Source organism: Saimiri boliviensis, chromosome 13, assembly GCF_048565385.1.
Source record: "Saimiri boliviensis isolate mSaiBol1 chromosome 13, mSaiBol1.pri, whole genome shotgun sequence".
Lineage (NCBI taxonomy): Eukaryota > Metazoa > Chordata > Mammalia > Primates > Cebidae > Saimiri > Saimiri boliviensis.
This window is the reverse complement of record NC_133461.1, coordinates 101,518,288-101,662,466: the sequence shown is the minus strand read 5'-3', so window position 1 is coordinate 101,662,466 and position 144,179 is coordinate 101,518,288. Positions and strand designations below refer to the sequence as shown.

The window sequence follows — 144,179 nt, the reverse complement described above, 5'->3', positions numbered from 1 at the left end:
GAAGCGATCCTCCCACCTCTGCCTTCCTAGTAGCTGGAATTGCAGGCCCATGCCACTATCACTGGCTAATTTTTTGTTTTGTGTAGAGGTGAGGTCTCAATGTGTCACCAGGCTGATCTTGAACTCCTGGGTTCAAGTGATCCTCCCACCTAGGTGTTCCAAAGTGATGGGATTACAGGCATGAGCCACCACGCCCTGCCTGACAAATTCTTCTTCGAGTACCAGCCAGTGTTCTAGGTGCTGGCGATTCACTGGTTAAGAAAAGAGACAGGTACCTCTGCCGTCGTGGAGCCTACATTCCTGTAAATGGTAGAACAGACCAGCTGGCCTTTTGTCAGTTTTCCTAGAAGCCCAGAGAGTCCCCCAGGAGAGCAAATCCCAAGGCAAATCTGCCTGATAGAAGAAAGCTGCTCTGCTAACATGTGCCACAGGAACTAAAGTTGGACTCGTGTGTAGTCTAAACATACAGTATTCAGAACAAGACCCAGGGACAGCCCGGCTTCAGTTGAGTCCTGAAAGCATTTAGGCACAAAGGCTGCTTCTGGTCGACTTTCAGGGAGAAATGTATCATTCTTCTCTTTTCTCTTTTCCTTGTATTTAAAACTTAACAAAAGCCTTTGTTCTTCACTAAGTGCCAATAATTGATGTTTATGAAGAAGGTTTCCAAGACACCCATGTTTTTAGAAGCCTCCTTCACAATAGCCAAAAGGCAAAAGCAACCCTGGGTCCATCAACAGATGAATGGATAAACAGAATATCGTCTACTCACCCAATGGAATAATATTTGGCCTTTAAAAAAGGAGGAAATTCTGACCCATGACACAACATGGGTGAACTTGGAGGATATTATGCTAAGTGAAGTCAGCCAGACATAAGAGGATGAGTATCATGTGATTCTACTTACATGAGGGCCCTAGAGGAGTCAAATTCATAGAGGCAGAAAGTAGATGCCAGTCGTGGTGGCTCACATCTGTAACCCCAGAACTTTGGAGACCAAAGTTGGAGGATCACCTGATGCCAGAATTTTGAGACCAGCCTGGGCAACACAGTAAGACCTTGTCTCCACAAAAAAATTTAAAAATTAGCCATGCGTGGTGACACACACCTGTAGTCTTAGCTACTCGGTCGGCTGAGGTGGGAAGATTGCTTGAGCCCAGGTATTCAAGGTTGCAATGAGCTGTAATTACACCATTACACTCCAGGCTGGGCGACACAGCAAATTCTCCTCTCTCTCTCTCTCTCTCTGTCAAAGAGGAAGAAGAGGAGAAGGAGGAGAAGGAGGGGGAGGAGGAAGAGGAAAAAAGAAGAAAAAGAGGAGGAGGAGGAAGAAGAAGAAGGTAAAAATGACGGTTGGTGATTGCTAGAGCTGGGGGGAGGGGAGGTGGGAATTATTTAATAGGGACAGAGTTTCAGTTTAGAATGAGGAGAGGAGTTCCAAAGATGGTTAAAAATGGTTAGCCAGGCATAGTGGCTCATACCTGTAATTCCAGCACTTTGGAAGACTGAGGTGGGAGGATCGCTTGAGCCCAGGAGTTTGAGACCTACCTGGGCGACATGGTGATACTTTGTCTCTACAAAAAAACAAAAAAAACAAAAGCTAGCCAGACAAGGTGGTGTGTGCCTGTGATCCCAGCTACTCGGGATTCTGAGGAGGGAGGATCACTTGAGCCTGGGAGGCGGAGGTTGCAGTGAGCCAAGATCACATTGAGCCTGGGCAATAGACAGAGACTGTGTCTAAAATAATAATAATACTAAATAAAAATGATTGCAAAGTAAAAAGTGACTTTAATCTCATGTGTATTTTACTGCAATATTTTCTGACAGAGGTTTCCAGGCTGCCAGCAGGAAAGAGCAAATCTCTTCCTCTGTCTGGTTCTTAGTCTTGTCATCCTTAATAAGAGAGGCTGGACTAGAGGCTGCTGGGTCTGCAGTCTAACGTTTCCATGGTAACCACAATAGGCAGCTGCCTGGCAGGCAGGATCTCACCTGGCCTCCCTCCCATCCACTCTGTTCTCTAAGCTGCCACACAGAGAACAAACATTAGCCTCTGGTGCCTCTCTCCGCATCTCACGCCACCACCCAGCAATGCCGAAGCTCAGATTTTCAAGCAGGCCCTGCCCTGTTTTATTTCCAGGCAGTCACATCCCACCCGCTAGAACACGTTCTCCCTTTTCTCATAACCACCCTTAACTTTGCTCATTTCCGAACTCCTCCCCTTCCTGCGCATTCTTTGCGGCTCAGCTGGAATGTCCCTTCCTCCAGGAAGCCTTCCCTTCCTGACTGCCTAGATGACGTTAATATTCCCATGGCACCCTGCCTCCTCCCAAGGAAAGACGGTCATGCAACAAACCACCAATGAGGGTGAGCAATTTCAGACAGCAAGACAAGGGAGAGGCTTCCTCAATAGCTTTTGTCTACATTAGAGAGGCGCTTGTGAGCATGTGGTGGGGGGGAACCCCGCAAGAGCCTAGGCATCAGTCCGAAGCCTCAGCATGTTCTCAAATAAAGATAGAATTAGAAAAGAATTAAGAGATACAGTTACATAGTTATTCCTGTATACAAAATCATAAATAATCACATAGCTACTCATATGTAATCATAAATACATCTGTATAATCATCTAATGTTTAATCTTACTAGTAAGTCTCAGGTCAAGAAGTATGGGACTGCAGTGGCATTGAAAAAGAGGTGACCCTAAGGCAAGATGCTCTAAGTCCTCTGTCACGGCCGCATAAGGGCTGCTGGAGGACGCCTTGGCTGTGCGGCAGTATCAGCACTGAGAAAGCTCCTGCTGTTTAGCCAGCCAGGGAAGGAGACATCCAAGATGGCCCAGACGTCTCCTTCCCCGGAGGACTGAGGAGAAAACTCCAGTTCTCCAAGCTCTTGTGGGGGGCCTGATGGCTGTCAGGGAGGCCCACAGACATCCGGGGACTTAATTGTCTCCATGTGGCGCTGCGCTTCAGCGGTCACGTTCCATGGCTACTTTCAAGTCCTGCTTCTGCACCTGGTTCCTCTTTCCGTAGAAGATAAGAATTAGTTATAGTAACATAAATCGTAGTGACCTTGCTATTTCTTGACAAGTATGAAAAAAATGCTGACTCCTGAGGTTTTTTTCCTCCCCTGAGCTTCTTCAAAGTCTTGGCCCCCCTATCTCCAAGACATGTGATTTACCTGACCCTATCACTGACCACCATGACCTCATCCTACCGGCCCTTCCCTGCTTCGTACTCAATGTCAGGCACTCAGGGCCACGGCTGGACTTGTGCTTCGGTGGGCAGTGGACCCCTGGGCCCAGACTCTGCTTTCTCTTTGTGTCTTGTGTCTTTTATTTCCACAGTTCCTCGTCTCCACACCAGCACAGAGGGACTCACGGGACCCTGTAGGGCTGGACCCTACAAGAATGGGCTTTGGACTCCCAACCCACAGGACTGCAAACCCTAGCTCTCCAGCAGCTGTGTGCCCTTGAGCAAGTAACTTCACTGCTCCTAGTCACCGTCCTCTCTGTAAAGCTGGGGTCAGATTTCCTACTCTCTGGGGTCTTGAAAAGATGGAGGGAGTGGCTGGCACAGGAACACACCACACCCATGCAGCTGTGGACTCCAGCCGCTCCCCGACCAGTGACGTCCTCACTGATCCTGACCCAGACCCTCCGGTTCCTACCTGTGCCCTACTTTTCCTCCAGCTCACTTCCTAACAGCCAGACTGGCTTTCTAAAAGCTTTTTTTAAAAGCTTTCTAAAGTTTTTTTGGGGACAGAGTGATGCACTGTCACCCAGGCTGGAATGCAATGGCACAATCATGGCTCACCGAAGCCATGATCTCCCGAGCTCAAGCAATCTTCCTGCCTCAACCTCCCAAATAGCTGGGACTACAGCCACACACCACCACACCTGTGTAATTTTTTTTCATTTTTAGTCGAGACGATGTCTCACTATCTTATGGGTCTGGTACTGAACTTCTGGACTCAAGAGATCCTCCCACCTCAGCCTCCCACAGTGCTGAGATTATAGGCATGAGCTACCACGCCCAGCCTAACTGCACTTTCTGTGTGTGCATTTACATTTTTTTCATTTTGGTTTTAGCACATTTATTAATGCATAATTTACATACAGTAAACTGCACATAAGCGTACAGTTTTACACACTGTGACACAGGCACACACCCATGAAAAAAAATCACCACAATCAAGATAATGAATTTATCTGTCACCCCCCCAAAACGTCCTTGTGCCTGTTGGTAATCTCTTCCTCCTTCATTCCCCTCCCTCCTTCACAGGCAACAATTGATTGGCCCTCTGTCGCCATAAACTGGTTTGCATTGAAGGTAATCACACAGCATATTCTCTTTGTTGCCTGTCTTTTTTCATTCAGCATAATTATTTTGAGATTCATCCATAGAGAAGCAACAGTTCATTTTTTAATCATTAAAAGTGGCATGGTGCGGTATGCATATACCACAGCTTACCTGGTTTTTGTTGGAGTTTTCTTTGTTTCTGTTTTGTTTTGTTTTTGAGACAGAGTTTCACTCTGTCACCCAGGCTGAAATGCAGTGGTGCGATCTCAGCTCACTGCAACCTCTGCCTCCTGGGTTCGAGCACTTCTCACACCTCAGCCTCCCAAGTCGCTGGGATTACAGGTGCCTGCCACCACACCCAGCTAATTTTTGTATTTTTAGTAGAGATGGGGTTTTACCATGTTGACCAGGCTGGTCTCAAATCCTGACCTCAAGTGATCTGCCCGCCTTGGCCTCCCAAAGTGCTGGGATTACCGGTGTGCACTGCACCTGGCCAGTTTTTTTGTTTTGGTTTGTTTTGAGTGACATGGTGCTGTATGCATATACCACAGTTTGTTTTTTTTCACTTACCTGTTGATGGACATTGTGTTCATCTCGGTAGGAACACATGCTTCCGTTTCTCCTGGGTAAATATCTAGGAATGCCACAGCTAGATCATCGGGTAGTGTTGTTTAACTTCTCAACAAAGTGCCAAACCAGTTTCCAAAGTGGCTGTATCATTTTACATTCTCAGCAGTCATGCACGAGAGTCCCATTTGCGCTGCATCCTTGTACTCAGCTGGTAAGGTCAATCTTCTTTCATTTTAGCCATCGTGAGCGGCATGTCCCGGCGCCCTCTGAGAGTTTCATGACTAAGGGTGCTGAGCGTCTTTTCATGTGCTCGTTTGTTACCTGTATATCTTGTTTGGCAAATTGTCTGTTTAAAAGAAGTTTCAAAAAAAAATTGCAAAAGCTAAATCTGTTCTGTAAACTTTTCCATGAGCTTAATTTCCACAATTTCTAAGCTTGATTCTACTATCTAAAGCTATTATGATTTTTTTCATATTAAAAAATTACAGGGAGAAATATATACGTAACATAAACTTTATCATTTTAACCTTGGCTAAGTGTACAGTTCAGTGGCATTAAGAACTGCAGGAGAGGAGAGAAATATTTCTTAGTTGAGGCCGACTCCTGAGAAAAAAGACAGATTATTAAGAGAAAAGCAAACAAAAGTTTAAGAACGTGTACTTCCTGTATATATGGAAGATATGAAGAGAAATGAGTGAATATCAAAGAGATGGCCTAAGATACCATCCTCAACTGAAAGAAAGAAAGAAGGATATGGGGAAGGCCCATTATAAGAAGATGTTGGCCAGGCACCATGGCTCATGCCTGTAATCCCAGCACTTTGGAAGGCTGAAGCAGGCAAATCACTTGAGCTCAGGAGTTCGAGACCAGCCTGGTCAACATGGTGAAACCCTGTCTTTACTGAAAAAAAAAAAAAAAAAAAAAAAAAAAAAGCCAGATATGGTGGCATGCACCCATAGCCCCCGCTATCTGGAGGCTGAGGCAGAAGAATCCCTTGATCTCAGGAGGCAGAGGCTGCAGTGAGCCTAAATCATCGTGACACTGCACTCCAGCCTGCACAACAGAACAAGACTCCATCTCAGAAAGAAAAAAAAAAGAAAGAAGAGGCCCAGGAAAAGTACAGTAAACAAGGGTAAGATTTGTGATGCAGTTTAAATCCATGCCTCGTCCAATGAAGGGAGTCTGGTGATTTAAAATCACCTGTCTCTGGGACACCCTTACAATAAAGATTTCCTTTATAGATGTAAATTCCCCTTACAAAGAGTAACTTCTACTCGGTTTTCAGAATTTCTCCCATGTCTGCAGTTTCTCAAAATAATCAGCTCAAAATAATCCTTATGTCAAAGAGGCATATTTTGGGATGGCATATTCTGGTCTCCTATCATATATCCGCATCATGCAATTATCACTACCATCCCTCTCCAGAACTTTTAGCATCTTCCCAAACTGAAGCTCTGTAAACATTAAGCAGTAATTCTCCACTCCTTCCCCGCTGCTACTGCTAACCACCTTTTCTACTTTCTGTCTTTATAAGTTTGACTCCTCTAGGCACTTCCTGTAAGTGGAATTTCACAGTTATTTGTCTTTTTGTGACTGGCTGACTTCACCCAACATAATGTCTTCAAGGTTTCTCCGTGTTCTAAGCAGCATGCGTTAGAATTTCCTCTCTTTTTAATCTATTGTTATCTGCTTTATTTATTTATTTTGAGACAGTGTTGCTCTGTCATCCAGGCCTGAGTGCAATCATGGCTTACTGTAGCCTTGAACTCCTGGGCTCAAGCAATCCTCCCACTTAAGCCTCTCGAGTTGCTGGGACTACAGATGCACGCTACCACGCCTGGTTAATTTTTTTTTTTCCTTTTGTAGAGCCAGGGTCCAGCTATGTTGACCAGGCTGGTTTCAAACTCCTGGCCTCAATCGATTCCCTGCCTCAGCCTCCCAAAGTTCTGGGATTACAGGCATGGGGCACTGAAGCTGGCTAGAATTTCCTTTCTTTGTTGGGCTAAATACTATATTATTGTATGTCTAGGTCACATTTTGTTTATTAATATATTTGTCCAGGGACATTTGGGCTGCTTCTGCCTTTCAGGTATTATGAATAACGTTGCTATGAACATAAGTGTACAAATATTTGTTCAAGACCCTTATTAATTAATTTTTAATTCATTGCATTTTACTTGATTCTCTCTCATTGTCTACAGCAGTGCCTGACATATAGCAGGCACCTAATACACGTGTGTGAATTTAACAACCAAATGAATGAGTGAAATTAAAGGACGAATCCCATACTGGATACGAACTCAGACACAGAGCTGTATCATTTGCCCTGTGCCTGCCAGTCATGGTCTTCTACTGCAAAGAGGCTGAGTCAACTAAGAAACTGATCTCTCTGGATCCCAGTCAACAAGTTAGGAAACAAACACTCCCTGTGCCCAGGGTGTTGCCCTTGCCTCAGATTGTTGTCTCACGGGAGGCCCAGCTGCCTGCAATCTTTGGGTGAATAGCAGGATAGTAATCAAGTAGGAGGCATAGCTGAGGCCACTCAGAGAGGAGGAATTCTTCCTCTGAGAAAGCTGAGGAAGGTCCGGACACTAACTACATTCCAGACCCTCCCATCCAAAATCAGTACTATTGTAGCTAACATTTCTTTTTCTTTTCTTTTTTTTTTTTTTTGAGATACAGTTTTCCTCTTTTTGCCCAGGCTGGAGTGCAATGGCGAAATCTCAGCTCATTGCCCAGATCCTCCGCAACCTCCACCTCCCCAGTTTAAGCGATTCTCCTGCCTCAGCCTCCCGAGTAGCTGGGACTACAGGCATGTGCCACCACACCCAGCTAACTTTTTTATTTTTAGTAGAGACTAGTTTTCTCCATGTTGGTCAGGCTGTTCTCAAACTTCTAACCTCAGCTGATCCGCTTGCCACGGCCTCCCAAAGTGCTGAAATTATAGGCGTGAGCAACCTAGCCTGGCCTTTTTTTTTTTTTTTTTTTTTTCCTTGAAATGGCATCTCACTTTGTTGCTTAGGCTGGAGGGCAGTGGTTCGATCTCAGCTCACCACAATCTCCACCTCTCTACTGCCTCAGCCTCCAAAGTAGCTGAGTCTGCAGGCATGCACCACCACGCCTGGCTAATTTTTTGTATTTTTAGTAGAGACAGGGTTTCACCATGTTGGCCAGTCTGGTCCCAAACTCCTGACCTCCAATGATCCATCCACCTCGGCCTCCCAAAGTGCTGAGATTACAGGTGTGACCCACTGCACCAGGTGTAGCTAACATTTTTGTGTACTTATGTGTGCCAGGTACTTCATAAACAGTATCTTATTTAATTGCCAAATTAGCCTGAATTAGGCACTGTAAGCCGCAATTTTATAAAACAAAAAACAAAGGCACAAAGAAGTTAATTAACTTGTCCCTGATCACCCCAGTTGGTAAAAGGCAGAGCCGGGGTTTGAATAAAGGCAGCAGAAAAAGGAACCACCAACTGCTGAGGCTCAGAGTAGTTTTCAATGAGTTATACTAAATTTAACCAGGGTCCTTCTAAAACAAACATTTTTTTCCCTAAATTTGAATAATAAATATTCATTTCATAAATTCTAGGAAACACATAATTTTTTAAAGTCACATAATCCCACTGAGATGATCAGTGTTAACATATTAGTGTTTCCTTCTCGTTGCTTCTCTATACTTACATATTTTAATGTAGCCGATATAATGATGATTGTCTTCATCTCTTAAAGAGGCATTAGTCTCCCCTCCTTTTTTTTTAAGGTAGAGTCTTACCCTGTCACCCAGGCCAAAGTATCTCAGCTCACTGCAACCCCAGCCTCCTGGATTCAAGCGATTCTCATGCCTCAGTCTCTCTATTAGCTGTGATTACAGGCATGCACCACTCACACCCACCTTTTTTTTTTTTTTTTTGTATTTTTAGCAGAGATGGGGTTTCACCATGTTGGCCAGGCTGGTCCCCAACTCCTGACCTCAGAGGATCCACCCACCTCAGCCTCCCAAAGTGCTGGGATTACAGGCGTGAGCCACCGCACCCAGCCTAGCCTCCCATCTTGATATATCTACCACTCTCACCCACTCTTCCTGGGTTACTCTGGTCCCTGGGTCTCTGATGTATTTCTGCCAAATGACACAGTAAAAATGCAGGTGTTGGGCTGACCACGTGGCTCACCCAGCACTCTGCAGGGCCGAGGTGAAAGGATCTCCTGAGCTCTGGAGTTTAAGACAAGCCCGGGCAACACAGCAAGACCTCATCTTTACTAAAAATAAATAAATAAAGACAACACAGGTATCCTAATGGTGATGGCAGTGACACTGCAGGATCACCACGTGCAGACGCACTTTCCGTACATTATCTCACACAGTTCTCATGGCAACCATATTATGCAGGAATCATGATGACATTACAGTAAGGAAACTGAGACTTTAGCTGTCATATGCTGCTCTTCCTCTTCCCTTCCTGAACAACTTAGTCCTAAAGTCATCTGTGAAGCCTAAAAAGGTAGGTGTTCACATGGGACATCTAGAGTGGGGTGCTGGGATTGCAGGTATGAGCCCCCCTGCCCCCACACCGCATGTCCAGTTCAATACATGTTGATTTGTATTTTCACCCGGGGAAACCCCTGAAGTTCACATGCCACCCCAGTCACTGAAACTGAGGGTATCGTTCCCTTGGCTTCCTGAGCCAGAAAGAGAGAAATTCCTGGAACTGTGTGGTGTTGCAGCTCCTTGAACTCCTCCAGAGTGACCCTGGAAATAGCTGCATTGTGTCTGCAAGGTATGCTGGACAGAGTTGGTCCCTTCCCATAAGACAGGCCAAGGACAGAGGGGCCAGGCTGCAGAGGAGAGAGAAGGGCTGACCTCAGTCGCATCGGAGAGTCAGCTTTTTGTTTCTTAGGTATTTGGATGAGGGAGAAAGTTTTTGTTGTTGTTCATCCTGAAGAGTGTCAATTAACCAGTTTGTGATACGGTATTATGATTTGTAATAAGAGATACACACTTGGTCTTCAACCCTGTTTTGGGCACAGAGCTTGTAAGATGTTTGGAATTTCCTAAGTGATTCATAACAAGCCCCTTTCAACCTGAGTTTCTGCTGATGGGGGGCTCTTGGAGGATGGGGGTGCTGGTTGCCAGGGGAACCAGGTGTGTGATGAGAGGATGGGAACGTTCAGAACTGCCCCCCCAGTTCCCACCCGCTGGGGAGGCTGGAGGAGACTGAGGAGCTGGAGACTGAGTTGAAAGGCCGATGGCCAATGATTTCATCAGTCATACCTGCATCATGAAGCCTCACCAAAAAGGTGCGGTTGCGGAGTTCGGAGTTGCTGAGCACATGGAAGTGCTGGGAGGGCGGCGGACCTGTGAGGGCTGTGGGGGCTTCATGCCCTTCCCCGTCTCTTGCCCTGTGCTCTCTTCCCTTCATCTGTTTCTGAGCCGTCCCCTTTATAATAAACAGGTAAACCTAATAAGGTGTTTCTCTGAGTTCTGTGAGCCGTTCCAGAAATGACAGAATCTGAGGCTGGGGTCATGGGAACCTCTGATTTGTAGCTGGCCCATCAGAAGCACAGGTGACAGTGAGGACTTGCGACTGGTGTCTGAAGTTGGGGCAGTCTAATGGCAGCCCCATCAGGCTTCAACCGGTAGGGGCTGTGCCAACTCCAGGTAGTGTCAGAATTGGATTGAATTTCAGGGCTTCCAGCTGGGGCTGGAAAATTGGTCAACACGGGCAAAAAATTCACACATCTGGTGTCAGAAGTGAAGTACCGAGAGGAGTTGAGAGTAAAGAGAAAATCATGACGTGTGTGGGAAGTTTTTCCCCCGTGTTTGGTTTTGTTTTGCTTTGTTTTGAGTTAGGGGCTCCCTCTGTCATCTAGCAGGAGTGCACTGGTGCAATCATGGCTCACTGCAGCCTCCAACTGCTGGGCTCAAGCGATCCTCCTATCTCAGCCTCCCCAGCAGTCAAACTACAGGCGCACACCACCTTACTTGGCTAATTTAAAAAAATGTTTTGTAGATACAGGATCTTGCTTTGTTACCCTGGGTCAGGCGTCCCCAAACTATGGCCTGCGGCCTGCATGCGGCCCCCCCTGAGGCCATTTATCCGGCCCCCACCGAACTTCAGGAAGGGGCACCTCTTTCATTGGTGGTCAGTGAGAGGAGCACAGTATGTGGCGGCCCTCCAACGGTCTGAGGGACAGTGAACTGGCCCCCTGTGTAAAAAGTTTGGGGACGCCTGCCCTAGGTGGTCTCAAACTCCTGGCCTCAAACAATCCTCTCCTCTTGGCCTCCCAAAGTGTTGGAATTACAGGTATGAGCCACCATGCCTGGCTATCACATGTGTTTTCATTACACATCTAAACACAGCTCTTCATGCATTATTACCAGAAGTAACAATCTCTAAGTATCGAACAGGATGCTGAAATAGCTTCCACATGGTTTTGGATTTGGCAGTAAACAATATATCTCATAGCACATCTGCCATCAGGAAACCTAGGTTCCAGAAGAAAAGTTAAGACTCAAAAACCACCGAGCTTGGTGGTTCATGTCTGTAATCTCAGTGCTTTGGGAGGCCAAGGCGGGAGGATGACTTGAAGCCGAAAGTTCGAGACCAGCCTGGGCAACATGGTGAGACCCCATCTCTAAAAAAAAAATTTTTTTTTTTTAAATTAGCTGCGCATGGTGGTGTAGTCTCAGCTATTGGGTGGGGGGCTGAGGGAGGAGGATGACTGGGACTCAGGAGTTTGAAGCTGCAGTTCGATATGATTATGCCACTGCACTCTAGCATGGTCAACAGAACCCCACCCCACCCCCCACCTGAAAAAGGACCAAAAAAAGACTCATAATCTAAAAATGGCAGGCAACTCAAGGTCAGTGACACTCTGAATACGAGGAGCTCAGAGAAAAATCCTGGAGCTACTGGGGTAGATGGAAGATGGAGGTGAGGCTTGAATGACGTCTTGAGGATGAGAAAGATTGACTGAGATGAGAGAGATTATTTTTAGGGCCCCCTAGTGTAGGTATAAGGACACAAATGAGCTTGCTGAGGAGACAGACAGCGGGAACGCTAGGAGAGGTTCCAAGGGTGGCAAACACACCAGCCCGAACAGATGAGGAAGGGGCTTCCGAGCCACTGAATTCACTCCAGGCTGCCCTGAGAGTTCGTTGGGGTTTCAAGGACCTTAAGCGCCCACGCCATCAAAGCCTTCTTCTCCCATTGCATTATGTAAAGCTCTTCAGGAAGACAGTACCTCTAGGAATGCACCCGTCATCAAAGCAGGGCCCACCCAGTTAGGAAACAAGGCTGGGCTGGTCCAGAAGGGCTTGGCTGACTATTGCACTCACCAGGAAAGAAGACGCACGCTTGTTTGCATTTGCCGTGACACTGTGGCTCAGCAATGATTATCCCACCAATTAAATCCAGTTCCACATACGGCATCGAGGGCGGCTTCACCTGCCCCGGCCAGTGTCTGGGACTTGCACAGAGCCACACACTGCCCCGGGGAATGCCAGTGTCATGAAGTCTCTCTACGAAGGGTCGGCCACATCCCTCCAGTTTCCGTCTTCACTCCCTTTGGAGGATGCCACCCTTCCTGCCAGGCTGCCTCCTGGCCTTCCCATGTCACTTCAGCCATGCGATGGCACTGATCTCACCTGGAGGCTGCACCTCCTCCATCCCACAGAAATGACAGTCACACCCACCAACCAACTGCCTCAACTTGAAGAAGCTACTTTAAAACGGCACCTACCCTCAGGGAAGTTAAACAGCCAGTATCTTTACTCCCAGTTTTCCTATGGAGAAACTGAGTCATGATCTAACTTACCAGGGCATTCTCAACAATGACTCAGTGAGGTCAGAATCCCACAAAGCCTAACCCGGAGCCTGTGTGCCTTCAGGCACGTCACCCTCTATGCTGTATCTTGGAGGAGGGACCTGCCTGGTGCCAGCGGTTCTACCCACAGCTCTGCTGTGGATCCCGCCTCTCTGACCCTATTATGTTTTGGAGGTTGCAAAGAGCCGAGATCTCGCCATTGCACTCCAGCCTGGGCAACAAGAGTGAAACTCCGTCTCAAAAAAGAATCTGTAGTCCTGAATCGCACACAGACTGGCAAGTCAAGGAATTCTGGCCGAGAAGAGTTCTCTCTGCTTATGAGAGAAACACTCCCATGAAACGTGCATCTTTGTGTGTGTCTCTTCATTCGGACGCAATCAATGGCAGTAAATTCTTTCCACTGTGATAAGAATCCCTAGCAAAGAATCAACAAGTTGAGGCCTTAAGTCTTGAGGCAGAAGTAATTTGTAAGGGGATTCTTATTCATGTCCCAAACCGAGGCCAGCTAGGCCAGGCACCTGTTCTGTTGGACTCTGACATGCGTCTTCTGTTTTATTCCATTTGGTGCTTACCTGTGCTAGGACGGTGCCCAGCAGTGAGAAGTCTCTGGGTTGACTTCCTTCCTCCAGGAGGGAAAGGGACTAGTTCAGGAAGCAGCCAGGCTGGGAAGGGCACTACACAGCTTCCCATATGTTATACATGTTCACCACCCTCCGATACTGCCCCACTAGCAGATGTGGACAAGCCAAGACGCAGAAAGGTTACCTCGATGTCACACATAGGTGAGGGCTGGGGTGGCCTCGCACCTGCCGCTGGTAGGCCGCAGGGGTGCTGCCCGCTGGCGTGGCCTGAGGCCTTCACGCTCCCTCCCAACCCTCAGATCCTCTTCCACCACCTGGGCCTCCCTTTCTGGGGCACTCACGTCTCCACCGGCCAGATCTCCATCATCTTTCCAGGCCCACGCCTCCCCCGCGCTGACGCTCAGGTGGCCCGCGGTCAGACCCTCTCCCAGGACCCCCTACAGCTGACCCTGTCCAGGGTCCTTCGGGTGACCGTTTCGTCACTGCAGCTCCACATCTCGTGCGCCCGAGATCGCACCCAGGAGGTCCTCGCTGGGGCGTCCCTGAGTGTCCCCGCCCCGCCCCTGGGCGCCCGGGACCCGGCTCTGACGCGCCGAGGGAGGGCAGGGCGACGGCGGAGAGCAGAGGCGAGGAGGAACCTAAAGGCCCAGAAACGCGGTGTGACCAGAGCCCTCCTGGGCAAACCTCGGGGCCTCGCGCCAGAGCCGCGGCCTCGCGCTGCGCCGCGGGTCGCCGCCCCACCCGGACCCCTGCGCCCCGAGCTCAGGCCCCGCCCTTTTCCCCAAGGAGCTGCTAATCACGCCCCAGGGACGTTGGCCCAGGGGGAGGGGAGGACCCCAGGCCAGTGCCCGGCTGCGGGGAGGCGCCCCGCGCTCGCCCCGCCTGCTCGGCCCACTCCGCTTCTCCCTCTTCTCTTCCTCCCCGCCCAGCCCCTTTTTCTCTCCACGCCCAGTCCCTCGTCTCCTCTTCGCTCACTCCACCCTAATTTCCTTCCTCTCCCCTCCCCAGCGGTCCCCTCTGCCCCTTTACTCTTCCTTCCAACCCCACTCCCCGTTCCCCACCCGCCCTCTCTCCAACCCGCCCGGGTCCCCTCAACCCCGCCTCCCCATTCGGGTCACCCCTTCCCAGTTTCCTCTTCCTCGCTCCTCCGCCCCTCCCTCCTCTCCTCCCCCACTCCCGCTCGGCTCGGTCCTCCAGCTCCTCAGCACCCACCTCGATGTCCTCGCCTCTCCGCCCGCCCCCTCGTCTCTGCCCTGCAGTCTCCCGGCGCCGGCGTAACCGCTCGCCCCACCTCCCTCCCAGCCAATCGCTCCTCTCTTCCGCTCCGGGCTGCTTCCCCCGGGAATCCTGTGGCCGGAGACGCTCCGCCGAGTCCCGGGTCTGTGGTCACCGCCCGGGGGCCGCTGCGGGCGCGCAATCCAGACCCCAGGGCGCAGCAACCTCACAAGTCCGTGTACAGAAGCAACCCGAAGATCGGGGCGCGGGGCGAGGGTGGTCCGCACAGCCGTGGTTTAGCCGAGGCCGGCAGCGCTTTCTGGCCACAGCAGCTTCCCTAGAAGTGGACCCACTCGGGTCAGAACCACCCAGCCGGGCAGCTGATATTCCCCACTTTCGCAGAGGGAGCAGCGCGCGTGGGGACACGCAGTGACTCGCCAGGGTCACACTCGGAGCGTCCTCCCCGGCAAGGCAGAGGGCAGGGTGAGCACGTGGGCGTTCACTGGGTTCACCGGCCTGGACTCCTCTGTGCCGGGTCCATGGTGCAAGCAGACGGCTCGAGCGCAGGCAGAGTTTAAGGGAAAGATGTTTTGACTGCGGGAGCCAACAGAAAGGACTAAATCCAAAGGGTGCCCTTGGACCTGAGCCTTCTGCTACACTCCTGGCCCATAAAAGGGGAATTTGCATTTTTTTTTTTTTTTAAAGTCCAAGATAGAAAAGCCTTGGGAGCTACCATGGCAGGAACCCGAGACCAACGGCGCTGGGAGCGCGCAGGTCGGTGCATTCCCGGGCCTCGCTGCCTTGCAGGGCCGCGCGTTCCAGCGCTTAGGGATGGCGCCACAGGACACACCCCAAACACCGACTGCAGGCGAAGTAAAAATGAGTCGGCTGCACCCGCGACCACGCTGCCCCTAGCTGCCTCTGCTCCTGCCTCTCAGTATGGCAGGCCCTTTCCTCGAGGCCCCGGGGTCTTCCCATTTGCCGCTGTGGCTTCTCCCGGATACCTGCAGAGCTTCGCTCCCCAACCCCATTTAGCTCTTATGCCAGGGCCTCCTTCCAAACCAGGCCTTCCCTGTTCCCTGGCAACTGGTTTTAAAATCACAGCACCCCCAGCCCCTGCAATTTACACTCCCTCCTCAGCTCCTTCACTGTCTTCCTCCCCCCCCCCCCCCACCCCATAGTCCCTGAATGCGTTTGTGAATCACCTGGGGACCTTGCTACAACACAGATGTGAATTCACTTGGTCCGGGGTGGGTCCCACGTTTCTAACACGTGTCTGTGAGATACCTGCTCCCCCTCTGCCTGCGGATCTGCGAGGATCCTTGACTTAACATGCAGATAACATAAAATGGCCTATTTTTCATATGTATCTTGTTTTACTGTCTGCCGACCTTGAACGTGAGTTCCACCAGTATAGACCTCTAGTCTGGTTTGCTTGCTGCTATATCTTCCGCACCTAGAACAGGCCTGGCAATAGCAGGGGCACTATGTTATTTACAGAAAGAAGTAGTGAATGAAATGCAAACCAGAAGAGAAAGCAGAGGTGGGCCGCAACCTAAATCTGAGCTGCTAAGTTTGAGCTTATTTTATTTTTACTTAGTGTTACTTTTGGCAAGGTTCTGCATCACTAGAGTTTGACAAGGTCAAACTCGGACTTCCGAGTGAAGAGGGCAGCTCAAACCCACCCATCTACTTCTGCTTTCTCCTGAAACTCTATCAACACGATTTCAAGGCTGTGTTTCCCACAGGCATAGAGTAATTGACAAATAGGCTTTACTCCCTAAGCTGTGGACTCCTTCCATGCTAGTCATTCTATTACTTCGTGGATCTTTTTGTGTGTCTTAAATATTTCATTGTAAAAAGTCAGGAGAGCGTATATCCATATGCTGGAGCATTCTACTGCCATAAAAAGGAATGAAGAACTGATAGCCTGCTGGAACTGACAGCGTGTTGCACTGTGGGTGGACCTCACAGACACATCACGTGTCACGTGGAAGAAGCCAGACACACCCGTTTGTGGCCCACGTGCTTACCCAGGCCTGGAGGCTCCAGGCAGGTGGCAGGGCTGAATCAACATTCTCTAACTCTGCACCCACCTCATGACTGAGGGCCCTGAGTTTCCAGCTGCACCGCTGGCTGTCCTATAGGAGCACAGAAGGCCACTGAGGTCACATTCACTCCGACCCATGGTTCATAAACCCATGTGTTCATAAACATCTATGAAGATGTTTATCCTGTTCTGAGTGTGACTATGACTTTCCCCAACTTAAAAAAATTAAATTTTTTTTTTTTTTTTTTGCTTTGGCTTAGAACAGGCTGGAGAAAGCTTCTTACGCTACTGTTTCAACCAATAAATATTGCTTGTAAAGTGATTTTCTTTTTTTTTTTTAAGAGAGGGGGTCTTGCTCTGTCACTGAGGCTGGAGTGCAGTGGTGTGATCACAGCTCACTGCAACCTCTAACTCCTGGGCTCAAATGATCCTCCCATCTTAGCCTCCAGAGTAGCTGGGACTACAGGTGCACTCCACTACACCTGGGTTTTTTTTTTTTTCTTGTAGAGACAGAGTCTTGCTATGTTGCCCAGGCTGATCTTTAATTCTTGGCCTTAAGTAGTCCTCCCGCATTGGCCTCCTAACGTGTTGGGATTACAGACATGAGTCACCATCCTCAGCCAGTAAAATGAATGCTGAAGGCATTTACAACTTGCATACATCTAGCATGTGCCAATACGGTGCCACACTGCAGGTGTCATTAGTAAATATATGTTGTCTACCCCACCGCTTTTTAAACAATTTTGTCAGATAACTGCTGTGAGCATCCAAAACTACCACTGACTAAGGATGCTTTCAGGTCTCCAATCAGTATTTTGTTTTTTTAAATGAGGATGTGGGGAAAGTAGAACAGAGGACAATTAGAGGATGGGAAGGGTCGGGGAAGGGGGGCAGATAGGATGCAGAATTACGGCTAGATGAAAGGGTAAGTTCTAGTGTTCTATAGCACTGTGGCATGACTAGAGTTAACAATATCATATAGTTTCAAGTAGCCAGAAGGAAACTGAACGTTCCCAACACAAAGAAATGAGAGATGTTGGCTGGGCACAGTGGCTCACACCTGCACTTTGGGAGGCTGAGGTGGGTAGATCACAAGGTCAGGAGTTCAAGACTAGCCTGGCCAAGATGGTGAAACTGTGTTTCTACTAAAAATACAACAATTAGCCGGGCGCAGTGGCAGGCACCTAAAATCCCAGCTACCTGGAAGGCTGAGGCAGGAAAATCACTTGAACCTGGCGGGGCGGAGGCTGCGGTGACCTGAGATTGCGCCACTGCACTCAGCCGAGGCAACAGAGTGAGACTGTCTCAAAAAAGAAAACAATCAATGACAGATGTTTGAGATGATGGATATGCTAATTACCCTGATAAGATCACCATACATTAAATGTTTCAAAATATCACCATGTATCCCATGAATATATATCATTATTGTCAATTAAAAAATAAAAAAATAAAATGAAGATGTGAGAATTTTCGGGGCATGGAACTGTTCTGTATCTTGACTGTGGTGGTGATTATGTAATTGTACCTACCTGTCAAAATCTGCAGAAGTGCCCACTGAAAACAGCAAGTTTTTATTTATGTAAATTAAATTTTAAAATATGAGGCCTGGCGCAGTGGCTCATGCCTGTAATCCTAGCACTTTGGGAGGCCAAGGCAGGAGGACTGCCTGAGCTCAGAAGTTCAAGATCAGCCTGGCAAAGATAGTGAAACGTGTTTCTAACACCACACACACACACACACACACACACACACACACACACACACACACAAAGTGGAGAAAAATAATAGTTTTCCCATGTGCTATCTCCAAGTTACAAGTCTGATCCGGTTGTGAAATTCAGCTCTCTTTGAGGGCCCCTCTAAATAATCCACCCTGTCTCTGCGACAGGATATTTTGTTTGGAAGAAAGAGGAGAGATTTACATTCCAGAGCCTTTTCAGAAAGAGAGTGTCTGCTGCCTCCTTCCTCTCCCCGTCTCCTTCCTGGTCCCCCAGGAACCTGACCTGATACTCACCTTCAAATTCCTCTCCCTTGATTATAAAGAACAGTTCAGCTCTCCTGGCAGTGTGTTCTCAAGCTCACATACCAGGGGTGGTCGTAATTGCAAGTGTTGGGTGTGGTTGCAAATATGGCTTTAAAAATCATGTTACAAGCCATCTTTGTCGGTTTAGACGGCACTGAAACAGGTCACTGTTCGTTATTCCTTATGGAGCCATCAGGGCCTCGGAACTGAAGGGTACGGAGGGAGCTTCTGGAGCATTGGTGCATCTGCATCAAAAATGAAACAAGCCGGGCGCGGTGGCTCAAGCCTGTAATCCCAGCACTTTGGGAGGCCGAGGCGGGTGGATCACGAGGTCGAGCGATCGAGACCATCCTGGTCAACATGGTGAAACCCCGTCTCTACTAAAAACACAAAAAAGTAGCTGGGCATGGTGGCGCTTGCCTGTAATCCCAGCTAGTCAGGAGGCTGAGGCAGGAGAATTGCCTGAACCCAGGAGGCGGAGGTTGCGGTGAGCCGAGATCGCGCCATTGCACTCCAGCCTGGGTAACAAGAGCGAAACTCCGTCTCAAAAAAAAAAAAAAAAAAAAAAAAAAATGAAACAAAACCCTTTCCCCTCCGGCCCTCCCGTTATCCACCACATCTCTTGATGATATGGGTCAGCTTCGCTGGGCCACGGTGTTAACATTTGGTCACGTTCGTGAGGATGTTTTTGGATGCGATTGTGATTAACATTTAAATTGGTGGACTTTTGGTAAAGCCCCTTGCCCTCTATAGTAGCGGTGGCATGGGCCTCATTCAGTGAGTTAAAGGCCTCACTGGAATAAAAGAATGAGGTCCCTGGAGCAAGAAGGAATCCGCAGCAGTCGGTCTTCGAGTGGGAACTGCACCCTCAGCTCTTCCCGGGGTCTCCGACCCGCCAGCCTATCCTGCAGATTTTAGGCTTGCCAACCTCTATAACCACATGAGCCAAGCCCTTATAATAAGTTTCTCTATCCACACACATCCTATTGGCTCTGTTTCTTGAGAGGATCCCATTACAGAGCCTTCCCTCTAGTATTTAAATATGCTCGCATCTGTTCCACCTTAATAAAAAGATTCTTCCTCAAGCCCCGATTCCCTCTGCTTGCCATCCTATCTCCCCCTTCTCCTTCAGGGCCACATTCTGCAGAAAGAGCTGCCATTTCCTGTTGTTTTACCTCTTCGCACTTTCAGCACACCCTCTTCTAACTCCCGTCTCCAGCAAGCTTCCAAAAGGGCAGCTGTTAAAATGAATGATTTCCATGTTGATGAAATCAATCAATGCCAGACAGTCCCTCTTTTCCACTGATCTTGAAACAAGTGGCTTCACAGCTCTTGAAAAAGGCTCTTCTCAGGGACTGGTTTTCCTTTTCAACTTCCTTTTAGCTTCTCCTCTGCAAATATTTCAATGTTGGAGTTCTCTGGGTTCTTCCTAGACCTTCCTTTTTCTCTCTCTCCTTACATCATGTTATCCATTCTGTGGCTTCACTTACCACTGGCTGCTGATTAAATCCAAAGTCTCTGTCTCAGGCAGGTCTCTGTTCTGAGTTCCCTACTCTTGTATCCAACGGGGCATTCAATGCTCCTTCTGCATGGCTGCCTGACACACCGCTCCCACCCTCCTTCTGGACCACCAGATGCTGTCCCTCAAGAAATGCAACTGTAATTCCGAAGCAAGCTAGTTGTGTCTTGACACTTTGGGGCGACATACGTGTCACCAATGAATCCCATCTTAGTGACTGTACCTCCTGCATATTTCTCAAATCCATCTTCTTTTTCCCCATCTCCACGACAAATTTAGTTCTAAGCCACTGTAAGCTCTTCCTAACTGGCCATCTCATACCTATGCTTGTTCTTCTCAAGTTTTTTCTCTAAAAGAGTGGCCCGGCGTGCTGGCTCATGCCTGTAATCCCAGCACTTTGGGAGGCTGAGTGAGGCAGGCAGATCACCTGAGGTCAGGAGTTTGAGACCAGCATGGCCAAGATGGCGAAACCCCGTCTCTACTAAAAATACAAAAATTAGCCGGGCATGGTGGTGCATGCCTGTAATCCCAGCTACTCGGGAGGCTGAGGAGGAGAACCACTTGAACCTGGGAGGCAGAGGTGACAATGAGTCCGGATCACGCCACTGCACTCCAGCCTGGGTGACAGAGCAAGGCTGTGTCTCAAATTAAAAAAAAAAAAAAGAAAGAAAAAAAGAGTGATCTTTTAATGATGCAAATCTAAAATCCCAAGCCTGTTGGTTCCCCTATTCAAAACTCTCTAATGACTTCCCAAAACCCTTTGAATAAAGTCTATCATCGCCAGCGCGGCCTCCAAAGCCCTTCCTAATTCTCTCCAAATTCTCCCAGCTCTGTGTCATCACTGACTGACTTTCAGGAAGGCTCCCATTCTTTCGGACTTTGAAAGCATTTGCTGTTCCCTGTTCTCAGGAAGCTGTTCTCCGCCCTTTCCCCTGGTAGCTCTCAGCTTCTCAGCTTTCAGGGCTTGGTTTAAAGGCGACTTCAGCGAAGTCTCCATTTTATAGGTTCTCATAGTTCTGTCTCTCCTTAACACGTAACCTAATAATACGTGCAATTATTGTTCTGCTTACTTTCCCTGTTAGAAAGTCCCACGTCCACGTTTGCTCCAGTCACAGATGACATTTTTCCTTCCTTTTGGCAACCTAGCATCTGAACTTCTTTCTAGGCTAGAACAATCAACCACTTTATGAGTCCCATGGGGGTGGAGGGCAGGAGGGCAAAGGATCATCCCCAGCTGCACTCACTTTTCCAGCCTCTCTTGTAGGCAGGACACCAGCAACACCCCAATCAGGCACATCCAGAGAGATGTGGGGTCAAGAACCAGTAACATAGGAGGAAAGCATTGAGAAACTCACTTCCTTCCTTCAGGCAGAAGGAGGAGGGGTATGCTCCAAGGGTGCGCTCCTGGGGAGAAGCCCTCTGGTCTGGCAGCAGCAGCAGCAGCTGCAGAATGAGGTCCTGGGAGTAGAAGGTGGAAAATGTAGTGCCTGGTGTCTTGGGGTTTCTGTCCTCCAGTTAGTTGGATCTCCAGCCCTCGACTATTCTACTGGCTTGTAATAAAGTTTTTAATAGACCTGAATGTGCATCAGGGTCAGGCTATACCAGAAGAGCAGGCTATAAACCACAGCGGAGTTCTGGCATGCAGTAGGTACATAATGATTATCTACTGGTTGAAAGAATGCAAGGAACATAGGGGTCCTAGGTGCTTTCGTGGACTGAAGAAGATCCCTTATTCCTACACCCATTTTTAAAACTCACATCCATCTTCCGTTTAAATGGCAAAAATCACAAATGTGAAACCAAAGAAAACACTATTAGTTGATGTTGGCAATGCCTTGAAGATTGCATTCACTACATGAATACATGATTTGTTTTCCTAATAAAAAAGAAAACCACATCCACCAAAGAACAAAAAGACCTGGCAACCAGGGGCAGTGTGTTAAGTGAAGGCTGGTTCGCTTTGAGAGGAGGCTACAGACACAAGCCCAAAGGCAGTGAAAAGCTGCTCTGCAAGAATGCAGAGCAGAGACCTAGCTCCTTTATTGAACACGAATTTTCTCATCGGTGAAACCGAAACAGCTGCTACCGCCAATGGGGATGGTGAGGATTAAAGAATCTAAGAGCTCAAAATTAAAGGTTTGTCCCATGGTAAGGCATTCCTGAACATTTCCATATTTCCTTCTTCCCTCCTCTCCTTCTCACTAAAAACACTGAATTTGCCTGGGAGCGGTGGCTCACGCCTGTAATCCCAGCACTTTGGGAGGCCCAGGTGGACAGATCACGAGGTCAAGAGATCGAGACCATCCTGGTCAACATGGTGAAATCCCGTTTCTACTAAAAAATACAAAAATTAGATGGGAGTGGTGGCGGGCGCCTGTAGTCCCAGCTACTCGCAAGGCTGAGGCAGAATAATTGCTTGAACCCAGAAGGCGGAGATTGCAGTGAGCCAAGATTAAACCACTGCACTCCAGCCTGGTGCTTGGCGACAGAGCAAGATGCTGTCTTGAAAAAAACAAAAAACCAAAAACACTGATTTATTAATTCACATGTTGAAAACAGCAATGCTTAAGAAACCAGTAATAGTGACAGTTTTTTTATACATATTCTCTCCCTGACTTACGGCCCCCAAAATACGGATTGTCATAAACATTTATAGCACTCATAAAAAGCACAGATAATATGAAAATTAAGTTTTGGAGGCCGGACGCGGTGGCTCACGCCTGTAATCCTAGCACTTTGGGAGGCCAAGGCGGGTGGATCATGAGGTCAAGAGATCAAGACCATCCTGGTCAACATGGTGAAACCCCGTCTCTACTAAAAATACAAAAAAAAAAAAAAAATTAGCTGGGCATGGTGGCACGTGCCTGTAATCCCAGCTACTCAGGAGGCTGAGGCAGGAGAATTGCTTGAACCCAGGAGGTGGAGGTTGCGGTGAGCCGAGATCGCGCCATCGCACTCCAGCCTGGGTAACAAGCGAAACTCTGTCTCAAAAAAAATTAAAAGAAAATTAAGTTTTAGAAATCGTTGAAATGCATATGAATTTTTCTTTTACAGATTTTTCCATAATGCTGAACCTAGGAATGCCCAAATGGATAGTTTAAAGCTCAAAATCTATCTTCACACGAGGATTATCAGAATTGCCAAATACACATAGAACAAAATATGCCATGCTGACAACACTGTCTAGTGTTTGATTCTGTTCTGTTATTTCCCGTATCTGCCATTAGAACTGCTAATGATCATTTTTGTTGTTGTTGTTGTTGTTTTAGATGGGAGTCTCGCTCTGTTGCCCAGGCTGGAGTGCAGTGGCGTGACCTCAGCTCACTGCAACGTCTGCCTCCCAGATTCAAGTGATTCTCTTACCTCAGATTCCTGAGTAGCACAGGCATGCACCACCATGCCTGACCGATTTTAGTATTTTTACTAGAGACAGGGTTTCACCATATCGGCCAGGCTAGTCTCGAACTCTTGACCTCAAGTGACCCACCGCCTCGGCCTCCCAAAGTTCTGGGATTACAGGCATGAGCCACTGCGCCTGCCCCAGTATTTTTAAGGCTACTAATTATTGCAGTAGTTAATGATTTGGTTAGAAGCTCTGATTTTCATGATATAAACTGATAACTAAGGTACTGTTTTGGAAAATATTAAGAAACCTCAGATGCTTGTTCTGAAAAGTGCTTTTGCTTTGAATTGGCATCCTGCCTCTGATTTATTAATGCTGTGATGGGGTGAATTATTTCACACCACTGAGCCCTGGTTCCTTCATCAGGAGCTATCTGTTATCTACTGGGATTGCTAGTAACTAATCGCCACTTTTGATGCTCAGCATCAAGTTCTCAACAGATGCCGCTTTTCTCAACAGGCAATGGAGAGAACTTCTCAGGAACACTGATTAAAAGCTCAGGCTCTCCACACCTTTCTCTGCAGGATAAATTTTAGTCTAACCCTTCAGATGTCCGGCTATCTCATTTCAGGTCACTGAAGGCAATCCCAGCCTGTAGACAATGCTACATGGCTAAGATTAACCATCATTCCATGTTTGATGTCACACCAACCAGCCCTGTACTATAGGATGAGTAGATCGCTTGGGACCCAAAGTGCTTTGGATTTCAATTTTTTAAGATTTTTTTTTTTTTTTTTTTTTTGAGACGGAGTTTCGCTCTTGTTACCCCAGGTTGGAGTGCAATGGCGCGATCTCGGCTCACCGCAACCTCCGCCTCCTGGGTTCAGGCAATTCTCCTGCCTCAGCCTCCTGAGTAGCTGGGATTACAGGCACGCGCCACCATGCCCAGCTAATTTTTTGTAATTTTAGTAGAGACGGGGTTTCACCATGTTGACCAGGATGGTCTCGATCTCTTGACCTCGTGAACCACCCGCCTCGGCCTCCCAAAGTGCTGGGATTACAGGCTGAGCCACTGCGCCCGGCCAAGATTTTTTAATATTTGCATTATACTTACCATTTGAGTATCTGAAATCTGAAAATCTGAAATTCAAAATGCTCTGAAATCTATAGCTCACTGCAACCTTGATCTGGGCAGGCAGGCTCAGGTGATCCTCCTGCCTCAGCCTCCCGTACCTGGGATTACAGGGATGTGCCACTGAGACTAGCTAACTTTTTTACCTTTTGTAGAGATGGGGTCTCATCATGTTGCTCAAGCTGGCCTCAAACGATCCTCCCACCTTGGCCTCCCTAAGTGCTGGGATTACAGTCGTGAGCCACTGTGCATGGCCATTAATTTTCAATAGATATTTTTAGCATGCCTTATGTGACAAGCCTGGGGCCAATTCTGGGATACAGTGAGCAGGACACAGCACTTACCTAGAGGAACTCGATACAAAAGAGCCAGACAAAGACAGTTCTCATCCAGGGTGACTGGGGCCACCACGGGGGAAGTGCCAGGTGTTCTGAGAGATCACAGGAGAGGCGCTTAGCCCAGGTAGGGGAGGCACGTGGGGCAGATATCAACAAAGTTTTCTCAGAGGAAGTGACTGCCAAGCTGAGCCCTGAAAAATGAAGGTGGGGGCGGGCTATCCCTGGCAGGGAAAACAGCGCTTAGGGAAAACAGGGTTCCAGGAGCATGAGGTCAGACTGACTCCAGTGGAGTGAGTTGAGGACAGCCACAGTCAGATGAGGCTGGAGGTCCACAAGCCTGGCAGCCACTTTGGGAACTTGAACTTGGTCCCCAAGACACTAGGGAACCATTTAAGGATTTTAAGTGACACCATGATATGATTTGTATTTTAGGACAATGACTGTGGCTGCTGAGAGTAAAGTACAGAGCCACAGGACTCAGCTAGGAAGCTCTGGGAGGGAGGCAACCAGGGCCTGAATAAGGTAGTGAGTGCAAGGTGGGAAAGGTCGGTGGGGCTCAGAGGTGTTTTGAAGGTGGAATTCACGGGTCATGGTGACTGACAGGAAGGAGAAGGAAAGGAAAAGGTCATTGGCAAGTTTCTGGTTTGGGCAATTGAAGGCACCTTGCGCCATTCACAGACACCATAAAAAGATGGGCACCCGGAAGAAAAGAGGAAGCAAGAGACGGGGGAGTTCTGACGCACAGAGTTTGAAACGCCCGTGAACGTTCGAATGGCCATGTCCTACAGGTAGCTGGCTGGATGCGTGGGTCTGGAGTTCGGGAGAGATCAGAGTTGACTACAGTTGTGGGCATCATTCTCCAACACCCGAGGACCAGTGACCTTCATCTTGGCTGTGTATCAATCACTTTTGGAGCTTTTATTAAAAACTCTGCTGCTGGCCGGGCTCAGTGGCTCACGCCTGTAATCCCAGCACTTTGGGAGGCCGAGGCAGGCAGATCATGAGGTCAGTAGATCGAGACTATCCTAACATAGTGAAGCCCCGTCTCTACTACAAATACAAAAAATTAGCCGGCCGCGGTGGCACGTGCCTGTAATCTCCGCTACTTGGGAGGCTGAGCCATGAGAATCACTTGAACCCAGGAGGCAGAGCTTGTAGTGAGCTGAGATGGTGCCATTGTATTCCAGGCTGGGTGACAGAGCGAGACTGTCTAAAAAAAACAAAACAAAACGAAAAACTGTTTCTTTCCTTACCAAGTATGTCCATGATTTTTCCTTACTTCTACTAGGAGTGGCAGGAGAGGACAGGACACTGTAAGTGGAATGGAGGTAAAATTCACTGAGACCGAGTTTCTGTTTTTGCAGAGCATTTCAAATAATGACGTAAGCCCCAGAGGAGGTGTATCTTTTCCCGAGTGTCAACCAAATAATTTCTGGTAGGATTTGTAGTACCTCTTCTCTCACACCAAGTTTCCAAGCCCATTTCACTGGGGCAAACTTCAAACTGGCATTTCAAAGTCTAAGAACAGTTGAACCATCAATTACTGCTTATTCAAAACCCTTGGACTGTTATTTCAGTTATTTATAGGACTTGCCATTGTCCATTAACTTCTGACGAACTGTTTTCCCAACTGGAGAAACGGGGTCTTTGGCAAGAACTGATTTTCTCTTTATTTGATTTATAAACTGACTAATCTCATGACCTTAAAGTTTGTATTGCTACCATTCTAGGTCAGAAACAGTAATAGGTGAAGGACGTGGTAATCTTTACAAACTCTTTCCTCCCCCTCTAGCTTTCATGACATTTTACAATTAGTTTATAAATATGGTAATACTCTGAACTTCACACCTCTCAGGAAACAGTGGTACAAGAAATCATTCAAGGGCTGAAATACATAAAAGCAAAAACATTAAGAATGGGGTCCACTGGTTTCCTGAAGATCAAATATTTGTGATGTGGAAGCTCAGCTTACCTAAACCCAGAATTTAGATTTTTTAAATCTGTATTTTGTTGATAAATGAACCATCATCCTGGTCTTTATCAAGAAACATAGACTTTTAAAATAAACATACACATTTTGATCCACTACCAAACCTAAAGTAGTATTTATAACATGTACATAGTGTGTATTCCTCATTGATCCTTTTTTTTTTTTTTTTTTAAAGAGAGGATCTCACTGTTGCCCAGGCTGGAGTGGAGTGGCACAATCACAGCTCACTGCAAGCCTCAACCTCCTGGGCTCAAGCGATCCTTCCATCTCAGCCCCCTGAGTACCTAGGATCACAGTCACATGCCACCATGTCTGACTAATTTTTTGTGTTTTTTTTGTAGAGAGGGTTCTGCCATGTTGCCTGGGCTGGTCTTGAACTCCTGAGCTCAAGCAATCCTCCTGCCTTGGCCTCCCCAAGTGCTAGGATTACAAACATGAGTCACTGCGCCTGGCTCCCGTTTTTTTGAGACAGGATGTCGCTCTGTCACCCAGGCTGGAAGTCAGTGGTGCAATCCTAACTCACTGCAGCCTTGACCTCCTGGGTTCAAGCAATCCTCCCTCCATCGGCTTCCATATAGCTGGAGCTACAGGTGTGCAATACCATGCCTGGTTAATATTTTTAATTTTTATACAGATGGAGTCTTGTTATATTGCCTAGGTTGGTCTCGAATTCCTGGGCTCAAGCAATCATTCAGATCATTCACCCATTCCTAATCCTGCATTTTACCCTGAACCGTAATTCACTAATAGCAACTGTAGAATTAAAATGACCTTAGAGAACACCTCGTGCAGCCCCTCGGCTTGACACAGGAGACAGCTGAAGCTCAAAGGCATCACGCCCCCGAGGCTGCTACGCGACAGAACCCAGTCCTGGTGCTTCTGGCTGCACTGGGGAACGAAGGCTCCAGCCAGTGCAGTGCTTCTGGCTGCACTGGGGAATGAAGGCTCCTTCCCCAGTGCAGCCAGAAGCACCAGGTCTTTTTTTTTTTTTTTTTTTTTGAGACGGAGTTTCGCTCTTGTTACCCAGGCTGGAGTGCAATGGCGCGATCTCGGCTCACCGCAACCTCCGCCCCCTGGGTTCAGGCAATTCTCCTGTCTCAGCCTCCTGAGTAGCTGGGATTACAGGCACGAGCCACCATGCCCAGCTAATTTTTTTTGTATTTTTAGTAGAGACGGGGTTTCACCATGTTGACCAGGATGGTCTTGATCTCTTGACCTCGTGATCCACCCGCCTCGGCCTCCCAAAGTGCTGGGATTACAGGCTTGAGCCACCGCGCCCGGCCTAGCACCAGGTCTTTAAACATCCTATCAATATATAATGCATGGCCATGATCGTGTTTTACTTCCACTCCCGACCTTTCTCCTGGGTTCTAGTTCTATCTAATAAGTATGCAATCGGAAGTCCCTCAGACATTTCCTATTCACTTTGAGGCTTGGAGGATTTCAGCATTAGTCCCATCTCCTCCCAGATGAGAAACAGCTCTGTCTCCGTCCTGCATCAACCACCAGCCTCCTTCTCAAACATAGAGAAAGTGGAGACATCAGATGGGGGTTTCCTCACTTTCTACTTCTAACTGATCTCCCCTCACCCCTTCTCACATCTTCATTTTCTGTCATCAATGTCTGGGTTTTGCAAACTCTTTCCAGGGTTCGCTCTACCATCTGAGGGACTAACGTACTTCGCATCTCTCACTCCGGGAGGGAATACGTCCCACTATTCCATTATTCATCTGCTCCCTCCTATCTGTACTGCTTCCCTTCGCTCCCTCGCCTTGGTTTACACATTGACCCCTCTCTCTACTCCCAACCTAAGCCAACAATCCGATGATCCTGTCTCCTCTTCAGAAATCGCCCCCTTCGTTTTCTTCCTCATAAAGTTTATTCAGAAAAGCCAACACTTCTTTATTCTCATTGACTCACACAATCTTATCCAGGATCCCTTTCGCTCCTACAGAAAACGCTCTTGTAAAGATCAGCACAGATCCGACTGCCGTATTCCAAAGCTTCTTGATTCATCTTACGTAACCACTAAACGTGTCAAGATTGGTCACCTCCTCCAACTTTTGGGGATTCTCTGATACTATCATTCACCTGAGCCGCTCTTCTGCTCAACCTTCAAATGTGGGCTTCACTGTTATGTGAACAAGTTTCTTCTTTGCCCATGGTCCATTCTTTAAACATCCTATCAATATATAATGCACGGCCATGATCGTGTTTTACTTCCACTCCAGACCTTTCTCCTGGGTCCTAGTTCTATCTAATAAGTATGCAATCGGAAGTCCCTCAGACATTTCCTATTCAATGCTCTCAAAGTTGAAATCCTCCCTCTTTGCTCCTAACACCCCATTTCGTCTCCTGTCCTCTTTTAACTAATGTCATCAATACATGTATTCAGGTCACACACACACACACACACACATACACACACACACAAATACACATGACTTCCTCCTAAGTCACTTTCTGACCAGCTTAATTCCGCTTTCTCATTCCTATCCTGGGCCACCCTTACCAAGCCCACCCTTATCAAACCCAGGGTGACAGCCCAGGGCATGACCTAGCTCCTCGCCTAGAGAACTGATTGATCTTCTCCAGTACTCTCTCCTCACCAGATGGCCTGTCTAAAATGTACATCTTAAATCACCTCCATTTAAAAGAAGTAAACCCCCAAAGGTATCCCACTGACTACATGATAAAGTGCGACCCCTGGAAGGGCACACACATTTCAATTAGGTTCAGTACTAACCTACATTTTCAGTCTTCTACGTATCCATCCTGTTCTCCAGGCACGTGGAACGTTCAGTTTCTTCTGGATCCACTTTCACAGGTGTCCCCACCACCATTCCCATCAGGGCACACTCCGCGTCCCTCCTGCACTTCCTGAGCACTCACCCTCCTACCACTACCTGGAGGCAATGCTCTGAAGGCTACAGTCCTGAGGCATTCACGAATGCTCACAAACGAGGTGACCTTCCCCACAGGAACACCGTTCACACCCCGAGTACTGTGAGGAACTCCACTGCTGGGGGACCAGATGACTGGAAGGCTGCGTGCAGGCAGGGAGGCCCCATCGCCCGAAACTCCCAGGCAACACGTCTGACAGAAAAATGATATACTGACAGAAGAAGTTTTGTGAGAGCTTTAATGGCACAAAATGTTTATAGCTACAAGTTATACAGGTATTGTAAACTGTATATAACGATACAAAGTGCTAACTAAATAGATGAAGAATGCATAATCACTTTGGCTCAGTTAATTCCGATAATTTCCACAACGAGTTCATGTAAAAACTCATCCGACTGGCTAAGTTTTCAATTCTCATTTTTAGAACAGTAAGTATTTTTACTGCAATCACGGGAACTTGTTGCACTTTTCAATGTGCAAGTCTGTGCAGTTTTGCTCTTGATTCTATTTACAAAATAGCTTAAGCCAGTTTTCATCAAACGTATGAAAAATGAAGCCTGCCTTTTGTTCCCAAATTGTAAACAGGTGTAAAGCTTTTTAAACATAAATCTCACAATTTCAACTGCTAACTGCTGAATTCTCCTTTCTAATCCACAATGTCTTCATTCAACACAAATCTGAGTAGGAGTAAAAGTAAGTCTTCATCCTATGTGTTAGGGCTATAGAAACATACTACATGCTCTCATAATAAATGCTACCGTGATGATGTATTCATGTTTTAAGTAATATTCCGTAATTTCGCTGCTAATTTAAGAAAAAGGGCACACTATGTTTAACGTAGAAAGAAATCATAAATATACCCAGGTTCAATGGCACTACTGACAGAATTGCTACTGAACTTGGAAAGAGCACAACACACTTGCTGTAAGAAGTCACTTTCATGTAAAGTACAATTTTTCTTTTCCCTCCTGTAATACCAATTCTAATACAAACTGCATACTGTAGCAGTTTAGCTGTTCAGTGCTCCTAACTTTCTGGCCTTTCCAATTTTATTCAGGCTTTTCAAAAATCAGTGAGCCATCAGATTTACTTTCTTCCCAGAGAAATTGAAATATGAACACTTGAAATAAATAGGTTATAGAAGGCAAATCAAGTGTGACCCGGTTTATGAGTAAGACAGAAACATGGTCTAATAAAAAGATGTCCAAAATTATTTAGACATCAAATGCTAGAAAGAAAAAAGAAAATTACTTGGAAAACTATTTAGGATATATTATCTTTCTTAAAGATAGCCAGCTATGTTCTTGAAAAAAGATAAAAATTTTCTTGTTTAATCTGTATGTTATTTTCCACTATAACACATCAATTTTACAAACCTTGATGTGAGAGAGAAGAGTTAGATAGTTCCTGCAAACTGGCAAACCTGGCTGTTATAGTGTTTTTATTCAAGTTGACCTGATGCACTTTACAGATTGCTAGTTTTAAAATTAACAATGGTTCTCTAAATAGTCAATAGCAACGTCTCTATCATAAACAGGAATATCTATATATAAAACATGTGGTATCCTTCAGAGTCATGCTAGATGTTCTGAAATCCAAGAACATCTACTTGAGATAACTGATCATCCTGATGCTTTCTAACAATTTGGTCCTAAAGCTTCACATTTTAGAAACAAACGAACAAGCATATCATCGAAGGAATCTGCTGAGTGTTCTGAACTTGAAGTTTACCATAACTGAGAAGACGGCTACATGAGAAAATGACCAGTGCCTGCAGTCGCAGGAATCACCTTGGGAAGACTGTACAGTAAACATTAATCAGTGAGAGATCAGAAGGAAACAAATGGCATCTTTTCAGAATGCTGTCAACTGTTCCCACAACCCAAGTCTGCTTTTCCAAGTTGCACAAGTGCTTGGAATAACTCTGAAACAATTCTCTTCAGAGCTTAAAGGCTTCAGAGTATAGGTGATGCTTCCTAAAACAAGAAGCCTGTATTAACATCAAGAATTGGAACTCATTCCAAAGCCTCTTAGAGAGAGGAAAAAAATAAAGAAATAAAAAATTTTTTAAAAATTTAAAGAAAGTCACGAAAAATTCACATGCAGCTAATTAACATAAAAAATACCAAACACACACACAGAAATCTCAAAAAGCAATTTCATATATTTCTAGGCCTGAGACGTTCCTTATCAGAAAGATGCTACACCATAGAAAAGACAGCATTACAACATACTAGTATGAAAATCTGCTGATGTATTTTAGTTCTTACTCTATTTCATACCTATCATTTATACAGCTTGCCTCCTACAAATTAAAAGGCGCTATTAGGAGGCTTAGACAAAAAAGTGGCTCCAAAGCTGGTTTAAAATAATTTTTTATTGCCCAGGATGTTTTTTTCCTTGTGTCTTGCTTTTGTTTGTTTGTTTTCTTTTTAAGAACTATCAACTCAATCTTAGGGAAACTTGTCTTTGTCTTGAGGGAAAAAACCAACTAGAAAATAAAGCTTCTTTGACATCATTTGCTAACCTGATCTCAGTTTAAGAGAGAAATGGTAGTTATGTCGAAAGAGTAAAATTTATACCATGAATGATACAGGTCTAGTCTGGTGGTACTAATTAGAGATAATAGCATTGTTGACAAAATTATAATCTGCTGGTGGCATTTGCGGAAAAGAAGCCCTTGCAAATTTCTAAACAACAGTAAACTCTGTTAAGAAATTCTAAAATGTCCTACAGGCCAAAAAGGGTGTAAGGTTAGTAAAATGCCTCAACAGAGTTTGAATAAAATACTGGATTTGAGAGTTACTGGAATTGGATATGTAAAAACAGGGTGGTAGGCTGGGTCATGCTTACAATGGTCTCAAGTTCAAATAAGCTACTGTGACAATACACCACTTCACAGGTCACACGCATTTCCAGGGGCTTTTCCTTTCCCTCAGTAGGTGCTGGCAGAGGGTGTGCTCAGTCGCTTTCCAATATAGATGCTGAAAGGAAGCAGAGGCATCATGTTTCACCTGTTTCAACAGTTCTGCACCAGCTTGTCCACAGGCTAAACTCTAAACTCTTCAGTCTTTGTAAAAGGCTCTAAAGGTTTATGGACACCGCTCCCCAAACACCATGAAATCACCACTGACTTTCTTAAACCAATCACAAGCCCAGTCAAACTGGTTTTAGATGATTACTCATTAAATTGGGGCTGGAAAGTCAAGGGGTAGTGATTAGACAAAGTAAAGCCCGGGAGAAGAGATGCCTCCACAGAGTAAAGAAAGCAGCCTACCTCCTTAGAGATGTTCCTCTTTGGTAGACAGAAGGTTCTACTGACATTTCAGATATAAAACTATACTAATATGTGAAATTATTTTGGTGCTCTACGTAGGACCAAAAAAAAAAAACAAAAACCAAAAACCTTAAAAGCTACCAGTGCTTTAAAGACAGCTCTTACTAGTAACTCGTAAGGATCAGGGGCCTTGTGATACTTTTTTATGCCAAGCTAGTATTTGGCCCCTTCAACAGCAAAACTAGAAAGGAACTTAAGGAAAATATGTAACTAGCTCCACCTCCAGTGCAATTAAAGCAACCAACTTTTTAAAACCTCTTTTTACATTCATCTATAGAAATAGCTATACTTAAAGCAAGACAGACAATCTGAAGATGACTGAAAGAGAGAGGGCAAGGTACAGAAACCAACCACCTATGGGCAATGAACTGCTGTAGAGGCAGCAACGTACGAAACTCCTACTCCTGCCCCAAATTAACCCCCATGCAAAGGTCACACATTGCTCCCTTCTGCACAAACCCCTTCTAGGTCGCTGTTTGTGTTTACTGTCCTTGCCCTCACAAAAGCAGATCAAACACCCGAGAGAGGCAAAAAGGGTGTATGGAAAGCTGTATGTGCATTTCTGAGGTCATGACTGAGAATCTCTCTCCAATAGAGAGATTTTCTCTCCAATTCCTTGAAGGGAAGAAAAAGGATGGCCCACCTTCTGCATACCTTACACGGAAAATGACCCATTGGGCATGCTTAGAGCCTAACATATGTCTTGAAAAAAATCACAAATCCCAGCACTTTGGGAGGCCAATGCAGGCAGATCACCTGAGGTTGGGAGTTCAAGACCAGCCTGACCACCATGGAGAAACTCCGTCTCTACTAAAAATACAAAATTAGCCAGGTGTGGTGGCGCATGCCTGTAATCCCAGCTACTCAGGAGGCTGAGGCAGGGGAATCACTTGAACCTGGGAAGTGGAGGTTGTGATGAGCTGAGATCACGCCACTGCACTCCAGCCTGGGTAACAAGAGCAAAACTCCAGCTCAAAAAAAAAAAAAAAAAAAAAAAATAACAGCTACTGTTTAATCTCTAAAATCTTTTAGAAGTAATTCCTCAATTGTTTAAATCAAGGAAAAAAAGCAGTTTATTTAAAACATGTGGCTGAAAAACTTATGAATTACAGGTAAACATGAGGTTGATTTTAGCAAAATGAAAATACTACAAAGTTTAAAGAGGAAAAAAATAGCGCCAATCAACCTACTAGTTTCATTAAAAAACAATTCAATGTAATCATGTATTTTCCCAAATGAAAAAAAGTACTTTATCAACCACAAAATTTATATGCTAAAGATTAGTTTACTTCATAAATTACTCAAAATTAAATATTAAACAACAAAACTCAAGCTGGGCACAGTGGCTCAAGCCTGTAATCCCAGCACTTTGGGAGGCCGAGGCGGGTGGATCATGAGGTCAAGAGATCGAGACCATCCTGGTCAACATGGTGAAACCCCGTCTCTACTAAAAATACAAAAAATTAGCTGGGCGTGGTGGCGCGTGCCTGTAATCCCAGCTACTCAGGAGGCTGAGGCAGGAGAATTGCCTGAACCCAGGAGGCGGAGGTTGCGGTGAGCCGAGATCGCGCCATTGCACTCCAGCCTGGGTAACAAGAGTGAAACTCTGTCTCAAAAAAAAAAAAAAAACAAAACAAAACAAAACTCAAAAAGAAAAATCAATCACAAAAGAGTTCACTTAAAAATGATCACCTAGGGGATTAATATTACCACCACCTTTTTATTCCCCCCCGCAAGACACAGAGTCTTGCTCTGTCACATACACTGGAGTGCAGTGGCATGATCTTGGCTCACTGCAACTTCTGCCTCCTGGGTTGAAGCAATTCTCCTGCCTCAATCACCCAAGTAACTGGGATTATAGGCATGCACCACCATGCTCATTTAATTTTTGTATTTTTAGTAAAGATGAGGTTTCACCATGTTGGCCAGGCTGGTCTCAAACTCCTGACCTCAGGTGATCCACCTGCCTTGGCCTCTCAAAGCGCTAGGATTATAGGCGCGAGCCACTGCACCCAGCCAAACATCTTATTTTTTAAATAAGCAAAAAAAAAAAAAAACCCTACTGTTATTAAAAATGCTTATTTGTAGAACCACTGTGTACCCACTTTAATCATTCTTAAGTTCATCTTATTTGCACTAAAACAAGGAAAGTAAAGCAATAAAAACTGCTTTCGCATACGTTTCTTTTATCTGAAAATAAAATATGAGGATAAAGTGAATGAAAAAAACTTCAGGAATTTACCAGTACTTACCCTAGCCCCAAAGCCAAAACATGAGAAAGGAAGAGAGATGGAATGAACACCTTCAGAAATTCTGCGGAGAAGATACCCCCTTTCTTCATGGCTCCACTTTTCCTCATGCTTAGAGACACAGAACGTTTAGGGTGTCTGAAGTGGAACTCCCTGACAAAGAAATTCAGAGGCAGATGTCACTTGCTGAACATATCGTAGGGGTTACCAGGCCCACCGCCTGTAAGCATGTGCAAATCCGCTGTGTCCACTGACAAGAAATATGTGTGAACTCACTTGGGTGGAATGTTTTCGGGTCTACTGGACCAGTCTGACACCCAGTCTGCACTTTTCTTCAAAGCCTCAACTTCCTTCTCTCCTTCTAAAACTTCTTCTTCAGACTGTAAAGAATAATTCAAACTTAAAAAAAAAAAAAAAAAAGGAAGACCAATTCCTCCTAATACAAAGACAAATCTAGACAGAAAATATACTAAACTCGTAAGGTTGTGCATCAGCAATTTTAGCTAAGCAACATGCTGTTTTTCTAAATAATGATGAAAAATAATCTAAGATCAGAGTCTGTAATATCTTTAGAACAACCTGAGTGAGCTTTGCTATTGTGATATCTAAGCACAGAGTAGGAACTGGAAAAGACTGCATTTTGGGATGTAATGCTAAGGGAAGTATAAAAAACCTCCATAAAAGAGTTAAATCTGGGTGATACTTACATGGAGTTCCATTGTATTATTCTCTTTTACATGCAATTAAAGTTTTCATAAGTAGGCAGGGCAGGGTGGCTCACACCTGTAATCCCAGCACTTTGGGAGGTTGAGGTGGGCAGATCACTTGAGGTGAGGAGATGGAGACCAGCCTGGCCAACATGGTGAAACCTCATCTTTACTAAAAACATACAAAAATTAGCCGTGTTTAATCCCATCTACTTGGGAGGCTAAGGCAGAAGAATCATTTGAACTTTTGGGGTGGAGGCTGCAGTGAGCTGAGATCCAACCACTACACTCCAGCCTGGGTGACAGACTCCGTCTCAGAAAAACAAAATTTCTTAATTTAAAAAAATAAAAGGAAATATACTTAAAAGGATATGCTAAAAATAAAGTGATGAGAAGTAAAACAAAAATAAGTGAGAGACGTGATGAGGAAACAAACAATAGTATTTACTGAGCACTTAAAGCGACAAATATTATTCCAAGTGTGTTACATACATTAACCTGTTTTATTTTCCGAAGACAGGGTCTCCTCTGTCACCCAGGCCAGAGTACAATCATAGCTCACTGCAACCTCGAACTCCTGGGCTCAATTAATCCTCCCATTCAGCCTCCCAAATAACTGGGACTACAGGTGTGTCACCACAACCAGCTAATTTTCATATTTTTTAAAGAGACAGTGTTTCACTGTGTTGCCCAGCCTGGTCTTGAACTCCTAGGTCTAAGGCATCTTCCCTGCCTTAGGCTCTCAAAATGCTGGGATTACAGGTATGAGACACTGCGCCCAGCCACATGCATTAACTTTTACCTTGTAACAACAACCCTGCAAAAACAGGAATTACTAAAAATCCCATTTAATAGATGAGGAGACTGAGACATAGAGTAAATAATTGCCTAAGGTTTCACACCCAATACATGGCAGGGGCAGTATTCAAACCCCAAAACACGTGTTGAGAGGCCCTGCTGTTAAGCACGAGGTTTTACTCTCTGGGAGGAAATTGTATTTTTAGGACAAATTGCTATACAAACATTTTCCAAGGTTTTAAAACCAAGTTAGACAAGTTTTTTGGAATAATCTATAATAAGTCAAGTCAGAATTTAACATTTGTCATATCAAATAAAATGAAAAATGTGATTTTTAAAAATTGCTAATGATAACCTAAAGTTTTAGGCCAAGAACAATTAAAATTTCCAAATGCCCCCCTTTTAAAAGAACCAAAGGGAAGAAAAAAATCATAAAAATGATACTGTATTATTTATTCAGGTTTTTTTTGAGACAGAGTCTCAGGCTGGAGTGCAGCGGCGTGATCTCGGCTCACTTCACCCTCTGCCTCCTGGGTTCAAGCGATTCTCCTCCCTCAGCTTCCAGAGTAGCTGGGATTACAGGCGCCCACCACCACACCTGGCCAAATTTTATATTTTTAGTAGAAACGGGGTTTCACCATGTTGACCAGGCTGGTCTCAAACTCCTGACCTCAAGTAATCCACACACCTCAGCTTCCCGAAGTGCTGGGATTACAGGTATGAGCCATGGTACCTGGCCATATTCCGTTTTAGGAAATGTCATGCTATGACCCCAAACCCAAGGGTCTCAAACGAAACATGCTGACGTTTTATTTTGTTTGACTAGGATTCACTCTTTGACCAGAGGTGTCACTCTGTCAGTAAGCAGCTAAGAAATGCAGAGTCTGGCATATTCACATCACTCTTTTTTGACAGGTCTAGTTCTTTGTGAAATAGCTACCCTAAGACAGGAGCTTCAGAGAGGGCAAAGTAAAACCCCTGTGTGTGTCTGCTGCTCTTGTTAGTACCATTCTTATCTAGTTCTGCTGAACTTGGCAAATTCCACAGAATGACACAATGTAGCATTTAGGATTAAGCTCTTTCCACTGGCTACTGAGATTACTCAGAATCATGAGTTGGCTCTTTGGAGTAGCACTGAAATCATCCCAAATCAAAAACAATCAATTGTTAAACTTTCCTTGCAGCTCGGTTGGTGGGCACACAGTATCTGACTACACTCAATACACTGCAGGTCGCTTCTGTTTAGCTTCCTGCTTTGGCCTAGCAGGTCTCTCTGTGAGGCTGCTTAAAGATTTAACAAGTTAGTATTTCGTAATTTCTGACAGAATGAAAACGCAGCAAGATTTTACGCTCTAGTTTTTTTTTTCAAGAGGATAGAATTTTCTCAGCGGAGTGAAGCAGTTATCTTTGGACAAGTGTTTTAAAAAGAAAACAAAACAAGAAAGAACTCCAGATAAGTTTCTCAACTTATCCTAACACTTTGAGAGTGGTAAGCTTTCCTCATTTACTACTGCTCTGTGCTTCCATTTATTAATCTTAAAATCGCCACTTTCAGGTTTTAAACTGCCTTCCAATTCCTGGAAGTCCAGAATACGGTAAAAATGCTCTTAATCTAATTATATAAGCTTTGGGCTTTTAAAATCAATAATCCTCTCTCTATACCTACATCTATTCAAAGAAGATTCTGGCTGGGCACGGTGGCTCACACCTGTAATCCCAGCAATTTGGGAGGCCAAGGTGTGTGGATCACTTGAGGTCGGGAGCTGAGACCAGGCTGGCCAACATGGCAAAACCCCATCTCTACTAAAAATACAAAAATTAGCCAGGTGTTTTGGTGCACACCTGTAATCCTACCTACTTGGCAACTGAGGCAGGAGAACTGCTTGAACCTGGGAGGCAGAGGTTGCAGTGAGCCACAATCATGCCACTGCCCTTCAGCCTGGTGACAGAGTGAGACTCTGTCTCAAAAACAAAAAACAAAAAAACAAAAACAAAGACGATTCTGATCATTCTAGCCTATTATCTCACATGGAGTTATTTTCTAATCATTTAAGTTCTCCTTCTCTGGTCCACCTCAAGGTCACTTTGTTCTCTAAATATGGATAGTTAAACTGTATACCATGACTTATGAACAGATATATATCACAGTTTTACAAAAGAGGAAAAGGAGGACATTTTCAGTCTGGATCATTTTTCAATAACACCCAGCATTGTGCTGGCATTTTTGGTCCCAGAAACACAATGCAGAGTATCTTCAAGAAATAATCTATATTGTTTCTCAGAGTTTTGGCTAAGCTAAGATCAAGTGAAGAAACAATCTAGAGTCTATTTTCTGATACAGAACTGAGACTCTTGAGGATGATCATCCCAAAAGTCTCATGATCTTTTTCTAAGTGCACACTACCTTAGGCTTCCCATACCATGACTCAGCAGACATTTTTCAGTTCATCCTCATGGCTTTGTGCACTCTCCTGTAATCAATTGAATTTATTTACTTTCTTTAGTAGAAAGAACAAGGGCCACAGACTCAGACCTGCTTTCAGTCCTGGCTCTAACACTGAATTGCTTTGTGATCTTAGATAAGTCATTAGTACAAAGCCTCACTTTTTCCATTTGTCCATGGGGATAATATCACTGCTTTCACTAGATTTAGAACATTAAAAGAGAGCTGGAAGTAGTAACTCATGCCTTTAATTCCAACACTTTGGGAGGCCGACGTACGAGGATCATTTGAGGCCAGGAGTTTGAGACTGGCCTGGTTAAGATATCGAGACTCTTGTCTATACAAAAAAATTTAAAAATTAACTGGGCATGGTAACGTGTGCCTGTTGTCCCAGCTACTAGGGAGGCTGAGGCAGAAGGACTGCTTGAGCTGGGAATCAGAGTCTGCAGTGAGCTATGACTGCACCACTGCACTCCATTCTGGGTGACAAGGCAAGACCCTGAGATCCTGTCTCAAATGAAAAGAAAGAGAGAGAGAGAGAGAGAGAGAGAGAGAGAGAGAGAGAGAGAGAAACATTTTAAAAAAGAAATCAAGCACCTAAAACATATCTAGTTATTGTTAGTGACTTTGCTTCCTCATCCTGGAAAAGCTTGAAAAGGCCATATATTCCTTATAAACATATATAAAAACATTCAATAAGATCAAGCACAATAACAGTCATTTGTTAACTGCCTTTTTAAGTTTCCTAACCATAAACTTCTTTCTTCTAATTCATGAAGAAAATCTATTTTCCTAAATCCTAAAGTAATTAATTTTTAAATTACTCTTTCTTCCATTTTAAAAAGGCAATGTAAAAGGCTTTTTGAAAGTTTAAACTATACCTACTGACAGCTCCCTTATTAAGTCTTACTCAACTGTTATAATGTCTCTCATAGGAGTGAGACTGCCTTTCCAAATTCTTCCCTTTGTTGAAAGAGAACTGACTGAATCTAATTGTCAACATAAAGTACCTCCTCTTGATGACAGCCCATGTTCTTTCAGGAATATGTTCCTGTGAAGGGATCAACACTGGCAAACCTACCAAAGGCCAAAAACCTGACATTTTCTTTCCTGAATTTCAATAATTCTTTGGAATTCTAGGGTAGATGCATTCAGCTCTAGAATTCCGTGTAAATATTCAGCCAAGCCTACTTGTACATCTGCAACTCCATGAGCCAGGAAAGCATTTGCCAAAGTGCTCCACAGGGTTCCTAAGTTCTTAAGGGAAAAATGTATGCCGAGAGGAAGAAGAAAGTCTAAGGTCAGATAAGCTTCGTAAATACTTGGTTTAATTAAACCCATTTCTTTTTTTCTTTTCTTTTTTTCTTCGAAACAGAAGGTCTTGCTATGTTGCCCAGGCTGGACTCAAAACTCCCGGGGCTCAAGGGATCCTCCCACCTCCACCTCCCAAGCAGCTGAGACTACAGGCAAGTGCCACCATGCCCAGCTTAAACTGTAACAATTTCTTTACTGCAGGAACGGTCAGAAGTACTCATGTGACTACTAGGGTGAGAGTGTGGGGAACCTGGGGCTGCATTCCTTTCCATTTATTTGACTTCAGGACTGTCCTATGGAACTTCCCTTTGAAAAAACATTCTTGAAAACACATTTTGGAAAATGCTAATCTAAACTTTAAGGTTTCTGTGTAAAAGGTGATATATGGACTGAAGAAATCCTCCTCAGGAAAGACCACAGCAAAGAATTTGATTTCTCTCTTGGATTCCTTGAAACACTTTCTGCCAAGGAGACTTTATATCCTTTCTTCTACATCAGCTAGAGCTTACTGCACGTGGCCAAATTGAGAGGCAGAAGCCAGCAACTCAAATGCTCCTATCAGATCATCTTACTACACGACAGCCTGCTATTGTGAGCTTCTCTGTAAGTATACAGCTCATCATAAAATAAATTTGTGTGAATCCATACATTTTCAGTATTTCAGAGAAAAGCAAAAACAGAGCATAGTCAGTATGAAGAATTCTGTGGCCTTCAGAAACAATACTGGATGGACCTAAGATACACAGAGTATTTCTAGTGCCAAGGGACACGGACACAGCACCGTGAGAACCCCACAGAACGAGGTTTCTGTTGCAACTCATTTGAAGATTCATTATTTTTCAAGCAACTGAAATAGAGAAGAAAAAGACAATGGTTCTGGTCCTCACTTTTAGGTAATCTTACCTACCAATAAAGTTAAAGGCTGGCTATGAGTATTCTAAATCATTAGCAACAATTACATACTTTCCATATTTTAAGTTTCATAATACAAACATTTGTAAGATTGTAATACTATATCCATCTATGTTCCGAACAATGTCAACTCCTAGTAAACTATATTTATCTTTGGGGAATCCTGCATAATTTAGATAAATTTTATGTCTGCCTCTGGAAATTTATCTCAAAAGTCACTGCTTTGGTTTCAGGCACACAAAAAAAGTCTTCACACCTAGTTGTAACACAACCTTCATTTTCATTTATTCTGTGGTCTTAAAGCCTCTGTCTCAGTTTTTTCTATTTAGAAACTCAAGAAACTAGCCTGTAGGTCAGGTATGGTGGCTCGTGCCTATAATCCCAGCACTTCGGGTGGCCAAGGCTGCTGGATCACAAGGTGAGGAGTTTGAGACTAGCCTGAACAATATGGTAAAACCCCGTCTCTACTAAAAATACAAACATTAGCTGGGCACGGTGGTGCGCACCTGTAGTTCCAGCTACTCAGGAGGTTGAGGCGGAAGAATCGCTTGAACCCAGGAGGTAGAGGCTGCAGTGAGCCGAGATCACACCACTGCACTCCAGCCTGGGTGACAGAGCAAGATTCCATCTCAATTAAAAAAAAGAAAAAAAGAAAAAAAAAAAGAAACTAGCATGGCATATTGGCATGCTTCATTATGGACAAGAATTTTCCAATTCTTTTAGAATGACAGGGTCCAAAATCCTTAGTTGTAAAGGAGTGTGGCAAGAACTATATAATCCTAAATAAATTCCAAAATCAGAAATTCAGTAACAGCTTCAAACTATTCCTAAAAGTCTTCTTTTTCTTTAATATATTTTAGCAAAACACACTTAGAGAATGTGCATCTTTCTTGTTCACTGTAAATCAGAATCCCCCCCACATACCTGAGAGCTATGGTCCCTGCTGGTGTGCATTTCCACGTCAAACATGATCTGCCCATCTTCTTGTGGCGAAGGGCTAGAAGAGAAAAAATTTAGCTATTACGTTTAATTCTCATTTTGTCAAGTGACTTAGTCTCTACCAGAAATAAGAAAATTAAAAATTATAGCAGTATGGCTTCGAAAAAGCAAATCAGAAAATTTGCCATAACGCCATACAAGAAAATTTTATGTAATATTAAAGGACCAAACGAAATTGAGCATTCTTACACCCAGAATGTTCTGCCTTTTTTCAGTAGTAATGAATTCCTTCAAAATGAAAAATGTGCAAAGGAAATACTACCTATAGACACAAACTGTCACATTTTCTTATATCTACTCTTTGGTCCATTAAAGGTAAAATAATCTTCAAATTCGGGAACTTTAGAGTTCCTTTTCTCAAAGTTCTCTTATTAAATAATTCACCATCCATAGTTTTCACAGTGCATAAGGTAGTTCTCAAAGATGTTTACAGAGGGTCTTTGAGGTTAGAGCTCCTTTTGTAATACTAGTAGGATTTGTTTGCCTTTTTCATTCTCATTCTCCCATGAGTGTCTAATGGAATTTTCCGAAGGCTACATGATGTGTGATAGTACAACAGTTAGAACGCAGAAGCGGATGAGAGCCAGCTGTTTCCTAATAGGCTTGGTATCAGAGACTTGTAAACGTGTAAAACAATGCCACTATTCTTATTAACTTGGGCGGACTTACAGAAGATAGTTATTTTCACTAAAAAAACTTATGTTAGAATGTATTAATTTTGAATATGTACTTTCTCAGTTTTAGTTTCTAATATACTAAATATCAAAATATATAAACCCACAAGCGAGTCCTTTGGGGTCCCTAATTATTTTTAAGAATGTAAAAGTGTATAAAGACCAACAACTTTGATAACCACTATTTTACTTATTTCAGAAATATCTGCTTTGAGATATTTGATAGTGAATTATATAAGCTTATATATGAATATAAAATCTTTCTGACTGTAGAGAATATATTTTTAGAACTATAAAAATTTATAGGTAAGTTTTTACACAAAAACCGCATAATCACAAACTGTACTTGATATAAGAGACGAACAGAATGTGCTAACTAAGTTCTTAGGTTTATCAATGATTCCTTGTGTAACACTGAAAGTCACTGAATCCCTCACTACATACACATACCGTCCCCCAAAAATTTAAAATAGAAATAAAAAATATTTGGGGCTTAACTTGCTGAAAGGAATAGATATTAACTATTGAAGTTACCAAGAGTATGTATGTTTACAATGTTAATTAACGTACAGAGATGCTGGTGAGACTGACTCAGAAATAAGTAAGATCATCAGAAATTTATCAGACAAATTAGGCCTAGGAGTTTTTTAGACTGGTATAATTGACATAGGGGATTCTTAAATAGGGACAAGAAAAGGGAAAAGCTGGTTCTATATCAAACATCATATATGTTTCGGAAATTTCTGTCTTGAACTAGCACAAGAGTCAACCAGAACTGGGCACTTCTACTGGCCTCAGTTGACTATCTTTGTGATCCTAACACCGTTAGCTTCACAGCTACACATTAAGTTAAGGGTCAGCCTTACACAGCCTTGACCAGGTCAAGGCAGGCAGGGTGACAAAGTCAAGAATCCTATGGAAGCATTACTCGACTTCTGTATGCTTCTTCATGCTGGCACCAACCTTTTCACTAAAGTGTTTATTCCTCCTAAAATAATTTGGAATGCATTAGAGCTTCACCCATGGCACATACTAGAATCGGCTGGGGAGCTTTTAAAATATTGTTATGTCTCTACCCTGCCCTGTCAACCAAAATGAGAAATTCTTGAGATGCAGTCCATGTGCTGGCACTTTTAAAAGCTCCCTGGGTGAATCTAGGATGCCGTTGAGGCGAAAACACCTGCAACAGGGTGGAACGCAAAGCAGAACACACTGGGTTCCCAGCTAACAACACCTGCAGCAGTACAAATACTTCTATGGAATAATTTTTCAGTTAAAAAGACTCATAAATCAGCTCTAGGACTGATATCCAACAACCCTAAAACTTTCCCCCCAACAAGAAACACTTCCCAATGACTTCAAATACAGAGACTCATGGCAATTCAAATGACATGATTTTTGACGACACTCTTCAATGGTAAAGCGTGTTAGTCAGACATCCCAGAAGAGTACTGTTGCACACTCGAGTTCTAGGCATTCTCTGAAAGATGACCGTGAATCTAGGGCCTGGAGATAAATAAGATGAGGGGTAGGTAAGTGTTCAAAAGCACTTGCCATGCCTCCTTTCACATGCTTTCGCAACCTACACACGATCATGGGAGCGTGACGCATATTTAGTCACATGTGTAACTGCACTATAAATGAAACAGGATGAACAGACAGGTAAGCAGGTGACTTTTCTTTGCTCAATGACACCACCATGTGAACAACAGGCTAATGGACACTGTGGTATCAATGATCAAGGCCCATGCACTGGAATGTAGAGTGAAAGCCTTGCTGACAGGCCATAACAAGCAGAAAACTTCAGAAACCCATCAGCAAGTTCCATAATATAAACATAAATCTTCATTCGGAAAGACAGACTAATGCTCTAGCTACTGGAATCAAGGGCAAGCTGTTCAGAAGAGAGCCATCTGCTGTGTTCTGCTTATGACAAGAGCCATCCCAGGCTCTAAGAAGCACAGGGACAAGTCAGGGATGACATGGGGGTGGCGGGGGTGCATAGTGTGCCACAGAGCCAAAAAACCAGTCCCCCAGCTGCCTTGGCAACATTAGTGGATCATAAGCCACTCAGGAAGTTGGAATATAATTTAACTCATTTCTCCTTTTCACTTCTTCTGGTAAGTAATAATATGTGCAATATACACAATTTTTACCAAATACACAAATGTTAAGAAGAAAAATACCCATACTGCATCCCTAAAGATAATCACTGTTTACGTTCCTCAACGTTTCCTTAATCTGCTTCCTGTGTGTTTGCTAAATGGTTAACATCAGTTAACAACTACCCAGAAGGTCATCCGGTGCCCCAAAATGCTAACAGTGTAGCTGTTACTGAAACAAGAATTTTGTAAATGTCATTGAACATTCAGCCCTTCTGAAAAGCTTACACTAAAACATAATAACCTGGTTTCATTCCACACATATATCTCACTGTAATCTTACTCTTTCACCATAAGCAGTCTTTAATCCACGGAATTAGTTTCCTCGGGTCAAATACAGAAAAATGGTCTGAAACAAAACATCTCTGAGAAAGGAGAAGGGGCTTCAAAACTACCTTTATAGACCTTGGTTGGCGCTTCCAACTGTGCAAATATTGCTATAATGTGAATCAACCTGTCCTATGAGTCAAACATTTACTTGGTGTCTACTACGTGCCAGCACCATTACTGTGAAGCTAATAAAGATGAAACATGGCCCCTGCCCTTTGAAGCTTCAAGATCTAGAAGGGAAGACAGATATATACAGAGGTAACTAATTCAAGGCAGTCTGTGATCTGTAAAAGAGGGACTCAAAGGAAAATGGGAGAAAGTCAGATTAATTCTATGAATTAGTATTGATGCCACTGAGTTTTAAACTGATAAACTGCTAAAAATACTGTAATCTGATTAAGAAAAGTGACAATCTGGAGAAAAACCGTGGGCACTGGAACACCTGTCAATTAGCTGTCTGATATAAACACAACATATGTAACTGTGGAATATATATTACACTGCAATATATCAGGAGGCATTTTTGCTAAGTGAAGATTTTTTTTTTTTTTTTTTGAGACGGAGTTTCGCTCTTGTTACCCAGGCTGGAGTGCAATGGCGCGATCTCGGCTCACCGCAACCTCCGCCTCCTGGGTTCAGGCAATTCTCCTGCCTCAGTCTCCTGAGTAGCTCGGATTACAGGCATGTGCCACCATGCCCAGCTACTTTTTTGTATTTTTAGTAGAGACAGAGTTTCACCATGCTGACCAGGACGGTCTCGATCTCTTGATCTCGTGATCTGCCCGCCTCGGCCTCCCAAAGTGCTGGGATTACAGGCTTGAGCCACCGTGCTCGGCCTCGCCAAGTGAAGATTTAAGCAAATAAATTTTTCCTAGCGATAATGAGCCCTGTAACCCACCTGTGTCCTGAATTCCACCAAAACATGGATCTCACTTACCTGTCACAGTGAGAACTGCCTCTTGAACTACTCTGTCCTGATTCATGCTGTGCATCCAAAAGAATCTTCTCCATGTCTCCATTGTGAATGGAGGATGAGGAAGGTACGTGTTCTAGCCCCCCATTTTTCCCATTGCCATTATCATTGCCATTGCTGCTATTCATGGGGAGCTCCACCCAGGAACCTGTTGGACAAGTCAGATAAGTTAACCACAGCAGAACTGAAATCTGTCACGTAAACACCGATGTGAATATGGTGAATCCAGATAAGAATTCTGACTCTCCTCAAACGAAATGCAAAAGCATTCTGAAGAAAATAAAGAGTAATAAAAGTGTAAACATCTATTTAGTTCTGTTCCTGAAATAGCTCATGCCATCAGCTGAGAAGAAACTGAAACTCTAAAACATCTTGGAAAATGTGTTTTTCGGCCAATTTTCTCTTTTGTTAAACCTTACTTCATAATAACACTTTACTGAAAACTGTGAGGTTGCTTTTCAAAAAAAATAGCTACTTTTTTACTAGACAGGCTACTTACCTTTAACTTTTTTTTTTTTTTTTTTTTTTTTTGAGATGGAGTTTCGCTCTTGTTACCCAGGCTGGAGTGCAATGGCGCGATCTCGGCTCACCACAACCTCCGCCTCCTGAGTTCAGGCAATTCTCCTGCCTCAGCCTCCTGAGTAGCTGGGATTATAGGCACGCGCCACCATGCCCAGCTAATTTTTTGTATTTTTAGTAGAGACGGGGTTTCACCGTGTTGACCAGGATGGTCTCGATCTCTTGACCTCGTGATCTACCCGCCTCGGCCTCCCAAAGTGCTGGGATTACAGGCTTGAGCCACCGCGCCCGGCCACCTTTAACATTTCAGTTGGTGTATACATACACACACAGAGACACTTTCTTCATAGTCTACCTAAGCTACTCAGCTTTATCTGATTCATAAATGAAACAATAAGTATTATCAATTAGAAATTTCAGAAAAGGTCATCTAAGTAAATTAGCAACTATATCCTCCTTAGTGCAAACAACGGAGAAACTCCTAGAGAGGGAACTTAAATCCAGTAGCAAGAATTTCAATTTGTGCACAAATCAGGAGCATAAAATTAACGCAGCTGGTTAACAAAACCAGGTGATAATGCTAAAAATTCAGAGAAAAGCTTTAGCTCTATCTCACTGATTGGTTTCTTCATTTCCTTTATATCTGTGCTTTCTAGTCGTTCTCCTTTTTTATACACTAAACATACCTTGTGAACTTGTCTTTTTTTCTCTTCTCTCCCACGAGTTCCTACTTTCTAGAGTTTTCATTAAGCCCTGTTGATTTGGGGGCAGAAACAACTGCATATTAGCTACAGGCAAACACTAATGTTTTCTTGGGCAAAAAGTTGAAGGGGTGGAGCCACAGAAAAAGGGGAAGTGGCACTGGTAATTCTGCATAGGTCTTGAAAATATTGGCCCAATAAGTCTGCTAAAAGTATTAAGGCGTTTTAATTTTAACAAGAGGTGAGGCCAGGTACAGTGGCTCACACAGGTAATCCCAGCACTCTGGAAGGCTAAGGCACCAGGATTGCTTGAGTGCGGGAGTTTTACACCTGCCTTGACAACATGACAAGACCCTGTCTCTACAAAAGAACAGTAAGAAAATAAGTAAAAGAATTGAAATAATTGTTAACCGTAGCCATAACCAACTTCACAGCAAAGAGAGACAGTGGTATACTTTGTTAATAATTTCCTTTTTTTTTTTTTTGAGATGGAGTCTGGCTCTGCAGCCCAGGCTAGAGTGCAGTGGTGCGATCTTGGCTCACTGCAATCTCTTCCTTCTGAGTCTTGGTTCAAGCGATTCTCCTTTCCTCAGCCTCCCCAGTAGCTGGGATTACAGGCATGCACCACGACGTCCAGCTCATTTTTGTATTTTTAGTAGAGATGGGCTTTCACCATGTTGACCAGGCTAATTTTGAACTCCTGACCTCGTGATCTGCTCACCTTGGCCTCCCAAAGTGCTGGGATTACAGGTGTGAGCCACCCGTCCCAGTCTCCATTTCTTACGATAAATTTTGTTTTAGAAAATGTAACCAAGCAGCTTGGTGGGGCCATCCCTCTAAACTCCCAGCAGAAGCATTAGAGAGTTCCAGGAATAAACAAGGAGTTCTGTCAGTAAGATGAAGGAATCATCAAAACTGGCTCAAATTCTAAAATGCACTCTAAATGTGGCGATGGCTATACCAGATCCAGAGTGAAATCAACATCACCCTTGTAAGAAGGAAAGCTCTCAGGTAGACATGGCTGGGAATCTGAACCCATCGCTTCTTGTCTACCTGTGTGACCTCAGCTTCAGCCTCCTCATTTGTAAAACAGAGATATTAATAACACAGGGTTGCTGTGAGGATTTAGTAGTATCAAGTGCTGGTAAATGGAAGACATCAGTTATACAGTAGAATTTACATTTATACTTAGAACCCTTTGCTTTCCATCTGAGGCAGCCCCAGCGGCTACCAACATCCCATAATCACCACCGATTCCTTAGGACTCTGCTGCCAAACGACACAGTTCTACAACATCTCCGTGGCCTCATTCTATACACACATAAAATGGACACAGACCAGAGAGAACTCAAAATGGATTAGCAATTAAAACTAGCAAAGCTAAGAGAGACCTAACACTGAAGATAATTGAACTCACTCGAGTGCCTCTGGAGTGTATAAGAAATATGCCAAAAGCATCCCTAAATTTAGAGCTCTGCAAAATATTTCAACTGGAGAGAAAGGGGGTGGGGGAGAGAATATGCATATGAAAAACAGGTTTTTTTCTGACTCCTACTGCTTCTAGGATTTTCAAACTTATTTTTAAACCAATGGGAGCAGTTCTTCTTGTGTAGAAGCCCAATGCACACAATAAAACAAACCAAAATGCAGAGCTGCTCTGACAGAGGCAGATCTAAGGTACCAGGAGTTCCAGATGGGTCTCTGTGGAAGCCAGTCTTCCCTAAAATACAATAAATACTCATTTGAAGTAGATGATCAAAGAGAAAAAAGGGTGTAACAAAAAATACCAGGTTTTCTGGTCCTTACTTGTTTTTCTTTTCCTTTTTTTTGAGACAGTCTTGCATTGTTACCCAGGCTGAAAGTACAGTGGCACAATCACAGCTCACCACAGCCTGACTCCTGGGCCCAAGCAAGCCTCCCACCTCTGTCTCCCAAGAAGCTGGGACTATAGGGCACATGCAACCATGCCCCGCTAACTTATTTATTTATTTTTTTGGTAGAAATGGGGTCTTCCTACATTGCCCAGGTCAGTCTCAAACTCCTGGACTTCAGCAATCCTCCCACCTCAGCCTCCCAAAGGGCTGGGGTTATAGGTATGAGCCACTGCTCCCAGCCTGGTTTTTACTTTTATGAAGGACTTTCAAATCAATGTCTGGATTCTATTTTCTTCATTAAAAATGCATAAGCCAGGCCGGGCGCGGTGGCACAAGCCTGTAATCCCAGCACTTTGGGAGGCCGAGGCGGGTGGATCACAAGGTCAAGAGATTGAGACCATCCTGGTCAACATGGTAAAACCCCGTCTCTACTAAAAATACAAAAAATTAGCTAGGCATGCTGGCGCACGCCTGTAATCCCAGCTACTCAGGAGGCTGAGGCAGGAGAATTGCTTGAACCCAGGAGGTAGAGGTTGCAGTGAGCCAAAATCGCGCCGTTGCACTCCAGCCTGGGTAACAACAACGAAACTCCGTCTCAAAAAAAAAAAAAAAAAAAGCATAAGCCATCATAATCTAAAATATACTTTAGAAACCTGAACAGAGACACATACCTAGAAAAGCTCAGTAAAAGTGATCTCTGCTGTGGCCTCCACACCCTGTGGCATAACTGACAGCATTTCTACTTAAGGCACCATTTGTACTTGCCATATGCTGGTCTACTGTGGTCAGGGGTAGAAACTGAAGCCAGGCTCACACTCTCAGTCACAGCTGTCAACCCTGCACAGGGTACTTACAGCCTCAGTTTTCCCATCTATATAACAGATAACTGTATCTACCTCAAAGACTTTGTCAGGAGGATTAAATGACTAAAGCACGTAGAACAATAAGAAAGCTCCCTAAGAAAGTTTCAGCTACTATAATTATATCCTGTATCATATAAAAACCATTCCCTACTGCAAAAACGCGTTCTTAGAAAATGTAAACAATCAGTACATAAGATTTACAATCACCAATTCTCCTGACCTCCCATTCCTACACCCAAAAGAGTCACTTTTGAGTTTCACATGGAGATTTTCAGAGTTTTTTTTTTTTTTTTCAATGAAATATAGGTCTGTTTTCGCTTTTGTTTTTATAAAGAAATGAAAGTGTACCATACACACATACTTACATAATCTGTAAGTCGTTTTTCAGATGTCTTCCCTATCAATACACACTGACATTAATTCTTCTGAACAACTGCACTGCATCTCATCTTTTAGAAGGATATATCGTACTTTCACCATTATCTAAATGGCAATGGTTAACCACTACTGAGATGATTGTTTCTAATACTTTGTTATTACAAGCAGTGCTTCAGTGAACGTTCTGGAGAATAATTTGACAATAGGTATTAAGAGCCTTAAAAGGGTAATTTCCTTTCACTCAGTAATTTTCTTTCAAAAATATCATCTATGGAAATACAGAGTGCTGCAGAGAAAGTTATACACATGGGCATTAATTAAGAGGCTACATATTAATCTTTTGAGTAACACATAAAAGAGCAAATCTGTCTTCCTCAACAGATGAACAACATGTCTTTTTCCCATCACCTGATTCGTTCCTGATTTACAAACTCAGAATTTCTTAGCGTTCTAACTCTACCAACTCTCACAAAGTCCGGTTTTACTTGGAAAGGAAGCAGTGCTAGATAAGAAGTTTGTGCTGTCCAAGCAATACAAAGTAGAAAACCACAGAGTGAATTCTCTTCCTAACAATCAAGCTTGAAAACTAAAAGCTGGAAGCTTCTCTATGATTTAGACTACAAACTAAGTAAGAGCTGTTCCTTATGCCAATTTGTACAAACTATGCAACGACATGCGATACTTTCTGGTTTGGGTTTTTGGGAATGACTAAGAGACTCAGAGAAACCTCTGTGAGTACTTCTCCATTCTCTAATGTAACAGATTGTGAAGGGTGGTTTAATCATTGTGATTACATTCATTAATGTATGTTGCATCATCTTTACAGTTTTATAATCACTTGCTCATTCTCTTGCAATGAGGGGAAGAGAGGAGCTTTGGGACATGGGGAGGGAAAATGAAGAGTATTTCTCCTCAATTTCCCCCCTAACTTTTCAAGTCCCACATGGAACTCTTTTCATATTTCATTATATTTACATTCTTTCCTCAAAGCCTTTCATTCATTATTGAAAGGAATCCAGACCAGGCCAATCTGAGGCTGAAATCCAGACCAGGCCAACAAGAGTCACTGACATTCTTCTTAAAAAAAAAAAAAAAAGTTGTCTTTTTGTACACACAAGTTATATAGCTATTCAAAACATTATTATGAGGCAGTGACACTTCATGAAGGCCTTAAGAGCACTCTTGAAACAGGAAAGCAAGTACATTATGGTTAAAGATTTATTTAAAAAAAGAAAAAAAGAGTTTGTGACCAGCCTGGGCAACAAAGCAAAACTCAATCTCTACAAAAAATAAGTTAGCCAGTGACCAGCCTGGCCAACAAAGTGAAACTCCATCTCTACAAGAAATAAAATAATGAGCCGGGTGTGGGGGTGTGCACCTGTACTCCTAGCTACTTGGGAGGCGGAGGCAAAAGGATCACTCGAGCCCAGGTGGTGGAAGCTGCAATCAGCTATGACTGCATCACTGCACTCCAGCCTGGGTGACAGAGCAAGACTCTATCTCAAAAATAAAAACAAAAGTAAATAAAAACAAGGAAAGAAAAAAAGGCTATATGTCTCAACAAGAATTATACTACTACTATGATTTTCCTTACTCATTGAATCTTATTCAAATATTCTTAAGGAAGTTAATAGTTAATAACTTTTTTTTTTTTTAACAGTTAGGAATTCTTAACAATAAAACAAACTGGACAACATCCTTTTGACTTGGCAAGAGTTTGGGTATCTGCCCTGTAATTTGTAATGAAAGTGAACAGTCTCTTCACAGCGGTAAACTTAAAAAAAAAAAAAAAAATCACAGAAATACTTCACTATTCAAATATTTCAATAATTTGCTATTGGAACTCTGCTTTGACCCCTGAACCAAAGATAAAATCCCAAACCCAAGATAATCTGTACATTTCATCTGTTTTTCAGTTGTGCAACTTTACCCAACAAAGCACTTCAACTTATCAGCAATTTGGACAGTACTAGATGCCTAAGTTGTTTTGCCCAGTACCCAAAAATCACTTCAAGGAATCAATGAGGCTTCTTGTTTTGTTCAGTCCAGTGTTGTGTAATGAGCTAAAAAAACCAACAGAGTTAAGAGGCAAGAGGGGAGTAATTAAATACGGCATTATCTAAAAGCTTTTCAGGAAGCTCACCCTATCCCACATAAAATACTATCTAGCAGATTTCCCAAAGCAACATTTTGATATCCCATGCAGCCTGAGTGTAATTCCGCCTCTGGAAGACCCGACGTCAACCAAGCAGGAACAAACTGGTCAAAGACATCAAACTCGTCATAGGTCTGTAAGACACCAAGACAAACAACGACATATGGCTCAGCCCTTTTTTTTTTTTCTTTTTTTCTTTGAGACAGAGTCTTGCTCTGTTACCAGGGCTGGAGTGCAGTGCCACAATCTCAGCTCACTGCAACCTCTGTCTCCCGGGTTCATACGATTCTCCTGCCTCAGCCTCCATGTAGCTGGGATTACAGGCACCTGCCACTATGCCAGGCTAATTTTTATATTTTCAGTAGAGAAGCGATTGGTCTCTCACCTTGTTGGCAGGCTGGTCTCGAACTCCTAACCTCAAGTGAACCACCCAACTCGGCCTACCAAAGTGCTAGGATGACAGGTGTGAGCCACCATGCCTTGCCTGGCTTAGCCCTTTGTGTTGTTGTTAAAGGGGTCAAAGGAAGATGAAAATCCCTTTGCGTTCAGTGAAATCATGTACACCAAGTATCTTCACTCATAAGAAAATTACACAATTAAACAGAATACTACCCAGAGACAAGGTGGGTCACCTTTGTGCATCAGGTAGAATAACACACTGACAAAATAAGACGCATACACCAGCAGGACCACTGAAAAGAAGCCTGGTTCTGGACCACTGAAAGGAAGTCCTGAAAAGAGGCCCCGCGCATTGGCTCACACCTGTAATCCCCGCACTTCAGGAAGCCCAGGCGGGCGCATCACGTGAGGTCAGGAGTTTGAGACCAACCTGGCCAAAATGGCAAAATTTTGTCTCTACTAAAAATACAAAAATTAGCCGGGTGGGTGGCGGGCATCTGTAGTCCCAGCTAGCTGGGAGGCTGAGGCAGGAGAATCCCCGAACCCAGGAGGCGGAGGTTGCAGTGAGCTGAGAAAATGCAGCTATACTCCAGCGTAGGTGACAGAGCCAGACTCCAACTCAAAAAAAAAAAAAAAAAAAAAAAAGGGGCACTGGACAGGCTGAATATCAGCACCTCTGCTTTGCTTCCAGCTGGTTGTGAACTTGGACAAGGCCCCTTAATCAAGACCTGTTTCTCTACTGGTAAACAACAGAAGGCAACTAGCTAGATCTGAAGTTTCTTCCCATTCTAAAATCCAAGAGAGTATGCTAAACACGGGCAAATAAAATTGCCTATGAACGTGATACAAATAATGTTTAAAGACGAATACATTCATCCTAATTTGCTGCGGGAAATAATATAACCATTTTACATTCTGGAATATAGGACACTTAAAGGTCTTGGGAATTAACCCATCAAAACCTGGAGCAGCAGCATCCATCTTCAAACATCCAAATTCCATCCCTACCTGGTGAGGGCTGCAACTGTCTTCCCTGGAATAATAATCTTCAGGCCACAGTGGAAGCACCTCCCTCTTACGAAAGATGCTGCACGACCTTTAAGCATCCAAGTGGTTTTGAAAAGACATAGTCTGGCCACATGCTCACCGCCCCCACTACCTCTTTCCCAAGAGATGAATTACAGAAACGTTAAGCAAGAACCCTTCCAAGAAGGCTCCTGGCTCTCACAACGCCTGAGAAAAATCTGAGGACCACACGTCTGAGCAGCAGAAATGTTAAGAAAAGCCCCTGGCCTGGGTAGTCCATCAGCCCTGCCTGTTGACTTTCAACTGCCAGACTGCGTTTTTCATTCCGTTTCTTTAAATGCATGGCCCCAGACTCCCTGACGTGTGCAGTCCTGGGTGGTTCAGGAGGCTGCTCTCAGGTTTACTGGGCACACAACCCCATCGCTTAAAAAAAAAAATTACTTGGGCAACTTCGAGAAATCTAAAAAAAAAAAAAAAAAAAAAAAGAAGAAAGAAAGAAAAAGAAAAAGCAAGGCACAGCCTCTCACCCCACACGTGACTGAAGCCACCCCTAGACCAGCAAACGAATTTTCCTGACGAACATGTGGCAACAAAGGAATGCTCGCTGGGGGCTCCCGCGGCCGCCAGATGCTGCCCGCTCGCGGGCCCCGCACACCTGATCCTTGACACGTCCCGCGGCCGCAGCCCGCCCCACCCGGCTCCTGCGCGTCCATCCCCCGGCGTTCCAGCCGCACGTCCCATCCCGGCCCACGTCCCCTCCGCGGCCCGCTCCTCCCACCCGGCCTCCTCGTCCCCCAGGCCCGCGCCCGCCCCCGCCCCGACCCCCCCCACACCGGGGAGGCCCCGGCCAATCCTGGACCGCGAACCCAAAAGGCCTCGGGCCCAAGACCCCAGAGGGCACCGGAGAGGCCCGGAGGAAGGCAGACGCCCCTTCTCCTGACAGGTGACGGGAGCTGTCAGTCACCCGGACATCCTAGGTCTGGGCCAATGGGCTGCCTTCTCCTCCCGCCTCCCGTGCCGCGCCGGCGGCGGCGGCTGGGGCGGCTCCTCCTCCCCCATCCCCTTCACCGAGCCCTCGGTCCCACACTCACTGTTGAGGCCAGCCGGCGGGGGCAGAGACTGGTCACTTTCCTCGCAGTTGTTGTTGTTGTTGTGCAGGGGCGGCGGCGGCTCGACTAGGTGGGACATTGTCAGGCGGCTGGCAGGGCTGCGGCAGCTGCAGGACTGTCTCCGGCTCTCAGGCAGCAACACAAGCCGAGTCCCCCGCCCCCTTTTCTGCGCCTGCGCCGTCCCTCCCCTCCCCTTGTCGTCAGGGCCCGCCCACGCCACGTGATGACAACACAACAAGCGACCGGGCGGGGCAAGGGCGTTCCCCGGCGGGCCCCGGAAGTGGAGACGCGCGCCTTAGGCTGACGCGCGCGCCGGGCACGAACTCTTGCGTGTGACTTGGAATGACCGGATGGGATGAGTGATGGTGCGGGTGGCCCTGGGAGAGAGGATGAGGAGAAGCGGAATGAGGAAGGGCGCTGATGTGTTAGCGCGCGAGCCTCCTGTCACGCGGGCTCCGCACTGCTTCAGCCAGCTCTGCGCGTGCATCTGTGTTCTACCTCTTAGGACTCACTTCTGCAATAGGTGTCTTGGGGACACAAAGGAAGCCCCAAACCTGGGTGCCTCCACGAGTAAACTCAAAATAAAGCCGCTGAAACATCAACACTCCAGGAAGCAAGGGAAGGCCGCCCCCCAATTTAATCGTTACAGAATTTTAAATGTGAATTACAAACACAGCAACGTTGTAAAAAAGAGAGCGAAAGAAAAGAAAGAAAGAAAAATTTCAGGAAAACAGAAGAGAGAAAGAAAAGAAAAAAGAAAAAAATCAGGAAAACAGAGAAGAAAGTAATTACCCAAATCCCATCCCCTAATCGATTTCTGGGACACGACGTGGGAAGCCGTTTATCCTGTACGTGGAAAGTATTTTCCAAAACATACCTCCTACTTGACATCTCCAGTCTCCTTGGCCTGATTGATAAGCAATACACGTTTCGTGTTTGTCCAGTCTCCTTGGCCTGGTTTATGAGTGATATGTTTCTCTCAGTCTGTAACTGGTCTTTTAGTATTTTTTTTTTCACTCTGTAGAAGCTTAAGGTTTTCATGTAATCAGATTTATCATTCTTAGATGGCTTGGGGAGACCTTAACACCAAGATTATTAATCTATAATTCCCCTATAACTTTTTCTAATTCTCTTGGAGGCTTAAATTTACATTTAGAGCTCTAATCCATCTGAAATTTATTCTTCATATGCTGTAAATTACTTAACTTCAATGATTCCCAGTTTTGTAGCCCATTGACCCAATAATACTGATTTTAACCCATCCTGTCTACCCTGATTTGAAATTGCACCTTTGTCACTCTCTGAAGGCTCACAAAAATGTGAATCTATTTCAGGGCTATCTACAATACCTCTGTTAGCTAACTGTTAAACTTTGTCTTCATTTGTCTTTTTCAGATGTTAATGACTAATTACACTTCAGATAAACTTGAAAATGAACTTGTCCAAGATTGACCATATGTTGGTAATCATTGAAGCTAGGTAGTACATTAAAGGATTCCTCTAGTTTTTAAAATATATTTGAAAAATTCCATGGTAAAAGGTTTTTTTAAAAAAAGGATTGATTTGTCAAATCCCTTTGCAAATTCTTTTAAGATTTTGGTCAGAAATGAACTCGATTAATAGATTGAGGGATGACTGACATATTTATAGAATTGTTTTCCCAGTCAGTACTACGAGATCCCACTTTGTTCTGTTTTCCTGTTAGGAACTCCTTTTAAAGGTTTTAGACATTCAAAAAAGTTTTTATTAATCATATGCTATTTTATTTTATTGAGACAAGGTCTCTGTCATCCAGGCTGGAGTGCAGTGGTGCAGTCACGGCTCACTGCAGCCTCAGCCTTCTAGGCTCAAGTGATCATCCCACCTCAGCTTCCCCAGTAGGTGGAACTACAGGTGCCTGCCTTCATGTCCAGCTATTTTTTGTATTTTCTGTAGAGACGTAATCTCCTTGTGTTGCTCAGGCAAGTCCCAAACTCCTGGGCTTATGGAACCCCCTGCTTCAGCCTCCGAAAGTGCTGGGATCACAGGCATGAGCCAACTCACCCAGGTTACTATATTCATTTTGTTGAAAATAATTAGAAAGTTTCCTTTTCTCTGGTCTTACAGATGACATTGAAATTACTTTCTTTTAGGCCGGGCGCGGTGGCTCAAGCCTGTAATCCCAGCACTTTGGGAGGCCGAGGCGGGTGGATCACGAGGTCAAGAGATCGAGACCATCCTGGTCAACATAGTGAAACCCCGTCTCTACTAAAAATACAAAAAATTAGCTGGGCATGGTGGCGCGTGCCTGTAATCCCAGCTACTCAGGAGGCCGAGACAGGAGAATTGCCTGAGCCCAGGAGGCGGAGGTTGCAGTGAGCCAAGATTGCGCCATTGCACTCCAGCCTGGGTAACAAGAGCGAAAACTCCATCTCAAAAAAAAAAAAAAAAAAAAAACGAAATTACTTTCTTTAAGGAAATGTTGTAATTCCGTACAGAAGCACTGGGGCCTGGTGCTTTTAGGAAAGCTGTCTGTTTCTATAGGATGTTACCTTTATTTCTTATTTTATGTTGTTCATCCTGTTTTTTTCTTGAATATACCACCTAATCGTTTATCTATTTTATTGACTCTTAAATTCCCGTTTCCTAATTGTGATATCCCTAATTCTTATTTTTTAACAGCGCCATTGGAATATATTCCACATACTATACAATTCATCCACTTAAAGTTCATAATTCAGTGTTTTTTACATATTCACAGAGTTGTGTAACCATCACAGTCTAACTTTGGAACACTTTTGTCACCCCCCACCATGAAAGGCTGTACTCATTGGCAGTCACCCTCATCCCTTCCTAACTTCTTAGATCTGATGTTTATTTTATTCTTTATTAATTTGGGTATTTAAGAATTTTTCCGGCCGGGCGCGGTGGCTCAAGCCTGTAATCCCAGCACTTTGGGAGGCCGAGGCGGGTGGATCACAAGGTCAAGAGATCGAGACCATCCTGGTCAACATGGTGAAACCCCGTCTCTATTAAAAATACAAAAAAAAAAAAAAAAAAAAATTAGCTGGGCATGGTGGCGCGTGCCTGTAATCCCAGCTACTCAGGAGGCTGAGGCAGGAGAATTGCCTAAACCCGGGAGGCGGAGGTTGCGGTGAGCCGAGATCGCGCCATTGCACTCCAGCCTGGGTAACAAGAGCGAAACTCCGTCTTAAAAAAAAAAAAAAAAAAAAAAGAATTTTTCCCTGGTTAGATTTGGTTTTTGTACTATTTTCAGTTTGGGAGTATTTTTTTTAGGCGTTCTTTGTGGCCTAACTTGCGATCCCTTTTGGGAATTATTCTGTATTTGAAAAGAAGGTATACTGTGTTCACAAAATCAGGTTTGATATATATGTTGGAACACCTAATGTCATTTAAGTTTTCATACAGTTGATTATTTTCACCCCTTTGTATGTCGTGGATTTCAAGAGGTAAATTTGTATCTCCTACTCCTAGTATGTTTCTTTCTTCTTGTATTTTCATTCCTTATAGTTGATGCAGATGTTCATAACTATCCCTGTTTATCACTAACATGGTTATAATTTTCTCCTCAGCTCAATCTCAATATTAAGATAATTGTTTGGGTTTTTACTGTTATTATTGTTGCTTAGTTGTGTTCACCTGAGATTTTAATTTTTGTTCACTTAGTTACCTTTATATATATTTATATAATCCTCCTAATCCTTTTCCTTAGTCAGTTTCTTTTAATGCCCAGCAAGGAACGGTAATGAAATTAGTATAATTACCCTTCTTCCACCTTTACCTCTACTACCCATTTTTTAGTTGATCTTCCCCCCTCCCCCAACTCTTGTCACCTACGCTGGAGTGCAGTGGCAGGATCCCATCTCACTGCAATCTCTGCCTCCTGGGTTCAAGCAATTCTCATGCCTCAGCCTCCTGAGTAGCTGGGATTACAGGTGTGTACTACCACACACAGCTTTTCTGTATTTTTAGTAATAACGATGGGGGTGTCACCATGTTGGCCAGGGTGGTCTTGAACTCCTGACCTCAAGTGATCCACCCGTTTTTTTTAAGATGGGGTTTCGACATGTTTGTCAGGCTGGTCTCAAACTCCTCACTCTGTGATCCACCTGCCTCGGCCTCCCAAAGTGCTGGGATTACAGGTGTGAGCCCCCACGCCTGGCCCCACTTTTCTCATCTTAGATATCGTTATACTTCTATTACTTGATTGTGGCAATAGCTACTGGATATAAATACTATTATTTATTATGATGATTAATTTTGATAAGAAGGTAATAAACTTGAGTAATAAAACTTTTACTTTTGTTATTTTATTATATATTTGAGACAGTTTCGTTCTGTCACCCAGGCTGGAGTGCACTGGTGTTTGAGACCAGCCTGGGTGACATGGTGAAACCCCATCTCTACAAAAAATATAAAAGGGTGTGGTGGTGCATGCCTGTAGACGGAGCTACCTGGTAGGCTGAGGTGGGAGGATCACCTGAGCTTTGGGGTTAAGGTGGCAGTGAACTGTGATCACACCACTGCACTCCAGCCTGGGTGATGAGTAAGACTGTCTCAAAAAAAGAAAGAAAGAAAGAAAGAAAAAACAAACAAACGATGATGTGGGGTCTGCAAGATGTTTTACTATTATTTTGAGCATTGACTCCATAATACCATACCCATTAAGAGTAGTTTTGCCTGGTTTGGTCTTAATTTTAAAGCAAAAGAGGAGGTACAAACTCAAATGGTTACCAGATCCCAGCATTTTGGGAAGTAGACTCGGGAGGATCACTTGAGCCCAGGAGTTCAGGCTCAGCCTGGGCAACATCTATAAAAACTTTTAAAAAGTTAGCTGGGTGTGGTGGCAGGTGCCTGTAGTCCCAGCTACTTGGGAGGCTAAGATGAGAGGACTGATTGGGCCCAAGAAGTTAAGGCTGTGTGAGTCATGATCAGGCCACCTCACTGCAGCCCGGGTGACAAGAGTTTAAAACCCTGTCTCAAAAAATCATTATTTTATATTTTCTTTAACTCACAGGGTCCCCAGTGTGGCACTCCAGCACATCCTAACCATTTTGCTGTTACTTGACAACTACATTACCTGCTCAGTCAATCTTTGTAGGGATTGCTAAGTTAAGTGTTGGGCAGCAAAACTCTGATACAGATTTAGGCTAAGAAATTAACTTTTTCAAAGATACTGTAAGAAAGCAAAATGGTATTTGATGAACTCTAATTATGATGCTTCATTCTGTTAACCCTGCTGGGCAACTTGGTGAATAGAGCAGGAATACATTTCATTTCTGAAAAGGGACAAACGTTCTCCTTATAGTGACTCAATGTGACCTTTGATAGAATGATATTTAACAATTTATCACTAGTGAATTCTACCAAACACTGAAGGAAGAAGTTACACCAATTTTGTCCACATTCTTCAATAATACAGGAGAGGAAAATTCATTTTATGAGATCAGCATTGGACAGTCACATTAAAATATACAAAAAAATTGTAGATCATTATCCTTCATGAACATTGATGCAACCTACTCAATAAGATATTTGCAAAATACAAACAAAAATTAGCTGGCCATAACCAAATGCCGACTGCGATGTCATGACTTGTACTACTTATATTAACTTTATTGTAGTACAATGAAAGTAATGACATCACAGTGGGCATTTGTGTCCCCCCTCCACTAGGTTCTCAAATATTTACTCAAGGGTCACAGAACAGTGGTTTGGGGCACACAATGTGCTATATTTGGGCCCTGATTTTGTTTTTAATAATGAAGCCCTTCCTGTACAGAGACTCCCGTTTATACATTCTCAAAAATACTCCATTGCTGTTCCAGACTTAACGATCGCCCCCTAGTGGCTTCTTAAAATATACTTCTTAAGATATATCTATTATTTGTAGAGATGGGGTCTTTCTTTGTCGCCCAGGCTGGCCTCAAGTGATCCTCCCACCTCAGCCTCCCAAAGTGCTGGGATTACAGGCATGAGCCACCGCTCCCTACCATTGCCCCGAGTGGGAAAGTCCTCAAAGAACGTGTTGCTATTCAGATTACAAAGGAGCATGAGTAGAACATTTGAAAAAAACACAAATATTAGCTTTTCCCCTTATGGCAGTTTGTTTGCCAAATTCCTTTTAGAGGAAATTAAGCGTTGTAGTGCCTTCTCTTTGATAAGCACTGAGCTAGAGAGACACTTAACTTTAAGCCTGTAAAGTGGTGTTCCTTAATTCTAATACAGAGGTAAGAGGTTACAGGTCTAATACCACTGTGCCTCAAATGTTGAGACAAACTCGGCTACAAAAATATCTCCGCCATCTTGAGAACACCTCGATTCCACAGAATCGCTACGCATATGATTAATACGAAAAGAGTTGCAATGTTCTGATCTCATGCATCATTACAAAAAGGAGGGTCATTTCCCCAAGGCTTTTTTTGGAGGGGAAGAGGTGCATAAAGCCCCCTTTTTAACTACGGTAAGACATACACAGAGCTTAAACTATCACCATTTGAACAGATAAATAAGATACTAAAATAGAGGTGCTTTCAAATGCACAAGTAAACTGACTTGATTCTTGACTACCCAGCATATGCCTATCTTTCCCATCTTTTGCAGGGCACTGGTTTTGTTCTTCTGGAAATACGTAATACTATCTCCATTTGAATTTATGTGTAGCAGAAAAAAGGTAAAAATTCTTAATCAGTATGCATAGTTTTCACATGTGCACAATTTCCTAATAAACACCTTACTCAAAAAAGTCACACACTGAACCTGTTTTCCTCTCTCTAGCTTAATAACTCACATTTAAGGTTTAAAAAATTCTCTACATTTTGAAACAAAAAAAATTGCATAGATGCATTGTTTTTTAAATTCCAAGAGACAGAGAGGGCTGCACACAAGCTTACCATCCAGCAGTTAATGGTTAAACATGTATTTAGACAGATTTATAAAATAATTCTTCTTACTGCCCAGCCACTAACTAGAGATAAAAAGTGGTTAATAGAATGAAAGTCCTTTCCTAACACAATCTTTTCTAAAAGATTAAGAGAAGGGATGGAATATGTGCATGTGTATTAATGGCAAGAGAATAGGAAATACAAGCAACTTGACAAGACTAAGTTTATTCTAAGTATAATTTTTATTAATAAAAAGATTAACCATGGCCATGTAAAATGAGTGGCTGGGCTTATAGTTTGCTACACCAATGAAATTAAAAAATTAATACTTGAGAATGTTAACAATAATTTATAATAGCATTCCTTGATAGAGGCATTTTAATTTTAGCAATAATTTCTCTTAAATATATAAACTAATCCTTAGTGTCATGGGGAAGAATCATCATAGCTACTGATCAATCAAAAAAGAATCTCTGAAAGCTGTTTGGTGGTGTTATCTCAAGACACACAACCAAGCTGTAGGAAAATCTCCCAAAAAAGATCTGGAAAGCTGTCCAGTCAGAACATAGGAAGAGTATCACTGTTCTGACAGTGACAATTCTGACAGGGGAATATCCCACCTGCAAGTCAAGTGTGAAAAATAAATAACACAAATTAAGAATGTACCCAAGATCCCCAAATAAATTAGTAAAAGTGCCATTAAGAATTATCAGACATAGAATCAATGTGTTCAAATACAAATTCAAATTTGTTAAGTCCAAAAGATACAGTAATTTTATTACATAAAATTTCTTCTGTGTGCTAAAAATGTTAACTTACAAGACATAATATTTGTAGTAATGTAGAGGGAATCACGATTGACTCATTTAATTCTTTTTCAATACTGAAGAACAGAACAATAGGTAGTGGACATAGAAGCACTCAGAGTCCTCTGAAATTCAAGGTTGTTATATTACGTTCAACCAAAATATGACTACCATTCTCTAATAATATAAATGCCTGTTCAATTCACCTTTCAAAAATAAAGTCCATTTCTTCTCCATTAAAGCTTCTGCAAGGCTGACAAAGGTACATTCTACCTATTAAAAATAGGAGCACTCTTCATCTTTGGATAAGGTATCACCACTTAGGGAAAATGTACTCATACACAGATGACCAGATGTTTATTTGAGGCAGCTGTTGGAGTTCATTAAGCACTTTTTAAACGCTGTACCTTTAAAAATTTGTCTTTAATATAGCTTTGGAAAACCAAAAATAGAAGAAAAATATCTATGGTAAAGTATATTTCGTTCTGATAGCAGTAAAATACAAAAAAAAAAAAAAAAGTATTTAGTGCAGTGTCACTTGATGTTAGTTTTCTGCTCTATGAATGACAAAAAAAAAACTTTTGTTAAAAATGTTTTATAAGTCTTTGACTTAGTATTTAGTAAGGCAAAAATGAAATTAAGCACTGTAGAAAGTATTTAGAAATTAAGTTCTACAAATTTGGTTCCCATTTACAACAATTTCATTAACAGATACTGAGTTAAGTAGAGATAAAACGTATCCAATACCGCATGACAACGGTAAAAAGAAAAAAACTGTAGTATCATTTATAGATTGTGAAATTCTTAATAAAACCATTATATATTCAAAATATGTTCATACATAACCAATACCTCTCCTTCTGCATGTAAAAGAACACTTGTTAAAAATAATTAACAAAAATACCAATAAAACAATGAAAACCCATTTTGTTTCACTGTGCCTAAAGGTATGACACAAAATATTGGCTTTAAGAGGTAGGTTAAAAAGAAAAAGAAAACCAGATTCTCCATTCTTTGTCACTTTTATTCAGTAGTAGGTTTTTTTCCCCTTATTTTCAGTGCCAGACACGGCGAGGAGTGATTACAGCCAACTGTTATTAAAACATTTGTTTGCAACATATACCCCCTTTATACCACTGACCCCAAACTGACTCATTTTGTGTGCTTTCATTCTTTCTTTTCTTAATATACCACCACCAAGACCGGGTGGAGGGGCAAGGGCAAGAGATGAAGGGGAGGAGTCCAGGAGGCCAGAAGAGGAGGAATGCTACAAGCCACAGTAAGAATGAGCTGTATTTAATTTAAAAAAAGGGGGAAGGGGTGTACCCCACAAATGATACAGTAATGAGGATACACAATTAAATCCCATAGCATGACTGAAGGCTTTCACTGTGTTTGACGTCATCACAATGGAAGGCATAAAAAGTGGAGTAAATCAATGTTGATACAGTCCAATCTAGTCCATTAGGCAAGATGGTGCAAGAAGTCATTTAAATTAAAAGTGCCCTACCCTTACCTAAATGGCTAGCAGACATGGAGAAGACCACAGGGATGAATCCACGGAGCTTTCTCCATGTAGCTATAACAATGTGTTGTCGAATGGCACACTGTCAAACACTGGAAAGGGGTGCCACAATGGACCTCTCTCTTACAGGAACGAATGCTAGATTCAACTATCTCAACTAAGCAGGAAGTGGGTTCTTCTGCTAGGAATGCCAACCCTAATTCACTTTGTCTTGAAATATATACAGATTGTTTGTAGTAGCTACGGCAATGATATTTTCCTTGGGGTGCCAGGCTGTGTGAAGGATTTTCTTATTGAAGTCTAAGCTGTCAACACTTATTTCATCTTTCTTTCGCTTGCCGCTTGCACAGACTTTTCGGGGTTTCAGAACTGTGCGAGGCTTATTGTTTTCCCGCGATGCTTCTAGGGTTATGTCTCGCTTTGTGTTTCTGTCAAACATTCTGAAGAAATTATTGTAAGATCCAGTCATGACAACACTGTGAAAGTAGACAGAACACTCAATCAAACAAGCAGAACAAGAGTTTGTTTTTGTTTTTTTGGAGACGGAGTCTTGCTCCGTTGCCCACTTTGGAGTGCAATGGCACAATCTTGGCTCACTGCAACTTCCACCTCCCAGGTTCAAGCAATTCTCCTGCCTCAGCCTCTCGAGTAGCTGGGATTATAGAAGCATACCACCATGCCTAACTAATTTTTATAGTTTTAGTAGAGACAGGGTTTCACCATGTTGGCCAGGATAGTCTTGATCTCTTGAACCCATGATCCACCTGCCTCAGCCTCCCAAAGTGCTGGCATTATAGGCGTGAGCCACCGTGCCTGGCCTCATTTTACTTTTACCACTAAAAATATTTTAAGCAAGTATTTGTCGAAGTATCAGTTTAAAGGGGTGGCAAAGTTTTTAAACTGCCCAAAACACTTCCTTGTCAGTTCTACTTGCCACCCATAATGCTCAACATTTACTAAGTATCCCTGCAAACAAAACTTCGTTGTCCGAAGCTCTTAATAATTTGGAAAGGGTCTGCTGCTACCACTGCTTACCACACAGTTCAAATTATTACCGTAAACAAGGATCACCGGACACTGGGGAATTGTTCAAAGTACAAATGATTATCTATTTAGTAATGTCAATTCCTAAAGGACACTTGACAACAATTTTAAGCAACCCCTGAAGACAATAAAACAATTTCTTTGTAATTTAGATTGACATCCCTGTATCATTTGAGTTTGTGAAGTTTTAATGGATTAGGACACCTACTTACTCTGTGGCTATTTGAAACTTTAAAAAAGTATTAGTCCCGTATTTCTGTGGCATTCTTGCCAAAAATGTACAGCCCGTATCTAATCACAAGGAAACATTCTATAAAATAATCAGCCTATGTTCTTCAAAATGCTGAGGTCACGAAAGATAAGGAGAATGAAGAACTCTTTCAGAGTAAGGGAGACTAACAAAAGATGACAACCAAATTCTGGATTGGATACTGAGCCAGACTGACTCTTCTGCACCATAAAGGGCACAGTTACAGTAACTTGTGAGTTTCAATCGGTCTGTGGATTAGATGGCAGTACCGCATCGCTGTGAACTCTGCTTTGGATGCTACACTTTCACTATGTGGGAAAGGATTTTTGTCAGGAAATACTCATTCAAGAATTCAAGGTAATGAGCATCACGTCTGGAACACAAGTTGTGTGTTGTGTGAGCACATGTGCATGCACCTGTGGACAAACATAGCTATAAATAAATAAAGTGAGAATAAACCATGTGATACAGCAACAGGGGAACTTGGGTAAAGGCCAAATGAAGAGTTCTTTGTTATTCTAACAAATTTTCTCTAAGTTTGAAATAATTTAAAAAAATTTTTAATATTAAGGAAAATAAATAATTTCCTTCTGATGACAGAACATACAATCGCTAATTATCTGCTTCAACAATACACGGAAGACCTAGCGGTAGCAGTGCACCACACCCTGGTTCAGGGGGCTCTCTTCACATTTCTTAATCTTTTTTCCCTTCTTCCCTTTCCTTCTTTCTTCTTGCTGCCTCAGGTTTAGTAGTGCACTCAAAGGCAATGTTTGCTACCAATAGAGCTCTAGGTTTACTAGTCCGCATGTCAAAATCAGGTGATTTCAAAAGCCAGATGAAAGAAAACATTCTGTAAGTTCTGTTATCTTCTGTAACACATAACAGCATGAAACCTGAATCACATTAAAGCTCTGTGATAAAACTGTTGTTAAATACAGTATCTCTAATTACTTTAAATGTAAGTTTAATTCCAAAATCATGTTTTCTTTTACTACTTTCTGTTCTACTGGAACAGAGTGGCAAACAGACAACTAAAAGACTCAAAGTAAGACTTACTTTATCTTTAAAAAATGGTAACATTTTACTAAAAAGGAATCACACTGTGGCAAAACTAGAAATGATAAAAAGCAAAGGTAACTATTCCTAGTATTTTAACCATATGTATTATGGTTAACATAATACATACATAACATACATATGAATTACCACTTGTATGGGGTGTTAATGTAGCATTTGGAAAACTTGGTGCCTCTAACAATCCAAATGAATTATCTGCCGCCTGAATGCTTCTAAAAGTTTAATGGTGGAATAACCACTAAACTGAAGCTTCACCATTTTAATGGTTAGCATGTCAGAAATGTGATCTGGTTCATAAAAGAAAGAAATTTCTAGACATTTAAATAATTTAGATTATCTAGAATTTGTATACTTTTATATTTACTAGCAAAATACAATGCTTAATTCTTTTTTTTTTTTTTTTTTTTTTTGAGGAGGAGTTTCGCTCTTGTTACCCAGGCTGGAGTGCAATGGCGCGATCTCGGCTCACCGCAACCTCCGCCTCCTGGGCTCAGGCAATTCTCCTGCCTCAGCCTCCTGAGTAGCTGGGATTACAGGCACGCCCCACCATGCCCAGCTAATTTTTGTATTTTTACTAGAGACGGGGTTTCACCATGTTGACCAGGATGGTCTCGATCTCTTGACCTCATGATCCACCCGCCTCGGCCTCCCAAAGTGCTGGGATTACAGGCTTGAGCCACCGCGCCCGGCCTACAATGCTTAATTCTTATCTGCCAGTACTGCTGTGCTGTATCTAAGATTACTAAATTTATTTCAAGGAATTCCTAGGGACAAATGAGGTTAGGATTTAGAATGAAATAGTTAAGTTTCTTTTCTCTAATAAAATTCTTATTTGAATGAGAGGTTTGACTTAAAATCAATTACCTGTCAGATCCATTCCAACAACATTCAAATTTGTCAAATATGCAGTCATTTTCATACAGTGAACAGAGTTTACTTCTGAGGTATTCATGCACCTATGGAAAAAATACAAATATACCGAAGTGAAATTAGGAAAATTATTTAACAAGTCCATATCTTTAAAAAGAAAAAAAAAAGCATATAGAGACACACACCCCTTTTAAATTTATTACTCTCAATCTTCTTAGTAACAATAAAGGCATTTTGTCCTTTTACAAACACACAAGCCCTTGAGGGAGGCACATTTATTTACCACTGGTATGACAAGGGAAAACTCCATTCTGGGTGTGACATGGATATCCTTTATAAGCCTGAATAAAACATTCAGGCGAAAAAACACTTGAAAATGGCACAGGTAAGAGGCTAATAAAAGAACATTACAGCAATATCTGAATATCACTATTATTGGCTTTCAGTCCATTAACTACTGATAGCAACACTGAAACTGTACCTATTTTTTCTTACTATTTTTTTTTGAGTCAGAGTCTTACTCTGTTGCCAGGCTGGAGTGCAGTGGCGTGATCTCGGCTCACTGCAACCTCCATCTCCCAAGTTCAAGCGATTCCCCTGCCTCAGCCTCCTGAGTAGCTGGGACTACAGGTGCACGCCACCAGGCCCGGTTATTTTTTCTATATTTTAGTAGAGACGGCTGTTTCACCATGCTGGCCAGGATGGTCTCGATCTCCTGACAGCGTGATCTGCCTGCGACAGCCTCCCAAAGTGCTGGGATTACAGGGATAAGCCACCATCCCCAGCTACCTATTTCTGTCTTAAATACCATTTTCTGGACATAAATTTAACTGAAGCTTGTCTTTTCAATTATAAACGCACATGTATACATAGCATACCCAGGCCATGGTTTGGTTGATAAAAATTATATGGTTACCCTGGGCATGTATTATTACAAATTTGATAGTATCATATATTACTTATAAAGAAATCTCATATGTAAAAAGTAGTCTGAGAAATAGGACATATTTCAACATTATTACTACAAAGAAAAGTTCCAACGTATTTGTTGTAACTCAAAGGAAAACGTAAGTGTCTATTTCACCATCTTTTTAAGGAGCTACTTAAGGAGAAATGACAGAAACGAGTAGGTGCCTTCTAAATGTTAGAATTCTCCATTCTACATGAAACAATCTAAACTTATTTTGAGTGTCCATTTTAACTTTAAATATAGTGCAATGATTCAGGCCATGTCTGTGACATTAAGTGAAAATCTGTAATACAGAGGAGTAACAACTCATGTGGGGTTAGGATCAAAAGGGAACATGTTACACACACACACACACACACACACACACACACACACACACACACACACACAAAACAAAAAGATAAAAACACCCTTTAATCACACAAAACTCAGCAAGATGCCGGTACAAATTCAATAAAAGTAGTTGTATCTATATACAATATGTTTGCCTATAATGTGACTACTTTTAATCACTATGACTATATGTAGAAAAGTAGCAAATCGGGTAAAATTAGGTAGATCATCATAATTTCGCAACATTTTAGGATACATATTACAGGGTTTCTCACTATACATCAGTATGAAGCTAAGGTTCAAATCAATTATTCTCAATGGAAATGAAATGGTGGTGAGGGTAACTGGGAGATGATATATCAATCCTGGCAGTTACACAAATAGAAGTCATTTCTCAGTATCCAAGAACCCCAGGTATACCCAAATCTGCAGTTAGCCCTTCAAAGATGAAGTTTTGGCCCTCTATATATTTCAGGGATTTGCATCCCTCAAATAGTGTATTTTCAAATGTTCATTAGTTGGGAAAAAAAAACTCTGTGTATGAGTGAACCCGTGCAGTTCAAATAAATTGGTGTTGCTCAATAGTTAACTATACTTTGAAAGCAAAGTAGTATTTTGTCTTTTTGGCTTTTGTTTCAGTGCAGTATTTATTCTGAAATTTCACATATCAAATAGAATCTTGGTTTATGTTTGTCAGAGGATTTAAAAGTTTGAAAAACGTACTTCCAAGTTTATTGAGAATATATAACATGACTAAAGTGTAAGTATGAATTAAAGTGACTTCAACACTGCAGTCTAGGACCTAGCAGAGGTTTGTGCTGGTGTGTACTTCTTCTTTCTCTTCTCTGTTTGATGTAGTGGACATGGATCAATAGTAGAGGCTGTCTGATAAAGAGAATCAGGAACTGACATCCAACATCAGATAGACAACTCCTAAAGCCATCTGCTAAGGCTTTCAAGCCCTTCTCCTTTAGCAGAAGACAACAGTTATCTGCCAAAAGGCAGGATACCAGTCCATTTGACTTGGCGCACCAAGTTTAATCTCTAGTTCAACTACTCCCACAACCTGAGCAGGTGCACCTCTACTAGGACTGGCCACTTTCCTCAATCTCCTTCCTGCCCAGAACTTCATGAAGGGTGCTCTTCCTTCCTCACTTTAAATGTACATAGTGGCAGGAAAAAAAAAAATGTCAATACTGAACCAAATGGGTAGCAAAATCACACTTTAACTGCAAAACTCAAGAAGACGACACAACCTAGGTAAATATATATACACTTAACATAAGGAAAAAGCAACATACTTAGAGGTCTCTGAGGGAAAAGGCCTAATAGTGAACAAACACCATACAGGGATTAAAACCTAGTTAACAAAATCCTTCTCTATACAAAGTAAACAGGGTATATGCTCATTGAAAGAAAAAACTGCAAATACCTGGTATGTTTCCACAGGCCTGTTTTCCATATTTAAGTCCCAAATTTTGACTGACAAATAGTCTCTAGTCATCATATATCGACCACTATGGCTGAATTTTACATCCGAAATAGAGGAGATGATTTCGGAAAAAAATGACCTGTTACTGGGATCTTCAGGTTCTTCAAACACTAAAAACAAAACAAAACAACACAAAAAGGGCAAAGTGTACAATATTCTGGCTTGGACAAAGTATTTCCTAAACAACCATTCACAGACTCCCTACAAGTGAGATAAAATGCCAGGCTAATAAAGAACTGGAAAACATCTCTCTGGCTAGAATTGTCCTGAAAGCTTTTTTGGATAATCGAATACTGAAGTTGAAGATGCTCAAGTATGCCGTATACCTCCAGACTCGTGTGACTAATTTAGAACCAGACTCACCTGGGACTTCTGACTTCAGTGCACCAGGCTTACTGGCATATTCCTGCAATACACCTCACTGACTGCCTGTATCACCATGAGAAACACACCATCCTTGCCCATCCAAATTCACACCAGGATTTTATTTTCTAGTAGCCAGGTAAAATTATTTTGGTAACAGGCATGTATCAATTTTCATGAGTTAATATTCAATAAGACAAGAATATTATATCCTGAAGTTTTAAAACCAAAGTTATTTATTTATTTATTTATTTATTTATTTATTTATTTATTTATTTTTAAGCCAAGGAAACCTCTTCTCAGAAGAAATCTTCCTAGGAAGCTCAAAATAGGAAGGGAGGAATGAGGGAGGATGGGAAAAAGAAAGGAGCAGCTCTACTTTAATACAAGGTTAGAGAGCCCAAGCACAAGTTCCCAAAGAACAACAACATTCCACAAGAAATACATTTCTTGGCAATCAACAGACATGCCCTCCAAGAGAGCTTAACTATGTGCTTCCAGGGAATAATCTGTAATGCCTCATGAGAAGGGAGGCAGGTTACCAAGGGTCTCGGTGGCTCTGGACACACAGGTTTAAGACTTGTAAACCTCTGTAATTACACTTATGTGTGAGGCTCATTTCAGACAAACAGAATACGTAATCATTTTAAGGAAAGACAAACGTACATCTTAATCATTTTAAGAAAAGAGACACTTACATTTAGAATGCCTATCACAAAGGGCCGACGCTCTCATGTCACAGAGCCGAATAGTTCCTTTGCTGCTGCTGTATACAAACGTGTTACAGCTGTTTGGATGGAATTCCGCTGCTGTAATCACCTCTGTTAGCTCTTCCATATTGGCAGGCTTGATATCCACAATGTCTAGATAGCACTTTATTAAGGAATTTCCACTTAGAAAAAAAGGGCAAACATAATTCTACATCCCTTAAACCTAAAATCCACTGACAGACCTAAGCACAAGTATTAATTCTGAATTGCATTCCACTCTTTTTATGAGGATAAATTTCAAAGGGATTAAAAGTCTTTTTTTTTTGAGACAGGAGTCTCGCTCTGTAGCCCAGGCTGGAGTGCAGTCGCGTAGGCTTGACTCACTGCAACCACTGCCTCCTGCGTTCAAGGAATTCTCCTGTCTTTGCCTCCCAAGTAGCTGGGACTACAAGCACATGCCACCATGCCTGGCTTATTTTTTGCATTTTAGTAGAGATGGGGTTTCACCATATTGCCCAGGGTGGTCCTGAACTCCTGAGCTCAGGGAATCTTCCCGCCTCCACCTCCCAAAGTGCTATGATCACAGATGTGAGCCACCACACCCAGCCTGGGATTAAAACATTTAGTGCTAAAAACTACCTAAATGAACAATCTCAGAATAAAACAGGCAAGCTTTAAATCATTGTAGCAGGGGTTCCCAACCTTTGGGCTACAGACTGGTACTGGTCTGTGGTCTGTTGGAAACTGGGCCGCACAGCAGGTGAGCAGCGACCAAGCAAGCATTACTGCTGGAGCTCAGTCTCCTGTCAGATCAGCAGCGGCATTAGAGTCTCATAGGAGCTGAACCCCACGGTGAACTGCACATACAATGGATCTAGGGTGGGTGTTCTTTATGAGAATCTAATGCCTGTTGACCTGGGGTGGAAGTTTCTTCCCGAAACCATTTCCTGACCACCCCATTCTGTGGAAAAACTGTCTTCCATGAGACCAGTCCCTAGTGCTAGTAAGGTTGGGGACCACTGATTTTAGAATACAGAGGTCTGTCCAAGCAGGGCACAGGTCTCAGAAGCCATAAAGAAAAGACTGGTGATACATTTATCTTCATAAACAGTAAACAGTAAGACAATTCCAAAACAAAACCCTCACGAGGGTGAAAAAGGAAAACTGCACTACGAACATCATAGTTAATTTACTTAACACAAAGTGCTTTAAAAAAATAAACATATGGCCAGGCGCGGTGGTTCATGCATGTAATCCCTGCACTTTGGGTGGCCAAGGTGGGTGGATCATGAGGTCTGGAGTTCAAGACCAGCCTGGCCAACATGGTGAAAAACCCTGTCTCTACTATAAATACAAAAAAATTAGCCAGGCATGGTGGCACATACCGGTAGTCCCAGCAATTTGGGAGGCTGAGGCAGAAGAACTGCCTGAACCCAGGAGGTAGAGGTTGCAGTGAGCCAAGACTGCACCACTGGACTTCCAGCTCAGGCAACAGAATAAGTCTCTATCTCAAAAAAATAAAATAATTAAAAAAAAAAAAATAGAAAAGAAAAAAAAATATATATATCCAGTGGGAAAAGAACAAAAAGAAATATATATGCCTGAAAAACATTAAAAGATACTGATGTCTATGATGATTACAGAAATACAAATAAAAACAACAAAAGAGAACTCTATCACTAAGAAGACTGGGAAAGGTATAAGGAAAAGACTCATACACTGTTGGTAGAGTATGAATTATGTAAAGCTCTGTTAACTTTTCAAATAGTATCTATTTCTACAACATAGTATATTAACAGCAGTAATAGCTGCTGACATTTGCCAAGAATTTAAAAAAACATAAATACATTCATATACATCTCTATATGCATGTATTATATGCATGTGTACAGATACTTAAGTTTATCACACATCTGTATATGCACAGAACTTGAGGAGTACAATATAAACAATAAAAATGAGGTCTGGAGAAATTTTTTCAATAGTGTTTTTATTGACCCAATCATGCATCATGACTTGCGTGAATTTTTCTGTTCTTAATGAGACTATAATAAAAAATTCAAAGAACAATACTCCATAATTTAATTAGAATTTTTTTTTTTTAAGAGACAGGGTGTTGCTCTGTCACCCAGGCTAGCGTGCAGAAGCATGACCATAGCTCACTGTAACCTGAAGTGATCTTTCTACCTCAGTCTCCCAAACCACTGGGATTACAGGCATGACCTACCATGCACAGTCCTCACAAATCTGATTTTCTAAAATAAAAAACTAAATTATAAAAAAATTCCTATTTCCACAGATACAATAGACAAATTCCTTAAAATCCCATGAATCTAATTTTTAAATCAATACGTTATGCCCTTTATGTTTAGCAAATCACTTTTTCCAGTATTCCATTACTCATATACAAAGAAAAAATAAGGTGCTATACACATATAGACTACAAAAATGAATCAATTCATGAAGGAGAGATGAAATAAATCCAATATGAGCACAACATGCCTTCTTCACCAAACATCAAATAAGAAAACCAAATGGATACTAAAACTCCTGTCTGTAATTTCCAGATGCCAAAGATTAATCCGCAAATCATCTGCAGATAAATATGTTTCATAATCACTATTAATAGAAATTGAGTTGATGTGATATGTATGAGCATTGGCAAATATTCTTCGTGGACTGGCTTCAACCATTAGATCCATTGGCCTAAAGACTGGCACCTGTCAATAAGACACATGAAAAACAGAAATTACATAAGGCTCAGTTTCAAACAGCAATTACGATTCAGAAAACTTCATTTTAGTTTTTGAGAACATAAAATAGAACAGTATTACATAGATTTAATTTCAAAAAGCAACTGATGTTGATCCTTTCAAGTGTTGAAATGGGAAGAAGAAAAATGAACAATGTGGATAATATATCTTCTTTTACTGGTAGCAATATTATTATAAGTTGAAGTTCTTAGTTCAAATTTCACTTGAAAGACATGTCAAGCTAATAAATGTTTATGGTTTAAAATAAAGAAGCTAAAAAGAAAATTAACCCGTAACATCCAATTCTTGGTATTTTTTTTAGCTACAGCTAGAAGATTTTATCTGTATCTACTTTTTTGATTTCCAAACAAAATTTATCTTGAAACTTGACCTTGTAATAGCTAACATTACAAACCTGAGACTGAGTCTGATGGCGTGAAACACTGTCTTGTGTTTTAGTCCTGCGTCTGTCCCTGGCCAAAGTGAAACCTCTATGTAGGTCAGTTTCTATGTTTAAATGAGTCATTCAATGTTCTACCTGATTACAGAATTACTGGGAAAGGGGAGACAGACTGTAATTATTCCTATTCAAGCTTTGCTCAGGGTTTGGGTTACATAATATGAACACAAACACTATTTGTGACTTTTTTTTCTTTTGTACTTACTCGTAGTGTAGTAACTGTAGTAGGATCTCTATACCTTCCATCTTCCTCTTTCAAGTTATACCCTTCTGGTCTTTTGTCCCTTTCACTGATTTTCCATAATTTTATTGTTTTATCTGGGAAGAAAATAAAGAAAGTCCTTAAAATAAAAGGGTAATACTGAAGAAGAAAACATTTTAAGGCATTTAAAATATGCTATTCCACATTTCACCTAAAATAATTCCATTAAAAAACCCTCTAATCTGACTTACTAAAAAATTTCCTATTATCAGCTGAATAAAACCATACACACATAGAAATAAAGAACAAAAATCACAAATTTCTACATTAATAGCACTCATATAAATTCCATGTGATAGTCAAATCAAGTCACAGCCAGGTCTTTATCCCTATCCCTTAAAAGTAACTAAAGCTACAGGGGAAAAACTTCATATGCACATGCGGTATATGCAAACACATATGTCTATACATACATGTAAACATATACTCATACAGGCTCAACAATGAATTTTTTAAAATTTAAAGGGAACAATGAAGTTGATTAAGACTGCCTATATGTATAATCAAAATAGTAAAGCTGGTCTCCCTTGCTCTCACTTCTTAGCAGATCCTATCAAAGACTCCACAGAGGCCTCCAAAGGACTGGATGCCTCCTTTTTTAAACTTTTCCCCCTCTTTTATCAGAGTTCATCAAGTAGGAAACAAGGCCTGTAGAAAACTGACTGATTAAAGGCATACATCCCCAAGTCCTTCAAGAAGACAAATTCCTGGGTCAAGGATATATACAATGGCATCTGTCTAAAAACAAACTTTCGTTTGACAATTAAGTTTAGATTTACAGAAAAGTTGCAAAAATCGTAGTGTATATCCTTTACCCAGTTTCTTCTGCCAACATCTGTTTGTCAAAACTAAGACATCGACATTATATATTACTATTAACTCAACTACAGACTTCATTGGAGATTTAGCCAGGGTTTCCACTAACACTCCTTTTCTGTTCCAGAACTCAAACACTACTGCATTTCGGTCACCAAGTTTCCTTAGTCTCTCTGCTTTTAAATTTCTCAGACTCGCCTTATTTTTCTTGATCTTGACAGTTTTGAGTAGTGATGGTGAGGTACTTTGTAGAATATCCCTCAACTGGACTTGCCTGTTTCTTCATGATCAGACTGGGACCATGGGTTTTTAGGAAAAGAACAGAAAGGTGAAGTGACTTCTCACAGCACTGTTCAAGGGGATACATAGTATCAACATGACTTATAGCTGGTGGTATTAACTTTGGTCATTTGGTTAAGATAATGTTTGCCAGGCTTCTCCACTATACAATTACTCTTTCACCCTTGCCATATGCTGTTCTTTGGAATTGAGTCACTAAAAGTCCAGCCCATACTTAAAGGGAGAAATAAGTTAAACTTCCTCTAGGGAAGAGTGTGTACCCACATCTTGTTTAGAATTCTGCTGCAGGAAGCATCCCTTCTCTCCATTTATCCGTTCAATAATTCATTTATATCACTACAGGCTCATGTATATTCATTTAAAACTGTTAAAATCGTAAAATACCATTTTTATAGAAAAGCATCACATTCCTAATGATCTTTAATAAGCAATGGGTGTAACAAAATTGTTTAAGACAGTATATACAGCCATTTAATAAAAACAGTTAAAAACAACGGAGGGAGAGGCCAGTGACTCTAGCCTGGTAATCTCTGTATCGTAGAGAAGAATGATAGTTGCCCCTATGGATGCCCTTCTCAATGACAAAGTATAAACAGAGAAAAGCTGCTAACTTTGATAATCTGTAATCTGTTTTTCTTCTATGCCCTATGTGATCTTGTTTATAACTGTCTCGTAGTTCAGTCACACAGGTTTCCTATGTGCTATTTAGTTTATAAATTATACAATTTATAGACAGTTATAAGCCTGGCCTAAATCCCTATTTTGAGAAATATTTGTGGTGAGGATGACAACACCTCTGTCCCTGGCCCAACTGTCTTGTGGCCTCTTTAAATCCATCCTCCTTATTAAAGATCCAAATAAAGAAACCACGATGTATTTATAAAACTTTCAGATGAGATGAAATTAGTTTGCAGTAGCTAATAGTGTTTACTGGAAGAAAGCTCTTTAAAAATATTTTTTTCCATTAACACAAACACACGACACATAGGAATTAGGATAGATATGTTATTTCAGTATAGTGGGGACAAGGCAGGTAGGAAATTTTTTCCCTGAATTATCAACACTGACAACTAAAGCACTGCAGAAGCTGCAGAAGAGAGTTCCTCTCACCACGAGCAGAGGGTACGAACAGGGAAAACCATGCTGCCGTTTCCTTTGTGGGAATGCAGCTTTATGTAAGACCCTAAAAACTTCTTTTTTTTTTTTTTTTTTTTTTTTTTGGTTGAGACGGAGTTTCGCTCTTGTTACCCAGGTTGGAGTGCAATGGCATGATCTCGGCTCAACACAACCTCCGCCTCCTGGGTTCAGGCAATTCTCCTGCCTCAGCCTCCTGAGTAGCTGGGATTACAGGCACGTGCCACCATGCCCAGCTAATTTTTTGTATTTTTAGTAGAGACGAGGTTTCACCATGTTGACCAGGATGGTCTCAATCTCTTGACCTCATGATCCACCTGCCTCGGCCTCCCAAAGTGCTGGGATTACAGGCTTGAGCCACCGCGCCCGGCCCCTAAAAACGTCTTAACAAGACATTGTTAAAACACATCCTATTTCTGTGTGAATTTTGTATTACTCATATATGTAAGACCCATGATCAACAGGTCAGTTTCACCTTTTATGCAGTGTATAATTCCGAGAGGCAAAAGAAGATAAAAGAAAGAGAGAAAACACTTGAAGGAACATTAAATTAACTCAAGTAATAAGAAGGTGACTATGAAGTCCTTTAAGTAAAAATGATCTGGGAAACCCAGTTCATAATGATCACGGAAAGCCAATGCAAAGATTTTTATAAGATTAATTCTGGTTAATCAAACCTGGCAAGTTTGGTACTGTTTTCCACCATTCTCCCACAGCTGTAGTTTTATATACACCCATTACATTGGGAGGAGGGGGTGGTGGTGATACTATGCTCTAACTCACAGAGAAAACTAAAAAAATAATATAAAAGATATCACTCGGCATCAACAGATGTTGTCATTTTTCTCTAAATTTCTCTTTCCAAATAGTTTTTCATATGTAGTTCAGGTCCGACTCCTCCCATCCCTTTCCCATCATACCCAGACACAATCGTTCAAATGATTCTCGTAATCTGCTTTATTCTTCTACATTGGACCCTATTATTAAGCACTATTTTTAGCATTAAAAAATACAGTCCTCCCACCCCCTGCCAGTTAGTTGTATTTAGTGTTAAGCAACAAAAAACAAAAATCTGCAACGTATTCAGTAATGTCTTTAAATAAGATTTAATCCACACAAGTTGAAATACAATTTGCTTCCAAATAACAATGAGGAGGAGGGGAAGGAGAAGCACAAGAAACGCACTGGCCATGAACTGAGGAGTGTCAGAAGTGGACGATGAGGATGTGGGTCTTCATTATACTATTCTCTTGACCTCAGCCTACATTTTAAAAGTTCTCTTTATAAAAAAGCTGATTTAGCCCTATAAGCAATAAACTGCCATAAAATATTCCAATATATAAAATGTTAACAACACACTTCCCTACTAGGGACATTTACTTCTAAATGAAGAAATTATATAAATGGTTTAATTATGTATCATCTGATGCCAAAGAACAGCATCTCAAATATCTGAAATACTGAACAGTGCCTAAACTATCTGAAGCTATTTGAAATAACTTAGTTTACCATATAAATTAAAACTGACCCAAGACTAGAAGCTAGCATATGGCAGAAGTAAACTGTTCCCTCTACCCATGGTGCTGTGAGTTACAGACTTTAAATAGTTATTTCTGTTTATTTTTCTTTTAATAAGGAGAGGGGAATGCAGTTTATTGTCATAAGAGAGAAGGCAGAGGGTACAAATCTCAATGGACTGGCTGAGAGAGCTTTCATGATCCAGCTACCCAGAACCTAAAGTACGTCCTCAGTCACTCTAATGATTCCCTTTAGACTCAAGACCCCAAACAAGTCCAAACAATTCACAGGAAAAAGTTTTTTATAAGAACAAAGAAAAAGCACCCAACTCATCATAAAGGATTTTCTGATAGAGCCATTACTAACTTTTAATCCTCACTTAACTTTTCTTGGTGGTGGTTCACACCTGTAATCCCAGCACTTTGGGAAACTGAAGGGGGTGAATTGCTTGAGCCCAGGAGTTTAAGACCAGCCTGGGCAACACAGGGAGATCCATTCTCTACAAATTTTTTTTTAAAAAATTAGCCGGGTGAGGCCGGGCGCGGTGGCTCAAGCCTGTAATCCCAGCACTTTGGGAGGCCGAGGCGGGTGGATCACGAGGTCGAGAGATCGAGACCATGCTGGTCAACATGGTGAAACCCCGTCTCTACTAAAGATACAAAAAATTAGCTGGGCATGGTGGCACGTGCCTGTAATCCCAGCTACTCAGGAGGCTGAGGCAGGAGAATTGCCTGAACCCAGAAGCGGAGGTTGCGGTGAGCCGAGATCGCGCCATTGCACTCCAGCCTGGGTAACAAGAGCGAAACTCCGTCTCAAAAAAAAAAAAAAAAAAAAAAAACTCTAAAAATTAGCCGGGTGTGGTGGCACACACCTGTGGTCCCAGCTACTCAGGAGACTGAGCAGGGGAGGTTGAGGCTGCAGTGAGCCATGATTATACCACTGAACTCCAGCCCGGGCAACATACATTGTCTCAAAAAAACAAACAACTTTCCTGGGCAAGTATAAAAGGAGAGGAATCTCCTTCCAGCCATGTGGATTGCTGGGAAGAAGGCAATATGCTAATGGTAGTCAAGTAGGAGGAGTGCTCTCCTACAGAGTATCCTGGAATGGAGACCAACCTTTGAGTATTATTTTATATGTAGGTTGAAATACTCCGTGTAGTTTAGGAACACCTAAAAAGGAGGACTGAATTAACATTTATTGAGCACTTTCACTCATAATGTACGTAAAGAGTCACTTAACATTCAGAATACGATTAAAAATTACTATCTCTAGTTTGCTGCTGATGAAAACTCAATTCATTGTTAGTAACCTGCCCTAAGATTACGAGACTGAGAAGTGACAGAAACAGTACCTGTCCTAAATCCAATGGTGTGGCAGCCCATTCTTTCCACTACAAACTAGGGGTGTAGTAAACAAAAAATTGGTATCTGAGGATCTTTCAGAAAATCTAAAAACTGCAAGTGAACTGTAAAAAAGTAGAAGTAGAGTTTAGATTCTGTATAGAAAAAAAAGTCCTTTTTACAAGTATCTCTGTTAAATGATTCCTCTTTGAGAAGAGTAACCCGGTCTACAGGATACGTGCAACAGGTAGGTACACACAGTAGGCACATGGAAAGAAAATATGTATACTTACCATTGGTAGACAATAAAAACTGAGCAGCATTTTTCTGGGGTAACCACCTAATTTTGTTGATCTTTTCTTCTATTTCTAAACTTTTCAAGTAGTCAAACTCTGGTTCATGGCTCTGGAAGGTGCTGTAAACATTATATTCTCCTCTGCTATGAGACTGGATTTTGTTCTAAAATGGAAACAAAAATATTTGGACCACTGTTGAAAAATATTTCAAAAGAATCAAATATGTAATCAATCACAAAGGACCCAGCAAAATCCTCACAGCCCATTAGCTGTGTCTTTATACGATTACATTTTGTTTTTTTATATTGCTAAAGACATTCAAGGAATAAATGAGAAAACTTAAGGGAGAAAAAAGGCTAAACAAAGCTGAATAAATAAGCTCAACTGTTTAGGGAAATAATGACATTAAAATATGGATCAATTTGATTGCTAATTTACTGTATGTATTTAATGGTATGGAGGCATACTGATGAAAAAAACTCTGAGCACCCATAATAAGAGAGTTCATCTAAAAAGCAGTGATTAAAGAAAGCCTTGCCCAGAAAGACAACAAGCACACCTTGTTGCTCTGCCCACTTAAGGTCAGCTCCCAATCTGTTTATATCATCTGATGTATTGTTCTTTTCCTTTCTGATGCCCATCTTTTGGTTATTTCCCTGCTGAAGGCTTCTTTTAAAAGAAGCACTCACATAACTGCAGGGATCCAATTTAACCCCTACCTCCCACCCCAAGACCACTGCTACAGACAACTTTGTTACTGATCGAGTCCATGTTCAGCATTACCCAGCAATGGCCCCGTGCACCTCCATCAACACCTGCTCACTCCCCTTAAATTGGCTTTCTTATCTTATGAACCTGACACACACTAATGATTAATTTCATTTAGTATCACTATGAAAGAATATAATTTAACCTATCTGATAAAGGGACTACAGGTGAATTACTTCAGTTAGCATTAACATCTCAGCAAAAGTGAGAATTACAATCATATTCAGAATTTCATCTTTTGTACTATTATATCAAAGAACCACCTATGGCAAAAGTTTAAATAAAAAATAGGTATTACTGACAGTCACATATTTTAAGTAAAAGTGAGTTATCCAGTGAAATGTTTAGGACTTCTTGATAATAAAAACAGCCTATTGCTATTCTCCATATCAAAAAGAAACCTCACTGAATCATCCTGGAAGTCTGTTTTGGGTTGTTTTTTTCCAGTAGCCTGACTATCTGGGTTGTTCATTCACGGATGGGTGTATTTGAACCCTTGGACAGCAGCATCAATTATCAGAGAGTAAGTCTGCCAATGTTAAGACTGCAGTGTCCCACAAAACGATCCATATCGGGGATAAACAGAAGGTAAAAATCGGACTCAGAGTCTTGGTCTCATTGCCATACCTACATACCAAATTAGACAGCCTAGTCCATTAACATATACATTACATATATAAAATACTCCAGTATCTCCTTAAAGCTCTGCAAATCTTCCACCTAAAATGACTCACCCAGTCTCACAAAACTTATCATTATACTCCACAAGGAAACCACAATACCACTAAGCAGGCAACTCAATTTTTAATATAAATCCTGCATTTTAGACTGGTTTTTCACTTAACACTTAAAGAGACTATAGTATATAGCACTATGTACACTAGGGCGTAGAGGGACAGAATCCTCACACTCGATTAACTTGTGTATGTCAAACTTTAGTCAAAGTAGAAACTGGTTACGGTCTACACAATTAAGGTAAGCAATATAAAGGGCCAAGGGTGAGCCACACTTTGTATTTGATGAATTAAGAAACGCACAAAACTACAGAACTATCATCTGAAACAGAACATGAACATCTTCCTGTAGACTCAAGCACAACAACATGGGTCTACTAAACATGATCTCGTACAGAATCCAAAACCTAAATCATAGAGGTGTATGGCAGTTTCAATGGACTGCAAAAAGCACCATCTCTTTGCAACAGGAAATAAACATTTGTATCACAAAATGAGAAAATTCTGTCTAAAAAGTAAAAGATGCCAGGATAAGCACATGCACTAGCCTCCCCTCTCTCCTGAAACTTTACTAAAATTATCTTAACAGAATTTTTAAAAACAAGTCCACAAGACAAAGAGTAATGGTAGAAATGACAGTAGCAGTAACAAAACAGAAAAGGCTATAAAACAGATGGGTACGACTGTTAGCTAACAGCGGACCGCCAAGAGCTGCAGCAAACTTTTACTAACACTTTTGTGGAGGGGATGTTTAGATTATAATAACCGCGATAGCATTGTTCCCTGCACAAACCAAGTACAGTGAGCAAGCCTGAATAAAAAGGAACACAGCCATACAGTCAACACTGAGCCGCTCAAACGAGAATGCATCAAAATCGAAGGCAGCATTTTTGTTTTGAAACCTCACCTACAGTCACAGAGAACTGTGACGCATCCTTGAACAATTCATATTGGGTTTACCTGAACAGCATTTTCACCTCCCCCTTTTCTTGTTCGCCTTTATGATCACTATGAGAATCATCTTAACCATACAAACTTTTTGCCCGATTATTTTCTACAGTTAAGTTTAGATGTGCTTTATTCCCCAGCACCTGTAACAGCATGTGGCACATATAACAGGCATTCAATAAAGATTTTCAAACCAGGACTCAGAATGAGATGTCACATACTTTACATACATTAAAAACACAGGACACAAAACCAAAATCGCACACACTCTCAACAGAGGTGCAAACAGAATTCACTAGTATATAAAGGATATCACAACCAAGTTTTAAAGTAAAGTCATAAAGACGGTGTGCCAGCACGAGGACAGACCAACATGCCAATGAAACAAAACAGACGGTGCAGAAACAGGCCTAAATGATGACAAAGGCTGCCTTGCTGGGCAATGGGGAAAGGATGGTCTTTTCACTAAATGGTGTTAGGTCAGTTGACTGTTCATAGGAAATACAATGAAGCTCAACTCTTCCCCTAAACCACACATGTAAATTGATTCCAGATGAATGTGAAGGTACAACAATTAAGCTCTAAGATAGCACAACCCAACAGAACTTTTCTGCACTGATGGCAACAGTCTGTATCTGCGTTGTCCAGTATGGTTGCCACTAGTCATGGTGAGTAATAGCCATACAGTGAGCACCTAAAATGTGGCTACTGCAACAAAGGAAGTTAATTTTACAATTTATTTTTAATTAATTTATATTAATTTATTTATTTGTTTTTAAGGTGGCAAGGCTGACTTTACTCAAAGGAAACAGGGACCACTGCAACAGGGTCTTGCAAAGAATGGACTCAACTCCCCATTAATTTAAATAGCCACACGGATCTAGTGGCTACAGTACGACTCATCCAGTTCTAAAACATAGTAAGACTATCTTCCTGGATCTCGAGAAAGAAAAGTAGTAACCCTTAGGAAAATACTGATCAATTGTATTACATTAATAATCTCTATTTATAACTACACTAGTCAGAAAATGAAAAGGCAAATTACAGAATGAAAAATACTTCTAACAAATGTGTGGATTTTTTTTTTTTTAACAGATGGGGTCTTGCTATATTGCCCAGGCTGGTCTCAATTTCTTGGGCTCAAATGATCCTTCCAATTCAGCCTCCCGAAGTGCTAGGATTACACGCGTAAGCCACTGCCGCTGGCTCCTCCAACAAATACAACAGAGTAAGAGTTCATCTGCAGAAAGTGTAAAGAAAGTCTACAAATCAGTAAGAAAAATGATAGACGACCCAGTAGAAAATTATAAGAGATTTCTAAAGTCACTTCCAAAAGAAAGTATCCAAATAGTCAATAAATATCTAAAAAGAAGCTCTGGCCAGGGGCGATGACTCACGCCTGGAATCGAACACCCTGGGAGGCCAAGGCACAGGACTGCTTGAGGCCAGGAGTTCAAGATCAGCAACAGAGTGAGACCATCTCTACCAAAAAATAAAAATAAAAATAAAAAATTAGTCAAGTGTGGCGATGCATGCCTGTAGTCTCAGCTACTGGGGAGGCTGAAGTGAGAGGATCACTTGCGTCCAGTAGTTTAAGGCTGCAGTGACCTGTAATTGCACCGCTGCACACCCCACCTTGGACAACACAGAAACACCCTATCTCCAAACAACACAACACAATCTCAATGTGAATCAAGAAAGTAAGTACAAGGCTGGATGTGGTGGCTCACACTTGTAATCCCAGCACTTTGGGAGGCCGAGGTGGGTGGATCACCTGAGGTCAGGAGTTTAAGACCAGCCTGGCTAACAAGGTGAAACCCTGCCTCTACTAAAAATACAAAAATTAGTTGGGCACGGTGGTGCACGCCTGTAATCCCAGCTATTTGGAGGCTGAGGCAGGAGAATTGCTTGAACCTGGGGGGCAGAGGTTACAGTGAGTTGAGATTGTGCCACTGCCCTCCAGCTTAAGTGACAAAGCAACACTTCATCTCAAAAAAGAAAAAAGACAGAGAAAATAAGTATAAACTTCATCATATCCACACAGTGTTAAATTTTGAAAGACCGATAATACAACACAAAGCACTGGCAAAGATACAGAACATCTATAAAATTTATATACTGTTCACAAGAATACAATCAGCAGAACCACTTTTTACCGTGCTGTCTGCTAACAGGGAATGCCTACCCTATGGCACAATAATTCTATTCATGAGTGTGCAGCAAAATACACGAGTAAGAATTAAAAAAAAAAAAAAAAAGAATGTTCATAGCAGCATTACTCATAATGGATAAACTGTGGATTTCATGTAAAGTTCTAAAACTACAGGCCAAAATAACTGTGAGAAAATAGGATTATAAAGGAGAGGAAGGGAAAAGAGAAGGGTTTTGGAAGTATGAGAAGTTCTATTTCTTGACTTAAATGTTTGCTAAGTAATAATCTGCTAGTGTTTTATGTACTTTTCTGTGTCTAAATATTTTAAAATATATACCACACAGCCACTATGGAAACCAAGGTGCAGAGTCCACAATAAAGCTAAAAATAGAACTACCATATGATACAGCAATCACACTTCTGGATTTTATCCCAAAGAACTGAAAATGGGACCTCAGAGGTGTCTGTACAGCCATGTCTCCTTTACAGCATTATTCTCAAGAGCCAAAAAGGTAGAAGTAGCCCAATCAATGGTTCCAACAGTCTCTTCATCTCCCTAACTGGGGAGCACTATTTCAACCTCAGATAACACTGACAGTAGATAAAACTAAACATTACAAAGTGGTAGGTACAACATGAGTCTCATTCTGTAAAACAAAAAACCCCGAGAAAACAAAATACATATATACACACACAACCACCCACCCACCAAAACTAAGCAATATTTCCCCTTAAATGACCAAAAAATAAAAATAAAAAATATGATAATGATCACTGTTTTAGCAACAGAAAGACAAAGTCACATACTACTGGTAGAAGCACAAGCTGATCCCACAAGCCACAAGTTTATTGAACCTTGTCACCTAAATTATAAGATATGTTCTTCCCAGATATTCAAGCACCCCTTCCTACTCAACAGTTCCAACAGTCTCTTCATCTCCCTGACTGTGAGGCAATATTTCAACCTGAGAAAACACTGAGAGTACATAAAACTAAACATTACGAAGTGATATGTACAACATGAGTCTCTCGTTCTGTAAAACAAAAAGTCCCTGAGAAACGCCCCCCCTCAAACACTTTCTTTATTCCTGTTATGAGATGACTTTGGCTGTATTCTTTGTGGAAACAATACACATTTTTCACATTTTCTACAATAAACATACTAAGTACAGTCAAGAGTTAAAGGCAACATCTGAAAGAATTTCACATTTTGCAACAACAGCTACTTCTAAAATAAGTAATTCCGTTGTGTTTTTACAGGTTGAGTATCCCTTATCCAAGATGCTTGGGACCAGACATGTTTCTGACTTCACATTTTTTTCCATATTTTGGAATATTTACATATATATCATACATTTTGGGGAGGGGACCCAAGTCTAAACAAGAAATTCAGTTGTTTGTTTCATATATACCTTATACATATAGCCTGAAGGTAATTTTATACAGCATTTTAAATAATTTTGTGCATGAAACAAAGTTTTGACTGTGATCCATCACATGAGGCCAGGGAAATTTTCCACTTGTGGTATCACATCAGCACTCAGTAAGTCTCCAATTTTGGAATACTTTGGATTTTGGGTTAGGAATGCTCAACGTGCAAAAATGTAAGAAATACTCACTTTGCTCCATGAAAAAAATATTTAAAAGTTTTAGAAAATATTATTTTATCTCATATAAATCAAACTGCAAAAATGTAGAAAGTATTTACTTTGCTCTGTGAAAAAACACTAAAAATTTTAGAAAATATTTTTATTTATGAAAACAAATAAAAAAGAAACTCTGCAAAAATATAGGAAATATTTACTTTGCTCCATGAAAAAATTTTTTAAAAATTAAAAATGAATTTTTAAAACCTCCAAATAGAACACTACTAAAACTTACTGTTTATTAATGTTTCTTTCATCTACGTGGTGTAGACAGTCATTTGTTTTATATTTCATAGTACTACAAAAGTATTTTAAAAGAGTCAGTGTTTTGTGAAATGGCCATTCACCATTCAGGGATAGTGGCAGAAATGGTACAAGACAAAATTAAATGATATCTGATAACTACTATCAACACAGGGAACTTTCTGAATAAAGCAAAATACAAGTCATTCAATGAACTAAGCAGAAAACAAAAAAGAAACCTCAAAACTTTCTCTAAACTAACTATAATGATGGTCCTGGAGTATTTCAAGATTTTGCAAGGCCTTATTAAATTATATTCAGTAAGTTAATACTCATTCACTGAGTGCCTATTAATATATTACATACTAAGTACAATTTGGAAGCATATCAGTCGCAATTTCCTATTCAAAAAACAATATAGTGGGAGAGATACCTGGTTGCAAACAATTAGAAAGTCAAACCAAGCAGCATTATTCTTTGCCTATAAGACAGTCAACATTGAAAGGAAATGCATAAAATACAATATAATGCTTTAAAACCTAAAGTTGTTCATGGGCTTTCATTCAGATTATCAAAGTAGCTAGAATATCTGTTTTAAACCATGCTACAGAATAAGTGATAAAGTTACACAGGAGGAATGCTTATTTATTCTACATTTTATACATTACTGAAAGGAATGCGGGGGGAAAAACCCTCCATGTACATGCATGTGGACACACACCAACACCCCACACAAAAACTGTGCCTTGCTCAGACGCTAGCGTTCTTCCCCAGTTATATCAGCAACCGAGGAGTGGAGGCGGATCTCAAGGCTCTCCAATCTTGTTATCTCTCACAACGGAATGTCAATCTAACTTGGGACCCTTAAGGGATTGGTTTCTCTCTGACAGAAGATTCAGACGACCCCTACCTGGTGTTCTATTTAAGAAAGAAAAAAAAAAAAGATTCTTTTTATTACTTTTGTCTTTTTCCTTTTGAAGTTCATAAAACATAACAATTCCCTGGATCCTGTTTTATTCATGTGTTAAATACAATTTATTCTCCCAGGACAGGATAGGTTTGGGAATTTAATCAGTAAGTGAGTAAAGTTCAAATATTAGTTTCTCTTCCAAATAAGGATCAAGCCCAATCAATGCAAATTCTGTCATTGAGAAACAACATGATGCAGGTAAATGCATGAGGCCCTGGCATTCGAGGCACCTGATTTCAGACTCTTCTCTGTTCCTCGGTTGGAGAAATAACAAATAAGATAAGAACAGATGGTCTTCAATGTCCTTTCCACTTTTAACATTCTAATAATAAAGTCCTCCCTACCCCCAACAAATTGACTATAGATGAAGTTCACTAGAATATTCCCCTTTGCAAAGGCACAAGTCAAATCTTTCTTAATAACTAGAGACTAAGAAACCTGCAACGATATCTGTTCTGATCAAGTATTTACTTTGAAAGGGTATAGAGAGATATTTGAGAAAGAACCCAATTTCGATACATTTCAGAACTATCTACAGAACTCAACCATAAGATGGAATAAAGCAGAAAAGACTAGTAGAGTTCGTCATCCTTGAACAAGACTTTGAAAAGCTAAAATACAGTGAAGTCTAGACACAACTCTGCAGATGACTGATCTAATAAATGTGCATTTTAAATCCACATGAAAAAATTTCAAAACATAATGTAATAAGCAGCTGGGTGCAGTGGCTCATACCTACAAACACAATACTCTGGGAGGCTGAGGTGGGTGGGTAATTTGAGGCCAAGAGTTTGACACTAGCCTGGTCAGCATGGCAAAACCCTGTCTCTACTAAAAATACAAAACTTATCTAGGCATGGTAGTGCACGTCTGTAATCCCAGCTATTCAGAAGACTAAGGCATAAGGATCACTCGAACTCAGGAGGCGGAGGCTGCAGTGAGCTGAAATTGCACCATTGCACTCCAGCCAGGATGAAGAGCAAGACTGTCTTAAAACAATAATAATAACCACCACCACGACCTGTCTGGCAATTTGAAAATGGGTAGGGAAGGTGAAAGAGAAAAAGATCACTTTAACACAAAGCATAATAAAGTCTAACTATATAATAAATTTAAAAGGGAACAAAACAATGTTTAAATAATCTATGGGCAGAAAAACAAAAAGTAAAATAAAATTTAAAGGCAGCCAGTCAACAAAGCTGAAAAACCTAATGTTTCACGAGACAAAGAACTGATGCCCTCTCACAATATGTGGCCCGTCCAAATTCAATAAATATACCAACAGAACAAGAGGGCACGGAACAAAATGCTTTAATTATTGGAAGTATTAAGTAGTAAAGTAAAACCAAAATCCAATAAAATAATGTATTTTCAGTCACCGAATTGCTACTTTTATTTCTTTACAGAGGGAGAAAAACGCAGTAACTGCAAAGGGGCAGCTCACCTCCCAACCTTGAAAAAAGAGACAGAAATAAACAATCTAGGAATCTAACAATAGAGACCAGATCAAATAAACATGTCATGTCATTACAGAGATGGTGACACAGGAAAATTTAATGACATGAAAAGGTATTCACCACACAATATGTGAGAAAAAAAAAAAATCATATAATCCTAAATTTATAATCACTTTTATAAAGTCGGGTCTTTGGTATACACCAAAAGTTCTTTCTTTTGCTTGATGGGGTTTTATGTCCTTTCTTTGCCACTTACTCATATTTACTAAATTATCTACAACGAGCACAACAAATTTAAAATTAAGAGTGAGAAATTATTAATAAGAATACAATGAAATGTATTATACGTGTGAGACTAGGGAGAGAATGGCAAGGAGAAGGAAAGGTAAGTAAATTTCACAGATTTGGAGTTGCTTTTGGTGGAGAATTTCTTGGGAACAGGTTGAGCATACCTAATCCAAAAATCTGAAATCCAAAATGCTCCACAATTAGAAACTTTTTACTCTCAACATGACACAAGTGGAAATTCTACACCTGGCCTCATGTGATAGGTCACAGTCAAAACTGCGTTTCATGCACAAATTATTTAAAATGTTGTATAAAATTTACCTTCAGGTCATGTGTATAAGGTGTGTATGAAACAAATGAATTTTGTGTTTAGACTTGGGTCCCACCCCCCAAGATATCTTATTATGTACATGCGAATATTCCAGAAATCCAAAAACATCTGAAATTTGAAACAATTCTGGTTCCAACCATTTCCGAAAAGGGATACTCAACCTGTATCGGAAATCTGGTTAATTCAAATTTCTGCTCAACAGGTAAAATTAGGTACCTGTTGAACAGATACTTTAATAAACATTAAAAAATATTTTTAATATTTTTAATGTTTAATAAACATTAAAAACAATACATGATATTCTGCTTCTGAAAAATGTAATACTCTAAGGAGCCCCAAAAGATTAACAGGTATCACACAAGAAACTGATGACAGGCTGGACAGAAATCTGGACACTAGAAGGCTAAACAGGAAGAGATGACTGGGCAGTTGCATGAGTGAATACCAGCACTAGAACCAAGGCTGTTCAACTCTCAGTCCATTTTCCCCTCTAACAACACGACAGAAAAGAGATCACTCATTAATAGCTCATGCTAAAAAGTCTAAGGATCACGTACTTTTCTCATTAGGTATAAAGGAATGAGACTGATTTTCCTGTGTGATTTTTTTAACAATTAGTGTCATTACATCAAACGAGATTAAAGTTTTTTTCATTTTAAAGTCAACAGCCAGCATTGTGAATACCCATCTAAATTTATACAGAATTAGCTTTTATCCACTTACCTAGCAGCGTGATCATGGAAATGTTACTTATCCTAAGTCTCACTTTATAAAATTTTAATACATCAAGATATAGTAATCATACACACATCTTTGTTATTTTGCTGTGAAGATTAAGATTTACGGATCTTGGCAGAGGGCCTGGCACATAAACTGCTGCTACTATAATCCAGGTCAGAGTGGGCAAAGCCATGGGGTGGAAATCAGGATGTGTGTCTTCTGCAGCAGCAAATCACGTACTTATAACTGTATGGCTTTGGATGGGGAATCTGGTACCTGGGCCCCCAGCTGGAAAAAAAGAGACTGCACTACCAGGGGTTATAAAGTGAGGGCTCATGGATCATCCAACACACAAGAGTCCACTGATCGAACCCAGGGATTTTGTAAAACTGGATAGGGAGAAAATGTACACATTTATTTTCACTAATCTCCCGCTAGATTTCAGCATTTCTTTTGACTATGGGCACAGGTAACAAACTGCACCCAGTCTTCGCGATTCTTGTGACTCTGTCACACAGAAATGACATTTTAATAGCATAATCCAGTTGTTATCCACTTAAAACACATTACTCAATTATGAGTATTTTGGTAAAATATTTCGACCTTCATAATTTTAAATATTTTATGTAATTAAAACATTCTGGCCTGGCACAGTGGCTCATGCCTGTAATCCCAGCACTTTGGGAGGCCGAGGCAGGTAGATCACGAGGTCAGGAGATGGATGGAGACCATCCTTGCCAACATGGTGAAACCCTGGCTCTACTAAAAACACAGAAATTAGCTGGGCGTGGTGGCATGTGCTTATAGTCCCAGCTAGTCAGAAGGCTGAGGAAGGAGAATTGCTTGAACCTGGGAGGCAGAGACTGCAGTGAGCCAAACTCATGTCACTGCACTCCAGCCTGGGCAACAAAGACACCATCTCAAAACAAAACAAAACCCAACACTGTGAGAAATCTACAGGATTTGCCAGGCTATCAAAGGAATCCATGAAGCAAAAAAAGGTAAGAACCCCTACAAAACCCTACAAATTTTAGTTCTTACATTCTATGAATGCACCACACACATGCGTATTCTGATTCAGTAATCTTGAGGAGCAGGATAGAAATTTGCATTTTTAAATTTTATTATCGTTATTTTTTGAGACAGAGTCTCACTCTGTCCCCTAGTGTGGAGTGCAAAGGGACCATCACAGCTCACTGCAACCTCTGCCTCCTGGGTTCAAGCAATTCTCATGCTTCAGCTACATAGCTAGAATTACAGGCATGTACCACCACACTCAGCTAATTTTAAAATTTTTATGAGAGACAGGGTTTCCACCATATTGGCCAGCCTGGCCTCAAGTGATCCACCCATCTCAGCGTCCCAAAGTACTGGGATCACAGGCTCTTCAGCCACAGCACCCAACCCAGAAATCTGCATTTTAAACATAAGCAAACATCTTACACTCTGAAAACTAAAGACTGTTTAATTTACACTTTATAAAAAATAAAGACAGTTAAAACCTAGGGAAAGAGAACTTATTTTATAGATAGAAACTCTGATTTGGAAAAAACTCTTAAGGGCATTTTTTTTTTTTTCCTTTTTGCTTCTCATGCATTCTTCTTGCTGTATTGCTTACAAACAAGCATCTAGCTTATGTGTATTTACTTCTATAAACAAAATAAACGAGTATCTTCTTCCACATGAATCCTTAAGTATCAAGACTCTCCACCATATTTTCTCCTGGCTGTACAGCCTACATCTGATTGGCACACAGTAAGCAGCAGGTCAAGTAAATGCTGTCACATCATTAAAAACAGTAAATTATGTTTCTTCGATTAAATAAACAACATACTAAGTCAATCCCTTTGTATAAATTATATTAAATTCTGTTAAACTTGTTGATTTTGAGCCCCATATAATTTAGAAAGATAATACTATCATATTAACAATACTATTCATCTTTTGTGAAAAGCATGCTTTTAAAGGCTTCTTCAGTATCTGGTTAAAGAGTTTTGGGAATACCACATTAAGAATAAAAAAAGCCAGAGGGAATGAAATCCAAGAAAGTTACCGGGAGCTCTAGAAAACAAAAATCAAAAGGCCCCATACCAATCTAGAAAGATTTTATAAAAAGAAGTGGAAAGAGGTACAACCTCCCTTGTCACCTTACACCTTAACTGTCCTTTAAACCCACCCCATGTGCCCACGTTACAGGGTATAGCACAAAGTCACAGAGGAACTGAAGATCTGAGCAACCTAATGTCAGTAAGAAACCAGCTATTTTGACAACCACTGATAACCTGACTTGAGCGCCCATGGAAACAATAAAAATCCCTAAAATAGGAGACCATCACCATCCACTTTAACAGCTGATTGGACTCTTACCCTCAAAACCCTGTATTAATATTTTCATTAACAAGAAGAGTACACCCTAGCATTTACTTTGCTGTTATAAGCTATTAGAAGCTGTAACAACAACAAGGGTCATTTATAGCAGGCCATGCTATAAAGAACACTGGATTCGTTATCAGAATTTTGGGCTCTTACTGACCACGTGATTGGCTGTGATTACATCAGAGAAATCACTTTACTTTTGTGCCTCATTACTTTAGGTGTGCTGATTCTACAACAGAGATTCTGTGTAACAGAACACCTATACAATATGCTATTTATAAAAATGCTATTAAATGACAGCTAAAAATATTAAACAATTATCAGTCTGAAATATGCTCAAACCAAATGAAGAGCCTCTGAATGAGTACTCAGGTTATGTTATGACTGGGGAATAAATGGACAGGCAGCAAGAGGACACAGATACCAGCCAGGATCACAGGAAGGAGACTCACTACTTCTGAAGGGTAAAATACGTGCCAAATTCTCTGTTGCTGTTATATGATCTTTTCTTCTTCCAAGTAAAGACAATAAAAATGAGTGGGTGGAGATACTTTGGTGTCCAGTTACGCCAAATTTAGGAAAGAACCCTGCCACTAGGTTAGAGAATAAAGCCACAATAGATCAAATGCCAGTGTACTCTGCTAACAAGGCTAGCACCATTATCAGAGTCTAAGAAACATAAGGTACCAGTGTACTCTGGAATGAAGATATAATAGCTAAACTGAAAATCGGAGACCCATATCCTAATCTGAGTTTTGGTACAAAATGAAGCAACAGAACCTTGTTAAATTTTTTTTTTTCTGGGATTTTATCTACAAATTAGGAAAAGATGATTTCTTTTCACTTTCCACTTACATGAGATACTGAAACAATGGTGACTCTAAGGTTGTAAAGTACACATATTTATGATCAATGACAAGATCCTGAAGACAGTATTACATTAGAAGCTCTAATATAAGACAGGGCTTTAAAATGTAGAAAATTAACGAGGCAAAATACACCACATTAATAGTAACAAGATCAAGTTTCAGGAGTAAAGAGTCAATCACCATCCTTTCCTTAATTAATCTATCACTTAAAAACATACTGATATTTACACAAACTAAGTAATTCTCAAAAGACATGTTACTAACCTGAGGTTCTACAAAACTCTCCGTCTTGAATTCTTAAGTACAGTATGGTTAAGAAGAATGAGACACATGAAAAGAAAGTCCTATTTTTTGTATCAGTGACCCCTCTCAAAAAGTTATTCTGCTTATCTCTCACAAGAGTATGTATTTAAAATACTAGCACTTTAGAATCTTCAGTGGAATTTCAGAAAAGAATCGTGGGAAATGATTACTCTTTAAAATAATTTTGTCACATTTTCTAATACAAGTTAAATGTTTAAGCAATTTCAGTAACTACATGTTAGATCTTTAATTCCAAATTCGAGTATTACTAACAGCCTTTAGAAAAATACTAAATACTAACACTCTGACTACACAGTAAACCCATAAAGCAAACATTTCCCCCAATTAAAAAAAATTTCCAGCCATTTTTTCCACACCTGATTTTGACGTGGATAATAAACCACCACAGAAGATGCAAATGGCTTCATTCTCAGGTAAAGTATTTCCAAATTAGCTTTTAATTTACAAACTTGTATATTAGAATTGACAATGAGACAATGCCTTCATTAAAAATGAAGACTTTCTGAAACCCTCAGAATGTTAAGTCTAGGGCAAGATCAATTTTTACAAATTCTTCTCAAACACTTTATAATAAAAGTAAACTGTAGAGAGTCATTAACTTTCAGTAAAAAAAAAAAAAAATTACAAGGGCAGAGAACACCTATGGGAAGATCTGCTCTAAACTCTAGATAAAAACATTCACATTTTGGTTATCTAGTATGAAAAACAGCAAACACTGAAAAACAACACGTCAGAAGTTCTGGTTTCTGCTCGTTAGTTCTGCCAGTAAGTAACAGAGTGATCTACTGACTTTCTCATTAGTAAATAAAGGGAAATTACAAGGATCTGTAAGGTTCCATGTCAACTCTTAAGTATGTCAAGATTCTTATGATCAAGTTTTTGCCTACTTAAAAATGGAAAACTGATTTAGCCCCCCCTTCCCACGAGACCATTCTTTGTCAAGCAAAGCTTGTTATTTTCGTATTTTCTTCCAACAAAAAATAAATAAAAGGAGACATATTTAGTGTTTGTGCATCTTCTAATCAGACACTATTAATCATTTCTTTTAAAATTAAATTACCTACCTCACTGGGGTGTTGTGAGGATTAATTCATTAGTGTTTGTAAAGCACTTTGAGATCCTCAGGTCAAAGGCGCTATAGAAGTGCAAAGTAGTAGTATTATTACTAGATTCTTTGCTTATTTAAGGAATTTCACAATCCTTTAAAACCTAACTCTGTGTTATGATTTAGACAGGTAAAACCCTGCAATTTATCCACATTACTTTAAACTCTCTTTTAATATAAATAGGGGCAGAATGTTTCAAAACAACTGATTTTAATGGTTAAACTCTGATCTACCAATGGAAGGAAAGAATGAGTAAGAAAAAACCGAGTGTGACAAATTTTGTTTAGCAAAAAAATTTTAGTGAGAAATCTGGTCAATTAAATTTAGAAGTGTGCCTAAGTCGTAAGAAAAACAAAACGAAAGCTCACTTTAATTAGATTCTGTTTCTCTTTCATCAAAAAGCCAGCACTGCACTTTAAAGTTATTTTACATGCATGTACATGCAATTGCCATTTAAACCTTTATATCTGAATCACTGTAACAGTATTAGTATGAAATGACATCAAAATAATTGAGCTGTTTTTTCTTTAAACTAGCCTCTCACCCCTCAATTGTACAAAGCAAACCAAGCATTGAGAAGAAGTCAAAGCAACTTTGCTTTACGGAGTTTTTAAGAGAAAAATTATAACGAAGGGCCAAGGCTTCAAAACCTTTAAAATCTTGGATTATTCCACCACTTTCCACTCCCTTCTCTAATCAAATATTTTTACAATTCGTGTTATTTTTTAAACCAAAACAACATAACGCACATGTACACACATGCACACATACAAAGCTAAGAGAACCAGAGCTGTCTATATACTGGACATTGTATTCAGTAACACACTTCTTTAAAAATTCCAACATCCTCTGATGAGATTCTCCAGTGCAACACAAGCTCTAGTCCTAAGATCAAACTGAAATTTATATATTAAACTTTAAACACTTACCTCCTGCTCCTGTTGAAAGATGACGACTCTACCACCCTTATCTCCTGTTGCTAGTAATTCTCCAGAATGATTAAATTCTACTGTAGAAATTATATCTGCTGTATAATTAAGACAAAACAAAAAAAGACATTAGTTTTTCTTTCCCAACTCACTAGTTTCAGAAGTTAGCATGTTCTTCCTAAACATTCCAAGTCTATGAAGTACATCTCTGAAGTACATCAACCACCCATCAGAAATAACGTGAATCTAAAGTTCTTTCATAAATATTTTGATCCACCAACAAAAATTCTCCTCAGAATAAACCAGTACGAAACTATTTTAACAGAGAATAAAACAAATACTAGTTCATTAATGTTTCACTAAATTTGTGAATACAAGGAAATCAACAATTTGTGAAACGTCTATGATAGTACCCTGAAACATTATCTTGCTATTTATATACATTTGATAAGCTTGCTTATGTAAACACAAATAATCACCTATAATAAAGGCACATATTACTAGCATGGGGGGAGGGAATTTTAAACGTAAAAATACTTTCAGATAGAATTTTACATCATAAATTCAAATCATAGCTTCAAGCAAATGTTTGCAAATAGATCGCACTTTTTCACACCAGATACGCTTTGCGCTATGTGTCTTCAATGCACACGGCTCCTTCAGCTCCCTATACCGCAGGGCCACTAGAACCAGTTATGACACATGGATTCTACCAGTTCAGTGTTGACTTCACAGTCACAACCAAAGAAAACTGCCAGGTTTTTTTCTTGTGTTTTCACACCAGAGCCCTTTTCTTAAGGAAAAAATTCTAAATTACAGAAACGGGCATCAGATAGAGCAAGTACACCGTACAGTTCATCACTGTGTTATTAACAAGTTCGTCACTATAAAGTATTAAGCGGAATTAGAAAAGCCCCTATCAACATGCATTTTAAATATCAGCTTTATAAGACAACAGCCTCCTTCTGGTGTACAATAGTTCACTGTTAACAATTTAAGAATCTGACGATATAGAAACTTAAATTTACCTATCAGCACTGCACTTCATAATTTTCTTTTAGCAATTTTTTAAAGTCTAGATTTTGAAAAGATTTATTTGCTTCCTCCATTGTCTAGGTCCAAGGCATTTAATCTTTTTGAACTCCTTCAGAATCTACCGAAAGTTACACATGCTCTCCCACAAAACAGCATGTATTTAAGTGCTCATAAAAATGTGCACACTATCTTAGACTGTTTGGACAACATCTCACTGCCAGGTTTAAATTTTAAAAAAACCCTGGCTACACCACAGTAGTTACCAGGAGGAAAAAATAAACTTAATGTGTTTACTGTTTACATAAGTAACACAAAAGGCATACAACTGAATGTACTGGGCTACCACGGAAAGTCAAACACTAGTTAAGTACCGAGAAGTCGTTTGATTAGGAGTTCAGTACTGTACTACTGACTTCTGCAGTGAATAAAGGAATAAAAACATACAAAGTCCCCAGACTTGAAGCCCATTAGAGTATTAGTGGGGAGAGAAGTAGGAGCAAAGAGTAGCAGAGAAAAAAAACTGTCAAATTTTATTTGAAGGTTAGGCTCTAAAATCAAATAATAAGGTAAACATAGAGTCAAAATTATCTTTAAATTCAAATCCCTCACACAGACATCATTCTGAAGACACAAATTCTTTCTCCTAAGTCCAACTCAGACAATATTCCTTACAGCATTGATAATTTGTTTTTCTGCCTAAACATCAAATGAACTAGTTAACACAAAATCATGCTGGGCCAAAAATACCTATCTTTGAACGCTAGAATACGCTCTCAGCTTGCTGAAATGCTCACATCTGAAACCAATACCAGACTCAATCTCCTGTTCAACTCAGCGGAATAACGGGCTGAGGCGCCCGTTACTTATTTTCTCTCTTTCCCAGGTCCAAGTCGTTGCATTCACCTAAATTAATTACGACTCCTCGTTAGGTAGATGAGCTGTTACAGCTAACACTTAGTAAGGGCTGCATAAACGATCATGGCATAATTTGTCTGACTACGCTCTCTGCTAAGCAGTAAAGTTAGATGGACAGGTTTGGTGTAGGATGGGCTTTTTTTTTTTTTGAGAGAGAAACTCTCTCAAAAAAAAAAAAACTGTCTCAAAAAACACACACAAAAAAACAAAAAAACCCTCTGACCAGGCTGGAGTGCAGTGGTGCGACCATGCCAAACTCCTGGGATCAAGGGATCCTCCCATCTCAGTCTCTTGAATATCTGGTACTACAGGCATGCACCACCATGCCTGGATAATTTTCACGTGTTGGTCATGTGAAGATGACAGACGATGAGCTTGTGTATAACATTCACCTGGCTGTCAATTTCTTGGTGTCACTGCTCAAAAAAAACTGGCAGAATATCCGGGCCTTATATATCAAGAGCACCATGGGAAAGCCCCAGCACCTGTATTAAGGCACATTTGAATAAATTCTATTACCAGTTAAAAAAAAAAATTTTTTTTTTTGTAGAGACAGGCTCTCACTATGTCACCCAGGCTGGTCTCAAGCTCGTGGCCGCCAGTGATCCTCCCACTGCAGCCTTCCAAATTGCTGGGATTACAAGCAAGTGCCACCACACCCAGCTGGGCTCAATTTCTAATAAAGAAACCCTAATATTCCTTAAGTGAACTGAACACAGAAAACCTAGAGATGATTAAGTCAGTAAGGACAGCATAACAGTAAAACAACTGAGATTTGGGACTGGGAGGTCGGTGGGGTGGGAAGGCACATTCCATGCCAATTTATTATTTTTTGAGATGGGGTCTTGCTTTGTGGCCCAAACTGGAGTACAGTACAGCAAACGTACCTCACTGCAGCCTTGACCTCCCAGGTTCAAGCAATCTTCCCATGTCAGCTCCCTGAGTAGCTACAGGTGCAGACCACCATGCCTGGCTAATTTATTTTTATTTTTGTACAGACGGGGTGTTGCTATGTTGCCCAGGCTGGTCTCGAACTCTTGGGAGTCAAGCGATCCTCCTGCCTTGAACAGGCACGAACCACAACACCCAGCCCTTACCTATTTTATTATGAGAAGACAGAATAAGAATCAAGTGATAAAGCAATAGGTACAATCTTCCAAACTGAAGATGGGGGACTCACGTAACTAGTTATAATGTAATCACTGACCATGTGAATGGAAGAGCAAAGTGAGAGGTGTGTAGGAAGAAAAAGACTTTATTGCAAGATCCAACAGCAACAAGACGTTTGCCCCAATATTGTATCATTTCTTATGGCAGGAGCAATTATTTTATAATGAAATACTTAAAGTGATATGGTATGCATTTAAGAGTGAACCAGTTTCGTAGCAAGGATAAAGAATTTTAAGAGGCACCCAGGTGTAGGCTGAGGAATCCTAGAAAAAACTGGCCCAAACAGCAAGTGGCTGGACATCAGGAAAGGATAAGAGCCAAAGATTTACACCACAAAATCAACTCACTGCAAAACCCCTGAGGGAGGTAAATACTGGGTGAATGGATTACCAATTTATAGATTTTCTTAAGACACTGGTGTTTGTTACTATTTATCTTGCCAAAAGCCAATCAACAGAAAGTTTTAGAAACAACCAACCAAGTCATTGTTCATCTGAATAGTGTAGAGGAATTTTCATTTGGGGGAGGTAGATGGGCAGATTAGTGGTCTCCTTGTTGAGATTTTTACAGCACATTTATTTAATGTAACCATATTTCTAATATGAAAACTATTTTCCTGGTTTGGGAAACAGAATATATATCTATCACTACGTCATGGTATTCCTTCTTCCTCCTTTCTCCCTAAAACAAAAGAGAAGAAAAGACCATCTACACAATTGTTCACTAAATCTCTGAGTTTATGGGTGATTCTTTGAAAGTATTCTAAGTTATGAAATGCCAAGGTCTCACAAAGTTTCAATGAGAATATGACATATTAAAATGATGTATAATAAGGGAGAATGAATTCAAATTCTGCTCAGAGACCAAGAAAAACATTCAGGAATGAATTATGGAGAGCACTCTGAAGCAGCTTTGCACCGTGTGTGCCACTGCATACTGGCGTGCCAAGAATGAAGCAAGGGCTTGTCTGGTGCTGTAGAGCACCCACATCTGTAAGCTCTAGTTGTAAGCACCCTCCACACTGTGTAACCTAGGGTCCCATACAAACACCACTGCTTTTTAGGAATGCCAGGACATGCAAAAAGTGAGGAAGCACAGTCCTGAAAACAAGGAGACTGTTTCATGCTATACCCAAACAAGGCTGGCCAAATACTGGTATCCAGGTTTGCAGAAAATAATCTACCCTAGAAAATATTCTTCTCACGTTCTGATACCCATATGTAGCTAGTGGCTACCAGACTGGACAGCATAGGTCTAAAACATTACAGAGTGGATACTGACTTTCATGGCAAACACAAGAATGCTGGAACTAAGAGAATTCTGCACCTTTAAACAATGCACTCTAGGTGAAAGACACAACTCTCTTATACAAATAGAGACTGCCCCCAGAGGAGCAGGCTGAAAATGTAAACGTGCCATAAAAATTTAGATTCCTTGGATGCTAGTTTTAAAACAATTAACAAAAGCTATGAATACCTGCAAATGCTCTACTCTGGATATCGGAATAACTATCATGTTTTTTAAAAGCAAAAACTGACATCACTGTCAGAGCTATCCTACCAAATTTATGCATGGCTTAGTATAGCACATCGGCTGAGTTGTATCTTCACAAACCATCACCAACAAAATGCCAAAGAAGAACTTCTTTAAAAGGAAAAGAATCCGTCCTATGACCAATTACAATGTTATTTTACAATGAAATATGTCTGTATTAATCTTAAAAGGAACATTCTAACAGAGTTAATGAAAAGGGACGACCTCCTTTCAGAACATGAGTCCACTCTCCCACTAACCTTTAGGTCAACCCAGCAATTTTAGAAAAATATTGATTTCCAAATTGTTCAACAAAAACACAGTATTTAAAAGGCATAATAGAATCTTTTGTTTAAAAAGTACTGCAATGTTCTTAAATTTATATACTATTAATACAAAGCAAGGGATTTATAATTTATTATACAGAATGAAATTCTTAACTCTTCCCACCCGCTCTTTCTAAACTGTCAGCACCCAGGCAGGTTTTACTCCTAGAAGGTGACATAATTGCTTTCTTTTGTGAGTGGATGAGCAGTTGGTAGTGGAGATGACGACAGTGTCATTGGTCCATTTTTACTTCATAAAGCTGTTCCTTTCTTGTCACCTATCTTCTGTTTCTTGCATACTCTAATAAACAGAATAGGACACAGATAGCAAAAGGTTCAAAAATGTAACTCTCAGGATAAAAATCAGCAAGGGGAAATTCATAAACTGTATATATAAATGGGTGTAAAAAATAATCACTATCCATCAAATGACTAAATTATTACTAGTCTTGGCATTCTCTAAATACCTCAGCTCTTCTGTTGTGAGGCACTTTGTAAAGTTACTCTTCGGTTTTATAATTCCATTTGAAAACTATGTCTCAAATAAATGACTTGAAAGAAACCAATCAAAATTAGTGCAAAGAGGGTTATAACTGTATTACTTATATAATTTTGTTTTTGTTTTTTTGAGACAGAGTCTAGCTGTACACCCCTGGCTAGAGTGCAGTGATCTTGGCTTACAGTATCGTCTGCCTCCTGGATTCAATCAATTCTCCTGCCTCAGCCTTCTGAGTAGCTGAGATTACAGGTAACCGCTGCCATGTCCGGCTAATTTTTGTATTCTTACTAAAGACAGGGTTTCGCCATGTTGGCCAGGGTGGCCACGAACTCCTGACCTCAGGTGATTTGCCCGCCTCAGCCTCCCAAAGTGCTGTGATTATAGGCATGAGCCACCGCACCTAGCCACCTATATAATTTTTTAATAAAGCTGAAGGTATTTGAAATACTCAATAGGTAAAACAACATTGTGTCAAAGGTGCCAAATGAAAACAGCAACCAAAAAAAAAAAAAAAAAGAAAGAAAGAAAGAAACACAAACTTGGAAAGCTGTGGCCCACCACCTGTTTTTATAAATAATGCTTTACTGGAACCCAGCCATGCCTATAAGCTGAATATGAATAGACAGCACAGACTGAAAATATTTACTATCTGGCCCTTTGCAGAAAATGTTTGTGAAACTGCTTTATATTATAACTGAATACTGGCATTAAAATAACACAAAGTCATTTCAAACTAATGTCAAAGCATATACAGATGTTACAACCAAAATGTGCCAAACACTGCGCCAAGCAGGCATTTATTCACTCTTAATCTTTATAACATCACTGTAACATGCATATCATTTTCAAGGTATAGAAAAACAAAGAAAAACCCCTGAGAGATCAACCTGCCTGAGAAAAATCACACAGTAATCAGCTGTCAGAGCCAGGATTCAAATTTAGCACCATACAGATAAGGTGACAGCACAGAATTCTATAAATCTCTGGACAATGGATAATGTATAACTACTCAATTTATTGCTTCTTTTTCACTGTCAAAATGTCTGTGTCCAGTAAAATATTTAGAGCCAAACATCAACTTTATCCTACTTATTAATGACCACATTACAGTTACTGCCTGTCCCTACAACAAAACTTTTAAATATTTATTCGGCATCTGCTACATTCAAGGCACTGGGTGATAGACATTCTAAATCTACCCACTAACACGGCTGATAAGAGAAAGCATTGCAATCCCTACAGATGAAGCATTAATCAGTAAAGGATTCAGTAAACGTTTAAGAAAAACCAAAGGAGTATCCTAAGGCAAAATAAGCAACAACAACTACAGCATGAATTACAAGACATAAAGACCAAGTCAATATGTAAATGCACCTTCCCCCTTTTTTTGAAATGGAGTCTTGCTCTGGTGCCCAGGCTGGAGTGCAGTGGCTTGATCTTGGCTCACAGCAACTTTCACCTCCTAGATTTAAGAGATTCTCCTGCCTCAGCCTCCCAAATAGCTTGGATTACAGGCACCCGCCACCACGCCCAGCTAATTTTTCTGTTTTTAGTAGAGACGGGGTTCCACCATGTTGGCCTGGCAAACGCCCTGTTTTCAAAAAATAAAGGAGGGGAGGAAACAACCGAGACGAATTGCTTAAGTATTTTTTTTCCTTTTTAAACGGTATTTTGGTATCAATTTGTATTTTTTTTTTTTTCCCAGACAGAGTCTTACTCTGTCACTCAGGCTGGAGTGCAGTGGCATAATCTCAGCTCACTGCAACCTCTGGCTCCCCAGCTGAAGCAATTCTCCATGCCTCAGCCTCCTAACTAGTTGGGAGTATAGGTGTGCACCACTACACCCAGCTAATTTTTTAGTAGAGACAGGGTTTCACTATGTCGACCAGGCTGCTCTTGACCTCCTGGCCTCACGTGATTCTCCCAACTCTGCCTTCCCAAGTGTTAGGATTACAGACGTGAACCACCGCGCCTGGCCTGCTTTTTTTTTTTAACCATCTGATTTACAGATTCCTGAAAGCGCCACTTTAAACAGCTGACCTAGGTTCCATTCCTTGGATGCTAACAAACCCAATTCTGATATTTCCCTCAATATAATTAGACTTGACAGTGAAACAGTCCATTTAAAAGGTTAAAAGTAATAAAACATTCTAAACATTGCTGTAGCAAATAAACAACTCTGAAAATCCAGATCTATTTCATGCAACACAAAATAGCATCAATCTTAAGATAACTATGAGGTTCACAAAAATTCTTGAGTAACCACTGTATCTTAAAATTCTGCATTCCAATTACTGTCACCAAGGGCTGCATTTGTGTAAAGAGCAAGTATCTGCAAACAAACAGGGCTGCCAGTGTAGTATTCTAATACAAAATTAAATGTTCATACCTGGAAGAAAATGCTCTTATCAAGTTGACTATAATAAATCTTCTTTCTACAAATGACATTTGACTTCCCCCAAAAGCTCGACCAAGTAATCAGTTTTCTCTACTTTTTGTTATATTTCAGTAAAAAGACAAAAGATTAACAAAGAACACCGAGACTATATAAACAAAGGCATTCAGAAAAAGTACCCAATAAAAATGTGTAATTTTTACTACTACTACTACTTTCAAGAGGTTAAAGTAAAAGACAAAAAACAAAAAAAAAATTAAATGGCACGAATCTCATTTCTGACCATGAAGAAGTTAAGATAATCTGAATTTATTGTCCTGCTATGAAAGACTAGAAAACCAAAAATAATATATGAAACAACTGTTTTTCAGACAATGAACAATGTGGGGTAGAGAACAGTCAACTCTTAGAGAAGGAAAATAAAGTGATCCCTTTAGTGGCTCTTGCTTACTGATGGGAAGGACCAAGACAGCGTGGTGAGTTACAAAGAATCCAGAGACCAGAAAATTAAAGCAGATACAACATAAAGCAGAGTACCCCAAAAAATGTATCTACAGGTGGCTCACTTAGAATCTGGCTAAATACTGATCTGGACATATATGAAGCGACATATGAGGGCTCTGAAAAATTAGGGTTCCTACCAGCCAGAGGGGAGAAACCCCCACTACCAGGTAGAGTTCTCAGAAGGGTGACACCTTGATAATCAGGCTGAATTAACACTGAAGACCAAACTTGTCCTAACAAAGTTTTAAAACAAACATTTGATCCTTGGAAATGATCAAATCTATCCCAAGTAACTTAACTATGTGCTAGAACAAAATCCAACACTTTACGATGTAAATACACACTGCCTGGTTTCCAATCTGAAATTACCAGGAATACCATCAAGCAGGAAAATACAACCCATAATCAGAAGAAAAATAAACCAGTATAAACAGAGACAGAAGCGATGAAAATGATAGAATTAAGGTTCTAGCAGCCACAGACCAAAAACAGCTTTTGTAAATATGCTCCATATGATCAAGAATAAATCATGGGCCAGGCACGCTGGCTCATGCCTGCAATACCAACACTTTGGGAGGCTAAGGCAGGTGGATCACTTGAGGTCAGGAGTTCAAGACCAGCCTGGTCAATGTGGTGAAACTCTGTCTCTACTAAAAATACAAAAAAATTAGCCAGGCGCAGTGGTGTAGTCCTGCAGTCCTAGCTACTCAGGAGGCTGAGGTGGGAGGATGGCTTGAATGTGGGAGGATCACATGAACCCAGAAGGTGAAAGCTGCAGTGAGCAGAGACTGTACCACTGCACTCCAGCCTGGGCAACAGAGTGAGAAGTCTCAAAAAAAAAAAAAAAAAAAAAAAAAAAAAGAACAAAGAATCAATAAAAGAAATAAAAGATGAAAGGCAAAAATGTGACTAAAAATAAAAAAAAAATACTATTTGAAATCAAACATACACTGAATAGGACTAATAGATTTAATACTGTAGTAGAAAGTATCATGAACTTGAAGAACTACACTATAATCTAAACAAAATAAAGCAAAGAGAGGGAGAAAAAGTAACCAAGACCTGACCTGTGGAATAACACCAAGTGTTCTTCTAACGTAAATAACACTGCAGTCCTGGGAAGGGGCAGGGTGGGACTATTTGAAAACATGATGACTAAATGTAAATACTCAAGGCATGATGACAAAGTATGCAGAGTACTCAACATGAAAGGTTCAGTTTTAAATGTAGACTCACATGGGTATACTGTACCAGCAACTCAAAACCCATTTAGCACCACTTCAGTGGTGATGTGATTTTGCAAAGTTGTGAAGAATTCTTTGTAAAAAAATCCCAACATTTCCTTGATTTACACAGTAGCCTTTTGTACATACATTAAAGTCGTGGCCTCCACACCCACCTCCCCCATCCCCGAAAAAAACCCTTTGTAAGTAAAACAGTTTCTAGGCTTAGAAAATAAACTTTCTTTTTCCAGTATCATGAACAATTTGGCAGTATATGGTAAGCTATGCAGACCATGGAACAATTTTTCTCGTTCAAAACTATCCTGCAAACTGCCAAATAGCTATTGAACTTGGCCCATGCCTAATAAATACAGCTAATGCCCCCAATGACCGGTCAAATTTTTTAAAAAAGAATTCAATAGGAAAAAGGCGTTTTATACTAGGTAGGTAAGGAGATAAAAGGTATGGTGAAAATGTGTAACAGTCATAAATTTTTATGCCCAATACAGATTTTAACTTTACAATGATCAGGGTTACTAGGAATAAGGAGTTGATGAAAATGTAGCAGACGACAGGGTAGGTAAAGGGATGGGATTTGGGAGGGAGAGGGATAGACACCTAAAAAATGTAACTGACAAATAGACATACAGAAAAATTATACCAAATTAAAAATATTTATTTCTTCTAAAAAGGTATGCAATTAAATACATACACTGACCTACAGAGAAACTCCAAGAAATCAAATGATAAAGCCCATATTCTCTAACCATGATAAAATAGCTAAAGATTAATAGCCAATGGTTAAATCAATCGATTAGTAACCTTAAAATCAGTACTGCAACAAAGGTACTTAAAAAGTTTTACAGCAATCTAAATATGTAAGTATTTAAGAGTATTGTGTTCATAAAAAATGATACAGTGATCACTATAAATTAACCAATTCGTAGAAAACAAAGTGTTAAGAAACCTTGAAATCCCACCACTGGAAGAATTAGCAGATTTATGCAAATTGCAAATTATGTATCAGATGTATTTATATACAATATGATTTTTAAAGATTACTTGCAGTAATGAGATTATCATAACATAGGTCCTTAATTAATATTAACTTCACTCTTTAATCTCACAAATAAACTACTTTATAGAAAAAGGATAATCATCACTCTTAGCCCCACTTCTGAGGGAACCATTATTATTTTAGTAAATATTCCTCTGCTGTCCAGCTATGTGTACTTGCACATGCCAGTACAAAAAAATAACAGATCTCTAAGAATATGGTCCACAATGTACCACAGAGTTTTTAAAAAGTTACAAAGCACATCTGATCCTAATTTTACAAAATTAAAAAAAAAAAAAAACATTCAAAATTATAGCTTACCAGAAAGGGAAACCAGGTTAACAAATATGTGACAGCCATTTGCATAAAAATAACCATGGAAACTTTGATAATACGTAGATGGATTTCTACAAGGTAGAAAAATGATATGCCACTACACACCATTCCCATAATTAAGATTTTTTTTAAAAAAGAGGCAATATTTACTGCAGGTATTAAGCAATTACTCTCACATATTCCTGGTGGGAATGCAACTTTTATATATTAATATTACCACCATCTAAATTACTTCTTAAGATTTTAGAACTGAATTCTCTCAGTGACTTCGTTAGAGAAGTATAAATATATTGAGAACAAAAGGACTAAATACAGTAAAGGGTTAAACCCATAACCAACTCCTTGACATCTGTGGTTATGACTAAAATGTCTATCCTGGAATAGATGAATCATTTGGTAAACTGAAACTCTAAAAGTTAAGAAACTGTATATGTTAGCTTACTCAGAAGTTTGAACATATGCCTGCATCTTGCATTTCCTAATATTACTCTTCTGGTACTCACTGGTTTTGTTCAGATGAGGGGGAGGACTGGGTGGGAACACAGCCGGTATTATAGATCACCTTTATCTCTGTTCAATTCAAGGGTCCACTGCCAAAACATTCCAGCACAAAACAGCACAGAAATCAGATTCTTATTTTGATCTGGTTTGTTCCAACGCTTTTAATATACTATTTTGTTAGGACACATGACCCATTTTCATCATCTTCTCAGCTATATTTCTACACAGTAAATGAACTTTACAATTGCCCCCCACACCTAATTAGAATATGATTAACCCAAATTTCTTTTCAGAGGCACCAATTTATTTCCAATATAAGAAAACATTTTACTGTATATATAAAATGATAGTTTCCTGCTGAAAAGTACATTAGCTTCAGGTACAATGATTTCCCTAACATGACGCTCTTTTATCACTGCTTGCCTCTAGAGGGAGCTCGAAGCTCTTGCTATTTTTCCCAAAGGGCAGGATACTCCTCCCAGAAATGTGTGATGTTCAGGATTTAAGAACGTTTTATTTTAACACCCTGAAGAGCAAGTTCGGTTTGTCCTTTAGGAATCCCTTCCTCCTCAAAAGCGAATAAGGCTTGACCTGCTCACCTGTTCCCGCTTGAAGCAGGTTCCAACCATTCCTTTCCCTCCCTTCAGTACTCTTCAAACGGTTTCCCCACTTGGGATTAACTATCTTATTCCTGTAACCTGAGGCCGAAGAGAGGGCAGCAGAAGAAGAGGAGGGGTAAATGCTCTCTCTCGCTGATTGAGTGCAGCAGGCTAGTGGGCTTCTACTTTCCTCACGTCAGGGCGCATGCCGCATTTAATGTTTACATAACACACTGTAAAGGGAAGATGGAGCTGCTCTTGTCTGCCCAGGCACTCTGGTCAGCTAAGACCCCACTCAGGTACCCACTGCCAAGGGCAGAGGGATCGTAGCACACCTCTAACACATCCTCAGGGCCACATGTGAAAAGAAATGGGTACAGTCAGAGCCTCAAATCCGCACCTCCACCACTGCCTGTATGACCCTGAGAAAGCAACCTGGCCCCTTAAAGACTCAAGTGTCCTCACCTTTACATATCTGACTCACAGAGTTGCTTTGAAGGTTAAACAAGCAATAAGCACAAAGAAGTGAACCCCGCACGAATGAACCTAAATAAAAGGGGTACACGGTGAGCACACTGGTAAGCTACAGCTTGCTGACCTTTAGGCTTTGTAACAGAGGGCAGAAGTGAGTCTTCACTGTTTCCAGCCTATTCTGGTCAATCGAGCCTAGGTAAAAAAAGTTCTCCAAATGGTCCCACTGAGCTCACTAGAGTCTAAAGCTTAAGACCAAGCAAGTAATCGCCCTGCTTTGCTGCCCTTTGCATGTACACTCCCAGAGGCCTCAGGGAGAAGTATGGTTGGTCAAGGACAGGATTCTGTACTCCTGTGTCTCTTGGCCACAATATCACCTTGACTTTGCCATGATTTCCAACAACCAGACTATGGAGAAAAAGTGCTACTGGCCTTTAAGATAACCTTCCCTTAGCCTCTGACAGTGAACAGGAAGATGTGCTGTGCTAACCTGGATGCTCAGACAGAACCTGCATTGTAATGCTGCCATGAGCGTCAGGGTCCACAAGGTAACTTCCAGAGATGTGTCCTGGAACCAGTTTCCCTTCTTTGTAGCTTGTTCCTGGATAATATGTTATCCTGTCTGGATAAAATGGAATGGAACCATATCCTACTGCAACAAAGAACAGAAAGATAAACAGCTGCTAATACATGCAGCCTACAGGTGTGCTTTTTAAAACAGACAATAAACCTTGGTATATAACTGTTATATAAGAAAGAAGAGCTCTAAACTGAGCATTCTAGACCTTAAAGTTAGTTATCATCCTCATTAGATGTTCCCCAACTTTTAACTGGCTAGTAATTAACTTCGCAAAGCAAACCACCTCATTCAGTGGCCTTATTAAACACAATGTAAATACTTTCTCAAGGAGATTATATAAACAAGCAGCACAGCATAAAACTCCTGCATCTATGTATGCCTGATTAAGGTTTATAATTGGAATGGGTATCTGGCCATTAATATCGCCCTAAAATCTTCACAAATTGTGACTATTAGGGCCAAGCTGTAAGAATCAGAAAGCACTTCACTGTCTATCTACAGTCATGGTAGAGTCATACCCAACAGTCTGTTTCCTGATAAAATTTTTCCAGTTCACCCACAGACTGAAAACAAAGGGGCAGAATATTTAGAGAAAATGGCTAGAGTCTTTAAGGTATGTTACAAAACAATTTTACAGACTTTATTCCAATGTCAAAAAGGAGTCCACTTGAGAATTTTAAGTAAGAGCAATCCAATCAGACGTGCACCTTAGATTGCTGAAACTGAAGTGAAGGAGACTGAGAACTGGGAGGAACCTAAGCAAAGGGAAAACTGGAGACCAATCTGGAGTTACGCCAGAAAACCCAGTTAAGCAATGATAGTGACCTGAGCCAGTAATAGTAAAATATGGTATTATTAGACAGCAACATTTAACATTTACATAACAAGCCAACACGGAGGCTCACACCTGTAATCCCAGCATTTTGGGAGACCAAGGCGGGAAGATCATTTGAGCTCAGAAGTTCAAGACCAGCCTGGGCAACATGGTGAACCCCCGTCTCTACAAAAAACAGAAAATATTAGCCAGGCGTGGTGGCACACACCTGTAGTCTCAGCTACCTGGGGGGCTGAGATGGGAGGATGGCTTGAGTCCAGGAGGCTGAGGCTGCAGTAAGCAAAGATCACACCACACCACATTCCAGCCTGGGTGACAAAGTGAGACCCTGTCTCAAAAATAAACATAAGTGAAACTTACATACTGTATGTTAGGTATTTAATCCTCACAACAAACCTATTAAGTTGGCTGTATCAATACACCCATTTAACAAATGAAGAAATTAAAGCACAGAGGCCAAAGAGGGGTCAGAAGGGAACAAATTTTAAAATACATTTCCAAAGTATGTAAAACAAGGCCTGATAATTGATAAAGTGTAGACAACTACAGATGAAAGCCAAGAATAATGTCCAGGTACTTATATGGCTGAATGCACCTAGTATCATTAATAGGCAGATATTTATCTTACATGAAGTATTTAACAGCATCTGAACAGGGAATACAACTGTATAAGTCCGTTTTCACGTCTCTGACCAAGACATACCCAAGACTGGTCAGAAGTACAGTTAACCTGCGGCTTCCAACTGGCACTGGAAAAAGTGGAGGGCAGTCTTGTGGGACTAAGCCCCTTCAACCTGTGGAATCTGATGCTACTTCCAGACAGTGTTAGAAATGAATTGGAGAGGACCCAGCAGGTGTCTGCTGCAAACTGATTGCTTGCTTGATATACAGCAAAAAACTCACATATTATTATGTATCAGAAGCATGTTGTGCAAGAAAGTGTGTTTGTGTTTTCTACATAGACAGCTAAATTGATCTGAAAGCAGATTAGGGAAAAGGAGATACAGTTAGGGCACCATCAGCTCAGAGAAGACATTTAAAGTCACATGACACTTAAATGTGATTTCCTAGTGAATAAACATAGATAAAGAAAGCCAGAGGTCTGGATTAAGGATTGAGTTTTGAGACCAGGTAGAAAAGTAGACTGCACAGGAACTACTGGTGAGTAGGAAATTTTCTGGAAGCTAGGCAAAGACCATGTTTTTAAAAGGAGGCAGTGATGAATTGTATCCAAAGCTTCTTAAATATCAAGTAAAGGGAGGGCTGAGAATGAAACTGGGTAACTTGGAGACTTTTTAGTGATTTCAGCAAACGTGGTTTCAATAGATTAATGTCTTTAAAAACTGCCACTTCTTGTGACTTTATTTATCATTGTCAGGAGAGAGGAAGCTCTAGAGTTGAACTGTCTAGGTTGAATCCACCGTTCTGACAGTCTGAAGTCTGCCTTATGAAGGGCATCCTCTTAATATCTGTGAAAGATGAAGATTTTCTCCTACTTTTATATGTAAGTCTTGGGTTATTCTGGGAAACAGGATAAAGAGAGTTAAACAATGCTGAAGTTGACTTTTCATGCTTTTGAGATGCTAAATACTCAGCTGGATGTATTTAAGTCCTTACCCACCCCCCCCACCCCCCCACCCCCCCCACCCCCGCCAAGTAAAGTACCTAAGTGATATACTGTTGAGTTCCTGCACACCTATCAAATGCCAACTTGTTGCACTGCCAATGTAAAGGATAACTTCATCAATTTAGGATTCTTAGTTTATCAGATTTTTTTCCCTCAGAGTTTTCTGGAAGACACTCTATACCTTTTGCCAGAGCACTGTTCACCAAAACTTTCTATGATAGAAATGTTTTATTCTGCACTCTCTAGTACAGAAGCCATTAGCCACACACAGCTGCTGAGCACCTGAAACAGGCTCTGTAGCAATGCAACTGAGAAAATGAATAAAAACAAATGCTGTGTTCCTTATATTTTTGTTACAATTTTCAACTTCCTTTTCCCACTGTATTGTGGGAGTATTTCTAAAACCCTGCTGCTACCTGATTCCAAAGAGCCAATAGTTAAGAATCACAAATTTCACTTAAGAACTCCTTCCTAGGCCGGGCGCAGTGGCTCAAGCCTGTAATCCCAGTACTTTGGGAGGCCAAGGCGGGCGGATCACGAGGTCAAGAGATCGAGACCATCCTGGTCAACATGGTGAAACCCCGTCTCTACTAAAAATACAAAAAATTAGCTGGGCATGGTGGGGCGTGCCTGTAATCCCAGTTACTTGGGAGGCTGAGGCAGGAGAATTGCCTGAACCCAGGAGGAGGTTGCGGTGAGCCGAAATTGCGCCATTGCACTCCAGCCTGGGTAACAAGAGCTAAACTCTGTCTCAAAAAAAAAAAAAAAAAAGAACTCCTTCCTGCTCTCTGATCCTTTCAAATGCTTGTTGGTCTCTCAGAGGAACTAATTAGTTGCTCTTTAAACTTGAGTTTCTCTTGCTTCCTGAAGTAAGCCTACTTCATGGGAAGTCACTGGTCACACTCACTGGTCACCCTCCTTCACAGTACCTACTGAATCTGTATGTGTCCTTCATTTTCTGTATGTGCCTTTAAAGAAAAAGGCCTGGTGTTTATGTAATATTGGAAACTGCGCTGGGTATAACCAGAATACACATTGGAACCAAGTTCAAATCTCAGACTAAGGAGGGAAAATGTTTACATTGTTACTTCCTGTGTACTTCTCTACTGCTGCCTTAAAAATCGCCCCCAAGGTTGCCGCTTCAAACAACAAGCATTTATTATCTCACAGAAGGTCAGGAATCTGGGTGTGACTTAGCCAGGGGGCCTTCAGTTCAAGGTCTCTCACAAAGCTGCAGGTATCCGAAAGCCTGACTGGAGGAGGATCCACTTCCAAGCTCGGGCACCTGGCTGCTGACAGGTGTCAGGTCACTGGCTGTTGGCCAGACATAACAGATCCTTGACATGTGAGCTCCACATGGAACCACACAAACGTGATAGCTGGCTTCTCTCAGCAAGTGAAATGGGGCAGCCCAACATGAATGCCAAAAGCTTTCTGTAACCTAACCTCCAAAGGAGCACCCCAGCATCTTGCCTGGTTTGTGGAATCCAGTCACTAGAGGTCCAGACACACCCAAAGGGAGGAGGTTACATGGAGACCTAAATACCAGAAGCCAGGGATCACTGGGGCCACCTTAGAGGCTGCCTGACAAAGAAGGAAACTTGGGGGCAGAGTTTCAACTTTGTGCTTCATGGTCCAGTGTCTCCTGCCACCATGGGTGGCCAGCCTTCTCTACTGGTCACATTCATCTTGGTAAGAGTCATTCAGTTTCTAATCCCATTTCAGAATACAGGAACCAACTGTCCTATACTGTGGCTCCCCCTTCAATTCTAACTCTGACAATTCAGAGCAGGTCCTGTCACTTACTCCTTCCAGTGCCGCACTACCACATTTACACTAAGGCCTTCCCTCACAATGTTTTTTGTTTGTACTGTTTCCTGCTAAAATTTTTTAGTTTAGTTATGGCACCTTTCCAGTGTTTCCAAGGATACCGAATTCTCCTTATTATGCTCGTTGGTCATTTCAGTGTGTCATCTGTCTAACACATGGGCTTAGGAAACCATCCTCCTCCCAAAGTCAACACAGCTATTTGTTTAAGTAAGGCCCTCTACACATTCTTTAAAAGACTGTTTTGATAAATGTGACAGGAAATGCTTGTTGGTGCTCCTAGCCATATAATTCAACTCTATTGTTGGATAAAACAAAGAAGTTTTAATCTACACCATCAATTCCCAGGATATTTTCTACCATGTTAATTTAAGAAACTGCTGATTTCTTAAAATAATAGTAACAATAATCATGCCACCAAACTTGGTTCAGTTTAAAACATTACAAAACTTAGTAAGCATAACAACACTAACAATCTACCTAGAATCTTAAAGGGCAGAGAGACACAGCTGATCAGCTATATGAACTAATCACACAGACAGGATGAATTAACCACAGAGTTGTAAACAAGTACCTACAACTGCATCCCCAGCAGTGGGCACTCACCACTGTGGAACAGACATAATACTTAAGACTAGTAAGTTAGAGTACCAGTAGTGTTCTAATTCACAAGCCAAAATACCCACTTTTGGCTTAACAATTAAAAAAAAAAAATACTTTCCCTATGCCATGTACTTCTTTTACCTTCTTCCAATAGCTTATTCTATCTCCTGAGAATATTAACGAAAGGGATAGGAGGGGAAGAATCAACAAACACTGAATCAGGCAGCAACATATTTTCTGATCTGATACCCTGGAATACAAAGTGTAGAGTTTGCAAATAATCAGAATTCCGCTTTTTCGTCTTCTGCTGACAAGAGAACAAGAGAGTCAACACACACAAACATGTTAAGCAGACATATGTCTACCACATATGGCTGTACAGGATATAACCAAGAGAAGCAGCTATCCTTTACTGCACATGTAAGGCACAGGGCCTAAAGGTCAAATCTGATCTCACCAGATTTCCAGGGGAGGTTTTGAAAGAAAGGTGGTTTTCAAACATTTTAGCACTACACTTAGGGAATAAAATCACTTACCTTGGCAAAGATACAGAATATCAAATCAACACACAAAAATCAGCTGTTTCTATACACTAACAATGAACAATCCCAAAAGGAAATTAAAAGAACAATTTCATTTACAGTAGCATCAAAATGAATAAAATACTAAGGAATAAATTCATCCAAGGAGACAAAAGACTTCTACATTGAAAATTACAAAACATTGCTAAAATAAAGACATAAATAAATGAAAAGACATTCCATGTTCATGGATTAGAAGACTTGATTCCTAACAAAATCCCTAAAGCACTTTTTGCATAAACAGAAAAATCCATCCTAACGGGTTCTATCAATGGAAGAGAGCTCAGAAGGAAACCCTTGCACATACGGTCAAATGATTTTGCACGAGGTTGCCAAGACCAATGAATAGGGAAAGTACAGTCTTTTCAAAACATGGAATCAGGAAAACTGGATATCCACACACAAAAGAAAAAAAAAAAAAATGGACCCCGGCCTTACATCATATTAAAAATTAGCTCAAAGTGGATCAAAGGGCTGACGACCTAAAACTATAAAATTCTTATTTAAAAAAAAGTGTGAGAAATTAAAAACCTTGTGTATTGCTGGTAAAAATGTAAAATGGTGCTGCCACTATGCAAAACAGTATGATTGTTCCTAAAAAGTTAAACACAGAATTACTAGGTGATACATTAACTACGCTTCTTAGGTTACTTACCAAAAATAATTCAAAGCAGGAAGTTGAATAGATAATTGAAGATCAATGTTCATAGCAGCACTATTCAAATAGCCAAAAGGTGAAAGGAATTCAAATGTCCATCAACATATAAATGAACAAACAAAATGTGGTATATACATACTATCATGTAGCCTTAAGAAAGAAAATTATGACATGCTCTAACAGTCACAAAAGAAAAATACTGTAGGATTCCACCGATAGGAAACATCTAGGAGTCAAATTCACAGAGACACAAAGTAGACTGGGGATTGCCAGGGGATGGGGAGACAGGAATGAGGACTTAGTGTTTAATGCGTATAGAGTTTTAGTTTGGGAAGACGAAAAGAGTCCTGGAGAAGGATGGTGGTAATGGTTACACAACATATTTGTATGCACGTAAAGACACTGAATGGTACACTTTAAAATGGTAAACCTTATGTGTATTTTACCACAATAAAAAAATTGTCATCTCACATAAAATGTCCCAAGGCATGGCAAAGAAACCCAGGGTTAGTTAATGCACTGGCTTAATGTGATCAAAGGTCCAGGTTCTGTCCGTCTTTATATTCTGACCAAAAAAAAAAAAAAGTTACAGGGCTGGGAACTAAGGTTTTCACCATGAGATCTGAAAGACACAAATACAGAACGAGGGAATAACCTGTGGCATTCAATTTAAATTGGAGGCATCAGTATAAACTAATAGTTTAAACGTTTCATTAGAGTATTTCAATCACATACAAAAGTAGGCAGAAGAGCATAGTACAAATTCCTGTATACCTATCACGCAGCTTCCACAATTAAAAATTCATAGCCAATCCTGTTTCATCTAGAAAGCCAGGCCACGTTATGTCATGTACATCCCAGACATCAAATTATTTCACCTATTAAAAACCTCAGGAAAGATGCCTAAAAGACCACCATTTTCAATATAACCAAACACCATTACCATACCTTAAAAAAAAAAAAAATCAAAAGCACTTCCTTAAGATGAAATATCCAGTAACTGTTCAAATTTCCAATTGTTTCATATCATAAAAAATATTAAACTCTTTGAATTAGGATCCTATATAAGGCTTTTACACTAAATTGGAAGCGGGAAGGAAACAGGACTGAACTAAGGAGTTAAAAAGTCCTGAGTAAAAGTTGTAAGAATTACTAGCTGAGGCAGAGACTAACCGTGCCTATGAGTGGCCATTTCCCCCTTTCTCCTTTAGCAACAGAACATCTGGCACCTTCACCCTCAGAACCACACACACACACACACACACACACACACACACACACACACACACTCTCACAGTTTCAACAGGAAATTAGAAGCTGAATTTCTTTGATTCTCTTATACCAAGTCCGTGCCCTTCTCTCTCGTCTCTCCCCTATGGGCTAGAACACAGATTTCAGCCAGAGCTGACCACGCACACAAGAGCAATACACCAAGACCCTGAGCAGAAAAAATCTGCAATCCTGGGTAATCTCTGGCAAAACCAGCTTATCCACTTCAGACCCCTGTGTACCACTGACCGTCACATGAAAGAGGAACAAGCTAATTTTTTGAACCACTGTGTATATGGGTCTTTAATGTAGTTTGGTCTATATTCTAATGCACATACCAGCTTGTGTGACTATGAGGATTTGTCTGGGTCTCCTAATTAGTGGTTCAAAAAACTGGGAAGTGCTACTAATTGTTAGCTTATCGCATTTCCCTATTTTGAAAAACAAAGTGTACATTTAGTAAAACAAAAAACTGAACTTAACATATATTTTAAAATGAGATGACACATGAAAACACCTGCAGAATACATCTATCCATTCAACAAATGCGAGATACTGTCATATGCCTAAAAATGTTACACAAGCTGAGAACGAACATCACAGAACAAAACAATCAGGATTCATTTCCGAATCTTATGTGAAACTCACAAACTGGAAAGCAACAGCCTACATACAATAAGCAAGCAAATAAACATCATTTCAAATAATACAAAGGATATTCTAAAAACAAGTAACATTAAATGTACATCTCTTTTGGGGCTGGAAGGGAAATGAGTTTAATTTACACAAGGTAGTCAGGATTAGGAAGGAAAGTATATTTGAGAATAAAAGGAGCAACTTCAAAGCCCTCAAGAAAGCTCCTGTGGCTGGACCTACTAGCAAGCAAGGGAAGAATGACAGGAAGGACCTCTGAGGTAGGCAGAGGCAGCACAGTACTAAATCTACAATACAAATGTTGTATTGCTAAAGCCATTATTCCCTTAATCCTGTGTCTTAGTTTCAAGACAACTGATCTTCCCAAAGGAAAATGGATATTTTAGCTGGCCTGCAAAAAGTAACTACTTTATGTTGCTACAGACTGAATGTTTGTCCCCCCAGACAATTCACATGTTGCAACCTAATGCCTAATGTGATGTATTTGGAAGGGAGGTCTTTGGCAGGGATCAGGTAATAAGGGTAGAGTCCTTATAAATGGGATCAGTGTGTCCTTATAAATTATGAGACCCAAGAGAAAGTCCTTGTCCCTTCTGCCATGTCAAGAGAGCTGTCTCTGAACCCGAGAGCAGGTCCTCACCATATCTGCAGCTGCCTTGATCTAGAACTTCCCAGCCTCCATAACTGTGAGAAATAAATTTCTGTTGTTTGTTTATAAGCCACCCAGTCTGTGGTATTCTGTTAACAGCAGCCCAAAGGTCTACAACAAATGTCTTCATTCTAAGACAAACATATGTATTAATTATTTTGGGAGTAAAAAAAGTATAATTTTTATCTAAGAAAGCTAACGTTTTCTCTGATATATTAAGTTCTTCAAAACCTCACTGCTTTTTGGCTGACTGCTTCATGTCTAAAATTTAGGTCTAAAAATGAGGGTATCTTAGACACAAGCTATTTTAATTTTTATCATTCTTTGCTATTAATCGAGGAAAGAAAAGTCCATTAAAACAGTACAAAAACCGGGTACAGTGGCTCACGCTGGTAATCCCAGCACTTTGGGAGGCCAAGGAGGGGGGTATCACCTGAGACCAGCCTGGCTAACATGGTGAAACTTCATTTCTTCTACAAATACAAAATATTAGCCAGGTGTGGTGGCACACACCTATAATCCCACCTACTCAGGAGGCTGAGGCAGAATTGCTTGAACCCAAGAGTCAGAGGTTGCAGTGAGCCCAGGTCATGCCACTGCACTCCAGCTGGGACAATAGCAAGACTCCATCTCAAAAAAACAAAAAACCCCACAGTATCAGAATTTAGATCTGAGAAAACACATCTACTTTTATATAAATTCTGTGAATTACCTTTTTCTACTGCATAGAAAGTGATTACCAAGTTTCTTAGATATGAATGAAAAAGAACTATAAACACTTCACTTGTTAAACATGTAAATACAAAACATGCATTATCTTCTAAATTGCACTAAAATGACAGTAAACTAATAAAGGAAGATAATCACCAGCGTGCTAAAAAATACAAAACTCAGCAAAATAAAAGCAAGTGAAACCTCCAAGCATGCAAAGGGGTTGCCAAGTCAGGACACAGAAGCACCAGGTACCTTTGAGGGCTGCAGTGAGGCATGAGACTCAAAACAGCTATTGGTTGAAACATCTATGTAAGATGCAGAGAAGCTAGACTCTAACACAGGGAACAAGTTTACCTCTGGAGAAACTGAACCAGACCTAGGAATGGTATCAATTTGAGAGGAAGCTGGTGGTAAGGCATTAAATTAAAAACAAGTGAAAATTAAGTGAAAGGCTACATATTAATCCAGGAGTTGCTCAATGATCTTCCTGGCTCCCAGAAGGTCAGCAGCCAGGCTTAAGACATGACCCATCCCATCTAGCCACCTCCCTCTGACAGAAGACACTAGAAGTTCCTTCTAATCTAGAGACATTGACCTGAGGGTCCCTGGCTCAACACCCTACAGTGAAGCCCACCAACTGAGTAACTCTGCCAGTGGATACAAGGCTAATTTACTTTTAGTACCTCATTCTTAAGAACTAACAGACAACCAAGGATCACCAGATACCAAAGTCTACCAAATGAAAGAGAAAAAAGGAACTCAAAAGAAACAGATGCTCAAATTAGAAAATGAAAACAAAACCAAAAAACTATTAATCTTCTCAAAGAGAAGACACTCCATTTACAGGAGTTGCTTCAAAAACACCACCAACATCACTATTCCAAAGGGCAAAAGAGCTCTTAAAAATATAATGGTAAAAATAAATGAAAGACTTGAGAACTCCCCCAGAACATCAAATTTAAAAAAAATGGAAAATAGTGGAGGGGGAAAAAAATAGAGGACTAGTACAGAAAGTCCAAGATCCAGATAACAGGAGTTCCAGAAAAAACAAACAAGGAAAAAATGGAAGGAAACGACTCTACGAGCTGCAAGGTCCAATGAGTACCAGTCCAATTAATGAAAAAGACCCACACCAAAGCACATCATCCAGAAAGGAAAATTTAGTAAACAGAATGGTAACACTGGAAGCTAACAGACAAAAAGAAATACCTCCCAAATTCTGAAGGAAAATGTTACCTAGACAAACCTGAAAGTGTGAAAGTAGAATAAACACATCTTTTCCATGCAGGCAAGATCTCAAAAATCTAACTTCCCATGAAGTCTTGCTCATGAAGTGCTAGATACTGTGCACCAAAATGACAGCATAAACCAAGAAAAGAAAAAGATATGGGATCCAAGAACAAGGAGCTCCAACCTAGGAGAGGCAAAAGGAATTCCCACGATGGTGATCACAATGATAATGATCAAGGAAAATCCCAGGACAACAGCTGTGCACCAGACTTAGAAACTGCCCAGATTGAAGCAAGTGTGTTGGAGGGATAGAGCTTAAGGCAAAAGTAAAACTGATACAACGTTTGATGTGCTTCAATATACTAAGAGGAGATTTAGTCTCTGCAGAGGATTTGAGGATGATTTAGTGATAGATTCACAGAAAACGAAACAAAGTACTTCAGACTGAAACATGATGGGGAATTCCAGGAAGAACATGAACTGATTCTTCTGATCATGTGGAAAATTACATTAAAAGGCTTTTGAAAAGTGTAGAAACGAAATGGTGACGGGAGATTAAAACCCAAATAAATGAATAAATAAGGTATTAACTCTAAAGAAAACAATGTTATAATAGAAAAAAACTCAGAAATTACACGGCAGCTGTATGTACAATGTCCACCACTGCATTAGTTTCTTATGGCTGCTATAACAAATTCGTGCAAATTTGGTGGCTTAAAACACCAGCAATTTTTTCTCTTACAGTTCTGGATACCAAAAGTCAAATCAGTTTCACTGTGCTATAAAGTGAAGTTGTCGGCTGGGCTGGTTCCTTTCAGATGCTTTAAGGGGAGACTCCATTTTCTTGCCTTTCCTAGCTTCTGGAGGCCACCTGCATTTCTTGGCTTGTAACCCTTTCCTTGCACCAATCCTATCTCTTACTTCCTCCTTTGATTTTCTGGCCTTCTTTTACAGCATCCTTGTGCTTACATTTACAGGCTACCAGGATAACCTAGGATGATTCCCTATCTCATAATCCTTAATTCACTCACATCTAAAAGTCCTCTGCCATATAAGGTAACATTCACAGGTTCCAGGAATTAGGATGCAGATTTCTTTGGGGGGGGGGGGGGGTCAGTATCCAGTCTGCTACAACTCTGAACACTAGCCTTAACAATCAACATAGTGTAACATACTGAGAAATCCAAGAGGAGCAGCAGGAAGAGCCTAGCAGACCTCAGTTCTTAGCTACCATTTACATCTGTGGATTGCTCTTTTAAAACAGTCATAGGGGCATATAGTTTAGAAATATGAAAATAGGCTAGGAATGGTGGCTCATGCCTGTAATCCCAGCACTTTGGGAATCCGAGGTGAGCGGACCACCTCAGGTCTGGAGTTTGAGATCAGCCTGCCCAACACAGTGAAACTCCATCTCTACTAAAGATATAAAAAATAAGCTCGGTGTGGTGGCGCACGCCTGTAGTCCCAGCTACTCAGGAGACTCACACAGGCGAATCACTTGAACCCAGGAGGTAGAAGTTGCAGTGAGGCGAGGTCATGCCACTGCACTCCAGCCTTTTTTTTTCCTTCGGTCTCGTTTTTTGTTTGTTTTTTTTTCACTCTCGTGACAGAGCAAGATTTTGTCTCAAAAAAAGAAAGAAAGAAAGAAATATAAAAATAAATACCAGGCCGGGCGCGGTGGCTCAAGCCTGTAATCCCAGCACTTTGGGAGGCCGAGGCGGGTGGATCACGAGGTCGAGAGATCGAGACCATCCTGGTCAACATGGTGAAACCCCGTCTCTACTAAAAATACAAAAAAACATTAGCTGGGCATGGTGGCGCGTGCCTGTAATCCCAGGTACTCAGGAGGCTGAGGCAGGAGAATTGCTTGAACCCAGGAGGCGGAGGTTGCGGTGAGCCGAGATCACGCCATTGCACTCCAGTCTGGGCAACAAGAGCGAAACTCCATCTCAATAAATAAATAAATAAATAAATACCAGAAGAAATAGCTAAAAGAGTTTGGGGATTCAAGACGAGGACAGGTGAGAGAAACAAACTGTTCATGTTTCTTTTAAGTATTTTGAAACTATGGACTTTCAAAATCATGTACATGAGCTACATGGATAAAATAAAAATCAATTTAAAACAATGTGAAACTTAAGATGGCTGGGAAAGGAGAGAAACCCTCATCTTAGACGAGCAGGTGCCTCAAGGCTAAGGAAACAAACAGAAAAATGACAAAGATAAAAATTCAAAGGCAAATTACCAGCAAAGGCACACCTTTGCTTAGTAAGGTCTCAGCCTGAGCCAAACTTGAAATTCAAATACAAATTTGAAGTAACAACTAGAGATGGCTAATGCATAATAGTATGATGTAAACTGCAGTAGTATGACGTAAACCTAAGGTGGTGTTTTATTCCTTTACAGAGAGCAAACGTTAACTGATGTGACAACAGCACAACAGATCTATTTATTCTGTCAAAAACGCTGAGTAAAAAAAATCAAGATACCTTAAAATGCTCTATCGGGCCAATACCACTATTTTAACAAAGCTGCACACTTCTGAATTAAGGGACTGAGGAGAATTCAGCATGTTCACTCGCACAGTAACATCTGCTTTCCATTTCTATTCTCATCAGACTCCTGCAGACGTTTCCGAGGGCTCCACATGTATTTGTCAGCCTACCCGAGACTCTGATAAAAGATTCAGGTCATAATACAAACAAGTGAGTGGAAGAAGGAAAGGAGAGAAAGTATTTATAAAGTAAAGAATATACTATTTACGTCACCTTAGGTAGCAAGGGGAGTCAATAACAGGGTGTTTTAGGGCCTCAGTGTGCCTGAAACCATCCCTTCGGATGTTCCCAAACTCCATCCCTACCTGCTACAAGAAACTGACACCGACAGTGAAGGGTGCTTTGGACCCTCCTGCATGTTCTAGGTGTACCCCATCCCACGCAATTGTATTACTCTTGAGAGAAGATGCAGGATCATAGGGAAGAATAAAACACAGGAGGAACCTAAGAAAAAAGGGAAAACGAGACCAAGGGGGGGTGGGGAAGAAACAAGCCTGAAGTTCTACTGCCACACATTTTGAATTTTTGTTCATTGTTTCAAAGATAGGGTCTTGCAACACTGCCCAGAGTGGAGTGCAATGGCTGTTCACAGGTATGATCACAAGAGCTTTGAAATTGTGGCTTGAAGTGCTTTTCCCGCCTCAGCCTCCCAAGCAGCTGGGATTACAAGCTTGCACCACCATGCCTGGATCAGCACAGTAATTTTAAATTAGTCAAATTAAATAGTCAAAGTGCCAAACCCTAAACTAACCCCAGTTCTGATGAAACCAAGAAACTAATCTTCTCTCCATTGTTTTTCCAAATGCCTAAGCCAACCAGTCTGAAGTGCTAGTCATTTATGTAACATATATTTATTGGAAGTGCCTAAAATGTGCCCAAAACCTCAAAAACTAGTGGATCTCAATTTGTGGACTGGACAGGCTTTTTGTTCTTCTGCTGTCAAACTGTTAATTCTGTTAATCGGGCATCAAACAGCAAAATAACTGCATCAATTACATTTTCTGAGGCTTACTATGTGCCAAAACTAAGCAGTCATGTACACTTGATCCTCTGAATAAAAAGGCAGATACTATTAATCACATTTACAGGTAAGAAAACTAGAACATGGCAATTCTCAAATGTTTTGTTTCCTTACTCTCTGCTTTTGTGTGTCCAAAAAAGAAAAAAGAAAAAAGAAAAAAATTCACTTCATTTAGGAAGTCTTTCCCATGTAATGTAGACCCAAATTATTTCTTCTTTGAGTTTCCCTCCAACTTTTCTCCACTACAATGTATGATTCAAAAGGGGAAAAGGGCTATGATACTATAAATAAATAAGAAAAAGCATCACCAAAGAAAACTAGACAAAGAACACAAAAAGTCTCCACACACTTGAACGTGCCCAAACAAATAACTGTAAAAGGTTTTTCTGAATGGTGAATATTGTGCCAGGTATTGTCAAGAGGTCAGGAAATGGCCACTCCCATTAACTATTGGAGGAAATAAAAAATCAACACCAACTTTCTATGGTGATTTGGCAATAAATACCATAAGCCATTAAAAAAAGAGGGGGGGGGGAAATCACACCTTTCCACCCAGCAATCCCATTTCCAAAAATATATCCTAAAGCAATGAGATTCTCACAAGGATGTTCATAATCTTTACAACAGCAAACATTATAAACAACCTAAATGTCTAAATGAAATACACTAGAGATCCAATTAAATCTCGTACAGCCATTTAACTTCTTCTCATGTATGTTAACTGGGAAAAGCATAATACAAAACTACATCTGATGTCAGTTTTGAAAATATATATTTGCAGCGGAAGAAGAATTATATGCTGGAAAAATCTATGCCCAAATATTAACAGATGCTATGTAAAAATGGTGAGATTATACAGGCATACTTCATTTTATTGTGCTTCGCAGACACTGAGTTTTTCATAAATTGAACATTTTTTGCCAGGCGTGATTGCTCAAGTCTGTAATCCCAGCATTTTGGGAGGCCGAGGCAGGCAGATCACCTGAGGTCAGAAGTTCGAGACCAGCCTGGCAACATGTTGAAACTCCATCTCTACTAAAAATACAAAAATGAGCCAGGTATGGTGGCGGGCGCTAAATTCCCAGCTACTCAGGAGGCTGAGGCAGAAGAATCACTTAACCCAAGTCGCAGAGGTTGCACTGAGCCGAGATCACACCACTGCAGTCCAACCTAGGCGAAAGAGTGGGACCACGTCTCAGAAAAAAAAAGAAAGAAAGTTAGTTTGTGGCAGACTTGCTAGAAAGGCACCCAACCAACATGTGCTCACTTTGTGTCTCTATGTTACATTTTGGGTAATTCTTGCAAAACTTCAAACTTTTCATCATTATTACACCTGTCATGGTCATCTGTGATAGATGATCTTTGATATTACTATTTTGATTGTTTTTCGGTGCCATGAACCGCATCCACAGGTCAGCAAATAGAATTCTAAAAAATGCTGTGCTGTAATCCCAGCACTTTGGGAGGCCAAGGCGGGTGGATCACAAGGTCGAGAGATCGAGACCATCCTGGTCAACATGGTGAAACCCCGTCTCTACTAAAAGCACAAAAAAATTAGCTGGTCATGGTGGCACGTGCCTGTAATCCCAGCTACTCAGGAGGCTGAGGCAGGAGAATTGCCTGAGCCCAGGAGGCGGAGGTTGCGGTGAGCCAAGATAGCGCCATTGCACTCCAGCCTGGGTAACAAGAGCGAAACTCCATCTCAAAAAAAAAAAAAAAAAAAAATGCTGTGTTCTGATTGCTCCACCTACTGGCGGTTTCCCTCTCTCCTCCCTCCTAGGGCCTCCTGGAGACAATACTGAAATTAGGCCAATTATCCTACAAGGGCCTCTAAATGCTCTGGCGAATGGAAGAGAATTTAACTGATGAAGGTGACTACACCAAACAATGGATTTTCAAAGTAAGTAAAACAGCCCCGTATTTACAGAAGATACTACCTAGGACAGGCGTCCCCAAACTTTTTACACAGGGGGCCAGTTCACTGTCCCTCAGATCGTTGGAGGGCCGCGACATACTGTGCTCCTCTCACTCACCACCAAAGAAAGAGGTGCCCCTTCCTGAAGTGCGGCGGGGGGGGCCAGATAAATGGCCTCAGGGGGCCGCATGCGGCCCGTGGGCCGTAGTTTGGGGACGCCTGCTCTAGACAAAAAGGCCTAGTTGAGAGCACATCTGTTTACAGCATTGTTTACCAAATATTTTAAGCCCACTGCTGAGACCTACTGTTCAGAAAAAAAAACTCATTTCAAAATACTGCTGTTCACCCAAGGACTCTGATAGAAAGGGACAAGAAGATCAATGTTGTTTACATGCCTGCTGACACAGTATCTATTCTGCAGCCCATGGATCAAAGCATAATTCTGACTTCAAGACAACTGTTAGCATTATTAAAGAAATACTGTCTGGGCGTGGTGGCTCACTGCTGTAATCCTAGCACTTCGGGAGGCCAAGGTGAGTGGATCGTTTGAGCCCAGGAGTTCAAGTCCAGCCTGGGGAACATGTTGAAACCCTGACTCTACAAAAAAAAAAAATAATAAGAAAATAAGCCAGCTATGATGGAGCATACCAGTAGCCCCAACTATCTGGAACGCTGAGGTGGGAGAATCACCTGAGTCCAGGAGGTCAAGGCTGCAGTGAGCTATGATCACACCACAGCACTCCAGCCTGGACAGCAGAGTGAGACCCTGTCTCAAAAAAAAGAAATATATTTTGTAAGGCTATAACTGCCATAGACAATGATTCCTCTTAAGGATCTGGGCAAAGTCAACTGAGCCTCCTGGAAAGAATTCACCATTCTAGACGCCACTGAGAACATTCATGATTCGTGGGACAGCATCAAAATATCAACATTAACAGGAGTTTGAAAGTTTATTCCAGTCCTCATGGATAACTGTGAGGCGCTCAAGACTTCCATGTGGGAAGTAACTGCAGACGTAGTAGAAACAGCAAGAGAACTAAACTGGTGCAATTTCATGATGCCATCAGCAAAGCAGCAAAATCCTTGAGATATGCCTGCATTCGATTTTATTTTTTTATGTACTTATAGTACATGGGCTGTGAAGTCAGAAGAACCAACAACATTGAACCCTTCACTCCCCTACTTTCCAACTACCTGACCTTAGGCAAGTTACTTTATCTAAACCTCGATTTCTTCATCTATAAAATGAAAGTAATAATATATCCTTGAGAGGATTAAATGAGATAATGCATATGAAGCATTTATACTCACAGGCAACTCAGTTTCTTGAGCACGTCAGACATTTATAATCAAAATTATTTTTCCTTTAATAAAAATTCTTAAAACATTTTTGCATCGCAAGAATTTAACAAAGCTTTATTCTCATCAACCTGAGCACTATACAAATTATGACATTTTGGCATTTTAAGGAATATTAACAAAACTCCCAAGAAATTAGGTTGAGAATTAGACATGGTGGTCATGTGACCAAAAGGGCCTATGTGTTTACTGAACAGTTAAGAACACACATTAGGTCTTTAGGATCTAGCCTACTCTATAATGTGTAGTACAGTCCTGATTAAATAATCACCAAAATGAACCGGTCACTTTACGCACTGCCAGGAATAATTAAAGTGGAGAAACAAAAAAGACTTAAGGTCTACCTCAAAAGACTCCAATATCTGTGAATCCAAACTTATTATTTATTTTACATGTAAAATAAGGTTTTATTGATTAAAACCATATGTTTGCAAAGCATTTTTTAGGAAAACATGCTTTTTTTTTTTTCTAAAAAATACATACTTTAAGTTCTAGGGTACATGTGCAGAACATGCAGGTTTGTTACGTAGGTATACACGTGCCACGGTGGTTTGCTGGATCCATCACCTCCTCATCTACATTAGGTATTTCCCCTAATGGTATCACTACCCTAGCCTCCCAACCCCTGAGAGGCCCCAGTGTGTGAGGTTCTCCGCCGGTGTCCATGTGTTCTCATTGTTCAAACGGCTATTTTTAAAGACTTGGATATTTTAGATATTATAGATTTTACTTAGCTTTGTTTAGAGTCCACTAATTCCATGTCTAGATGCAAATTCCCAATGTGTACAACCTTCTCAGCAACTCTTCATATAGAAATATGTATGGTTTTAATCTACTGGTTAAAAGAAAATGCTAATCAGAAGAAAATGCTAACTTCTCAGGCAACTCATCAGATCGTCTTTAAGGCAGGGCCTATAGACCTTGCCTAATAATGCATGGACTCCTAGAATACATTTTCCTACTTTCAAGTCCAAAATGATAAAGATGCGCTGTTAAAAAACATATGGAAATATAAAACAAAATGCTTCTGGAATGATATATAAGAAATCTGTGATGGCATCTCTGGTGAGAGGACACAGAAACTGGGAGAAAGAAGAGGGAAGCATACATTTGCTGTATTCCTCTTGATTTACTCTTCTATCTATGCATTAATTTTGTTTTCTGTCACCCAGCCTGGAGTGTAGTGGCACGATCATGGCTTACTGCAACCTTGAACTCCTGGGCTCAGGCAATCACCCTGCCTTGGCCTCTTCAGTAGCTGGGACTACAGGCGTGCATCATCATGCTCAGCCTTTATTAGATTTTTTTTAACTTAGTCATTAAAATATAAAAGTCTTTACCTTGTATTTTGTAAAACAGATGTACAAACGATTTGATTAATACAGTGGAGAAAGCTAGACGTAAATGTAGTCTGTGTGTGACTTATAAGTACAGTGATGCAAGATCAATGTTCTTCTTTTGTAAATGCAGTTTACTGGCTCTAGAAACTTTTTTTTTTGAGACAATCTTGCTCTGTCACCCAGGCTGGAGTGCAGTGGCGCGATCCTGACTTACTGCAAACTTCGCCTTCCAGGTTCAAGCAATTCTAGTGCCTGTCTCCCAAGTACCTGGGATTACAGGCGTGAGCCACCAAGCCCAGGTAATTTTTTGTATTTTTAGTAGAGATGGCGTTTGAACATATTGGCCAGGCTGGTCTCTAACACCTGAACCTCAAGTGATCCACCTGCCTCAGCCTCCCAAAGTGCTGGGATTAGAGGCATGAGCCACTGTGCCCAGCCTAAACACTCACTTTTTTTTTTTCTTTTTTTTTTGTTTTCAGACAGTCTTGCTCTGTCGCCCAGGCTGGAGGGCAGTGGTGCAATCTCGGCTCACTGCAACCCTCACCTCCTGGGTTCAGGCGATTCTCCTGTCAGCCTTCTGAGTAGCTGGGATGACAGGCACATGCCACTAATTCTTGTATTTTTAGTAGAAACGGGGTTTTGACGTGTTGACCAGCCTGGTTTCAAACTCCTAACTTCAGGTGATCCACCCACCTCGGCCTCCCAAAGTGTTGGGATTACAGGCATAAGCCACCATGACGGGCCCAGAAACTTTTAAGAGTAAATCCTATCTCTTTTATCCTGTTTAATTTTTATTGTTTTACTAGCATTTTTTCCAAAATCAGTACACAATTCAGTGGCTATTTAATATGTTCATCACCGATACTTAATTCAAGAACATTTCCATCACCCCCTACAGAAACCCAACACCCAATGGCAATCACTGCCCTTACTCCCAACTCCCTTCCCCTCAACCCAGCTCCTGGCAAACACTGATCTACTTTTTGTCTCTACAGATTTCTCTATTCTGGACATTTCATATAAATGGCATCATAAACTAAATGGTCTTTTGTAACTGGCTTCTTCACTTAGAACAATTTTAAAATCTATCCATTCTGAAACGTATTATCAGTACTTCATTCCTTTTAGTGTCTGAATAATATACCATTTTATGGATACACCACTTTTATCCATTTATCAGATGATGGAGACTTGCATTGTTTCCACTTTTTGGCTATCATGAGTAAGGAGGGTTCCTATAAACATTCATATACAAGGTTCCGTGTGGACACGTTTTCAGTTCTGTTGGATATATGCCTGGGAGTAGAACTGCTGTGTCACAAAGTAATTTTATGTTTACGGGAGTCCCAAACAGTTCAAATGACGGTACGGTAGCTTGTAGGCTGCCATAAACACACCTAGAAAAGTCTTTAAAAATATTAATTAGAAAATTTCAACTCACAATTTGAAAGCAGTAAAAGATAAATTCAGACCTGCAATATGTGAGTTTTTTCTTTTTTTTTTTTTTTTGAGACGGAGTTTCGCTCTTGTTACCCAGGCTGGAGTGCAATGGCGCGATCTCGGCTCACCGCAACCTCCGCCTCCTGGGTTCAAGCGATTCTCCTGCCTCAGCCTCCTGAGTAGCTGGGATTACAGGCACGCACCACCATGCCCAGCTACTTTTTTGTGTTTTTAGTAGAGACAGGGTTTCACCATGTTGACCAGGATGGTCTCGATCTCTCGACCTCGTGATCCACCCGCCTCGGCCTCCCAAAGTGCTGGGATTACAGGCTTGAGCCACCGTGCCCGGCCGAGTTTTTTCATTTAACGCCAAGAAACAAGTATGTATTTGTACTACAGCCCCATCTCAACATGTAGCAGCATAACGTCAACTTAGAAAAGGGAAAATAATTTATTACCCAGACTCTACCATTATCTGTAAAATTTCTACACGGGTTTAGAGAAGGTTTTCACAGTACCATAAACAGGTGTAATACCAAAAGTCAAGTGCTACAGGAAATGTTTATTTCAATAAAATGGACCTCTAGCGTATCTAACATGAAGGAACAGTATCTTCTATCTTCTTCACATTCTCCACAGCACTGGGAACTCAACAGATACCTGTTGAATTGTAGCTGAACAAAATCTCACCTTAGCTCCATCTCCTCACCATAAAAACCAGCGATGTAGCCTCAATCAAACAGTAGTTTTAAAAATAAAATGACAACAACCTTTAAATCCTTTAAACTGATACTTTCACGCTCTACCTAGACTATTCCAATTAATTATAGAAAAGTATCTACTTGGTTCCTACATACAGAACCCCAAATATATATAAAAATAGGAGCTCACAAGAGCTAAAAGGTGAAAGCAACCAAAATGTCCATCAAAGGATGAATGAATAAACAAAAGGGGTATATACAAACAATAGACTATTATTCAGCCTTAAAAGGAAGGAAATCCTGTCACGTTACTACAACAGGGATGAACCCTGAAGACATTATGTTTTTGTTTTTGTTTTTGTTTTGGGACGGAGTTTCGCTCTTGTTACCCAGGCGCGATCTCCGCTCACCGCAACCTCCGCCTCCTGGGTTCAGGCAATTCTCCTGCCTCAGCCTCCTGAGTAGCTGGGATTACAGGCACGCGCCACCATGCCCAGCTAATGTTTTGTATTTTTAGTAGAGACGGGGTTTCACCATGTTGACCAGGATGGTCTCGATCTCTTGACCTCGTGATCAGCCCACCTCGGCCTCCCAAAGTGCTGGGATTACAGGCTTGAGCCACCGCCCCCGGCCCCCTGAAGACATTATGAAAAGATTGTGTGATTCCTCTTGGAGGAGGAATCTAAAGTGTAGTCAAATTCACAGAAACAGAAAGTAGAATGGTAACTGCCAAGAGCTGAGAGGGGGGGAAGAAGAGAGTTATTTAATGGGTATAGAGTTTCAGTTTTGCAAGATGAAAAAGTTCTGAGGATCTGTTTCACGGTATGAACAGAGTTGACACTACTGAACGGTCTATTTCAAACAGTTAAGATGTTACATTTTATTATGTTATGTGTTTTCTATAATAAAATATGCATAAAAACATTAGGTAGCAAAAAATTTTCACTAAAATTGGTTCTGCTGCTAGAAAAAAAATTAATGCTCACTTTATGTCAAGCGGAAAAAAAAGACAGAACAAGCAATGACTTTGCTACTACCAATTCCTATGATTTTTGCATGTTGCATTCCTAGATAAGAAATTTGGTAAGAACTATTTATTGCCTACAAGAGCCTGTTTCTCTTGAATTAGAGCCTTCCCACTCTATTAGCCCATAGGAAAAATTCCTCTCACGCTGCCTTAGAAGGTCGTCTACTCTACACCCTTAAGAATCTTACCTTGTGGTAGGCAGGAAAAAAAAGGGACATACAGGGGAACACCAAAAAGGTACTATTTGTACTTCAATGCGGAGGAGCGGACCTACAATGAACCTGCGAAGGCAGGTTAGGAAAAGTAACACTGTCCCAGATCTAAGCATGATTCTGGATCTTTAGAAGATTTTTAAAATTTTGCCTCCATTCCCTTTTACTTACTCTGATATCTCTTAATAGAGGCTACTGAAAAAGAACTTAAATTTCCTTCTGACTGAAGTATAAAATAAGCAACTGATTCAAAATCCAATTTATACTTCTAATATTCTTGCCCATGAGAGACAGTTTTTAATAAAGAAAAAAAAAGTTGAGAACACACTAAATCTGTCAAGTCCAGTATTTTAGAGATTACTCCCTCCAATATTATCTCAGGAAAATGTAGTAAGAGGACCAATAAGAAAAAATACCCTCTTAAGTAGTCTAAAAACCATTATTACCATACAAAATATCCTTCATTCTTCCAAATCTAGAGTCCCATAGGGAGTTTCAGTAAGTACGTAAACACAGGTATAACTACAAGATTAAAGCAAAGGCTCTTAAACCAGATCACCGGTCCACAGACCCTGTGAACTAGATAAAAAGAGATAATTCAAAGACTCCAGAAGAGAAAACTCCAATTGGTATTTGAACATACAGAGAGGATTTAACCTGCAGATACTAAAAGCTACAAGAGTGTAACTCCTGACAATGTGGCATATAGAAGTATTCAACAACTTGCCGAGGGTTCCACATATGCCAAGAACAAAGATCTAGATGAAATGTTAATTACTGCCAAGATGAACTAAAAACATTCAGATTAATTTTTTTAAATTAGCTGAGCTGCTTTTTTATTACAGTCAATGTTTAAACCTGGACAGAAAACTGTTAAAGTCTACAAACTTTGGCAAGTAATTTTTAAGAGTGTAAGACAGCCACAAAAATATTAAGCCAGTAAGCAATAAACGGCTGACACTACATCCTTATAATGGGAAATTTAACTATTTTAAAATGGAATTATGTTGGTCATTTCATGAGGATTTTCAAAAAAACATTGTTCACTCTCTCTCTTCCCTTTAGAAGCTGGAAAATAAAGGGTTACCAAGTCAATTTTTTGTCTTCTTTCCAAGAACAGACAACACATCACCAAACTGCTACATGTTGGGCTCAAAATAAAACACCATAACAAGGTCACCAACTCACTTCTAATGAAGAGGCAGCCAAGCCAGGAATGGCACTAAACCAGGCTCTGAGAATTTCAGTGTTCCTGATAGTTGAACCTGAGCAGACATTGTGGGAAAAACTCTAAAAAACTTTTTTATTCTAGCAAATATGTCACTGGTATTTAATCTCTGTAAGGGAGAGGTAAGTTTAAAAATAGACACTTTAACGTCAAAAGGTATTCTTCCTTTACCAAGATCACCAGCTGAAGAGCTTAAGGCAGATCTAATTTGGTATCTAAAAGAACAAGGAGGGAGGAGACAAACAATTTCAAGTCACAGAAACTACTTTCACAGGCAATTTTTTAAGACATTCATGCACAAAAGCAATACACTATTCTGATCATTTACCTTGTGGTTCAGGAGACTTGTAAAGTATTATTACTGAAGTGAAATCTATGAACAGACTAATCCAACAACTGTCAATTTTCTGAATGACAGAATTCTCTTAACACTCTTAAAATCTTAGACCATCAAGGGCTTTTTAAACTTTAAAATATTTCTTCATTGTGAAATAGTAATTCACCTTACTCAGCAACAATAATGTTATGAAAAATGACTATACGCCCCCACCCACAAAATTAATGACACTGCTTTTCACTGCTGCAAACCTCGTTAATATCTGGCCTAACAGAATGAAGATTCTCTTAACTGCTTCTGTATTCAATATACAGTACCACAGTATGTTTTGTCAGTTAATACATGAAGAAAACCCAGCCTCATTCAGATATGTAGTTAGAAAGGGAGGAATATTTTAATAGGTTTTTCATTTAGTTATGGATATACCTTTGACACTACACCAAAACTCCACAAGTGGTAGATTCTTAAAGGTTTGTGGAATCTGACAACACATTGGTAGTCTGTCCCATTAAAATTCAATGCTCTAGCATGCACTTTTACTGAAGATGTATGACCGTTTAACATCACATGCATTGGTCACTTGTAAAAGACTGATTCACTGAGTTATACAGATCTTCCAAATGTTGACACATTACATAGTATCAAAAATTACATTCATTAGTATTACTACTGATTTTATTTGAAAAAATCTTTTAAGTATCCAGAGGTTGTCAAGCTCACAATGGCAGATATATGTTTTCCAAAATTCTAATTTTTGCTTGAAAGCTCAAATTTCATCGTGGACAACAAACACTGTCCATTGAAGCAACAGTTTGGTCTTTTGAGAAAACGTCCACCAAATATCCAAGTCTGAATAACCAGTTTATCAGTAGTTCTTTCAAATAAAAATGTTGCTCCATGAAAACAGCAGCTGAAACTCAAACAGCTGTACCAACGCTGCTCCTCCAGACAATCACTGTACTTTGCCCCCTCAGAAGTGCTCTAGGTGTACCTTCCGTTCTATCATGCAGACGTTTAACAGACGTGTGTTCAAGTAGAAATTTAATAAAATTAAGTTTTCACTGCTTCAAGGACATACTTAAAACTGATGGTTTTATCAACTGCTAGTACACTGTGATGAAGATTACCACTACAGGTACCATTTGGTGCCACTGCCTTGATCTCATGCTAAGATGGCTTCTGCACGCTGTTGTGAAAGTCAGTGTACTGAAAAAGGCAACTATCATCTGAGTACTACTGTGAAAACAGTTTTGACTACACAGACATTTTGAATGAGTTCCAGGGTTGCCAAACCACACTGTGAGAAACACTGGACTAAATGATACCAATTTTGACGGCACATATGTACAATCACACACAAGTTTACACCTATCTTCAGAGGGTTCTCAAAGCCCTTATAACCCATCTTCATATAGCACATCTCAGCTAACGAATGCCATTAGCAGACTGGCCTGGGCAAAATGGTGAGACCTGTCACTACAAAAAATTTTTTTTAAAAACTAGCCAGGTATGGTGGCCTGTGCCTGTAGTCCCAGCTACTCAGGAGGCTGGGGCAGGAGGATCGCTTGAGCCTGGGAGGTTGAGGCTTCAGTGAGCTGTGATCATGCCATTGCACTCCAGCCAGGGCGACAGAGCCCTGTCTCACAAAAAAAAGAAGAAAAAGAAAAAAACAAAAAAAAGAATGCCATTAGCACAAAATTCAATAAAGTGCCTAATGATAATTACTTCAAAATAAAAATCACTAGGCATTACAAATAAACCTTGTTATAAACAAAAGCTGCAGTTCAACAACATCAAACACCTTCAACTGAACTAAAAGGAAATCAAGGTTTGAAATAAAATTACATTAGAAAAGAAAAAGGTTTGAGGTAAGAATCCCAGCTTCGCCACCTGCTCAAGACTATATAATTAACCTTCCCAACAGTATCTACTTACTTCACAGGGTTTTCGAGAAGAACAGTTAACAGATGTAAAGCACCTAAAACAGTGCCTGGTACACAGTTAAGCCCTCAAAAAATGTAGGTTGCTGTGATTACACAAGATGGCCACATCATGTCTTCCATTCAATGACTATTTGGGATTTATTTACAGAAAATCTAATTTGCACCCAACCTTTTCTTTTTTAACACACAATCTTGCTCACTGTAGCGGGCCTCCCAGGCTCATGCCTCAGCCTCCTGAGTAGCTGGGACTATAGTTGCATGCCACCATGTCCTGCTAATATTTTTATTTTTTGTAGAGACAAGGTCTCATTATGTTGCCTAGGTTGGTCTCAAACTGCCGGATTCGAGGGATCCTCCTGCCTGGCCTTTCAGTGTGCTGGAATTACAGGGGTGAGCCACCGCACCCGGCCTGTTCCATTATTTTGACCGAATACTACACAATTCAGATTATCCACACGTATTTGAATTTTTAATATTTCCACAAGTAAAATTTAAACTACACATTATCAGAACTGCTACTGCAAAAAAATCTTAGGAGAAAATTTCTTACTGTTTGACTTGAAAAAATGACCTTGGCTTTCTATCTTGTTAAATTCAGATTTTAAAAATAAATATTTCATTATTAAAGAACAAAAGGATGGGAAAAGGTCAAGTGACAGAAGCATCAACAGGGCAGCACTGGCCATTGACAATGCTGGGTGATGGGAGTCCATTATACCATTACACATACTTTCTGTAAGGTTCCAGAATGATTAAGTTAAAAAAAAAAATAGTAGCCAATTAATAAACAAGGAACTACTGTATTTTCCTCAGGATGAAATAAACACTGTTGAGCACTACAGGTTCAGTAGAGAACAAGGGCATGGTCACAACAACATAAGCACTAACATCCAATTTAACCACAGTGCGTGATGTAACACCGGGACACAATGGAGAGAGAAATGGGGTAACAATGTGAACAGCTTAGTGGTCACCTACTAAAGGAGGAAGTCAGCTGGAAATGTTTAAAATTGGTAAGATATAGAAACATCATTTTATTCCCAAAAAGGAAATGACGCACTAAGGAATCCAGCAGCAGAGTGGAACTGCTCTTAGGAGATGGCCTAGAGATTAAGGAGTGGGTGAGCTAGGGGACTGCCATTTTTCATCCTAAATCCTGTAGTACAGTATTAACTAAAAACCTCTTATTACGAAATTTGACAGATAAAGAAAACCAAAAACTGAAACAAAAATGTCCAGGTTAGTCTTTATAAACCTCTGTACAACCATCATCCCAGTCAAGACAGCCCCTAAGATGCCTCCTCAGCCTTCCCAATCACAACTCCCTCCCAACAGCTTAAAAGTAGCCTGTACATTGACTTTTATAGTATTTTTTACAGTACTTTTTTTCCTTTTTCTTCATAACTTTTCTCTGTAGGTTTACCAGCTTCGTATGTGTATCTAAACCTATAGCTTGGTTTTTAATGTATTTTATAATTTATTATTAGTGGAATCAAAGAATATGTATAAAATACACATACATGCTGTTTCCTTCACTTTGAGAAATTTTTAGTAGACTTTAAAGACAATTCCCCAATTTACTCATACTCCAAAGACTCCTCCCTTCAAAGTAAGAATAAAATAAAGGTTCAAGTAATAATAATATCTAAATCCTCTTAAGATTCTTTTGTGCTGCGTACTGTTCTGTTTTATGTGTATAAACTCATTTAATCATCAAAATAACAGTAAGACAGGTTTTATTGTTACACTCATTTTGTAGAGGGGAGCCAGGCACAAAGAGATGATCACAAGACTGATAAACGACTAAGATTCAAACCATGCAGCCTAGCACCTGAGACTGTGCTCTTACCTACCGTCTCATGACAAAGTTATCAATAAAAGAAAAATTAAAAATATAAAATATATTACTAGTAATAATTTATTTTTGACTAAAGGCTTCTTGGAGAGTCCAGTATCTCAAACAATTTAGCTTACCAGTACTGTTAATTACCAGTAATTATTACCAGTACTAACAATTTTGTGGCTGCTGGCTCACGCCTGTAATCTCAACACTCTGGGAAGCAGAGGCAGGTGATCGATTGAGGTCAGGAGTTCAAAACCAGCCTGGCCAACATGGCAAAACCACTTCTCCTAAAAATACAAAAATGAGCCAGACATGGTGGCACGCACCTGTAGTCCCAGCTACTCAATAGGCTGAGGCAGGAGAATCCCCTGAACCGGGGAGGCAGAGGATGCAGTGAGCTGAGATCACGCCACTGCACTCTAACCTGACAGAGTGAGACTCTGTCTCAAAAAAAAAAAAAATAAATAAATAAATAAAAAGATTTTGGCTTGTTTGTTTTTAGATGCCACTGGAAATTAACAAGATTAGAGTACAAGGAAGAGCAGAAAACCACCTAATCCAGCTTTGTTACTTCATTGCTAAACATACAGGAACCCAGGGGAGTACTCATCCCCAGTTCCCCAGTGACATACACGAGTTTGTGCTGGAGCTTAGATAAAAACCCAAGGTCCTCTGACCTATATTTATTATATGGTTGGGTATCATCGATTCAGTTATAAAAAGCCTACCAATGATTCTGCAGAGTGTTTAAATTTTTTATTTTAAAAATTCTACCAAGTAAATAAATCCATGACTGCTAGAAGTACATCTCGATCATCCTGCCTTTTAACAGTTCTCATCCCCTTTCAAAACCTAAGAACAATAACATTTATGTTCCTTCAGTCAAACAATACTCAACTACTGTGTGCCAGGCATTGTTCTAGACAGAGCAGTTTCATGCCTTCATAAGGTACAAAGATAAATCAGTCCTGCACTAAGCTTGTAGTAGCTAACAGTAGAGACGTGGGGTGCAAAATATGATTATCTACGTACAAAGTGCTATAAAGGAAGATTTAAAAAATAGGTATTTCCAAAAGAGAGAATTAAGCAAAAAGGTTAAAGGCATGACTTGAAGGATGAGCAGGATCTGGGTAAGAGAACTGTGGGAGGACTGTCAGGCATCTCAAGGTGGAAGCAGCAAAAAACAAAAACTCAAAAGTGAGACAGCATAGAATGCCTTTGAAGAACACTATCTGTTTAGCTGGATCATCAGCCACAGCAGCAAATAGACTGAATGAAGGAGAGGCCACATTGGACAAAGGTCATACATTCTAGACTGACATGTTTGAACTTAACTCCCAATCCAGTGGACAGTGATCCACTGTAGATTTATGAGAAAAATGACAAAACTGGACTGCATTTAAGATTAACTCAGAAGCAAAACATAGGATGAAGAAGCAGAGAATAATTTAGGAAGTTACTGCAATCCAGATGAGAAAGAGTGCAAACCCAAACAGAGGTGAAAGCAGGTATGCAAAGAAGATTAAGGCATTACAGAGTAAAAATGGTATGCCCTGGCAGCTAACTGCATGTAGATGGGAGAAAGACAGACAATACGGAGAAAATCAAGAAACATTATTAACAGAAAACAGGCGAGTAAAAGGTTGACCTACATGTAACCTGTTTAAGAGATCTGTGTAAACAAGGGGGGAAAATGTGTTAATAATCTTTACTTCAGAAAAGCAGAGCTTCCCTTAGTAAAACAAACAAGACTCTAATAGGCAAACTCTAATATGCAAAAATACCCAAATTAAAGTGATGTCATTGAAAATTGGATCTTTATACTTAATACATTTGTATAGCAATAACGTAGCTATTAGAACAAGTACATATTTTTACTAAGATAAATTTTAACTAAAAAAAAAAATATGTATATATACATACACACACACACACACACACACACACACACACACCAAGTATCAGCATTTTAGGATGTTAAAAATATGCTTATGTTAAAATAATATTTAACAACCTCAAAAGAAAATTACTTAATGAATCAGTAGAAAAATGCAGCTACTAAGTATCAGCAAAGGGAAACTGTAACTGATTTATCTGCTAACTTTACATGGCCAATAGGTTCTTGAAAACTTCGACTTAGCTTTCTGCTCAGCATCTTTTGTTACTTTCTGCTCAGCATCTTTAGTATTGATAAAAAAGAGATTTTGTTTTAAGTTGCTTTCTCTGCTTAAAGTCGCAGAACCTACTGACAACATTAAGCGAGGACTTACTGTGTATCACAAGTTATTTGCTTCAGTTAAATGATGTTCAGTTTGAAATACCAATTTCTTCTGATTAAATAAAAGTCATGTGGTCTTTCTGCCTAATGTTTAACAAGCAAACTATGAGCTCCTTGTGGGCAGAGTTTATGTTCTAGACAAGTATCCTCAGTGCTCAGCATTTAGGGGACCTTTCCTAAGGGAGCAAATGGAATTCAACCAAAGAACAGTTTCCAAGTATACAGCACTTTCAAAACTTGGTGAGTATTACGCAACAGCACAGAACTAATGATCCAATACTGGAGTGTCTACTATTCAACAGGTAATGGAGTTACAACATGAGTAATACACAACTCCTCCCTTGAAGTTAGGACTTACTTCTCTAAACAAGTCAAACACTGCTGACTTCACCAGAAAACCTTGATTTATACTATTTGTATGACCATCAGTCAGTCTCTTTTGTTACTGGTTTCTCGTCTAAGAAACAGATGAGGATCCAACAGAAAAGGAACATGAGAGCTCTGCAAAATATGACAAATCTAGCATATGCCAGTTGGCTTCCCACAGGATTCACCACACTCTAAAACAGACACTTCATTAAGAATGACACCGACACAGGCAAAGGAAAGCATTCGGCTGGCTAAACGCAAAGCCATCTCCTACCACCCACCACCTGAAAAAAAAAAAAATCTCCAAAACAAACAGTACTCTACTGACAGGTCAGAAATATGAGGACAACATAATCCAGGGAAAAAAGGTTTGCGAATTTTCACCAAACAAATTTTTAAAACTCAAAAAGTACATGTTTAAATTTATCTGAGTGTTGTTTGGAAAATTCCTACTGTAATTCAAGACACAGAATACTATTAAAGCTCAAATTTTAACACTTCTGAGCAATGAAATATTGCAACTACTTTGTGAGAAATGCCTCTGTTGCCTAAGACCATCTCAAATAAATGCACAACCTTGAAGTTTCAAAACTCAGATAAACTTCTGGAACACATCAGTCAACAAATTTGGGGAGAAAATTAGACATAAGTACTTCAATTGATCAAACACAGTTTCTACCTGCACCAAGAATAGAAGCTTTCTAGAAGACAAGCGATATATGCATAGCAATTACTGTCTTATCCACCTAAATACCAGAAAGACAACAAAATGAATAATCTGAGCTACCATCTCTTCACAGAATATGCCAATCAGCATTGTATTCCCACAGCCAGGCAAAGTCAAAAGAAGTTAAAAATCTTCCCATAAAAATAAAAGATGCTGCTAAGAATGTTTCTGAGCCAAATGTTGATGGCACCTATTTCAATTTACTTATCTAAAAACAATGTACAAACACAAAAATGCATCACCATTTATTTCTACGTGGAATTTATATAACAAAAAAACCCTTACATGGAGCTCAGAGCTTTCATGTGATGATTCTGTATGTCTAATAATCTATCGTTCCTTTCATGTAAATTCAGAGTAAAAAATAATAAAAACAAGGCATAAATTACAAAAGAAACTTAACGCCGTATTTCAGAGAGGTAACTTATAAAACTGTTCTTACATTTCTTGGACAATAAACACAAAATCATCTTGAATTTTTAGTAGTCTCGGCTTCAAGGAAATCCCTCAGAAAAGATTTCTGAAAAAATTATATATCCAAATTTTGCATTATTAAATGCTTTCTTACCTTCGGCTACATCATCATCTACGGCTCCTTTCACCTGAGAAAAACACCACTGAATATCATTCCCTCCTCCAGCTCCTGGAAAGAGAAAACATACCAATTAAAACTGAGTTCTGCTCACGTTGACTCTCGTAAACAATCCACGGTTGGCATGATCATGATACTAACAGCTTAGTTTTGCCCACACATACAACCACCACCAAGAGCACCAGTTTGGAAACAGGTTAGTCCCCAGAGTTGGTATTGTACTAAAAAGAAAAAAAGATTCCAGGTATGAAATATTTAAAGGCATATGTTGTATGGTCATTATACATCTGTTCACAAGGCTTCCCTTCCTCTCAAATATCGTAAAAGCCTTACACTCAGGCAAGACCTACCAGAAAAAAGTAAATACCAAGAGTTAAAAAGTTTTCTTTTTAAGTGTACAGAAAGCCTGCAGAAGAGTTAATAAGGTTAAACTACCATGAAACATAGAACGGAGAGAAAACTTCGGGAACATTACTGCCTGGTTGAGGAGTAATGATTCATATGAACCCTATCACCAAAGTGCACACACAGCAAACACTACACCCATTTCTTTGCATTCATTACCAGCAAATCACTGGCTCCAGACAGAGAGGAAAAGAAACCAAAATGAATGCTGCTGAAGAGACTGTCAAAGGAAGCCTGTTCTGCCTCCCTTCACCTCATCCCTCGACTCCAAAGGATCTGGCAAATAATTCATTTTGCTAGTATGTCATCTCGTGCAAAAGAATTTTAATCTAATTTCATCATTCAACAAGGCCAGCAACTTGTTTTATGGCAAACCGTAAGTCAACCCGACATGTTAACTTTTTCAAAAGGTTTAATGCTCTAAATAATGAATGCAGCACGGAAAACTGGTCTCATCTCGGAATGTTGCTATTTCATGTGCAAGTACTGAGGACGAAATGGTGAAAACGTCCTGAGGCTCTGGGGAGAAAGACACTGATCTAAATCTGGAACCCATTCTACTACGTGACGGAAAAGATTTAGCAACACCAACATGTACAAAAAGAATTCTCAAGGCAGTTAGATTACTTCTCTCTCCCCTGTCACCCCTATTCCTTGCTAAATTTATTTCCAAACTGGTTTTCTCTCTACATCCTTTCCCCTCCTCTCCAAAGCTTCTACCTAAATCTCTCTCCTCCTTGCTATTTATATCTCCGAACTCCGCAACTATTTTAACTAACTCTACCAAACCCTTCTGGGAAAAGGACATCTGCAAAAAAGCTAACATGTTAAACGGAAAAGTTGAAATTATGTTTTTCATGCAACTTGCTGTACATGAAAGGCCTTGCACTCCTTGGTGGTAAGAGGAAAAAAAATGGAAAGGAAATGGTTTGAAAAAAAAAAAATTTAGGCTTCCAATCTCAAAAATATTGGCATCCACAGTGGGGGAAAAAAAGACACCTATGCCCCCAGCTGCATTTTAACTTGTAAGGCGCTCTTCCTTCTCAGTGCAAAATAATGTGTCTATACACCCAAGAAGGCTTCCAGCGGGGGGAAAAATAGAAATTAAATGAAGACCTGCAGAAGAAAATAAAAATAAAGACGGGGGGCGAGGTGGGAGAGGATCCACCCGGCTCGCGAGCGAGAGAGACAAATCTGCACGCGCCCCCACCCCGCCCCACCCACGCCTCACCCCAAGCTCGCCGGCACACCCCACCCCCACCCCCGCCACGGCGCCAGCCCCGTTCTCCAAGCCCAGTGGCTCTCACCGCGACCACTCGCCTCCCCGGAGCCCTCCCCGCCTCCACCCCACCCCCCTGGACCCCACTCCCTAAAACCCGAGGGGCGCCCTTTGGCTCCGCGCGAGGCGCCGGCGGTCGCTAGGGGGTGATGGAGGGAGGAAGAAGGAAACGGTGCCTTGTCAGGGGGCCAGGGGGATTTCTCCTTTACCTGCCATGTTGCGCTGCAAATGGTGACCCTGCGGGGTTCCTCGGGGTCTCCGCTTCCTGAACTCACCCCCCTCACCTGGGGATGGGGGGGTAGAGAGGGCGGATGGCGGCGGATGGCACCTGCGGGGGGAGGGGACGGGGGCTGGGGGAAAAGGAAAGAGGGGCGGGCAGAGCAGCCGGCAGGATGCTAGATTTCTCTCTAGGGCTTCCCCGCTCGTGCTCTTTCTCCGGCAGCGGCGGCGGCGGCTACGACAGCGACGGCGGCGGCGGCAGCGGCAGAGGCAGGCGACTCCACTTTCAAAATGGCGCCGGCTGGCCTGGCCAGTGACGTCACCGAGGGGGCGGAGCCGCCGGGCTGGGGCGGAGAGCGGAGGGGGAGGGGCGGGGGAGCGGCGGGGCGGGCTCCTGGCCACGCCCCCTTCCTGCTGCGTTCTTGCCCCGCCCTCGGCGTCCTGGCCGCGCAGCCTGCGCCGCGCCCGCGTCTCGCGGTGGCGCCCCCTCCGCCAGCTCCTCCTGCGCCAGGCCGCGGCCGTCTGCGCCTCGCGGTGTCCCAGCCCCTCGCGCTAGCGCCAGGGCTCCGGGGCGGGCTCAGCTGTGCAGTTCACGTGCTCTTCTGCACGGATTCTTGGGGTCCTGTGCCTTTTTTGAAAATATTCGTATGGCTACTTAGGAAAGTGTCGCTTTGCGTCGGCCCTGAGGCCACCAAGGAAGGGACAGCCGTGCAGACTCGCTGCTCAGCCGGGATGAAAGTTCACGGGGTTCAGAGGGACGCGCTTGGGCTGGTTCCATTGGGGTGCATTAAATTACCTTCGCGTGGGCCCCAGGAAC

The 144,179-nt window shown here is 41.0% G+C and overlaps 2 protein-coding genes across 6 annotated transcripts; both read right to left on the bottom strand.

Annotated features, from left to right (window-relative positions):
* Window positions 1-30,010: 30,010 nt before the first annotated feature.
* Window positions 30,011-55,855, bottom strand: BNIP3L (BCL2 interacting protein 3 like). Of its 2 annotated transcripts, none has more exons than XM_039461028.2 (6): window positions 55,694-55,855; window positions 46,652-46,835; window positions 42,474-42,546; window positions 35,652-35,755; window positions 35,379-35,528; window positions 30,011-32,773 (listed from the first exon to the last, which is right to left on the bottom strand). In XM_039461028.2, the coding sequence occupies exons 1-6, from the start codon at window positions 55,788-55,790 to the stop codon at window positions 32,725-32,727; spliced, it is 657 nt and encodes a 218-aa protein (XP_039316962.1). In that variant the 5' UTR covers window positions 55,791-55,855; the 3' UTR covers window positions 30,011-32,724. The 2 variants fall into 2 exon arrangements, with proteins under 2 accessions (XP_039316962.1, XP_039316963.1); XM_039461029.2 differs by lacking the exon at window positions 55,694-55,855 and adding an exon at window positions 47,893-50,019.
* A 6,963-nt stretch (window positions 55,856-62,818) lies between these two features.
* On the bottom strand, window positions 62,819-143,670 carry PPP2R2A (protein phosphatase 2 regulatory subunit Balpha). 4 transcript variants are annotated; one of them, XM_003937188.4, is made up of 10 exons: window positions 143,353-143,670; window positions 141,436-141,510; window positions 96,782-96,879; window positions 80,918-81,083; window positions 75,457-75,569; window positions 74,581-74,758; window positions 72,027-72,191; window positions 70,906-71,075; window positions 68,165-68,256; window positions 62,819-65,402 (listed from the first exon to the last, which is right to left on the bottom strand). In XM_003937188.4, exons 1-10 carry the CDS (start codon window positions 143,357-143,359, stop codon window positions 65,123-65,125), a joined length of 1,344 nt encoding a protein of 447 aa, XP_003937237.1. In that variant the 5' UTR covers window positions 143,360-143,670; the 3' UTR covers window positions 62,819-65,122. The 4 variants fall into 4 exon arrangements, with proteins under 4 accessions (XP_003937237.1, XP_074240183.1, XP_074240182.1 ...); XM_074384082.1 differs by having other exon boundaries at window positions 96,782-96,876; window positions 143,353-143,651; XM_074384081.1 differs by lacking the exon at window positions 143,353-143,670 and adding an exon at window positions 141,895-142,094 and having other exon boundaries at window positions 96,782-96,876.
* Between the last annotated feature and the right edge of the window lie 509 nt (window positions 143,671-144,179).

What these genes read in the sequence shown, in the direction of transcription:
- PPP2R2A (XM_074384080.1), bottom strand. Translation starts at nt 141,931, where the DNA reads ATGTTCCCGAAGTTTTCTCTCCGTTCTATGTTTCATG. An exon ending in GTTTTTATTGTCTACCAATG is followed by an intron (nt 75,570 to 80,917) that starts GTAAGTATACAT and finishes TTTTCTTCCCAG; the next exon opens with ATAAAACAATAAAATTATGG. An exon ending in GGCCTGTGGAAACATACCAG is followed by an intron (nt 68,257 to 70,905) that starts GTATTTGCAGTT and finishes TTTTTTCCATAG; the next exon opens with GTGCATGAATACCTCAGAAG.
- BNIP3L (XM_039461028.2), bottom strand. Translation starts at nt 55,790, where the DNA reads ATGTCCCACCTAGTCGAGCCGCCGCCGCCCCTGCACAACAACAACAAC. An exon ending in GGCAGTTCTCACTGTGACAG is followed by an intron (nt 42,547 to 46,651) that starts GTAAGTGAGATC and finishes TTTCTCTTCTAG; the next exon opens with CCCTTCGCCACAAGAAGATG. An exon ending in GTTTTGGCTTTGGGGCTAGG is followed by an intron (nt 32,774 to 35,378) that starts GTAAGTACTGGT and finishes GCTTCCTTTCAG; the next exon opens with CATCTATATTGGAAAGCGAC.